At 42.2% G+C, this 123,209-nt stretch overlaps 1 protein-coding gene across 1 annotated transcript; it reads right to left on the reverse strand.

Annotated features, from left to right (window-relative positions):
- Positions 1 to 12,752: 12,752 nt before the first annotated feature.
- On the reverse strand, positions 12,753 to 111,805 carry cspg4 (chondroitin sulfate proteoglycan 4). The gene is made up of 10 exons (XM_020456613.2): positions 111,693 to 111,805; positions 50,114 to 50,277; positions 45,413 to 48,976; positions 34,970 to 35,440; positions 31,359 to 31,535; positions 28,713 to 28,911; positions 26,394 to 26,525; positions 24,712 to 24,872; positions 15,659 to 15,842; positions 12,753 to 15,208 (listed from the first exon to the last, which is right to left on the reverse strand). Exons 1-10 carry the CDS (start codon positions 111,763 to 111,765, stop codon positions 13,329 to 13,331), a joined length of 7,005 nt encoding a protein of 2,334 aa, XP_020312202.1. The 5' UTR covers positions 111,766 to 111,805; the 3' UTR covers positions 12,753 to 13,328.
- Between the last annotated feature and the right edge of the window lie 11,404 nt (positions 111,806 to 123,209).

The following is a 123,209-nucleotide window of genomic DNA, read 5'->3' on the forward strand; positions in this document are numbered from 1 at the left end:
CTTGTCCATTCGCCCTCTGAATGGCATACATACACAATCCTTGTCTCAATTGTTACAAGGCTTAAAACTACTTCTTTAACCTGTCTCCTTCCCTTCAGATACAGTACACTGATTGAATTGGATTGAACAAGTGACATTAATTAGGGATCATAGCTTTCACCTGAATTAATCTGGTCAGTCTATGTCATGGAAAGAGCATAGTATAGGCGCAGAATGCACAGAGACCACAAAGTCCACAAAGTGTCTTTCAAAATCGCCAAAGACTAAATATTTTAACCTAAAGCATTTAATAATGACATTTATTTTACAATATTATGTGGAATGGGAATGACAGGGCTTCTTACAGTGTTGGAAAGGGATCACAGCAGTGATTGAATGAGGGTATGTGGCATGAGTTGAGATATTCAGAGGCATCACCAGTGTAGGGTTTGACTGGCAAGACAAAAAACAATAACACAACACACTACACAGTTAGACAAAATATCTAAAAATGAGCTATTCCAAGCAAGGAGTAAAATCATTTCTGTGTAATAATGTGATTGTGTTTTTGTATGTGATTGACTCTACATACAGTAATGAGAGAAAATTGATAGGGGTACTCACGGTGCTTGGAGGGAAAACATTCAATGTGCCAGTGGATGAGCAGAAACATGAGACATGGCTTCAGTTCATCTCAAGAGAAAGTTGACAATGGGAGTGGAGTAGTCATCACCTCTTAATCAGGGAACAGGAGGGGACTTAGCTGTAAATTCAAATAGCAGATACATTCCATTACAGGTGCGCCATCGTAGGTTTAGACAACGAGTTTCTCCATGAAGTTAGACATCTCAAAATTCATCAAATCAAAACAGACTGCGCATCTCACATACTTGACACATCAAAGTAGCCAAAGAAACGTTTGTGAATAAAGACCTAATCATCCACATACCTGACGATAACTGAAAACTGCAAGCAGACTGGTGGCACCATAGGTCCCAAAGCATTGGGACAATTTTTACCCCCTGGGGTCTGGGTTTTTTCCTTATATGTTAACCTAACTAGGAAAACTCTGGACCCTATAAAGTACGACAGTGATTAATCAGTTGTAAAACTGTTTTACATGGGCTACGATGAGACAAGTCTTCCTAATTAAGTCACATGGTTTTAAAAAAAACTCCTGAAAAAAACCCTGTCAAACTGCAGCTACCTTATATTTATTCATATAAATTATATTTAGACTGGATTAGGTGGGGGATTTCCTCTACCTAGACATATAGAAAACAGAGCTTAGATTGCTTTAGGCATGTTGGCATCATGCAGGCCTTGTAAAAATATACTCATATCTGTCATCACTATTATGTTGATTGATTAATTCCAGTTAATCATTTTGGATTAAAAAGGTATAGGCAGCCTAGCCAGGCCAATTTTGAATATAAACTACATTTGATCACGTTCACACATACCGTACAGCATGTCAGGTTTCTAGTGTTTAGGTGTAGCCTAGGCTGCTGCAACATTTACGTCATGAGTTTTTTGCTTGTGTCTGTCCAGAGTGATTATGTGTTATCAACTTTGCCAAATAAATAACGTTACTGGAAGAAAGTGGAAAGCCCACTTGAGCGCACGTGAAAGAAATGCACGCCGTCAACCTCTCTCTTTAATCGTACTTTTAATGGATGATGCGATGGAAGCTATCAAATCATTCGGAATTGTTTTCGACATCCCAGAAAAGACAGTCGAAAGTTCGACATGCTCAGCAGTAATGAATCGCAAAGTGCAATTACCTCTGCAAGCTCCTTGTAGTTGCCCTTGTTGACGGAACTTTGCCTTTCGTTGTGTCCTCTAAAAGCACATTTGTGCATGCCCAAAAACGTAGTGGTGTTGATAAGCCGTTTGAGAACATCTCTGTTTCTTCTTACTTTCTTGAATAAGCAGACCTTCGTCATAATCGATGCAGCTTTTCCCCAGAAGCTTGAATCTGATGTGGGCATTTATATGCTCCCTGCTTTTGTTTTGCCGTTTAGCTGAACGATCGATGTTCTTCAGGTCACTGTATCCACCTTTCGACCAAGGCTCAGACTTCCCAAAAAGCAGGCAAGGCCAGCAATACAGGCGGCTTGATGAAAGGCTCCCTGTTAACCAGATATACTTTTGATACCAGTTGGTATTGAACGCCCTCACCTTTTCATCCTTCTTCATGAAACTGATCTCAGGCAGATGTCGGCCCTCGCTTTTAATTCGCACCTTTTCCGTGTACCCCAGAGAATGAAAGGGGTTATAACACATAGAACCCCCATAATGTTCTGTGGCACAATACCAATACAACACACTAGGTTCATTCTCTGATCCTAATTATGTGATTGGATGGACAACATGTCAGTTCCTACTGCAAAATCTTTGATTGGTTGGAGGACGTCCTCCAGAATTGGTCATAATAACCATGTACATCTATGGAAGGGGGTGAGGCCTACGAGCCTCCTAAGAGGAGGACGGAAGCTAGCTTTCCCCTAGCTACACCATGGTGCTACCCAGACAGTGCTGTTGAAGTTACTGTAGACCTTCATTACAAAACAGTGTATTTTTTATCAATTATTTGGTGACATATGAATATATTTAGTATAGTGTTATTTAAAAAGGATAACCTTTTACATTTTTCACAATTTTTATTTTTATGAAATTTCACTGAGGAGGATGGTCCTCCCCTTAGTCCTCTGAGGAGCCTCCACTGGTGTATAGTTAAACGCACTAAAGAGGAACAATGGGTACAAATTGATGATACGCATACTCATTCATGTGTCTATTCTCAAAGGATAAAGCTAAGGACATGCACAACTTCGTAGTTAAGAACCCTATAACAATATGGAAGAAAATTAATCGTATTCTACAAGAACCAAAATCAATCCCTAAAAACACAACCCTATGGAACAATAATTCGAAAGCTTTTCAGAATACACAGATAAATTGGTCCACATGGAAAACGTAAATTACTCGGTAATAGGAAATACATGTATTTCCATGACAGAATTGAAAAGCAATTTTAGACTGACCAACGTAGCTATTTTTAAATACTATGTACGTATTATATCAAGAAATTTCAGAGCAATCTTGAGGGAATCCTATTTGAGTCAGAAAAGGATATTCATAAAGATATACAAAACCTTCCAGATTCTCTTAGAAAAAAATATTAATTTGGAACCAAGACTTAAAAATAACTGATATTGGGACAAGATGGAGAGAATGTTGGAACATAACTAACAATATTTCAGTTAAGGAAAATGTACGCTTAATCCAGTATAAACTAGTCTAATTTATTACACAAGAGACAAAATTCACAAATTCTACAGGACAATGGCAGTGTCATTCATGTCTTAAATGTAAAACTAACAATGACTCAATAATCCATGCCTTCTGGAAATGCTATAAAGACAAAGTCATGGGCGGAGTTAGAAAGTTGACTGTCCGAAGTTTTACAATATACATGTACTTTTAATCTCTGTCTGCATATTTCAAGACATGGCATATGAGGGTGGAGTTATATACGCGATGGGTTGGACAATCATTTTCTTGTCAATCATCTTTAAAAAAAATTATACTTAAACTGGAAATCAACAAGTTCTCCATTGTCAACACAATGGAAAGATCTATTGCTTTATTATATAAATGTCGAAAGTACGTGGGCAACGGAGAGAAACAAAATGGTGCAGTTTGAGGCCACGTGGTGGAAAGTGATGCGGGCGCTGGAAATGGGGTTCTGGGCAGGGGTTCTGTTGTGGATGTTTGTGAGCGTCTGTATGTTGTCATTCGCATGTGTATGTTTTGTATTGTTAAAAAAATGTTACAAAAAAATGCAAAATTTGGTGTTTTTGGTGTAACAGTAACATTATAGACATACTATGCCATGGTATTATATTCGGTTCTGTTACGTAAAATGCTCATTCATCATTATGTGATCTTGCGAGAAATTGATTCAACTTTGTTCTAACTTTACTAAATGATGACCGTTGGGAGAAGTGATACGTGTAATAATAATAATATGACTACTGATGAGATGTCATTTTAAGCAATTGGTGCGCCCTTTGTGGTGCTGAAAGGACACCGGCAAGATTGTGCAACAATGTTAAAAAAGTTGAACCAACTTGTGGTGCTGAAGGATAGCTGTGCATTCAGCCAGTCTAGGAAGAAACAATAATAATTTGCATCAAGCCTATAGCCTAATAAATCTATGACTACGTGATATAGCTAAACTCAGTAAAAAAATAAAAGTCCCTTTTTCAGGACCCTATCTTTAAAAGATAATTTGTAAAAATCCAAATAACTTCACAGTATCTTCACTGTAAATGGTTTAAACACTGTTTCTCATGCTTGTTCACTGAACCATAAACAATTCATGAACATGCACCTGTGTAATGGTCATTAAGACACTAACAGCTTACAGACGTTAGGCAATTAAGGTCACAGTTATGAAAACTGAGGACACTAAAGAGGCCTTTCTACTGACTCTGACAAACACCAAAAGAAAGATGCCCAGGATCACTGCTCATCTGCATGAACGTGCCTTAGGCATGCTGCAAGGAGGCATGAGGACTGCAGATGTGGCCAGGGCAATAAATTGCCATGTCTGTACTGTGAGACGCGTAATACAGCGCTACGGGGAGACAGTACGGACAGCTGATCGTCCTCGCAGTGACAGACCACGTGTAACAACATCTGCACAGGATCGGTCCATCCGAACATCACACCTGTAGGACAGGTACAGGATGGCAACAACAACTGCCCGAGTTACACCAGGAACACACAATCCCTCCATCAGTGCTCAGACTGTCCGCAATAGGCTGAGAGAGGCTGGACTGAGGGCTTGTAGGCCTGTTGTAAGGCAGGTCCTCACCAGACATCACCGACAACAACGTTGCCTATGGGCACAAACCAACCGTCGCTGGGCCAGACAGGACTGGCAAAAAGTGCTCTTCACTGATGAGTTGCGGTTTTGTCTCACCAGGGGTGATGCTCGGATTCGCGTTTATTGTCAAAGGAATGAGTATTACACCGAGGCCTGTACTCTGGAGCAGGATCCATTTGGGGGCGGAGGCTCCGTCATGTTTGGGGCGGTGTGTCACAGCATCATCGGACTGAGCTTGTTGTCATTGCAGGCAATCTCAACGCTGTGCTTTACAGGGAAGAAATCCTCCTCCCTCATGTGGTACCCTTCCTGCAGGCTCATCCTGACATGACCCTCCAGCATGACAATGCCACCAGCCATACTGCTCGTTCTGTGCGTGATTTCCTGCAAGACAGGAATTTCAGTGTTCTGCCATGGCCAGCGGCGAGCCCAGATCTCAATCCCATTGAGCACGTCTGGGACCTGTTGGATCGGAGGGTGAGGGCTAGGGCCATTCCACCCCAGAAATGTCCGAGAACTTGCAGGTGCCTTGGTGGAATAGTGGGGTAACATCTCACAGCAAGAACTGGCAAATCTGGTGCAGTCCCCCTTTGTTCAGGGACACATTATTCAATTTCTGTTAGTCACATGTTTGTGGAACTTGTTCAGTTTGTCTCAGTTGTTGAATCTTGTTATGTTCATACAGTATTTACACATGTTAAGTTTGCTGAAAAAAAACGCAGTTGACAGTGAGAGGACATTTCTTTTTTTGCAGTGTTTATTTATACGCTATAGCCTGATATAAATACAAATACATATAGCTTAATATCATTGCACAGTTTGCGAGGAAAGCTGCATTACGATTAGGCATTTAATTGTATTTTGTAGCTTACACACTGTATCATAAATAAACATTTGAGTTACAATATACCCTATTACAGAATAATAGAAAACAGATTGATTAAACATGCTATCAAATGAATTGACCAATTAGTGAATATAAATCATTTTGAGTAGAATTGCTGGAAATTCGTTTTAAAACGGCCATAAAATTTATATTTTTTGTTGTTGGTGCGTTCATGCATCTCAATAAACAATAACCTAAATGCATTACTACCTCCAACTTTCAATTCAAATTCAAATGTCCAAATGTCCAATTACCCACCAATTACCCACCCTGACGTACCAAGCTAGAACGGGCAGTCAAAAATATCCCTAGCAGGACTACAGCAACTTCCAGAGAGGGTCAAGCTCCTTGGGCTTTGCGATGGCTACTTTGGTTTGGGTGTTACCCTTAGAATGGTGTCGCCGTATCCAAGTGGTCACATACTCTATCGTTCTGGGCTCCACTCTGCAAAAGTAGAAAGGGGGTCCGTTGAGTTTAATTAACTGCAGGCCTCTGACGGGCCTCCGCAGTGCACACATAGTTCTTCAGATTACTTGCCATCGCCAGAGAGAAGATAGGGAAGAAACCACCATTCACCCACCTCTAGACTGCTATATATTTTGGGGGTGGGGGGGGGGGGGGGGGGGGGGGGGGTAATTCAATAGAATTTATTTAGAATTTATCAGAGTACATTTTCCAGAAATAGTATTCTCAAATAGAAAAACATGAGGGAACGCCACTCCTCTGCACCGGCAGCTCTACACCCCTGTTGCTGCATGAAATTGTCACTTTTCAAATCAAATCATATTTTATTTGTCATGTGTGTGGAATACAACAGCTGTAGACCTTACCGTGAAATGATTACATTCTCTCTGTCTGTCTTTCCCATGGAGAAAGATAGAGGACTCCACTGCTCAAAAGCTTGTTTTATCCTGGGCAGTGCCATTGAGGACATTCACCATCTTGAAGTAGACAACTGGGTGGGACTTCCTATGGGTTAAGGAAATATCACATGATTTCCATCCAGGTAATGAGGGGCCAGCCAATAAATTAAACTTGTGAGCAAACATTCCGGAACTGCAGGTGGCAGTAAATCATCAACCTTAGCTTTATACCTGTTCAAACAACACACTCTAGGTGGCAGTATGCACCCTTTCAGTTTGTTTGCCAACTCATAGAAGCAGAAGAAGAAGAACATTGACTACTTCAAAATGGAGATGGCCTCAGACACCATAATGAAACAGATACAATGATGTGGTGTCTATCTAAGTCTATGCTCCCTCCCTCCCTCCCTCCCTCCCTCCCTCCCTCCCTCCCTCCCTCCCTCCCTCCCTCCCTCTCTCCCTTCCTCCCTCCCTCCCTCCCTCCTCCAACTGCTACAGAATAGAAGAAAAACAGACAACAAAGGAATGTAGGAGGAAGAAAAGCATTTCCTTCAGATACCAAGTCCCAGTTTGGAGAGTGAAGTCGGTGTAGGGTGTAACCAATTTACCATGACATAATCTCTCTGGAAACATACTGTACTGTTCCATCCAATTGTTTGTCCATGATGTAAGACATAAGCAAAGCAAACACATGCAGAAACAGCTATCTAAATGTATGTTGGCCTAGGAAGTTATGAAACTCATAGGGTGCAGTAGCATATCATTGAAAAGCACATCCAGAACACTAGCATGAAAGCATGAGGGCTGTTTTGACAAGACAGAAAAAGCAGAAATAAGCCCTGAAAGTAAAGGTTGTTCATAGGAAAAAATTGTCTGAAGAAGGGCTTGTTAAATGCTGACGAATGCCTGTACATACGTCATTACTTGAAAATTCCACTTTCACCCTTACGCCACCTGGTGTCAAATAGCACATATGACACCCTAAAAAATCTGAGTTGCACTCAGTTACAGTAATTGTAATTCTTTCAGATGAGTCAAAAAAAAATGTATACAAGTTTCTCTGTGTGAAATAAAATGAAATATCACTCAACCAGTGAGTCTTTGTAAGCAACTGATGTAACAGTAGAGCTAGAGCACACAAAGGCCTCTGTGTATAAATCATCTTCTATAAAACAGTCAAAAACAACATCAAAGACATATTCCATGGACATAACTCTTTATTTGTCTGAGGATAGGAATTTTATGACAATTTAAGGCACATGTTGTTGGGTTGCATTTACAAAGTACACCTCTGACAAACCAAATAACCGAGTCTATGTATGGCAGAAGTGACCAAAACAAATAAATAAAAGCAGAAACATATTAGGGGTGATATGCAAAGACACCCTCAACAGGAAGAGGGAAAGAGACAACTGCGGAAAAGTGCAAATATAGAAAATATGGCATATTAGCATTGCAAATCAAAAAAAAAAAAAATTGTCTTAAAGAGTTATTTTTATTCTATGAGGTATGCACAAGCAATGGTATTTAAAAATATAACATTTACAAAATAGCCATCAAGGCATGGACTTAATCAATTAAACAGAAACAAAACAACAAGGCTCCTTTCCTATAATAATACTGTAAAAGGAATCACAATTCAGACATTTCCTGAGCTATCTCCTGAATGGTGTATCTGATACCAATATTATACTGTAATATCATGCTCTACAGATAATAGTTTAAAAAAAACCAAAAAAACAGCAACAGCCTCTAAAAGTAACAAGGTAATGTGTAGCTATCTAAAGAAAATAGATATAATACTGGTACATACAGTGCATCCTGAAACTATTCAAACCCCTTCCCTTTTTCCACATTTTGTTACGTTACAGCCTTATCCTAAAATTGATTAAATACAGTTTTTTCCTCATCAATCTACATACAATACCCCATAATGACAAAGTGAAAAACAGGTTTTTAGAAATTTTGGCTAATGTATTAAACATATAAAACATAAATACCTTACTTACATCAGTATTCAGACCCTTTGCTATGAGACTTGATTGAGCTCAGGTGCATCCTGTTTCCATTGATCATCCTTGAGATGTTTCTACAACTTGACTGGAGTCCAGCTGTGGTAAATCCAATTAATTGGACATGATTTGGAAAGGCACACACCTGTCTATATAAGGTTGCACAGTTGACAGTCCATGTCAGAGCAAAAAACAAGCCATGAGGTCGAAGGAATTGTCCGTAGACAGGATTGTGTCTAGGCACAGATCTGGGGAAGGGTACCAAAAAATATCTGCAGCATTGAACCTTCCCCAAGAACACAGCGGCCTCCATCCTTCTTAAGTGGAAGAAGTTTGGAACCACCAAGACTCTTCCTAGAGCTGGCTGCCCAGCCAAACTGAGAAATCGGGGGAGAAGGGTCTTGTTCAGTGAGGTGACCAGGAGGAGGAGCCTAATGGTCACGGAGAGAGCTCCAGAGTTCCTCTGTAGAGATGGGAGAACCTTCCATAAGGACAACCATCTCTGCAGCACTCCACCAATCAGGCCTTCATGGTAGAGGGGCCAGATGGAAGCCACTCATCAGTAAAAGGCACATGACAGCCCACTTGGAGTTTGCCAGAAGACACCTGAATGAAACCAAGATCGAACTCTTTGGCCTGAATGCCAAGCGTCACGTCTGGAGAAAACCTGACACCATCCCTATGATGAAGCATGGTGGTGGCAGTATCATGCTGTGGGGATGTTTTTCAGAGGCAGGGACTTGGAGACTAGTCAGGATCGAGGGAAAGATGAACGGAGCAAAGTACAGAAAGATCCTTGAGGAAAACCTGCTCCAGAACGCTCAGGGCCTCAGACTGGGGCGAAGATTCACCTTCCAACAGGACAACAACCCTAAGCACATAGCCAAGACAACACAGGAGTGGTTTCTGGACAAGTCTCTGAATGTCCTTGAGTGGCCCAGCCAGAGCCCGGACTTGAACCCGATCGAACATCTCAGGAGAGTCCTGAATATAGATGTGCAGTGGCACTCACCATCCAACATGACACAGTTTGAGGATCTTCAACAAAGTACTGAGTAAAGGGTCTGGATACTTATGTAAATGTGATATTTAAGTTTTTTTTAATGTAGATTGATGAGGAAAAAATCTATCAAATCCATTTTAGAAGAAGACTGTAACGTAACAAAATGTGGACAAAGTCAAGAGGTCTGAATACTTTCTGAATGCACTGTATATAGTCATTTCAAAGGAAAATAAATGTACAACTGTTGCCAAAATGTGTTATACTGTTAGATTTTGTAACGATATTAACCTTCAGGCCCATTTATTTTCATCAAATGATAAAATACATCAAACAATATTCTCATATAATTGGTGATTATATGATAATTATCTTTACCCTTTATATTGTCTAATTCCGAACAAATGTTTTCCTAATTTGACAACTTCACAGCAGTCAGCAGCTAATTTAATTTAAAAGCAACAGAGTATATACAAGGTAATAGGCACCGTTAAATTAAATTAAAGAGGACATTTGGTTAGTAAATGTAGTAACAGTAAAATAATACAAGTTTCTGTAAATTGTGGTTGATATAATTTACGACCTATTATTTTCTATCAGATAACTATATCAAAAGAAAAACACCCTGCAGTGCACTGACAGTAAATAAGTGCTTTAATGTTATTTCTTACTCAAACTATGCGTGTCCATCAATGTCTATTTAGAATTTTTTTGGTGCTAATTTTCAGGTTAAGTCTATAGAGAAACATTTCAACACCACCAGGATGTGATGCCGATTTGAGTGTTATTACTTATGGCATAAGCTGTACACTGTATCTCCTGAAATGGCAAGATTGTACTGTACCTTCATCTGGTCAACTTAATTATGGAATGCAAACCGCTAATGGGACACAAAAGCTCATCAGCACAGAATACCTAGCCTGGCCGCAGATGTGTTTGTGTTGTCTTGCCAAATCACAACAACCATAGCAGTTGGAAAGACATCACAAACAGATCTGGGACCAAGCTAGAGAATAACCTCTCACAGAATGTGCTATACTACATGATCCAACCAGTGGAGCTTAGGTAAAACACCTATCCTATCACAGACGTTTCTCTCAACTTCACATATAGAAATCAGAGCCTTTATTAAACATTAATTGCAGGCTGGGAAAATAAAACTCTGGCAGTTCTAAAATGACCTCACCGCTGCTTGTCAGCCAATAGAGTTGCTTTTAAGACAGCCACTCGTGAGTCACGTCCTGTCTGTGGTGCCGAAATGTTATACTATGCAGTTTTTTGTCATCAGTGTCATGTCAGTCCTGTGAATCCAAGCAAGTGGTTCAGTTTTGAGCAACTCTTTAGCATTGAAAGGCTAAATGAAAGGATACGATTAAAAGCTGGTTGAAAGATCTAGGGTCAATTCAATCAAAACTGCCGTAGCAATGTTTAGGGAGCATCTTTTCACAATTACTGCCCTGAGACACTTGTGCCATCATATGAACAATTGAAGTATATTCCTGTGAGGGTAGTCTATTTGGTATTGGAAAAATAACCAAAACCAGAGCCATTTATTTGGATTATATTTATATATAAAGATATACAGTATCTCGTTATTAAAAGTAGTTAAACCTACACCCCGGTTTATCATTAATCAAGGAACAAACATAACAGGTTGTGTGTGTGTGTGTGCATGGGTGCATGCATGCATGTGAGTGTCTGAGGCCCTGCAGTGGGCTGGGTCAGACTACAAAGCCAGATACAGCCAAGGAAAACACAGCTCTCAGTCTAGCACAACCCCGTCTCCAGACCATGGAGGAGGCCAGAGGCTGGGGTTATGGTGGGAAATTGCCAGGGTGGACGCCCCGATGGGAAACAGGGCTTGATTTGGCTTTTGATCTGGGCCATGTCATCACTGTATGCCAGCCAATGGGATGGGGGTGGTGGTCTTCCAACAAGTGAAGAGTGGAGGGGTGGAGGGAAGGGGGGGCAAAATAACTGGTATGCAGCCCGGCTGTGCAGTCATTTTAAGAGAGAACCTCTGGAAATGCACTTAAGGCTGTCTACACAGCCACTTTAGAGGGACAGCCCAGCTGAGGACAAAGATAAGACAAACTTTGGGATGTTAGAAACAACAAACACCCCAGTAGTCATTTCTTGATCCATCAAATAACGTTACAACAGTGTTGGTTGAACAGACATTATTCGTAATGCATCTATATACTTTTGAACAGAGATTTACAATAATATTTCCAATAGCGCCAAATAGATCTTTTCACAACCTATAAACTCAATGGCAAAACTTAAGGATTCTTCTTAGTTCTAAGTTGAGATATTTCTAAATTTATAGTGTGAAAAAACTGCAGGTTGTAATCTAAATGCTCTTTAATATGTGCTTTCAGTTTAGTGTTCTTCTTATCTGGACTGCCAGATGGTGAAGCATGATTCATTATTCCAGAGAATGTGTTTCCACTGCTCCAGAGTCCAATGACGGCGAGCTTGGCATTGTGCATGGTGGTCGTAGGCTTGGTTGCGGCTGATCAGCCATGGATACCCATTTCATGAAACATCCGACGAACAGTTCTTGTGCGGACGTTGCTTCCAGAGGTGGTTTGGAACTTGTTAGTGAGTGTTGCAACCGATGACAGACGATTTTAAAGCGCTACGCGCTTCAGCTTTCGGCTGTCCCTTTCTGCGAGCTTGTGTGACTACGCGGCAGAGCTATTGTTGCTCCTAGATGTTTCCACTTCGCAATAACAGCACTTACAGTTGACCAGGGCAGCTCTAGCAGGGCAGAAATTTGAAAAACACTACTTGTTGGAAAGGTGGCAACCTATGTTGGTTCGTTGAAAGTCACTGAGCTCTTCAGCATGGGCCATTCTACTGCAAATGTTTGTTTATGGAGATTGCATGGCTGTGTGCTCGGTTTTATACACTTGTCATCAACGGGTGTGGTTGAAGTAGCAGAAACCACTAATTTGAACGGGTGTCCACATACTTTGGTGATGTAGTGTATATCCAAATAGAAGGCTCTGCCCAAAACCCCTCAGATTTGATTCTACAACAGGACAAATGTAAATACTGCAACAGAAGTTAGATTGAATTGGGGCCGAACAACAAAGCAACAAAAAAAATACATGGTCAATCATCCATTTATAGAATAGTAATCAAAAACAAAAGGCAGTTTTTCCTTTATACAGCATAGATCTACCTTATTGAGTTGAATTATGTACACACTTGTCCACCTTTACTCTTAAAGCGAAACTACAATAAAACTATTACCAAAACTTCAAATAAATCTGTTTATGTAGTCAAATTAGTAATATTGTCCTATAATAGCATACTGAATATATTGTGGCAGCACACACATTTTTAGCAAGCACAATATGTCCTCATTTGTGCCCTGTGAAAAAGTACATCATAGATGTCCAGCAGTTGTCCTAAAAATAAATATACGTGTTAGGCAAAACCCTCTTAAGTTTAATGGTGACATTTTTACCAATGGAAATATTCAGTGTTTCTTGACCTGAGGATTGGCACAACGTTAATATGTGATAGTGAAATGTCCAATGATATCAAAACATACACATTTCTTAATACTATCATGGCAAAAAGGACTTTAACACTGAAAAGGAATGATTCAAGAAGGCCGCAATCAAAATGGTAGAGGATCTTCCTCTCTGTTTCCTATGTCTAAGCAATCAGTCAACTCTCATACCCAGTACTGGTTCTTTTTTAACTCCGGGTTCGTTGTCCGACAGTGCTGCAGCAATTCCGGGTCGGCGTCTTTGGAGTCCATTTGGGACATGGGGATGTTATTGGCCGGGTCGGTTTTCCGGAAGGTCTCCTGGCTGATCTCTCCGTTTTTGGGCTTGGAGCCAGCCACCGTCTGCACATTGTGTTTGCCCGTCTTGTTGCGACGCACCAAGTAGAAAGCCAAGATGGCCACCAGCAGGAGGAGGAGCAGGAGGATCAGAATGGGGATGAGGATGGACCACAGGTTGTTCCTCCTGGACACCACTGGTTTCCTATGGGAGTCTTTGTCAGTGTAGGCAGTGGTAGGGGCATCTCCTCCATGAGGCCAGTCCATGTTGCCCCTCCAGCGAGGGCTGGCTGGGGTGATGCGTGGGGACCCCGCCCCTCCAGGGAGGTCGTTGCTATTTGGCCATGCAGACCCGCCAGGGACCTTAAGGAGAGTGGCCGGGTAGACCGCTGAGGCGTTGTAAGGGGTCGTCTTGAAGGAGAGAACGCACTCAGCTGGAGGGACCCCGTGGGCCTTGAGCAGGAAGCGAGCCACGTCCTGGGCTTGGCTGCCTCCTGTTCCATTCAGGATCTCCATGGCTACACGTCCCTCATCCAGTTCTTTCTGGGTGAACGTGTCCACAGGCTGGCCGTCTCCCTCTGGCCCTCTCCCGCCAGCCCTCACGAAGCGGGCGCCTTGCGGTTGCTGGATGATGCTGAAGGTGGGTGATGTCCGGGTCTTGTTGGCCAGCGGCGTGGCATCCAGCAGCTTCTTGTCCAGCAGCACGGTGGCACCCCGTGGCAGCAGGAGTCCCTGGGGGATGTTGGCCAGAGGCTTGACCGTGATGTTGAGGACAGAGGAGACATTGGCCGCCCGGCTCCGGGCCACAAAGGCCACGCTGTCCCGGGGTGAGGTGGACTTGATGAAGCGAACGCTCACCCGGCCCTCCCTTATCTGGGTCTGAGTGAAGGCCGACGTGGGCTGCCGGTCCACCATGACGGCAGCGTACTTGGGCACACTGGTGATCTTGTAGAGGACTTCCTCCTCATTGGGGCCACCTGTGGTGGCCCTCAACATCTCCTCTGTCAATAGGGTCTCGTCGTCCCCCTGCAGCACCTGGATCTCTGGGGCTTTGGCCAGCACCAGCGTCCGGGCCAGGACTCCTACATGGAGAGTGTGCGGCTCAGTGTGGTGCTTCCCGTCCGACACAGTGAACTCTATGAAGCCGTCCGACAGGCTTCCGTCACTGACAAACCCCACCTGGCCCTTGTTGACCGCTTCCTGGGTGAACATGGAGATGTGGTCGCCCTTGGTGGCATCCACCAGCCGCCCGTTGGTGGGCGCCTTTGAGACTGTGAAGCGCACCTCATCGGGCGTGCTGTCCTCGTCGCGGGTGTTGAGGTACTTTTGGGTGATCACCGTCATGGAGCCCTGGAGAACCTCCAGAAGAACGTCCAAGCTCACCAGCTCTGGAGGACTAGAGTCCCTTCTCCGGATTGAGATGTTGAAGACCTCCTCCAGGACCACTGCCTGGGCTGGGGAGGGGGGAAGTGTGCCGCGGCCCTGGGAGTTGAGCCGGGCTCGGAAGGAGAAGCTGTCCACGGAGGCTCCAGAGTCATCGTGGAGGTATTCCAGCTCGCCCTGCGCCACATCCTCCTGCATGAAGTAGGGGGCACCCTGGGGCAGATTCAGGCCCCCCAGGGTGACTCTCCCATGGGCCGGGAAGCGTCGCACCTCAAAGACCACATCCAAGGGACCTCGTTCCGCCTCGGGGAGGCTGGCCAGCAGGTTGGAGGCGTCCAGGATGGAACTGTCAATCACCTTCCTCTGACCTTGCACTATGTCCAGACCTGAAAAGAAAATAATATACAAGATTATCCATTGATGTATAGGGCCACATACCCTTTCTTTATATGACATTTGAAATAACTTTTATTTTCTTGTAATGCTTCTTTGTAATTATGCCATGAACAGACCTGATTCAATAAACCTGCAATAGCAATATTGTTTACAGAACATTTTGTTTACAAACTGCTGCCTGACACCCATGCATATCTTACACTGATAACAGACAGCCAGACCTGTGTCAAATACATACTGTATGTCAAGTCAGCTTGATTTATCTTACTCAGTAGAATAGAACCACCGGAATAGTCACTAGTGCTTGTACACAGTTATCTGCATTTTTAGATGTTGTGAAACGCCTTGAATCCCATACAATGACTGACCTGGACACCATTTTCTTTGGTATCCACCACTTTTGACATGGCACCTGCCCAGATCCATGTGGGTCTACCTACCTCTGTTCTTCCAGAGCTGTGAGGAGATGTTGTCGCTGGCTGCGGAGTAGGACACGGTGATGGGGAGGACGTGATGCACAGCGGGGGCTGGAGGGGAGGAGAGCAGGAGCTCCACAGAGTCCCGGACCACCCAGAAGGGCTCCTCAGGCATCTGGTGCTCGTAAAAGACGGCCCCGGACTCCAGCTGTGGGGAAGAGCAGAGGATTGGACATTGTTCATTAAGGCAACGTTTTAAATGTTTAGAAACAAAAATGAGCATTTCTCATTAGACAAGACCAGGTAGTCCCTCCCTGTTTCAGCATGTAATCTTCAGTTTAGCGCTTAATTAATGAACACGACCCAGGTAGCTGTGTGTTTGTATTTGTGTGTATACGCGTTTGTGAGTGAGTGAGAGAGCGAGCGTGTTTGTGTGGGCGTCAGAACTGGGTTCAAATATCTCAATTACTTTCACATACAGTGGGCTCCAAAAGTATTGGGACAGTGACAAATGTTTTTGGCTTTGTACTCCAGCACTTTGGATTTGAAATTATACAATAACTATGAGGTTAAAGTGCAGCCTTGGTGAACTGTGTAGAAAGTACAGCACTTTTGTACATAGTCACCCCATTTTAGAGGACAAAAGTATTGGGACAAAGGACATATTCAGATATATTTTATTTGAAAAGATAAGTAGTTGAATATTTTAATGTATTTGGAAATACACAGTATTTTCAAATACAATTTTTAAATACTTGGGTTAAATGCATGCGAGTGTATTTGAGTCACTGTATTTTAGTATTTGAAATACGATTTAGCAGAATATGATTTATACAAATAACCATTCAAACACTCAAATAAAAGTACTTGTTTTGGGTTGTGTATTTGAAAAATGCTCAAAGACTATTTTTTTTTACATTTAATTTATTTCACCTCTATTTAACTAGGTAGGCTAGTTGAGAACAAGTTCTCATTTACAACTGCGATCTGGCCAAGATAAAGCATAGCAGTGTGAACAGACAACAACACAGTTACACATGGAGTAAACAATAAACAAGTCAATAACACAGTAGAAAAAAAATAAGAAAAAAAAGAGTCTATATACATTGTGTGCAAAATGCATGAGGAGGTAGGCGAATAATTACAATTTAGCAGATTAACACTGGGGTGATAAATGATCAGATGGTCATGTGCAGGTAGAGATACTGGTGTGCAAAAGAGCAGAAAAGTAAATAAATAAAAACAGTATGGGGATGAGGTAGGTAAATTGGGTGGGCTATTTACCGATGGACAGCTGCAGCGATCGGTTAGCTGCTCAGATAGCAGATGTTTAAAGTTGGTGAGGGAGATAAAAGTCTCCAACTTCAGCAATTTTTGCAATTCGTTCCAGTCACAGGCAGCAGAGAACTGGAAGGAAAGGCGGCCAAATGAGGTGTTTGCTTTGGGGATGATCAGTGAGATAAACCTGCTGGAGCGCGTGCTACGGGTGGTTGTTGCCATCGTGACCAGTGAACTGAGATAAGGCGGAGCTTTACCTAGCATGGACTTGTAGATGACCTGGAGCCAGTGGGTCTGGCGAAGAATATGTAGCGAGGGCCAGCCGACTAGAGCATACAGGTCGCAGTGGTGGGTGATATAAGGTGCTTTAGTAACAAAACGGATGGCACTGTGATAAACTGCATCCAGAATGCTGAGTAGAGTACTGGAAGCTATTTTGTAGATGACATTGCCAAAGTCGAGGATCAGTAGGATAGTCAGTTTTACTAGGGTAAGTTTGGTGGCGTGAATGAAGGAGGCTTTGTTGCGAAATAGAAAGCCGACTCTAGATTTGATTTTAGATTGGAGATGTCTGGAAGGAGAGTCTGGAAGGAGAGTTTACAGTCTAGCCAGACACCTAGGTACTTGTCCGCATATTCTAGGTCGTAACCATCCAGGGTGGTGATGCTAGTCGGGCGTGCGGGTGCAGGCAGCGAACGGTTGAAAAGCATGCATTTGGTTTTACTAGCGTTTAAGAGAAGTTGGAGGCCACGGAAGGAGTGTTGTACGGCATTGAAGCTCGTTTGGAGGTTAGATAGCATAGTGTCCAAGGAAGGGCCAGAAGTCTACAGAATGGTATCGTCTGCGTAGAGGTGGATCAGGGAATCGCCTGCAGCAAGAGCAACATCATTGATATATACAGAGAAAAGGGTCGGCCCGGGAATTTAACCCTGTGGCACCCCCATAGAGACTGCCAGAGGACCGGACAACATGCCCTCCGATTTGACACACTGAACTCTGTCTGCAAAGTAGTTGGTGAACCAGGCAAGGCAGTCATTAGGAAAACTGAGGCTACTGAGTCTGCCGGTAAGAATATGGTGATTGACAGAGTCGAAAGCCTTGGCCAGGTCGATGAAGACGGCTGCACAGTACTGTCTTTTATCGATGGCGGTTATGATATCGTTTAGTACCTTGAGCGTGGCTGAGGTGCACCCGTGACCGGCTCAGAAACCAGATTGCACAGCGGAGAAGGTACGGTGGGATTCGAGATGGTCAGTGACCTGTTTGTTGACTTGGCTTTCGAAGACCTTAGATAGGCAGGGCAGGATGGATATAGGTCTGTAACAGTTTGGGTCCAGGGTGTCTCTCCCTTTGAAGAGGGGGATGACTGCGGCAGCTTTCCAATCCTTGGGGATCTCAGACGATATGAGAGAGGTTGAACAGTCTGTTTCAGAAATAGAGGGTCCAGATTGTCAAGCCCAGCTGATTTGTACGGGTCCAGGTTTTGCAGCGCTTTCAGAACATCTGCTATCTGGATTTGGGTAAAGGAGAAGCTGGGGATTAGCTGCGGGGGGGGGGGGGGGGGGGGGCTGTTGGCCGAGGTTGGAGTAGTCAGGAGGAAGGCATGGCCAGCCGTTGAGAAATGCTTGTTGAAGTTTTCGATTATCATGGATTTATCGGTGGTGACCGTGTTACCTAACCTCAGTGCAGTGGGCAGCTGGGAGGCGGTGCTCTTGTTCTCCATGGACTTTACAGTGTCCCAGAACTTTGGGGATTTTGTGTTGCAGGAAGCAAATTTCTGCTTGAAAAAGCTGGCCTTTGCTTTCCTGACTGACTGCGTGTATTGTTTCTGACTTCCCTGAACAGTTGCATATCGCAGGGACTATCCGATGCTATTGCAGTCCGCCACAGGATGTTTTTGTGCTAGTCGAGGGCAGTCAGGTCTTGAGTGAACCAAGGGCTACATTTGTTCTTAGTTCTGCATTTTTTGAACGGAGTATGCTTATCTAAGATCGTGAGGAAGTTACTTTTAAAGAATGACCAGGCATCCTCAATTGACGGGATGAGGTCAATATCCTTCCAAGATACCCGGTCCAGGTCGATTAGAAAGGCCTGCTCGCAGAAGTTTTTTAGGGAGCGTTTGACAGTGATGAGGTGTTGTCGTTTGACTGCGGACCCGTAGCGGATACAGGCAATGAGGCAGTGATCCCTGAGATCCTGATTGAAGACAACGGGGGTGTATTTGGAGGGCCAGTTGGTCAGGATAACGTCTGAGGGTGCCCTTGTTTACAGATTTAGGGTGGTACCTGGTGGGTTCCTTGATGATTTGTGTGAGATTGAGGGCATCTAGCTTAGATTGTAGGACTGCCGGGGTGTTAAGCATATCCCAGTTTAGGTCCCCTAACAGAACAAACTCTGAAGCTAGATGGGGGAGGGCGATCAATTCACAAATGGTGTCCAGGGCACAGCTTGGAGCTGAGGGGGGTCGGTAGCAGGCGGCAACAGTGAGTGACTTATTTCTGGAGAGATTCATTTTTTAAATTAGAAATTCAAACTGTTTGGGTATGGACCTGGAAAGTATGACATTACTTAGCCTGCAATCTCTGCAGTAGACTGCAACTCCTCCCCCTTTGGCAGTTCTATTTTGACGGAAACTGTTATAGTTGGGTATGGAAATCTCAGAATTTTTGGTGGCCTTCCTAAACCAGGATTCAGACACGGCAAGGACATCAGGGTTGGCAGAGTGTGCTAAAGCAGTGAGTAAAACAAACTTAGGGAGGAGGCTTCTGATGTTGACATGCATGAAACCAAGGCTTTTTCGATCACAGAAGTCAACAAATGAGGGTGCCCGGGGACATGCAGGGCCTGGGTTTACCTCCACATCACCCGCGGAACAGAGGAGTAGGATGAGGACTTTCAACTCCCTCCAAAGATTTTCTATGGGGTTGAGATCTGGAGACTGGCTAGGCCACTCTTATGAAGCCACTCCTTCGTTGCCCAGGCGGTTTGTTTGGGATCATTGTCATGCTGAAAGACCCAGCCACATTTCATCTTTAATGCCCTTGCTGATGGTAGGCTCTGTTACTTTGGTCCCAGCTCTCTGCAGGTCATTCACTAGGTCCCACCGTGTGGTTCTGGGATTTTTGCTCACCGTTCTTGTGATCATTTTGACCCCACGGGGTGAGGTCTTGCGTGGAGCCCCAGATCGAGGGAGATTATCAGTGGTCTTGTATGTCTTCCATTTCCTAATAATTGCTCCCACAGTTGATTTCTTCAAACCAAGCTGCTTACCTATTGCAGATTCTTCAGTCTTCCCAGCCTGGTGCAGGTCTACAATTTTGTTTCTGGTGTCCTTTGACAGCTCTTTGGTCTTGGCCATAGTGGAGTTTGAAGTGTGACTGTTTGAGGTTGTGGACAGGTGTCTTTTATACTGATAACAAGTTCAAACAGGTGCCATTAATACAGGTAACGAGTGGAGGACAGAAGAGCCTCTTAAAGAAGAAGTTACAGGTCTGTGAGAGCCAGAAATCTTGCTTGTTTGTAGGTGACCAAATACTTATTTTCCACCATAATTTGGTGGAAAATTAAAAAATCCTACAATGTGATTTTCTGGATTTTTTTTCTCATTTTGTCTGTCATAGTTGAAGTGTACCTATGATAAATTACAGGCCTCTCATCTTTTTAAGTGGGAGAACTTGCACAATTGGTGGCTGACTAAATACTTTTTTGCCCCACTGTAAGCCCAGGCACTGGGTGATGATAAGAGAGGTTGTATCTCTGGACATGCTGGTTGTAATGGGTGAGGTCACCGCATGTGTGGGAGGTGGGACAAAGGAGGTATTAGAGGTATGAAGAGTGGAACTAGGGGCTCCATTGTAAACTAAAACAATGATAACTAACCTGAACAACAGTATACAAGGCATATTGACATTTGAGAGAGACATTATTTAAGTTATTTAAAAAATAAATAAATAAATATCAGATACACATGTATTTGAACCCAGGTCTGGTGTGCATGTGTATTACTTTCAACCCAGTCAACATAAGCACCGTGTCAGTGTTTACTTTTAAACCCCTGTAGCTGGTTTCTGAGTGATGAGGATGATAAACATAACCCTATGTGAGCCTGGAGATTAGGAGTAATTAAGATCAAAAACTTCAAAATAAACTTTTGATCAAGTGCTTTTCTGATCTTGCCTGTTTTGTAATCTATTTGATTAATTTGTGTCATAGATTTTTATTTGTGGCTGGACATGTTCATGATCTTCATTTAGCATCCTGTATTGTAAAATTAGATTACCACTGAACAATGGAGGTTGGTGGCACCTTAATTGGGGAGGACAGGCTTGTGGTAATGGCTGGAGCAGATATGTGTATTTGATCCAATTCCACCTGTTTCATGCCTTTCCATTAGCTCCTTTCCAGCAATTATTATGAGCAGTCTTCCCCTCAGCAGCCTCCACTGCCACTGAGCTAGTGTAGAGTGTTGAAGATAGATCTGGGCCAGTACCTAGACTGGGAATGTGATGGAAGGTAGACTGGAATGTGCCTATGTGTGCTTCTTTGAGGTTATTGTGTCCTGAGCTGAACTTTTCAACACCACAAAAATTTGTCTGCAACACACCAATCAACCACACATGGGAGCATACAGTGCATTAAGAAAGTATTCAGACTCATTGACTTTTTACACATTTTGTTACAGCCTTATTCTAAAAATGGATTTAAAAAAAAATCTATCTACACACAATACCCCATAATGACAAAGCGAAAACAGGTTTAGACAGGTTTGCAAATTTTTTTTTACATAAAACTAAATACCTTATATACACCCTTTGTAATGAGACTCGAAATTGAGCTCAGGTGCATTCTGTTTCAATTGATCATCCTTGAAATATTTCTACAACCAGATTGGAGTCCACCTGTGGTAAATTCAAATGATTGGAGATAATTTGGAAAGACACACACCTGTCTATATAAAGGTCCCACAGTTGACAGTGCATGTCAGAGTAAAAAAACAAGCCATGAGGTCGAAGGAATTGTCCGTAGAGCTCCAAGATAGGATTGTGTCGCGGCACAGATCTGGGGAAGGGTACCAAAACATTTCTGCAGCATTGAAGGTCCCCAAGAACAACACCTCCATCATTCTTAAATGGAAGAAGTTTGGAACCACCAAGACTCATTCTAGAGCTGGCCACCCAGCCAAACTGAGCAATCGGGGAGAAGGGTCTTGGTCAGGGAGGTGACCAAGAACCCAATGGTCACTGATAGAGCTCCAGAGTTCCTCTGTGGAGATGGGAGAACCTTCCAGAAGGACAACCATCTCCGCGGCACTCCACCCACCAGGCCTTCATTGTAGAGTGGCCATACAGAATCACTTGGAGTTTTCCAAAAGGCACCTAAAGACTCAGACCACGAGAAGCAATATTATTTGATTTGAAGAAAACAAGATTGAACAATTTGGCCTGCATGCCAAGCGCCACATCTTGAGTAAACCTGGCACCATCCCAAAGGTGAAGCATGGTGCTGGCAGCATCATGCTGTGGGGGATGTTTTTCAGCTGCAGGGACTGGGAGACTAGTCAGGATCGAGGGAAAGATGAACGGAGCAAAGTATAGAGAACCTTGATGAAAACCTGCTCCAGAGTGCTCAGGACCTCAGACTAGGGCGACGGTTCAACTTCCAACAGGAAAACAACCCTAAGCACACAGACAAGGTAGGAGTGGCTTTGGGACATGTCTCTGAATGTCCTTGAGTGGTCCAGCCAGGGCCCGGACTCGAACCCAATCGAACATCTCTGACGAGATCTGAAAATAGCTGTGGAGCAACGCTCCCCATCCAACCTTGAGAGGATCTGCAGAGAAGAATGGCAACCTATATTTGGAGTTTCACCCAATCTTGTAGCGTCATACCCAAGAAGACCTGAGGCTGCAATTGCTGCCAAAAGGTGCTTCAACAAAGTACTGAATACTTAGGTAAATGTGATATTTCCATTTTTTTTTTATAAATTTGCTACATTTTGAAAAACACTTTTTGCTTTGTCATTATGGGGTGTTGTGTGTAGATTGAGGGGGAAAAGCTATTTATTCAATTTTAAGAACAAGGCTGTAACAATGTGGAAAAAGTAAAGGTGTCTGAATACTTTCTGAATGCATTGTGTAATGCAGTATGCAGAGTCTATTTTGTATCATTATTTTGCGGTTAAGAATGTTGGGCCAGTAACCAAAAAGTCACTAGTTCGAATGCCAAGCCGACTAGGTGAAAAATCTATCCATGTGCCTTGAGCAAGGCACTTAACCCTAATTACTCCTGAAAGTCGCTTTGGATAAGAGTGTCTGCTAAATTATTAAAATGTGAATCATGTTTTAATATCCAATAGTTTTTTTTTTTTTTGATGCAGATGAATTTTGTGATTTACATACACTACCGGTCAAAGGTTTTACAACACCTACTCATTCAAGGGTTTTCTTAATTTTTAAAAACTATTTTCTACATTGTACAACAATAGTGAAGACATCACAACTATGAAATAACACATTTGGAATCATGTAGTAAAATAAAAGTTAAACAAATCAAAACTCATATTTGAGATTCTTCAAAACGTCACCCTTTGCCTTGACAGCTTTGCACTCTTGGCATTCTCTCAACCAGCTTCATGAGGTAGTCACCTGGAATGCATTTCAATTAACAGGTATGCCTGTTCTTTCCTCAATACATTTGAGCCAATCTTTTTGACAAGGTATGGGGGTATACAGGAATAGAAGACCCATAGTTACCTCTGCTGCAGAGGATAAGTCCATTAGACTTACCAGCCTCAGAAATTGCAGCCCAAATAAATGCTTCAGAGTTCAAGTAACATACACATCAACTGTTCAGAGGAGACTGTGAATCACGCCTTCATGGTCAAATTGTTTCAAAGAAACCACTACTGAAGGGCACCAATAATAGAGACTTGCTTGGGCCAAGAAACATGAGCGATGGACATTAGGCCGGTGGAAACTTGTCCTTTGGTCAAGAGTCCAAATTTGAGATTTGGACCGCAGAGTGAAGTAAAAGCAGCCAACAAGTGCTAAGCATGTGCGGAAACTCCTACAAGACTGTTCGAAAAGCATTCCACGTGAATCTGGTTGAGAGAATGCCAAGAGTGTGCAAAGCCGTCATGGCAAAGGGTGACTATTTGAAGAATCTCAAATATAAAATATATTATTTGTTAAACACTTTTTGTTTACTACATGATTCCAAATGTGTTTTGTCATAGTTTTGATGTCTTCACTATTATTGTAGAAAATAGCAAAAAATAAAGAAAATCCCTTGAATGAGTAGGTGTTAAACTTATGACCGGTAGTGTAAATTCACTGAAAACCCACACTAACACACATATTAAAAGTACTGCACTTTTCATGGAGCCTAATTTTGGCCAGCTAATACCCTAACCACCGATCAAGCAACATTATGGAGTAAACATTTAAATCCTGTTGCTGCAAGTTTATTTTGCTGTGTCAGTACTGGTCAAATTAAGATCCTACATTGGATGCATGTACTGTATGTAATATTTTCCTTAGCTTTCCTTTATTTTTCCTATCATTTTTCCTATCAGCATATACATAAATATGGAACATTGGCTTGTCTCTTACAGCATTAGCTAAGTATTGGTTTCCAAACTCATCCTAAATTGAAAACCAGATGCACTAACTGGACACTTTTCCCACAGGCCAGGGAAGTAAATGTCTTATCCATTCATTGGAATGTTCTTAAAATAGAAGATGGAACAATGGAAATGAAATTATAATAATTCTCAGTCTTCTGGAGATCCTGTGCCTTACATCTGATTGTGAGAAGCGTGTGATCTCTTCAAACTGGTTCCTGTCGTTGGCTAAGATCAGTCTTCCCAGGCGAGGAGGCCTGACCAATGAGAAGCTTATCTCATCTCCATCCTCATTGGTCACTGCCTTCAAAATGGCACTGGTGATGGCATGTCTTGTTCCTGTAAAATTGTAAAAATGGTACAGGTTCACTATAAGTGAATATAATGCAGGATATAAAACACATGCCCTGTCATTGTAGCTCTTAGCTTCTTCTCACTGACACCTTTTAAGCCTTTAACGCCAGACATTCCAATAGCTCAGACACCAGTAGTATTGTCAAACGTTTGCCTGCCGATAGTACTTACTTAGCACCTCTGAACAGTGTTGGCAGTCAATCTCTTTTGTGTTCACACAGCAAAGACTTTGAAGTCGTCAGCCACTCAGCCTTGTTAAAATACACCAAACCAGAAGGTGGCAGTAGGGTTGTTTGGCAATACATGTCCATGTGGGTTGCTTAGTTTGTGTAGATTCCCATGTTCGCTAGCTAACTGTGCTAATGTTGCTATTTTGTAGAAAGCCCTTGTTGATACTAGCCAGATGGCCACAGCTAGATAACTACTTAGCAAGATGACCAATAAACAATTTAATTCACTCTCCATAATCCCATAATGCCAGCACCAGCCCATAGCCAACTGTTTACCTATCTAGCTAATGTTAGCATATTCGCTAGCTAGCACATCTTAGCTAGTTAGCTAAGGACACTGCACTAAAATGGCAGCTAACACCGGCAGCTCTTTCATGGAAACTAATCCATTGTAATTTAATTATAATTTCAATACTAGCTACAGTGGTTAGTTAGCTTGGAGGAAGTATTCAGTGTTGTGCGCATTACCATCCCATAGCCTACATTGCATATGAAGTGTGACTGGCTCATGACATTTAACTGGATGTATGAAGAAAATGCCATTTTTTTCCCATTTTGTTGTCACTCTTGCTTGCTACCCATCTGGGGGTTCATGCGCTCTGATTGGCTCAAAGTGAAGTTGTTGGCCACTGACGAGCATTTCCAGGTTCGTCACTACCGGGTTGGTACTAATGATGGGAAAATAAACCTTCATGAAGAGTTTAGCATTTCCCGCGAATTGTGTCAAAAATAGGTTCATTACTTGAAGCTTTAATCAACACTGTGTATATTAGTGGCACCTGCTGGTCAAAAGAACAGCAAATTATTATAGATGGCGTTGCGTGCAGTGTAGCCTTTTTATCTTCTACCGAAACCAATATCAAACCAATCAGGTGGTTGATCATTGATCACGTGCTTCTGATAGTGATACAAGCATCGGCATACCGCTTAGAGATTTCAACGCATGAGAAAAAAATAGGCAGTCTCGGCAGTGAGATTCTCGGTGTGTTTCATGCCTAAGTGTGGAATGTCAACATGTTGTGATTTAAAGAGGGGAAAAGGGGATTAGAAGGGAAAACAAAGCTAAACATTACACATCCTCAATTGTATTCATTGTAGGCTACAAAATACCCATGGAACTATTTTTCTGATATTGAGGCCTATTTGTTATCCAATCAACAAAACAAAAAACAAAGCCATGCTGAGACAATTTGAAATGGCCATTATTTGTTCATCATAAATGTCTGGTTAAATTGGGTTCACTACTTCATGACCCAGCATGCTTTTGTTAGCTCACCTGGAAAGATCTTTAGCTCCTCCCCGGTTTCCATGGTGATGGTGAGCTGTCTAGCCGTAACGACAAAGCGGTAGAGAGGCGAGGTGTGCTCTCCATCTGTCACGGTAAAACTGAAGCCTCCAGACTCCAGACCTGAAGGAACAGTTCAGAATAGTAGGTGGCATAGGTTGACCATCAGAGTCAAAGATAAAGCTTACAAAGCCTAGGGAGCTAAAAAAATAAAAAATAAAAGACATGAGCTGGTCGCACACCCAGAATAATAGCTTGTTTGGAGGTGGTGACTAACGGCAAATAAACAATAAACTATCAAAATAAAGAAAGTAGCACACTCCATGTATAATCTCCCAGCAATTGAATGGGTATTTACCAACTTTTCGGCATCACTGTGCCTTCCTCAGGGTAATGTCATGAATACTTGAACCAGGTTATGTAGACACACAGTGCAATTAGTGTAACCAATGACAGTAGTGAGGGGTGTGTCATAATGATTTAAGTTCATTCAAATAAATTAGTGAAACTGTTAAAAAATAGTATATGGCATATTAAATATATTACACTATTGTTATCATATAGAAACAATGGAATATTGTACAATATATTAGCATCAACATACATTATTGTTTAATTCAATTTCACATAATTTTGTATTTCATTTTTGTTACATGTAACCTTTTGGTTCAACCTTAATATATAATGAGTATCCTCAACAGGGGGAACATATTAGGTGTACGCTAATAAGCTGTAAATAACTTTTCAATTTATAAGACTTGTTCATAAAGGAACATTTGTTCATAAGAAGGCCCTGAGATCAAAGTCAATATTCAGACCACTAGGGGTCAATGTTTTTAGATAGGATATCCAGTAAGCCTCCTTGTAGGAGTAGGATCTCGATGTGACCTCCTTTCCTTGGTAGAGCAACATGCTCAAGCCTGTGTATTTAAGGGAGGAGATGGGATGGTTAGCTTCAACAAAGTGAGCTGCTACTTGATAGCCAATGTTCTTGGCTTTCCAGAAAAACAACGCAACCGTCTTTTGCACTAAGTACACCTAGGGTTCGGAGAAAATGAAAGCAATCCTGAAAAAGCACTGGCAAATTCTGCAATCAGACAAAAAAAATCACACAGCTTTTCAAGGAACCACCACTGGTGGTCTATAAGCGTGGTCGCAATATTGGAGATAGTTTGGTGAAATCTGACCTGCCCTCTGAGCCCACTTAGACACTCTTGACACCTATCCCAAATGGGAACTACAAATGTGGCTCATGCTGCGCACACTGCAATAGCACTTTAAAAACATCTTTCTTCAGACACCCATATACAGGTTGAAAGATCCCTGTTAGAGGTATCATCTCATGCAAGACCGAGGGAGTAATCTATCTCATCACCTGTTCATGTGGAAAAGCCTACGTAGGACAAACGAAAAGATAATTATAACACATAGCTGAACTCTGCAGCTCAATCAGGTGTAAGAACATTGGCTATCAAGTAGCAGCTCACTTTGTTGAAGCTAACCATCCCATCTCCTCCCTTAAATACACAGGCATTGAGCATGTTGCTCTACCAAGGAAAGGAGGTCACATCGAGATCCTACTCCTACAAGGAGGCTTACTGGATATCCTATCTAAAAACATAAATTGAAAAGTTATTTACAGCTTATTAGCGTACACCTAATATGTTCCCCCTGTTGAGGATACTCATTATATATTAAGGTTGAACCAAAAGGTTACATGTAACAAAAATGAAATACAAAATTATGTGAAATTGAATTAAACAATAATGTATGTTGATGCTAATATATTGTACAATATTCCATTGTTTCTATATGATAACAATAGTGTAATATATTTAATATGCCATATACTATTTTTTAACAGTTTCACTAATTCATTTGAATGAACTTAAATCATTATGACACACCCCTCACTACTGTCATTGGTTACACTAATTGCACTGTGTGTCTACATAACCTGGTTCAAGTATTCATGACATTACCCTGAGGAAGGCACAGTGATGCCGAAACGTTGGTAATTACCCATTACATTGTTGGAAGATTGTACATGGAGTGTGAGACTTTCTTAATTTTTCTATTTTAAAGCCTTGGGAGCTAACACAGTTTTTCAGGTCTTAGACAAGGTATACCAATTGCATCCTTAAAAAGAAAAGAAAGAGCTGCACACTCTAGTAGCTCCGATGAAATAATTTATTTACCAACATTTCGACAAAGATTGATTCATCAGCCTGAAAGTGAATTTGTGGCCAGTGAGTCAATTGGGGTCAGTGAGATAGCTGAGGCTGTAGGTAGAAGCTCAAACAGCCTTACCTTCATGGATAAAGATGACTTCCCCATTGTTAATTTGTGCCTGTGTGAAGTTCTGAATTTCTTCGTCAGGTTCCACCTTTAGAGCCACCAACCCATTGATGGTTGACTCGATGGAATAAACCAACTCATTGATGGGGGTGTCTGCATCTTCTGTATTCAACATGCTGGTGGTGATGTCCGATTCCTCTCCAGCTAAAACCTGAGAGAGAAGCCCAGAGAATAGAGCTTGGTCTTGGTTAAGGAAAGGGATACATCTCCATGAACTTTTGGTGAGTCTATTTTCAAAAAAGCATATGTAAAACAAGATGTGCATTATATTCCAAAGTTTTCAGTTTAGAATGTTTATCATACCCATTGTGACATATTCAACCAGCAACTATGAGAATGTCTCAACTACTTTTAATAGATATGTATGAGCATACCAGTTGAGTTTTATATACCCCAAAAATGATATTGTATGTAGGCCTCCATATACTTGTATGTACTCTATGGACAATGTAAATTGACGATTGCTGCAAATGCTGCCTGTGCTCTGCCAAACCTATTCTTTCTTACTGCTGTCTGGTGGTAGTACTGTATAGGGTGGCACTGTATAGGGTGGCAGGTAGCCTAGCGGTTATAGCATTTGGCCAGTAACTAAAAGGTTGCTGGTTAAAATACCTGAGCTGACTAGGTGAAAAATGTGTCCCTTGAGCAGAGTACTTAACTCTAATTTGCTCCAGGGTTGCTGTACTACTATGGTTGACCCAGTAAAACAGCACATTTCATTGCACCTATCCAGTGTACGTGACAATAAAGTTAATATGTTTTGGGGGGTGTGTACACCATGAAATTATTAGTTATTCCATTAACTTTCCATTCCACTAGATGGCAACATTACATCACTATCACCCAAGAAATTTCCCTGAGTCATTTTGGCAAGTTATATCTAAATTGGGCTGGAAATGGATTGTTTATATAACAATCAATGGATTTTTCTCCTCAGGAAGAAGGGTTGCAAATTTAACTTGATCTGACAAAATGGATGTCTCATTTCTTTTGAAGCCAACAATATGATTCAATGTGTCAATGTTTTAATTGTATCCGTCTCCAAATCCCAGTAAAGAGAGAGGGAGAGAGAGAGAAAGTGAGATTAAATAAGAGAGAGGGAGAGAGAGAGAAAGTGAGATTAAATGAGAGAGAGAGAAAGCGAGATTAAATGAGAGAGAGAGATTAGAGCAAAAGAGAGGGAGAGGAGAGAGAAAGATAGACGTAGTGAGAGAAAATATCCTAATAGAAGACAGCTGTAGCAAGGGCCTGGCCAACAGGATCTATGGCAATCAGTCATGACCGGACCATCTTGTTCGTCATGCCTGATCATTTGCTGTAGGTCACTATGCTCACATTTCCTGCCTTAAAATCAGAAGCAGTTCTAGGGAAGCTAAGGAGAGAATTCATAGGAGGAGCTAGAGCTGGTATGAATGAACACTAGGCCTGCATGCGGACAGAGAGACATATCATTATATTACATTTTGTGGCCGTGCGAGAGACTGGCTGGTTCCTTGGCATCACCAAAAGCCTGAGGTCTTGTCTTCTCAGTTTTCCCAAAATACGGGTTACCGTGGATACGCCGAACCACAGGTCAGAGTGAACAAAGCTGAATGACACACTCGGTTTCCAGTTGTATGTGAGAGGATTATAGCTTTTTCCAGCCATTTTGTGTCTCTACAGTAAAAATCAGCATTCTGAATTTTTGAAACACTTAGGCCGTGTTCGAATACCCATATTTCCATTCTAAATAGTAGGCACTTTGGATATGTGAAACAATGACTTTTTATTTACATTTTGAAAATGTAGTATGCTTTAAATGCCAGAATGTCATACTCATTTAGTAGACTTCACTACACAATATTGAGGAAATAATTGTCTTTCGAGACCCACGTGTGTCTGACAACAGCTGATAATCAGTTGAGGGGAGTCAAAATAAACGAATGGTGGGAATCAACGGAAATGCACATTAGATGACTCATTCTCCGTAGGATTTGCCTAGTATGTTGATATTTGTTGCATACTGCATTCATTTTACTAAACAGTATGTTCTAAATAGTATGTAGCACGATTAGTACACAGTATGCAGTTTAAGTAAGTAGTAGGCAAGTCAGATTTAAGACACGGCCTTACTGTTTGCTTTCAAGAATTGACGGGTAATACAATATATCCATGACTGAAATTGGTAATGAACCTTAGGCGTAAAAGGGTTATCAATATAAAGTGTTGCCAGATGTGTATTACTTAATTAAGGTATTAATTAGTAAGATGTTTACAAACCAATTCTGTCCTTAATAACTAGTGGCAATGTGTAAATCACATATGAATATAGTTCATTAGCTATTAAGTTGTTTTCAGGCAACCCACTGAGAAGGCTTATCAAAACATAAATGATAGCATAGATGAACAAACAATAAACAAACAAACAAACACTGTTAACGTCTGACGAGTATAATGGATTTTGAGTGTCCTAAATTTGTGCACTAAACTGGAGCATAAAACAAATGCGTTTGTATTGGTTCTGGTGAAATACAGTACACTGCAATTAAAAGCAGTTTGCACTCATCAAATATATAGTTATGAGCAGTCGACTGTTGTGGTAAACCGACAGCTCAGTACCTCCAGTCCTGTGTTGCATGTCAGTTTAGGTGCCTCATCGTTGACCGGGAAGACGGTGACAGTGAAGGTAACGGGAAGGCTGCGGCGCTCTATCTCATAGGCTGAGGCAGAGAGTGTGAAATTGTCCTCGCCACTTTCCGTGCTGTCATGTAAGTAGTAGATGTGTCCAAGTTTCACCTGTAGAGAACAAAAGGGGCCGTGGGGGTCACACAGACTAGTCAGTTCTCCTGTCACACAATAGTGGTAGGCAAACAGAATTGGCAGAATGGACACAGTGGTGTTGTTTAATGCCAGTCTCAAGCAAAGCTATAATAGCTCCTGTGTCTAGGAATGTTTAGTCAAAATTTGGCAACCTTTGGGCAAAATATTTTGGACTAAGGTGATAATTCAAGATGTTGATCACTATCATATCATGTTGGAAGTTTGTTACACTCAAACAAAAAGCAATTATTAATGTGTGTAAAATATATCATGCACATGTTTCGGAGATGGATGGATCAAGAATATTCTATCAAGGTCTTCATATCCCAGTATTTTGGAGTCCAGAGGACAGACAGACAATGGATCACTGTGTCTTTCTCGCCCTCTAATGATCAATAACATAGGTGACCCGTTTCAGGAAACTAGGCGTACATTATGTCGCAAGTCACAACTTTGTTTTTAATCAAAATGCCTTCTGGAACATGTGAACTTTCATGCACCTTAATAACAAACTTGTATGCCATCTGTAAATACAAATACAATTGTTAAATTACGAGCCTTGTTGGTTAAGCCACAGAAAAAGTCAGCAACCTTCCCACTTGCCATGATTGGCTGAGATAATGAGTGAGCTGGACATGCCGAGAGAGGAGTTCGGATTGGTCTGCCATATAGAGGCTTCTGTCTATTTGAGCTGGTGAGTCTGTGTTGGTAATCCTGTCGAACGCGGCTTTAAAAAAAATGTATTGTGTAGTGGAGCTGTGTAAGGGTTGCTCTCCACTTTCTGGAGGATTGCGTTTTCAAATCAGTGGCGCGAGAGTATGATAGCTAAAGAGATGGAGAAAACACCTGTCTCTGGATTACATCATCAAACTAAGGGCAACCGTGGCATGGCATCCGTGACAGGGATACTCATCCATCATACATGATGATGTATAAGGGTAAGATAGTCTAGCAAGCTACATTTTCAGATATTACACAATTCTCATTTAGACATAAAGGGGTTTCATTTCAAGCTCAAGTGTACTGTTAGCTAGTACAGGTGCATCAAAGCAGGGACCGAGAGACTGAAAAACAGCTTCTATCCCAAGGCCATCAGACTGTTAAACAACCACCATTTACATTGAGTGGCTGCTGCCAACATACTGACTCAACTCCAGCCACTTTAATAATGGAAAAATTGATGTAAAAAAAGTATCACTAGCCACTTTAAACAATGCCACTTAATATAATGTTTACATACCCTACATTACTCATCTCATATGTATATACTGTACTCGATACCATCTACTGCATCTTGCCTATGCCGTTCTGTATCATCACTCATTCATATATTTTTATGTACATATTCTTCATCCCTTTACACTTGTGTGAGTATAAGGTAGTTGTTGTGAAATTGTACGGTTAGATTACTCGTTGGTTATTACTGCATTGTCGGAATTAGAAGCACAAGCATTTCGCTACACTCGCATTAACATCTGCTAACCATGTGTATGTGACCAATATAATTTGATTTGATTTGTTTATCGTACCTTTGGTAGTCTAGAATGTTCCACTTCCAAGCCAGTTTGTTTACAAAGCTCTAAACATCACAACAAAAGTCAATATAGGGGTTCTTCTATTAAAGTTTTTAAATGATCTGACGTTTCTGACACACCCTTCATCATGTAATGTACTATGTTCCTATGTTACAATACTACTTACTGTATGTTCTGTTCCTATTATATGTGCAGTACATGCAAGTACCTTTTGCCATTCTTGTGGCCTCTTTAATTCATACTTATGACTATAGACTACCAGTCTATAATGAGAAGTGCCAACCACTTCAGCTACAGGAGTAAAGCTCCCTCACTCTAATTTTCTCCACTGCATCTCCTACATGCAGTAAGCTACAATACTCTGACATAACCTCACAAACTTCCCCTGCGTGACGAAGAGTTTATCACGGAAATGTCTTTACGCAGCAATTAAGCCAATATGAGTTTCGCTGAGTAGTGGGCCCTGAGCATGAAAATAACCACTGCTCCCACATGAGGGAGTCAAGAAATTCCAAATCATGTCCAATAATCAGTCAAAGCATAACCATCTTTAATTTACAAACAATTATGCTCTGGTTCTAATCCTGCCTCAACCGAGTCAGTCTGCAGATTTACTTCTAAATGTGGTACTCATTTGGAGAAGTGTTGTGTTTTCTCCTCTAAACTTTTTTTGGTCGTCCTTGCATAAGAGGAAAAAAACTCACTGACTATGTACAGAGAGAGTACACACAAAAATACACCGATCCAGAGAGAAAACGTGTCCAGGATGGCAGACGATTATGTCAAAGTCCCCCCCCCCCACATTTTCTTCTCTAAAAATCCAAATCAGATTAACCTGAATCATGGCTATGCGCTTGTCCCAGTTGAATTGAAACACATAGTGGGGTCTTTCAGAAAGTCTGTCTGGGAGCAAAGCGAGGGAGGGCTGTGTGCACATGCCTTATTATAGGAATATATGGGCAAGTTTATTTTGGCTTCGGGCTGCCGAACATCACCGTCAGTTTTTCCACAACCTTTTCAGAAGAGTAGTGTATGAGTGAGGAGAAGCGCTGAGCTATACACGTAGCAGGCTAGCCTTAAGTGGAGTGACTCACAAGCTCCACTAGGCTCCCTGGTATGAGGCTTTTCCACCACAAGTGACCACTCATGTCTCCTTTTCATTCTTTCCAAGTGCTAGGCCTCAGGACCACATGGTTGGAGACTAGACAACTCACAGTCTCACATACTGTAGTTTCTCTCTATCTAAAACTATGGACAGAATCATAAAACAGCAGAGAAGCAACGCACAGAATAGTGAGCAGCTACTGTGAAAAGAGTTACTGAGCAAACAGCAAAGTGAACATAGTGTGGCCTTGGTTGTCTTCGCGAACAACCAGCAAGATCAAAGTCAGGGAAGGTGGATATTATTCTGTGAGCATCTTGTAATTAAGACAGAAAATGCTATGGTGCATATAAATTATATGGCTTGTGGTCTGGTGGGACTCGGTTTGTTTCCAAACAAGTCAAAACGGATAAGTCAAACTCCATTTTCAATTAAACTAATGAATCCCTTTTTGTGTTGTATTTTCTCATGGTTCCTTCTTTTCAGAAAGATTAACAAACAAATAACACTTCAAATGTGGGGAGAGAGAGTAGCTCAATTCCTGGCGTCTAAATAGAAATGTTATGTTTTTTAAATCCTTGATCATTTGAATTTGAATAAATATACTGTCTTTATCACAGGGGGTGACACATACCAGAGTTCACCTCTTAACAGTTGATATGGATATCTGTGCACGTTTAAATTAGCTAATGAACTCAATCAATCAATCAATCCATCAACAAACCAACCACCCCCCTACCCCCTCCAAAACGAAACCTATGAAAAGCACTCACCTCCTCCCAGGTAAAGAAGGTGAGCTCTTGTTCGTCACCATCCAAGTAGCGGATACCCCCATGCTGCGGTGGCTCCTCTACGACGAAGTCCACGTTGACCGCACTGTAGAATGGGTGAGAAATATTCAGGAGCTCAGTGGTAAGGGCCATCCCACCGCCCTCCCTCACACTGAAGTTGAGGGCCTGGATGGGGATGAGGCGAGGCACAATGTCCACCATCATCCGGAGGTCATCCACAGTGGTGAACCCGTTACTGACGTCAGCCGCAAAGGCGTCACTGCCCTGGATGGAGGCAGAGACATAGAGGATGCGCCCCCTGTTGACATCCTCCTGGGTGAAGGAGTGGATGTAGTCGAGGCTGGGCGCAGCCGTACTGTCCGAGTCGTTGGTCAGCATGACCACGTGGCCCAGACGAGGAGGCTCCTTGATGGTGAACACCATCTCAGAGGGCAGGATGTCTGCTTGTTCTACCTGGGGGGAGAATGTTGGGAGACCAGGTTCAGATTCACTTTCAAGTATTGACTAACTAAATGGTTGTACTTACATGGTTGTAGAACACCTATGTAATAGCTATGCATTTACATGATAATTACATGGACAGGTGCAGTGTGTGACTATGTTGTAAGTAGCCTACACATTGTTACATAGTACTTACAACTTACAATTTACCATGTAAATACATACTTTAGGGACACTTATGTAAAGTTGGACCAGTTAGTTCAGTCAGTACATTCCATATACATTCAGTCAATTTGTTCCAGCACCACTGTAAAAACCTTCTGCTACTAAGATGAACACATCAATGTACCGTAGCATTTACTATGTCTTCCCTTAGGTTTTTACAACCTATACATTTAGGCAATGGAATAAACAGACAGTCTCCACTGACTTTGATTCATTGCATATGAATTAAGAAGATTCGGGGTCTGGCACTTTTGTGGCCTGATTGAAGCGCTTCTGAAAACAAGCACCTTTCAAAATAGGCAAAAGCTGCATCTCAAAGCTAGTTGATTATTGATTATAGTTGATTATTTGAATCAGCTGTGCAGTGCTAGGGTAGTGCTATGGGTCCCGAGGACTGAGTTTGGGAGATGCTTTGCCTCAGGGATAAATCATTTCTGGAATATTTGACTGTTCTACCATCTATAATCACAACATTAGTCATAAATACACATTATTCCTATGTGAATTAGGCATGGGGCACTTGCTATGACTCATAGCTATACGGTCTTAAAAAACGCCCTATTTTTGGTCACTTGGGAAAGCTTGGTATTGATATCTAAAAAACGATATTATTTTACGCTAATTTCGGTTTTAGTGTGTCAAGAACTGCAACCCTGCTGATTTTTTTTCACGTCAACAGTTTGCTGTGTATCAAGGTTGGTCCACCACACAAAGGACATCCAGCCAACTTGACACAACCGTGGGAAGCATTGGTTCTCCAACTAAATGTGAGAATGCACTTCAAGTAAAGCTCCACAAAACCCATGGTCAATAGGGCCACATTTAAAGGACAACCTGAGCTTTGTTTGACATTTCTCAATAATTGTTTCAATGTCTGTACATCTTGGTCCTTCTTAAGGCAATACTGAGAAAAGAACAGAACAAGGTCCTCTGAGAAATTAAACTTTAAATATCAAGCACAATTTTCAATAGGTTTCTTATTACTTCACAATTCAAGGTGAAAACAGGAATGCAATATGCATTGAAAAAAATGTAACTTCATCAATAGGCTCTCAAGATGAAGTGCACTCGTGTTCATCTTCGAAACAACACGATTCCAGATATATCCTTAGGGTGTACTTAGTGAGTGTTTTCCACACTAAATAGACTATAATTAAGTACATAAACAAGATTAAAAGCGCATTCGGAAAGTAATCAGACCCCTTGACTTTTTCCACATTTTGTTATGTTACAGCCTTATTCTAAAATGTATTAAATGAAAACAATTCCTCAGCAATCTACACACAATACCCCATATGACAAAGCGAAAACAGGTTTTTAGACATTTTTGCAAATATATTATAAATCTGCCTCCAGAAGTAACAGCTTCTCCCAAGTGGGTGTGAGACCTACTCCCGTTGCCTGCTGCACTGCTACTTAGATTCCACCTGGCGATCTGTTCACCGTCTGCCCTGGTTGTCTTCCCCTGTCTGGTACAGGTACCCCCACCACACACCCCTAAACCTCTCTCCCGAGCTTTTGCTCGCCTCCAGCACACAGGCACTGTTGGGGCGAGTGACTCTGAACTTACAATGGTTAATCCCCAAGTCGTTATATATTTTATATGTTTCTTCTGCATTTGACTATTTCACTATTTGCCTCATGACTCCTGCATGCTTTGTTGACTACGAATTTTCTTTCCCCAACCGTGGAACAGACTTTGTTTGTTCCCAAACTCAGGACTCTGACTCTCTATTGGTTACACAGACTTTTGGCCTCCCATCCTATTCTAATCACCTCTCGCCAGCTTTGTATTCATATTGCCTCCTGAAATTGCTGTACAATATGATCTTGTTACCATCTGATGCACATTCAGATGTCATAAATCAGCACTGCAGAGCTCTCTCCCTGTCCTATGCGGTGCCTTGATTGTATTACTGTTGATGATATCTGGAAATGTGCATGTACACCCTGGCCTATCTACTGTTGCTAGCCCCAATTCTGACTTGTGCTCTGATATCTGCTTCACTGATTTCTGCTCTCGCAAAAGCCTGGTTTTTCTGCACATTAACACCACTAGAAGCTTATTACCTAAAATAGATCAATTGAAAGTGTGGGTTCACAGTTCCAATCCAGATGTGTTGGTCATTACTGAGACGTGGTTAAGGAAGAGTGTTTTGAATACTGATGTTAACCTTTCTGGTTATAACCTTTTTCGGCAAGACAGATCTTCCAAAGGTGGGGGGGAGTGGCAATCTTTACCAAGGATCACCTTCAGTGCTCGGTTGTCTCCACCAAGTCCATCCCTAAACAATTTGATGGCAATCTTTACCAAGGATCACCTTCAGTGCTCGGTTGTCTCCACCAAGTCCATCCCTAAACAATTTGATTTGCTGGTGTTAGATTCTGGGATAAACTTGGAACATTGTATACCTAGAAGTGTAATATCTAAGAGTGATAGAGACTGGTTTTTACATCAGAAGTTAATGGTTATCTGTAGGAGCCAGATGGCTTTGGAATGTGTTGGGTGGACGGGAGGAAGTCACTGGATTGCTATAGGGGATACGGGTGGAGATCTTTGGATTAGGCATCAAGGGGGTTGAGGTCAGGTCAGATCCCCTTAGGGTAATAAACCATTGTTTCTCCCTTATCACTTTGTCCTCCTGTCAAACCATAAAAGATGTAAGGATTGGAGTGAAGGAGGAGTGCCTAAATTGGAGTGTATATATACACTTGTGGTGGTTGAAAAATGTTTTGTCTGAATGCAGCTGTATTGACCCTCTGGGAAGAATTAAACTTGGTTAAACTTTCACATCATGTCCGTTGAGTGCTTTACTTAGAGAATTAGAACCTAACACTGGTTTTAAGTATTACACTTTCAAATAGCTCTTTGTTGACTGTTGCTGGGTGCTATCGTTCTCCATAAGCACCGGCCTGTCCTAAGCTCTCTCCTGACCCTTTACACTAAATCTGAATTAGTCCTGCTAGCTGAACTAAACTGGGACATGCTTAAACCAACTGACAAAGTCCTAAATCTTTCTCAGGTTATTACCAATCCCACAACGTATGACTCCAAATACCCAGAAACAGGTACTGTTCTTGATGTTATCCACACAAATAATCCTGATAGGTGTTTTCTGTAATGACCTTAGTGATCACTGTTTTACAGCCTGTGTTCATAGTGGCTGTTCAGTGAAAGGACCTGTCCTGATTTATCATAGACGCCTGCTAAAATACGTCAATGAGCAAGCCTTCCTTCATGAACTGGCCTCTGTAAAATGGTATAGAATCAACTTGATCCCTTCTGTCGAAGACACTTGGACCTTCTTTTTTGACATTTTCAGTGGTATTGTTAACAAACACGCCCCCATTAAGACAATTATAATTAAAAACAGGTTCAGCCCCTGGGTCGACCGTGATATTGTCGTTACTCCACCTCAAGAATTGCATTTTGCGAAAGGCTCGGCACAGGCATACTCAGGCTGACTGGCTCTCGTTCAGGCAAATGAGAAATAAGTGCACTCAAGCTATCCGGAAGGACAAAGTTAGTTACTTTAAAGACTTGGAGATTAAACACTCCTCACAGCTACCCATGTCCCTTAAAATTGATGATGTGGTTGTTACTGACAAGAAGCCCATGGTTGAGCTCTTTAATCACCACTTCATTAAGTCAGGATTCCTATTTGACTCAGCCATGCCTCCTTGCCCCATCCAACATTTCCTCATCTCCCACCCCTTCAAATCCGACTATCCCTGATGCTTCTCCCCCTTTTTCCCCTGCCCCGCTACAAAGTTTCTCCCTGCAGGCAGTCACTGAGTCCGAGGTGCTAAAGGAGCTCCTGAAACTTGACCCCAAAAACCATCTGGGTCAGATGGTTTAGACCCTTTCTTCTTTAGGCTTGGCAATGATAGGTGCATCAACCTTATCTTCGACCTTTTTAATCTGTCTCTCCTTTTTGGGGAAGTTCCCATATCTTGGAAGGCAGCCATGGTTCGTCCTTTATTTAAAGGGAGAGATCAAGCTGATCCAAACTGTTACAGGCCTATTTCTATTTTTCCCTGATTATCAAAAGTGTTGGAAAAACGCGTCAATAATTAACTGACTGGCTTTCTTGACGTCTATAGTATTCTCTTTGGTATGCAATCTGGTTTCCGCTCAGGTTATGGATGTGTCACTGCAACCTTAAAGGTCCTCAATGATGTCACCATTGCCCTTGACTCTAAGCAATGCTGTGCTGCTATTTTTATTGACTTGGCCAAAGATTTTGATAGGGTAGACCATTCCATTCTTGTGGGCCATTCTTGGTGTCTTTGAGGGGTCTTTGGCCTGGTTTGCTAACTACCTCTCTCAAAGAGTACAGTGTAAAAAGTCAGAAAAGCTGCTGTCTCAGCCACTGCCTGTCACCAAGGGAGTACCCCAAGGCTCAAACCTAGGCCACACACTCTTCTCAATTTACATCAACAACATTGCTCAGGCAGTAGGAAGCTCTTTCATCCACTTATATGCAGATGCTACAGTCTTCTACTCAGCTGGCCCGTCCCCGAATTTTGTCTTAAATGCTCCACAACAAAGCTTTCTTAGTGTCCAACAAGCTTTCTCTACCCGTAACCTTGTTCTGAACACCTCCAAAACAAAGGTCATGTGGTTTGGTAAGAAGAATGCCCCTCTCCCCACAGGTGTGATTACTACCTCTGTGGGTTTAGAGCTTGAGGTAGTCACCTCATACAAGTACTTGGGAGTATGGCTAGACTGTACACTGTCCTTCTCTCAGCACATGTCAAAGCTGCAGGCTAAAGTTAAATCTAGACTTGGTTTCCTCTATTGCTCCTCTTTCTCTGCAGCTGCCAAACTAACCCTGATTCAGATGACTTTCCTACCCATGCTAGATTACATAGACATCATTTATAGATCGGCAGGTAAGGGTGCTCTCGAGCAGCAAGATGTTCTTTACCATTTGGCCATCAGATATGCCACCAATGCTCCTTATAGGTCACATCACTGTACTCTATACTCCTCTGTAAACTGGTCATCTCTGTAAACCCATCGCAAGACCCACTGGTTGATGCTTATTTATAAAACCCTCTTAGGCCTCACTCCCCCTATCTGAGATATCTACTGCAGCCCTCATCCTCCACATACAACACCCGTTCTGCCAGTCACATTCTGTTAAAGGTCCCTAACGCAAACACATCCCTGGGTCGTCTTTTCAGTTCGCTGTAGCTAGCGACCGGAACGAGCTGCAACAAACACTCAGACTGGACAGTTTTCTCAATCTCTTCATTCAAAGACTCAATTATGGACACTCTTACTGACAATTGTGGCTGCTTTGCGTGATGTATTTTTGTCTCTGCCCTTTGTGCTGTTGTCTGTGCCCAATAATGTTTGTACCATGTTTTGTGCTGCTTCTATAGTGTGTCCCTACCATGCTGTTGTCATGTTGTGTTGCTACCATGCTGTGTTGTCATGTGTTGCTGCCTAGCTATGTTGATGTCTTAGGTCTCTCTTGTCGTGATGCGTGTTTTGTCCTACAGTTGAAGTTGGATGTTTACATACACCTTAGCCAAATAAATGTTTTCACAATTCCTTACATTTAATCCAAGTAAAAATGCCCTGTATTAGGTCAGTTAGGATCACCACTTTATGTTAAGAATATGAAATGTCAGAATAATAGTAGAGTGATTTATTTCAGCTTTTATTTCTTTAATCTCATCCCCAGTGGGTCAGAAGTTTACATAAACTCAATTAGTATTTGGTAGCAATTCCTTTAAATTGTTTAACTTGAGTCAAACATTTCAGATAGCCTTCCACAAGCTTCCCTCAATAAGTTGGGAGAATTTTGGCCCATTCCTCCTGACAGAGCTGGTGTAACTGAGTCAGGTTTGTAGGCCTCCTTGCCCGCACACGCTTTTTCAGTTCTGCCCACACATTTGCTATAGGATTGAGGTCAGGGCTTTGTGATGGCCACTCCAATACCTTGACTTTGTTGTCCTTAAAGCCATTTTGCCACAACTTTGGAAGTATGCTTGGGATCATTGACCATTTGGAAGACCCATTTGTGACCAAGCTTTAGCTTCCTAACTGATGTCTTGAGATGTTGCTTCAATACATCCACATAATTCTCCTGCCTCATGATGCCATCTATTTTTTGAAGTGCACTAGTCGCTCCTGCAGCAAAGCCCCCCCACAACATGATGCTGCCACCCCCATGCTTCACGGTTGGGATGGTGTCCTTCGGCATGCAAGCCTCCCCCTTTTTCCTCCAAACCTAATGATGTCCAAACAGTTCTATAATTGTTTCATCAGACCAGAGGACAATTCTCCAAAAAGTACGATCTTTGTCCCCAAGTGCAGTTGAAAAACCGTAGTCTGGCATTTTTATGGCAGTTTTGGAGCAGTGGCGTCTTCCTTGCTGAGCGGGCTATGAGGTTATGTCGATATAGGACTCATTTTACTGTGGATATAGATACTTTTGTATCTGTTTCCTCCAGCATCTTCACAAGGTCCTTTGCTGTTGTTCTGGGAATGATTTGCACTTTTCGCACCAAATACGTTCATCTCTAGGAGACAGAGCACGTCTCTTTCCTGATCGGTATGATGGCTGCGTGATCCCATGGTGTTTACACTTGCGTACTATTTTTTGTACAGATGAACGTGGTACCTTCAGGCATTTGGTAATTGCTCCCAAGGATGAACCAGACTTTTGAGGTCTTGGCTGATATCTTTTGATTTTCCCATGATGTTAAGCAAAGAGGCACTGAGTTTGAAGGTAGGCCTTGAAATACATTGACAGGTACACCTCCAAATGACTCAAATTATGTCAATTAGCCTAGCAGAAGCTTCTAAAGCCATGACATTATTATCTGGAATTTTCCAAGCTGTTTAAAGGCACAGTCAACTTAATGTATGTAAACTTCTGACCCACTGGAATTGTGATACAGTGAATAATAAGTGAAGTGAATCTGTCTGTTAACAATTGTTGGAAAAGTGATTTGTGTCATTCTTGTTAACAAGAAATTTGTGGAGTGGTTGAAAAATTAGTTTTAATGACTCCAACCTAAGTGAATGTAAACTCCCAACTTCAACTGTATATTTATATTGTATTTAAGAATATGTATTTTTATCCCAGCCCCCTTCTCCGCAAGAGTCCTTTTGCCTTTTTGTAGGCCGTCATAGTAAATAAGAATTTATTCTTCACTGACTGGTTAAATAAAGGTTTTAACTGGTCAGTGAAGAATAAACAGAAACATAAAACAGAAATACTTTATTTACATAAATATTCAGACCTTGAGCTCAGGTGCATCACGATTACATTGATCATCGTTGAGATATTTCTGAAACTTTACTGGAGTCCACCTGTGGTAAATGCAATTGATTGGACATGATTTGGAAAGGCACATACCTGTCTATATAAGGTCCCACAGTTGACATTGCATAAACCAAGCGATGAGGTCAAAGTAATTTTCCGTAGAGCTCTGAGACAGGATTGTGTCGAGCCACAGCTCCGGGGAAGGGTACCAACACATTTCTGCAGATTTATTTTTTAACATTAAAACAAAAAATGTAACTATTTAACTAGGCAAGTTAAGAAATCCAAATCTGGACGATGCTGGGCCAATTGTGCGCCGCTCTATGGGACTCCCAATCATGGTTGGATGTGATACATCCTGGATACGAACTAGGGACAGTAGTGACACCTCTTGCACTGAGATAAAGTACCTTAGACTCAGGAGCCTTGAAGGTCCCCAAGAACACAGTGGCCTCCATAATTCTTAAATTAAGTTTAAAACCACCAAGACTCTTCCTAGAGCTTGCCACCCGGCCAAACTGAGCAATCAGGGGTGAAGGGTCTTGGTCAAGGAGGTGACCAAGAACCTGGTGGTCAGCAGAACGAGCTCTAGAGCTCCTCTGTGGAGATGGGAGAACCTTACAGAAGGACAACAATCTCTGCAGCCCTCCACAAATCAGGCCTTTACGGTAGAATGGCCAGACGGATGCCGCTCCTCAGTAGAAAGCACATGACAGCCCACTTGGAGTTTACCAAAAGGCACCTAAAGGACTCTCAGACCATGAGAAACAAGATTCTCTGGTCTGATGAAACCAAGATGGCCTGAATGCCAAGCGTCACGTCTGGCACCATCCTGGCACCATCCCTACGGTGAAGCATGGTGGTGGCAGCATCATGCTGGGAGGATGTTTTCAGTGGCAGGGACTGGGAGACTAGTCAGAATCGAGGCAAACATGAACGGAGCAAAGTACAGAGAGATCCTCGATGACCACCTGCTCCAGAGCACACAGGACCTCAGACTGGGGCGAAGGTTCACCTTTCAACAGGACAACGACCCTAAGCCCACAGCCAAGACAATGCAGGAGTGGCTTTGGGACAAGTCTCTGAATGTCCTTGAGTGGCCCAGCCAGAGCCCAGACTTGAACCCGATCGAACATCTCTGGAGAGACCTGAAAATAGCTGTACAGCAACGCTCCCCATCCAACCTGACAGATCTTGAGAGTATCTGCTGTGAGGAATGGGAGAAACTCCACAAATACAAGTGTGCCAAGCTTGTTGCGTGATACCCAAGAAGACTCGATGTTGTAATTGCTGCCAAAAGTGCTTCAACAAAGTACTGAGTAAAGTGTCTGAATACTTATGTAAATGTGATATTTCAGTTTTGAATGCTTAATAGATTAGGAAAAAATTGTTAAAATCAATTTTAGAATAAGGCTGTAACGTAACAAAATGTGGAAAAAGTCAAGGGGTCTGAATATTTCCGATGCGAAGGCACAGTATTCCTAATTTACAACAATTGTATTGTACAAAAAAAGTGCCCAAAAGCAGCAAAGCAACTAAGCCACAACCATCCACCTACTTTCAACAGGCATTGATTAGTTTTCAAGTGTAACGCCCAAAAAAACACCCTGCGCAGACATAGAAATCACATAGCCAAAGACATGGTTCCTACTTACAGTCAGCAAAGACCGCTTCAAGAAGATGATAAACAAGCTGGAAAGGAGATACAAGATTCTCTCGCACATATTTCTCCCAAGTTGTCATTCCAACACTGTATAACAAAATTAAGAGACAAGTTGAAACACGTCTCGTTGAATAACTGGACCAGACTCCAATGTTTTGGACACAGGCTGCACCTTGCAATTGGTAGGCTACACGTTACATGTTTTTAAGGCTTACAATTTCAATTATAATAATTATTGAGGCTACTTATACATAATTGCACAATCATAAGTTTCCTATTCCATCTGCAGGTTATGGCTGCCTGAATAAATAATTAACTCAGGTTATTTAGGAACTTATAATGGTAAAATAGGAACTCAATGTTTTTCACTAATTTATTAATAAATGCACACTATATTTTGATGATCATGGTAAAAATGTTTGTTAATATGTTGGTGTAAGTATACTATCTAGTATCATATGTAGCCTATAACAATGTTAGAAAAGATTTGTTTCATTTGATTTTGTATTCAGTTAGCATAGTATGTAGTCATTCATATGATCTCATTTTAGAAGTGATGTTCTCTACCCTGACTCTTGTGTTAACTAAGTCTGACGTTTTCACCCAAGTGCTTCGAAAATCGCAATTCATAATTGCAATATCCCGCCCCCCCCCAAAAAAATTTTTTTTGCTAATGATTGCTTCATAAGCACAATTACAGTCTACTAAGTCACTCAGTTGGCGGTAGCGTAATAGATTCAAGAACAAACAGTAGGCAAAGGTGGAAGCCAATGATTGGTAAACGTAGAGGGGAATATAATGTAAACATACCTTAAGATGATCTTGGTTGATCACAGTGTGCTCTCCCTCATAGGAGATGATGACCTCATTGGTGATGACCACAGGCTCCGACAGATAGCCTTGCTTGAAGATCTTTATTCTGAATGTACCCTCCTCAGAATATCCTTTCGCTTCCACAGTGAAGCCAAACGAGTCCTTGGAGCTCAGACTCTGGTCATTATGCTCGTAGGACACCACACCCTTTTTCAGATCCTCTTGTGTGAACCAAGAGGCCTCAATCCCACTCACGATGATCTTCCCATCACTAGGGGGTGATGTCACTTGGTACCTAATGTCACTGGCGTCTCTAATGTCCATGTTGGACTCTGCACTCAAGAGACTGGTGTTGAGCGTCTTTGTGCTTCCATGGTCCATAACAACCATAGTGTTGTTCACCACACGGAGGTAGGCCTCACCAGCCTGGATCTGCAGCAGGGCTGTGGTCTTATGCAGGCCATCAGAAACCTGGAGCTGGAAGCGCTCACGGTCTGCTCCATGGTGCACAAACAGAACATTCTGGTCTTTCACGTCTGCTTGAGTGAAACGAAAGAGGGGCTGCGAGGGGTCTGATGGGGAGACAATATTTCCTGAGAGAATGCCTGTGCGAACAAAGACCAACTGGGTATCATTGAACCCTGAGTCATTGTCCCTGAAGAGGATATCTTCTGTGGTCAGCAAACGTTGTCCGTTTCGCACCACATTGAAGGTTTTATCAACCACTCTAAGAGGCACGTGGTCGTTCTTGGACTGAATAGATATTCTAAACATGCTGCTCATAGACTCTTGACCATCGATTCTGATGTTTTCACTTCCTGCTGCTTGCTCGAATACCAGGAAAGAGAACTCATCATCGCTAGACTCGGAGCCATCATGTTGGTAAATCAGCCTATCTAGATTCAGATCCTCATTGCTGAACATTCTAATGGCCCCGTCGAACCTGGGCTGTCCAGAGGGGGACTCCCTGATGAGACGGCCATACTTGGGGTCTTGCGTCACCCTGTAAACAAAGTTTGTCGAGATGGATGTCTGAACCCATAGATAGTCTTTGTTCAGAATATTCTCCCCGCCCTCCAAGACAATGAGTCTCTCATTAGTCAAAACAGGGGCGTCTGAATCAGCCTGGATCTTGATTGGGTAGGTATACATAGGGGAGTACTGATTCTCTGCAAAGACTCTGAACTGGAACTGGTCCTCATTAGCCACCGCCCTTTGCACCTGGACTCTATAGCTGACCTGGGCATTCCAGAGGTCCTGTTGGGTGAAACTGTCTCCCTCAACTAGCTTCCTGCCAATCATTTGAAGAGTACCCAGTGTGGGGGCCTTCAGAAGGATGTATCTTATAGTTTCTGGGGCTACACTTTTTCCCTTCACTTCTGCTTCAAGATCAGTGTGCTGTATTGCCTTTTGCTCTACCTTGCCTTCAATCTCAAGGGGAACTACTTGGGCCATTTTAACCTGGGAGGGTGTGATCTTGATCAAAAAAGTATTGTTCCATAGGGAAAACTGTCCAAGATGGACATCAAATTGAAAATGATCTGACACAACGTCCTCCAGGTCACTTGAAACTGTGCTAACATATCTCAAGCGATCTTGTTCCAAATCTGACTGGTGAAAAGATGTCACCTGTTTGAGCAAACCATTGCGAGTGAGAACATGCAATTCACCATATCTCAGAGCCTGTGTGACATTAAACACAATATCTCCATTACGAGGGGTGGCAATGACGGCCAGGTTCTGGATCCCAATGGAAGAGTTGCTTCCCTGAGACAACAGAAGGCCAGTATTGGTCACAAGGCTCATTTGGGGCGGTGTAATGGACAGTTTAAAAGTGGTCGAATGACTTATGGATTGTCCGTCAGATACCTGTAGAGTTATCCCACCGCTCCCAGTTCTGTGGACAAAATATATATTGCCGTCTTTCAACTGCCTGCATGTGAACTCTTTGATACTTCTTCCTGGTTGCTGGGCATTTTCTAAGTAGCCAACCCCTTTGGGAGGTTCTGAGGTCACGGTAACAATCAATTCCTCACAGCGAGTGTCCGAATCCACAATCTTGATAAGGTTGGGATTTAAGCGAGTGCGACCGTTTTCTGTGATGGAAATGTTTCCTCCGCTTAGTTGTGGTGTGTCATTGACAGGTATGATCTCCACTGGGAGAATGTACTGGTGGGGACTTTTAAGACATCCTGGAAGGTAACTGTTACTATGGGCAAACACCTCCAACTGGATCTGATCGCCATACTTTTCATTGCCGTCGTGGAGATACTTGATTTTCTTGTTGACCACGTCCAGGAGTGTAAACTTTTTGGTACGTCTGGTATTGATGTTCATATCTACGAGTCCGTACCAAGGGTCATTTTGTAGAGTGAAAATGATCTGGGATTGGCGGATTCCCACAGTGTTTAGGTTAAATGTAGGGCTAAGGTTGTTAATATCGAGAAAAGCTTCCCCACCCTCGGGCACAAGCAAAGGGTTGACTTCAATAAGTTTTGTAATGTTCCGGAAGGCCTCTGGTGTGTCGTCAGTTGGGTAGCAATGTATTTTATTAGGGTCAGCGTTGACATATCGGATCCGAACAGGAGCCGTAGTTGTGGTTGCCTCAGAATCATAGTAACTTGAGTAGTCATAGTCCTCTCCCTCGCATTTCACATGGACGTCTTTGGTGACCAACGCGTCCTGCAGGCTTCTCTCCTTCTGGTTCACTTTGATTTCTCCCATGCATCCGATAAAAGACTCAGATGTTATTACCTCCTCCATACGAGACAAGCTACTATCACGAAACACATCCTTCATCTTGCCCTGGATCCCCCCCATATACAGATTGCCAACTAGATCCAATTGCTCTGAGCCCCTTAGAGAGAGAGAGGCAGGCTGGCTGTCCACGTTAATCTCAAACACACTCGCATCTACAGTGACTCTGATCCTATGCCACTGATCATCATCTAGCTGTACTCTGGGGTTGTCCAGTACCACAATCCCACTCCCAAAGTCCACCACACCTTTTAGGTAACCGCCCACAACGCCAACAGCTATAAAGTCTGATTCTCGTCCAGGGTGGAAGGTGAGTAGGGCATCCTCGATGGTGGTCTTCATGAGAAACTCCAAGGTCCTTTCACTACCACTAGCCCCGCTCCAAGTAGGGAAGGACACAAATGAGTCTGGGCTGATAAAGCTGGTCGCCTCTCCATCACCAACCTCAAACTCACTGCTACAGGACTCCTTTGTATCATGGCAGTCAATGGGCTCGGAGTGGAGAATATCAAACTGATGGGACTCCAACTTGACATTGGTCATGCAGCCGCGGAATGGAGGTATGGCATTGCTGAGATATGGGGCGTCTAAGTCTCCGGTTCCCCCCATGTAAACCCCCATGTCAATGTTGAGGTCCTCCTGGGTTTCAGGCACAGAGATGAAAGTGGAAAAGAGATCATCTATCAGCATGGTCAGTTTGGCCTCCTGCATCGTGATAGACACCTTGTGCTCCAGGAGGTTGTTCAGTTGCAGCCCCAGAGATGATGATAGCACCATCTCACCGGCCCCAAGGTTCATTCGCACCTATGTGAAAAAAGGGAGAAGAGAAGTGTCATTGCTATTTTATGAAGCTCAATAATTGTATGTTTTTTGGACTGTCATTATATTCTTGAAAGGATTCCTTCCTCATAGCCTTTCTTTCCATGAACGATTATCTAAAAGGATTTAAAAGATGATATCAAAGAGTAATCAATCTAGCATATACTTGTGATTGTCTTTTTGGGGGCATCTCTCTTTCACCTATCTTGTCCTTACAAACTGCTTCTTGTGGATCAGAGGAGAACGGGGTAAGCATTTTAAGAATTGTGTGAGCAGCATCATAGCTTTCTTGTGATTCTATCATATTCAAACGTTATTAATAGCAAATGCACAAGAACTCTAAAAACAATAAACCTTGTTTATTGTACACAATTTAGGGATTGTTTATGTGATGCGAATTCAGCTCCTCACAGACTCTGCCAAGAAATTCATTATGGAATTAAAATGTCAGGAATCCCAGTGACAACCAGTAAAGCAATGTGGAATGATTTCAGAGTACCATCTAATTGAAACTGTCACATGCATGCTTCTTTAATGAGCACATACCACCAGCCTGCTTTCACTTCTGTTATAATCTTTAAATGTATTAGGTTGAAGTAAATTTTTGGTTTGGAAAGAGGAAAGTGACATCACAGATGCTGTTGTCAGTCTTTCAATTACAATATAGGACATTTATAGGACGTTTTAAGACAGGTGTCCTTTTTCTAATACTTTTAGTGCCTCATCTCCACAGGATAGAACCAGAGGTGGAATTGGGGGGCGGGGGAATGCGTAGGAACCAAGTCCCCAAAGTGAAAACATTTTTGTAAATCTGTGTTTAATTTGAATTTCTAGGATCTGACATGGTCAGTCCCCAGAGTGACTTTTTCCAATTCCAATCCTGGATAGAACTATAAACTGAAATATTGTGAGCCAGCTGACAAAACATGTTTGCCATCTAGGATTCACAATCAGTCATCCATCTAAATAACCATGCCGTGTACATTTCTGTGTGGTTTAATAACATCATAAACTTGTGTAAAATACACTTTGCAACAGCTTGCTAGGTTGCCTTGGGTTAAGGCGGTCTGATAGTACATTGTAAATAGAATCCTCTCCGACAAGACAGGTGTTGATATTAACCTGTAATTTCCCATTTTGGAGTTCCAGAAATAGGTAGTCCTGCATCCCTGCAGCCAGGAGGAGGAGTCCACTTCGTCGGCTGGTCTTGAACTGCAGCGACAGGTGAAAGGAGGAGACATCTTGGATTGAAGTTATCTTGCAGAAACTGTCCCCGAAGTAGGATGCTGGAGAGACAAAAATGAGGAGCTTGAAAGAAAAGAAAGAATTCTGACATACAGTTTTCTTTGAACAGTCAATAAATATGGTTAGATGTATTTCTGTTAAGTATACAGTCACTCATTAATTCATATAGTGGCCAATTTTATCGACAAAGGTGTGGTGGGGATTCTTGATACAAAATGGCATAAGGATATCAACTGAAAATTAGCTTGATACCCTTTCATAGAGCTGGGCGATATGGACAATAAGTCATATGGTGGTAAATTTAACTAGTTTGCTGGATAACAACAAATATATTTTTTACTTTTTTTTTATGGACAGTTACTTTACATTAGCGGCAGGGCTCTAAACATTTCGTTCCAGTGCAAAGTAAGACAACTGAGATGGTAGCCTCCTACTGGGCAAAAACTGATTGAATCAATGTTGCTTCCACATCATATCAACAAAAACATTCTATGTGATTATATTGAATCGACGTGGAAAACTGATTTGATTTTAAATAAGTAATCAACGTAAGGGAATTTCACCCAACTTTTAACCTAAATCCAATGACTTGGTGACATTTTTGGGTGATTTCACATTGAATTCAGGTTAGTTGAGACGTCTGTTATATGCCATGCTGTCATTGTTCTCTCTCTTCTTCTTGTCCCGACAGTGAGTTGAGTAGCTGTGATTGTCGGATTTATATGGCGTAGGCTACAGCCAGACAGTAACCTGTGAGTTTGAAGTCAGTAAACCGTCAATTCAAGAACTGTAGTGGACATTCTCTCATTTATGATCTATCGTGGTTGTTAAAATATGATATTGTTGCTATATAGCCATGTAGACTAATTGATTCATCTATCAGTAAATGTATTCTAATGTCCTAGAAAAACTTTCCAAGGCTACTTGATGTAGGCCCATTCACTGCAAATGGCGCATTCTGTTTGCTCCGGGGGCGAATCAAAACCATACTACAACTTACTCCAGTTGTAAAATTAACTCAATATTGGTAGGTAAGCAATACAGTATATACTCATAGAAAGCGGTGATTCTCCTCTCTGTAACTGGAACAACAGTAGTTGCTTTGAAAACTGTATTTGTCCCGCAATTGCATTTTGAGCAATGGTCATATGCTTGAGCTTCTCAGAATGCATCTCTCCCTCCTCTGTGCGCATAGTGGGGAGGGGGAGTGAGAGTGGTCTGCTCACACAGTGGCCGACAGCAAAAAAGGGACAGGCAGATACCATCATTGCAGGCATCAACGTAATGTATAGGCTATTACTGTTGAGCAGATAATGGTTTTTAGAACAATCTACAGACAACATGTGAAGCAAAATCACCAACGTAGGCCTATGCAAAATGCTTTGGTAAGAGGAATGCAATGTCGGTATTGGTAATTTTCAGTTTATCGTCCCAGCTCTAACCTTTCATAATTTTTTACATTGTATCATGGTTCATCTGCAACTCTGTATCATGGTCCATTGCATCTCTGCTGTACTGACCAACATGAAAAAGCTATTTTTGGAGGAACTAAAACATTATCAGGCCTAGTACAGCTGTTGCTCTCTGAATAGGTGTTCTCATCACTTCAAAAGGATTCTCTCACTGAGACATCAGTCATTATCATTAGAGAGGGTTTTTGTGAGCCAACTATGGGCTGTAGGGTTTCCCAGGCATTTTGGCTGTCTCCTTTCCAGCTATATGCAAATTCAGCCATCTGCCTTGGACCACGTTCTCCGGAGCCCCTCTCCAACAGTAAACCACTCAGGAAGCCAATTATTTCCCAATAGCTTGTGCTCCTAAATAGCAATAGCTTGACCTCCAAGGCCCTGTTTCCAAGGCAGGGTTTTCCATAGCCAGAGCCAAGAGACATAGAAGGGGGCTTTCCACAAGCCGCACACTCGCCTTCTGGGGATTATAGGTCAAGCCAGAGCGCCTTTCTAGAATTCATCGAAGTGGAACTCTGACACTGTTCTGAACGACAGACAATGCAGATGTTTTGGGGACCAGGAGGAAAAGACAGACATCGCTACATCTCACCCAGAACATTCCAAAGAGATCACAGTGTCCCTCAAAAACTAACAGAGCACCCAGCAAGCCAGCAGCAGAGCACTCTTGCCAAGAGTAGATGGCGCAATGCCACCACAAGAGACAGATCTAATTGCAAGACTTTGTGCTGTATAAAGTGCATGTGGGCAGTTATTCTGACTCATTATTGTAACTATAAAAGGTAAAAATATGTCTTCAAGACTTATTCAATGTGTGTGTGTGTGTGTGTGTGTGTGTTTAGATGGTTGAGTGGTAGTCAGTATCTGTGTTTTATCAACATTAACGGCCATAGGCCTACTGCCAAACGCAACCAGGGTATGTTTGTCCCACGCTTTCTCATCCTGGAAAATTATCCCTTTCCAACCAGATCTGAAACAAACACTGGAAAACAAAATACTGCATTAGAGAGTCCCCAAACACATGTATACAGAACTAAAATAAGACAGTCGGCACAACTTTTAGCGTCTCGCCCAGGGCCTTTGTGATCACACTGTGCACATTTGAAGGTGCAAAGCTTGCTCTTTCATGAACAAAGACAGTTATAATTAACTGTCCCCGTACAGAGCCAAATGCACACAGTGACCTTTAGTGGCACATAGCACACTTCTGCTCTCTTGCCAAGGATATACAATGTAGGCAACTCCCAATGTTGAATGATACAATTATTCTAACTGTTATCACATGTACAAACATACACAGCAGATGATTACTATATTATACATACTATATTTACAAACCATGGCAAAGTGAAAATAAACAAGTTGCAAAAAAATGATAAAAATGTTCACAAATGAGAGTTTACTTCCCTCTAAAATGAGCATAATAACATTATAATTAAGGCAGAAATCTGTTATTGGTGGCAGCGGTGGGATTTGAACCCGTGCCTCCGAAGAGACTGGAGCCTAAATCCAGACAAATATTATGGCTATATGCAAATACTGAAGATTGTCAGGAAGCCATGTCTATACGTTTCTGATTGTGTCCAAGCTGCATATGCTACACTTCAGAGAACTCTGGGGACATGGTCCAAATAAGGTCTTCCAAATATGAGACTTCTGCTAATAGAACAGGAGCCTGCGGCTTGGAACGAAAAATAAAAATAAACTGTTCTCTAAAAGTCAATTAAATTAACAAAGCAAATCACAATGAGCTTCATGGTCCTTAAGCCGGAGCTTTAGCTGGATTGTTCACAGAGAAAAGGGGATAAAATACTGAAGTAGAGGGTGATGCCAAACAATTCTGCTTAGGGATTTTCTGGTCTGTGCTGAGCTCACTGCTCCAGCCTGCGGGGAAGAAGCACCATTTTGTAATGAGATACAATGGTCCTAGTCTCAGCAGAGCACCTGGAATTCACTACCTCCCCTAGAGTGCTGTGAATAGAATACATGTGTAAAGAAATTGGCAATTTTTAAAGGGTTTGCACGGGGTTTTAATATACCATGCTTTGTTTCGAGGCATTTCTCAACCTTTATTGGCTGACAGCCTTCACTACCATCAGCCCACTCAAAGAGTGAGCAGAGGTGTTCTACCCCTGTATGATTAACAAACCTAGACCACAACCTAGAGATAGTCACTCTGTGGCCAAAGAAGACAATATCCCAAAAATAAGACTGATGCTCATTTCACAAAAATGTGAGAACTTCCTTTGTCAAATTGCGGGTGAAGTTCAGGACCAGTTAGATAGCATTCGTAAAATATGTGGTGCTAACTCTGAAAAGAAATGGCCTTCAGGGAGCCTAGGTGAAAACTAGCCTTGTTGATCTATGGTAAAGCATCATTAAGTTTGAGTTATGGTTAACATTCTACCAGAGTAGACAGAAGACCCGGGTTGTAAAACAGCTGAGAGGTTTGGTCTCACATGTCTGTCTGAGTATGTGAGAGTCATCACAGCTCCTCTGGGAATGCACTAGAACTGATCTGAAGACAGCTCTTATCCCCCCTTAGCTGCCACACCCAAGCTAACACTGCTGTATTGTGAATGGGCAGTGTCCTGGGCAGCAGCCAATGCAGATGGCTATAATTTGATGACTGACTGAGGTTGTATTTATAGTGCTCGGAGGAAACTGAAAGTGTCTTCTATTTCTCAGACCAGTGAATTCATTTCCCTCTTGTCTTTCATCCCCTTCTTTCAACCCCTGCTCTCTTCCCAGCTAACAACAAATGTTCCCACAACTTTAGAGAACATTCCCTTAAGAGTCTCAATACGTCGTTACCTAATGTTTTCATAGGAATGTTCCAGTGCAAGGACTGTTTCCAGGAGACCAATCCCTTAATGTAAAACAGAACTTGGTTACCCTGTTCTCAGAATATTCAATATTAATGTTTCAAACATGTTTCATTGGAACATTTCAAGACTGTTCCAGTGTCCAGTTTTCTGAGGGTTAGAAGAATATTCTATCAATGTCACACCAAACATACTCAGAACATGGTTGCCATGTTGTCTGAATATAAGATATTCATGTTCTGGACACGTTTCATGGGACATTGCAAGAACATTCATGTGTCCAGTTTTCTTTGGGTTAGCAGAATATTCCATCAAGGTCACTCCAAACATACACAGAACACGGTTGCCATGTTCTCAGAATATTACATGTAATGTTCGAGACACATTTCATGGAAACGTTTCAAAAACATTCCTGTTTCTTGATACACCCCCCCCCTTGTTACTGTTGTACAGCGTATGATTGGTGAACCACTGATTCATTCACAGCTCTTTGTATGTTGGCAAGGGACACCCTCACACAGAAACAGTGCTTTTCACGTAAACATTTTCAACTTACATATTTGATTTCATTGTGCATGTTCATTTATACAGTGGTTATTATACAACATGTCCTCACCTGGGATTTGAATGCATAATCTCTTGGTTCACAGCATTCCGAGCTTCCTGCTACGCCACCATCTCACTATTCTCTCTTCATTGATTTGATTGACTTATTTCAACAATTTTGGGGTTTTCTGTAAAGTCTGCTGGGGGCACATTACTCTGTTTTAATGTTACTCTGTAAACACTCTGAGAAATAACAGGGCTGAGATTTAATTCAAAGTGAAATCAATCATCGACACAGACGTGCTGGCATAGCAGGAAGATTGGAAATGCTGTGAACCAAGAGGTTGTGAGTTCAAATCCCCAGTGAGCCATGTTAAATAAATATTACTGTATGAATAAACATGCACAATGTCATCCTGTGTCAAATATGTAGGTTGAAAGCACTATGTGTGGATGTCCCTAACTTTGCCAAGAGGCAAAGATTTGTAAATGGATTAGTGGTTCAATGATGGACTTAGCAATAGTAACAAGGGGTGATGTGTAATGAAATTAATACTGTTTTTTTGGGACCATATTGCAACGTCCTTTAGGGACGTCCCCGAAACAAGCCGGGAACTAGACAAATTCCTCCAGGGGACCATGACAGAATGTCCTATGTCCTTGGACAGAGGAATGTCTCGAACAATAACCCGACACATGAATGTTCAGAATGTTCTAGCAACATTCCCATGAAATGTGTCTAGAACATTAATATCTTATATTCTGAGAGCATGGCAAACACGTTCTGTGTATGTTTGGTGTAATGTCGATGAAATATTCTCCTAACCCTCAGAAAACTGGACACATTAATGTTCTTGCAACGTCCCATGAAAAGTGCATAGAACATTAATATTGGATATTATGAGAACATGGTAACTACATTCTGGGTAAGTTCTGTTTGACATTAATGTTCTCCTGACGCTAATGCCAAAACATGCTAAAGAGGTTATAGGAGGTTTTTGCAAACATACATAGATTGTTCCCCGCTAACTAACAGGTATCTAGACAGTCAAACATCAGGGTAACATTACAGGTAACATTACAAAACCTTTTACTCTCCCTACAATTGTTAGCTGAGTTTTTGCTTTCGAGCTCCCAACACATGCCCGGAAAACACATGAGGAAGAGGGCACAGGCGAAGGAAGCTATGCATTGTTTGGTCTGCTTCTTTTTAGCCTTGTGACTTGGCAGGGTGATGAGTCAGATTCCTCTGGCTATAGATGCAGTAAAGAGGTCAATGAAATGCAGACCATGGCGGATAGAAGAAGGACGCCGGATTGGCACACATTCAACAAATCTGATCTAACAAAGTGGATATTCGTTAAATCCGTCATGATTTATGTATTGTAACAGGCCCACAATGTGGTTACTAATATCCAGTTTGGATATATTTGGATGTTTTCGCTGCATAACATTTAGAAGTTGTCCCTTTTCAGGTTTAGAAGAAATTACTGCTAAATGCTAACTCCTGTTCATATAAGCTGGTAGCGTAGATCAGTGGTGGTAGTCAAAATAGTTTGTAACTGTAATGTGGTTGATTGGTGACGATGACATGAATATGAGCATTATACTCAGATTTTTACCTCAAGATAGTGTGAAACACACATAAAAAATAGCCTAAATATAGGCACATTTTGCTGGGGGGGAAAGGAGATTTGGTATCTCTCCCCCAAACATTTCCATGGCATTTCCATTGTTCTGATCAAGTTTGCATGCATTCTCTAGAGATGAAGACACCATCCAGATCAGATAAAGGTGTGCAGGATTAGTGTACATAACCATACCCCTGTATATCCAACATGAGCTTTATTCCAAAATGATTTTTGATTAATACTGATGTGGTCCTATTGTCCAATTTGTAGATTCCTTGTGTCACAGTCCCTATCATAATGCAGGTCACATCAGCATGTTTATCTGTACGATCACCATGGAAACCATTTTTCCCATGTGTGCCCTCCGCCATAGCAACAGCCACTGGCAGCCACTGATTCACCAAACAAACCATCTACTTGTGTAGCAGTGGTAAAACTCTGGTCAACTTGCCTATGAATAGCGGTCATGTTGGTAATTTGTTTTCCTTACTGGGTTGTGCCTGCCCACTATACCAGCCAGTGCAGGGTGATGCTCTGGATATAATTACATGAGGGATGGGCTGCTGCTGCTATTCAGCGATAGAGTAGATTTACTAATGGATATGATGACATTTACTGTATGAGACCATTATAAGTAACATGACAGTGATATGAATGAATCTATTCAGTTTAATGACAATAATGTACACGGGTTAAATTGGGCCAGCTCTCGCTATGATCCAAATGAGACCTGGTAGGTAGGCCGCCAAACTTTGGTTATTTGAATAATTTAATGAAAAATTGTTGTCCACGGAATGTTTTCCACAGCCAACAACACGAGTAAGCAACAGCAAAATCAGACAACCCCATAGTACAATAGTTGACCTATTGTTGTTCAGCCGGTTGCATTCTATGTGAGAAAATAATGTTCCGTGAGATCAAATTCCGAGCGCCACACAGGGAGTGAAATATAAATGGCCAGTCATTGTACAACATTTTGTGTACAGTCGTGGGAAAACACTCCTTTTAAAGCAATTTTGATGGCCACTGCTAAAAGGAGGATCCCAGAGTTTTCTTTTGTTACTAGGCTGCACTTATTTCTCAAATCTCAGATTTGAGCCCTTTTCACCAATATGTTTTTTTAAACCACTTCATTGCAACACCTACAGTGTTATTCACATGCAAAACTCTGCACGCTAGCTGCTCTTTAAAGGAACCAAACACACACAGTAAAATTGAAGTGCTCTGTAAGACAAATTAGTGCCAACTGAGCTGCCACCACCACCTTAAAGGAGACGATACCTTAACTTTGCTGGAGTATTAAAACACATGGTTGTGAGGGTATTGGGACCGATTTAAGGTGTATTGAAAACGTTCACCCTGAGGTGTTCTGACATGGTGTGTTGTAACACCACATAATCAAGTGTTGTGCTGCACATTGCCAGAGACTGGGAGCCCTAACCAGGAAAAGTTTGAAAACACTTATGGCGTTTCGAGTCCTGTGTAGTGCAAAATTAGATCCCTTCTCTGTTGGGGTTGTTTCGTCTCTCTAAAGCTCCTAACCACTATGATGGTGTTTCAAATCCTGTCTAGTGCACAATTGGATTCCTTCATCTGGAGTTTTCAAATATTGTCAATGTGAGTCTCACCTCTTATTATATATTCTCTGCTCTTATATGGTGTGTTTATAAACTCCTCATCGGTAATTACAAATGGTCAAATGTACAGTATTATGCTCAAACGAAGGACACAAGACAAAAATGATTTGTGAAAATACTAATTAATACATTTGTCCAGTATAATAATGAATGAGTACAAAATGATCTTTTCAAGACATGACTGAAGCAAATTATTTGCAAATTATCAAATGACAGCAAAAATGTAAAGGTCTTAAACATTTTTATATTGATATAGACAGTTCAAAGATCTAAGATGTTTATCATATTCTTCTAAAGCAACAGAAATGTGGTAAATTTCACATTCATGAAAAACAATACGGAAAATGACTGCTAATGTTAGCAGTAGCACTCATACAAAACTTGTAAAAAACTTTAGCCCAGGGCTCAATTCGATTCACGAGTCAGTCATCCATTACTCTAATGTCCTGTCCTGAGTCTATATTACATTTTTTTAAATTTAATTTTACCTTTATTTAACCAGGCAAGTCAGTTAAGAACACATTCTTATTTTCAATGATGGCCTGGGAACAGTGGGTTAACTGCCTGTTCAGGGGCAGAACAACAGATTTGTACCTTGTCAGCTCAGGGGTTTGAACTCGCAACCTTCTGGTTACTAATCAATGCTCTAACCACTAGGCTACGCTGCCGCCCCGTCTATATATTCAGATGATGGTACAACACATGACATGGAAGGTTGTTCCGATTAATTGAATCACAGTACAGTAAAGTTAGGACTTTTACTTAGACTATTAGCATAAGCAGCCGAAAGGATACACAAAATAAATGTTCTTATTGAGTGAATTCCTTTTCTGTTTCCTTCTTCGACGTGTTAACATTGTGTATTCACATTTCATCGACACATACTTTCTTGGATTGTTTTGGAGAGTTTCATCTGAGTGTTTGGTGTGCCCTCAACTGTCTGAGTTCATGAAGGGGCGGATATCAGGGATGGCACCGCAAACTTACCAGTTTTATAGTTTACCGTAGAGTTTACTAGAGGGCACACTTGCCCACAAATGCCCTCCCTTCACCTCTATGCATCAGACTCTGGGAATTCTGAACAGTACAAAAGCACAATGTTTGTAGTTCCCATTTTGCCTTCAATCTTCTGTTATGAAGGTATGAAAAAATAAAGGTGGAATTTCACCCCCCAAAATTATCCCTAGGCCGTATTCAGACTTGGTATAAGATGATTTAAAGTGGACTAAAATCTGAATCGGGCCCCATGTCATCAGTGTAACAAGGTTGATTCATCACAACAGTTTTATCCTGATGACTGGCTGAGTGGACTGAGGCAGTATTTTGACAAGCAGGAGACCTGAGTTCACATCTGCCTTCTCACATAAATACCAGTGATGAAGGTTCATGTTGTACATGTTTCCTCTGATATAACTTACATAGCCCTAAAAATCTGGAGTGTAACATTATTTACAATCTCACAAAGTCTACCGTGTGAAAAGTATTCAAATTCCCAGTGTCTTCTTCAAAATCTTAATTCAAATATTGACTTAAAATTCAATCAATATTTATAATAAATCAACATTTATGCTTTAAACCATTTGCTATTTTAAAATATGTACAGCTGAAGTCAGAAGATTACATACACTTAGGTTGAAGACATGAAAGCTCATTTTTGAACCACTCCACACATTTCTTGTTAACAAACTGTAGTTTTGGCAACTCGGTTAGGACATCTACTTTGTGCATGAAAGTCATTTTTCCAACAATTGTTTACAGACAGATTATTTCACTTATAATTCCAGTGGGTCAGAAGTTTACATACACTAAGTTGACTGTGCCTTTAAACAGCTTGGAAAATTCCAGAAAATTATGTCATGTCTTTAGAAGTGTCTGATAGGCTAATTTACATCCTTTGAGTCAATTGGAGGTGTACCTGTGGATGTATTTCAAGGCCTACCTTCAAACTCAGTGCCTCTTTGCTTGACATCATGGGAAAATCAAAAGAAATCAGTCAAGACCTCAGAAAAGACATTGTAGACCTCCACAAGTCTGGTTCATCCTTGGGAGCAATTTCCAAACGCCTAAAGGTACCATGTTCATCTGTACAAACAATATTACACCATGGGACCATGCAGCCATCATACCACTCAGGAAGGAGGCACGCTCTGTCTCCCAGAGATGAAGGTACTTTTGTGCAAAAAGTGCAAATCAATCCCAGAACAACAGCAAAGGACCTTGTGAAGATGCTGGAGGAAACAGGTACTAAAGTATCTATATCCACAGTAAAACAAGTCCTATATCGACATAACCTGAGAGGCCACTCAGCAAGGAAGAAGCCACTGCTCCAAAACTGCCATAAAAAGTCTTATTATGGTTTGCAACTGCACACGGGGACAAAGATTGTACTTTTTGGAGAAATGTCCTCTGGTCTGATGAAAAAAAACAAAAACTGTTTGGCCATAATGACCATCTTTATGTTTGGAGGAAAAAGGGGGAGGCTTGCAAGCTGAAGACACCATCCCAACCGTGAAGCATGGGGTTGGCAGCATCATCTTGTGGGGGTGCTTTGCTGCAGGAGCGACTGGTGCACTTCACAAAATAGATGGCATCATGAGGCGGGAAAATTATGTGGATGTATTTAAGCAACATCGCAAGACAACAGTCAGGAAGTTAAAGCTTGGTCGCAAATGGGTCTTCCAGTTGGACAATGACCCCAAGCATACTTCCAAAGTTGTGGCAAAATGGCTTGATAAGGACAACAAAGTCAAGGTATTGGAGTGGCCATCACAAAGCACTGACCTCAATCCTATAGGAAACTTGTGGACAGAACTGAAAAAGCATGTGCGAGCAAGGAGGCCTACAAACCTGACTCCAGTTTCAGCAGCTCTGTCAGGAGGAATGGGCCAAAATTCACCCAACTTATTGTGGGAAGCTTGTGGAAGGCTACCCGAAACGTTTGACCCAAGTTAAACAATTTACTAAGTGAAAATACTAATTGAGTGTATGTAAACTTCTGACCTACTGGGAATGTAATGAATGAAATAAAAGCTGAAATAAATCATTCTCTCTACTATTATCTTAACAAAGTGGTGATCCTAACTGACCTAAGACAGGGAATTTGTACTAGGATTAAATGTCAGGAATTGTGAAAAACTGAGTTTCAATGTATTTGGCTAAGGTGTACGTAAACATACCAGGGACATACATTTACAGTCATTGAGGAGCTATTTCTCACACGGGACCCATGCATTGTGAAGGCAAGGACAACATCATTTTAGCCTCCTTTCAGATTCCCATCTACCTCCGCGTTCCCTCAAGATTCACCAAAGCCGCCGGGGGGAAGATGAATAAAAGATTTAATATGGTGGCCATTGGACATGACTCAGGGGGTGGCCTTCTCCCTGCGAATAGTTACAACAGTTCTGCTCCTTCGTAAAAACTCACCGCGCTTACACATGGAGTGGGAAAACATAGGACCTTTCCATCTTAGAGAGAAGCATAACATAGTGGTGTAAGTTCAGCTGTGAAATCGACAAGAGAAATGAGGGAAAAACATGGGAAAGTTGAGGTGGAGAATAACTTTGATTTAAAGGATACTTTGGGATTTTAGCAATGAAGACCTTTATCTACTTTGCAGAGTCAGATGAACTAGTGGATACCATTTGCATGTCTCTGCGTGCAGAGTCTCTGTTGTCTGGGCTTGGTTCATCAACAAAGAGGGGAAATTTGGAAAAAAGTGTCTCATCAAAACAAAATGATGATTGGTGTCACACTTTTGCCCCGACATCTACCAAGTGATGTCATACAATCCTTCATTCTTTCCTATTTAGACACCTCGAAAAGACACCTCAGGCAGAAATCACCAACATTGTTTACCTTGTATGTAAATAATTGTATATGTCTTCCATTATAGCAGGTTCACTATTTGGTTTAGAGTTTATCACACCCAAATGAAAAGACTAATAGCAGTCGTCACAAATGGCCTGGACGGATAACCTCACTCACCTAACAGCATTTGAACAAAAACCGAAACCTCAACAGGAGCATTGTACCAGGCCTGAGCCCTGCCTGGTTTATAGCCAGGCAATACAAAGGACGCCTCTGTAAGGCCCAGGCGAGCTACGGAAGCCATCAACCTCCAAGGTCCCTGCGGGTGGGTTCTGTTTAAATAATCCCCCCGTGACATCATATGATTGACCAGCCCCTCCACCGGGACTAACAACAAGTGATTGTTTATGCTCGTATGACCTGCAGGAGGGACTTCAAAACCCCAGGGTGCTGTCTCCTGAAGACTCCTTCATCGAACTTGTGGACCGCGTCAGCAATGCCTGGGGACACTTGAGTCAATAGACAAGTGCAGTGTAATAAAGTATTACTTTAAATTACATTGTACTGTAGTTACCCTGTAACGAAGCCTAAGACATAAGCATGGAGGAAATGACCATGTAGCTAGGTCAGTACAGGCATTTACCACTGCTAAATACAAAAATGGAGAGAACATGTAAGTACTAATTACTCCATAATGTAATGCACTTACTAGGTTGTTACAGTGTAATTACATAGGTTATTACACTGTAGTTACTCTGACATGAGACCAGTAGCATAAAGTTCAACCATAGCCTCAAGTCACTATATTGGAAAGAGATGATTGATGTGTATAATACTTCCTTTTTTCCTTTCCATATACCCACTACCAGTGTACCTTTACAGATATGCATATGTAAAATATTCCATACAGAGTTTCTATCACCTTTACCTCCATGTCTGTAGTCCTGCCACTTTAACCTAATCCACTGTTCCTGACATTTCAAAAACATAATTCATTCAGTATTCACCAGTATTAACATTTGCCCCGTTATGACTCTGGTTATGAGCACTAGAGAGCAGCCTTCATTCACGCAACAGCTAATTATCCCTATGACATTGGCTTTTCAATGGAGTGGAGAACAATTCGGTAGCAGATCTCTGTCATAAATCACCCTCTAAATGTCAACAAAGGACAATAGTTGAGACCTGATTCATAAAGACATTTCTCTTTACTGGCTCCTTTGCACGCTGTGTTCTGTGCAGTGAATCAGGTACATGGATAAGCTGAATGGGGTATAGAAAGGGGGAAAGTAAAGAGTCCCTTAGTCTGAGGCAGAGCCCAGATCAGAGCTCTCTCTATGGGCTGTGGTGTGTGAGCCCCTAGCCAAGCATGCCTGGTTGTGTGTACAGTCTGTGGAGAGGAAACTGTGATACAGAAGCAGAAAGCTGCGTTGCTCCCTATCTGGCTTACAACCCTGGTGTGTAAGTCAGTGTGTGTGTGAGATCAGAGCACAACATTAGCCCCTTAATGCAGACCAGATGAAGACCCCGCAGGGCTCAGGTTGCCCCCCCCCCACCACTCCCCCTTCCTTTCCCATAAGCCAACTCACCGTCCACCCCTCCCTATCCTAGTCCACTGTATTAAAGCTCCCCATAAATGCTTTTCCTGAAGCTGTCTAGCTACCCCTCCCCCAGCCCTCCTTGCCCACTCCACCTCCACCTCCGCCTTGCTTTGCTCACTTTTTCCCCCAACAGCTAGGTTTTCCAAAACCTCAATCATTGTATTCAGTTTCTGGTTGGTCTGGTCACTCCACCCTTAGCTGGAGCTCTCCCGCCACTCCCGGCACCATTTCCACAACGCTACAACTCAGGGGCCCCACCCTGTTTTTACTGACTGACTGCCTCTCATTTGGGAGAAATTAGGAGCAAGCCACCCCACCTCTCACCCCCCTCTGCCTCCCTCCCTCGCCCTACCACCACTCTCCACAGCCCAAAATAAACACGGGCGCTAGGAAAACCAGGGAACACTGCAAAACAACTTAAAAGCCTGTCTAATCTTCCATCTCTGAATTTTCATCCATTTTCCTTTCCTATACCATGACAATTTGTTTCGGGAAGTTTTTAGATGTCTAACTTAAAGATTGATAGTATCGTTGGCCACGGAAAATGTAGGTCGGGAGTCATTAAGAGACAGAGAGAAAACCCACTCAGATTAATACGAAACAGGTTCTCAGCTCAGCCACATTCTCACTCTCTGGCATGGCTGTCCATGGTACGCTCTCTAACCAACTGTGCAGAGATAGATAAGTCCAAGATATTATTTCATATTGGGAAATGGGGAACCCTGAGGGCATATTCCATCTATCCAAGTAGGTTTTCAGGATAAACATGAAATAAGTCTGAAATGTGTTTGTGAAATACTGTATTGTACATCTACTATTGATTTATACCCGACGAGCCCCCAAATATGTTACGATATAGGATGCACAAACTCTACAAAACAAAGTTTACAGTGAAACCCAGTAATCACTGCTGATTGACTGTGGGTTACTTAATAGCCTCTGCAATTACTTTATGGACCAGTCTCAATCAAGATGCAATCTAAACTTGGCTCAAAGGATGATATTGTTCAAAAGGTCTAGCACATTATGAGGTCTAGACATACAGTATAAACTGTATATATATCAACAGGAATTGATTGGTGGTGGACTCCAGGTTCAATGGGAGACAGCACAGTGAATAGAATTGTCTTCAAATCGCAAAAACATACAAGACATTTGGAAACTGTTCCACCACTTTCAAACCCCACTTTTCAGCCCACTTAAAAGCCAATGCGGTAAGAATGTTGCGTTACGCTTTGTTATTCAAGTCCCATTTTTTTTGTCTGTTGCGGTTGTGGACCACAAAACACCCGTATTCCCATCCCAATGGCCACATCCATGTTAATGGTTTAAACATGTGCTGTTTCAGTGAGAAGTCCCCCTGAGGGGAAAACTCCGACTCTCAGCCTCCTGGTAATCATAAATTAGTCCCCACTCCATCCACCACAGTGGGCAGGAGTTACAGTGCATTCGGAAAGTATTCAGACCCCTTCCCTTTTTCCACATGATTGCTACGTTACAGCCTTATTCTAAAATGGATTAAATTACACATTTTCGTCATCAATCTACACACAATCCATCATAATGACAAAGTGAAATTTTTGGAAATGTTAGAAAATGTATAAAAAATGTAAAACAGAAATACCTTATTTACATAAGTATTCAGACCCTTTGCTATGAGACTCGAAATTGAGCTCAGGTGCATCCTGTTTCCATTGATCATCCAACTTGATTGGCGTCCACCTGTGGTAAATTCAATTGATTGTACATGATTTGGAAAGACACACACACCTGTCTATACAGTTGCATATTAGAGCAAACACTGAGCCAGAGGTCGAAAGAATTGTCCGTAGAATTCCGAGACAGGATTGTGTCGAGGCACAGCTCTGGGGAAGGGTACTAAAACATTTCTTGAGTGTTGAAGGTACCCAAGAACACAGTATCCTTCATTATTCTTAAACAGAAGAAGTCTGGAACCACCAAGACTCTTCCAACAGCTGACCGCCCGGCCAAACTGAGCAATTAGGGGAGAAGGGCCTTGGCCAGGGAGGTGACCAAGATCCCGATGGAGGAAACCTGGCACCATCCCAACGGTGAAGCATGGTGGTGGCAGCATCATGCTGGGGGATGTTTTTCAGTGACAGGGACTGGGAGACTAGTCAGGATTGAGGGAAATAAGAACGGAGTATAGAGAAAGTATAGACAAAGTATAGAGAAATCCTTGATGAAAACCTGCTCCAGAGGGCTCAGGACCTCAGACTGAGGCAACGGTTAACCTTCCAACAGGACAATGACCCTAAGCCCGCAGTCAAGACAACGCAGTAGTGGCTTCAGGACAAGTCTCTGAATGTCCTTGAGTGGCCCAGCCAGAGCCTGGACTTGAACCTGATCAAACATCTCTGGAGAGACCTGAAAATAGCTGTACAGCGACGCTCCCCATCCAACCTGACAGAGCTTGAGATGATCTGCAGAGAAGAATGGGAGAAACTCCCCAAATACAGGCGTGCCGAGCTTGTAGCATCCTACCCAAGAAGACTTCAGGCTGTAATCGCTGCCAAAAGTGCTTCAACAAAGTACTGAAGAAAGGGTTACAGCACTTTACGTACATAGTCCCCCCATTTTAGGGGACCAAAAGTGTTAGGACAAATTCACTTAATCAGTATATGTATTAAAGTAGTCAAACGTTTAGCATTTGGTCCCATATTCCTAGCACACAATGATTACATAAAACGTGTTACGCATGGATGCATTTGCTGTTTGCTTTGGTTGTGTTTTAGATTATTTTATGCCCAATAGAAAGGAATGGTAAATAATGTATTGTGTAACTTTGGAGTCACTTTTATCGTAAATAATAATAGAATATACGGTATCTCTAAGCAGTTCTACAAATATACCCCCAAGACATACTAACCTCTCAGAATAACAGGGGAGGTTAGCATTTTTGGGGGGTATGATATTTGTGCGTGTGTAACTTTCTCACTCATCATTATTCATGATACATTCAGGACAATCTGTAATCATGGTAGCATCCACATTAATGTAGAACATATTCCTTTCAGGTGCAAAACATTCTGTAATTTCTAAACAGTTCTTCCAATATGGATGAAAATACCTTTCAAATTAAAGCTGACAGTCTGCACATGACTAACCTCATAGTCATTGTATAATTTCAAATCCAAAGTATTGGAGTACAGAGCCAAAACAATGCAACAATTGTCACTGTCCCAATTGTCACTGTCCCTTTTGGAGCTCACTGCATATAGACGCAGAGAGAAAATGAGAGACACTAAGAGAGTGGAATGAGAAACAGAGACAGATAGAGAGCGGAAAGAGATTTGTTAAAACACAGATTGGACCAGACAGAGAGAGAAAGAGAGAGAACAGAAAGGGAGAGAGAAAGGAACTTCGTACATCATTATTGTACGCGAACAATGTGTCAAAGAGCTGGCAAGACGATGGAAAAACAGTAGAGTATTTATTCCCCTATTTGCATTTAGATTATAACAATCATGGAGCAATTTTAGACGCTGTTGTTCAAACAGCTTTCCCAGTGGTTAAACCAATGTAATTACAAGCAATTGCACCTCATTGACTGCAATTGATTTACTGTTATCTCTTCATTCCATTTGAATGAATTGGCTTCTGCTCCTAATCCCAAATGACCCTCTTTGTAATACACAGTGCGTAACATGCTCAATATCCCGGGTAGTATGCTAGTTGCTAGTCATTGTGCATGAAATTAGCATTAGCATTCCAAGACAACCACAGAGCATAATGCATTAGGCCTATTCCAATGCTTATTATCTTTTAGCTTCACCATCATCAGCCCAGACCCAGCTTAACTAAGCAGATAATGAGTCTACATGCAGATGTAGGATCTGAATTTGAGCCTGTTTGCACAGCAGGAAAATAATCCTGTTGCTGCAGGATTTTTTAAGTCTGAAATTCCTAAGTAGAATTTACAAACTTCAGAATCCTTCTTAAAAGTTCTGCTGCAACAGGGTGATACAATTAAAGATCATACATCTGTAGGGCGAAGCAACAGTGTTGCTGCTTTATCCCAATTATTTATGTCCACTCCACGTCTTCCTGTATTCAATCTGGTGCATAGGCTAACACATACATCTCGGTTTCGGCCTACACATGCCAAAACAATCGTCCATCATAAGATCTTTGATCTTATCACAGTGTAATTATGTTGATGAAAGCACTATATAGGCTCCTGTGTGAATCATTCTACGGAATAAAATATGCTCTACCCTGCAGATGGCAAGCACAGATTTCTTGCATAAAACACACATCTACCAACATAGTTTTACATACAATGGAGACAGCTCAACGGCTTTATCTAGATTTACGACCACATTCTTTCGCCTCTATATGTGTTTTTTTTGCACACTTCAGGCAAACAATATTGATATTGGTGTCAAGTTGTGATGAATACGGGTTTGGCTGACACACAGTAAATGGGAGGGAGAAGAAGAGAAGATTATTAACATGGTTGAGAGACTGGGTCGCTGAGGAAAAAAGAGAAAGTGAAGGATGTCTCTTCTATTCACAGCTGGAGGCAGCTCTATAGAGACTGTACCACAGAGGACTTTTTGACAAAGCACTTGACTAAAATCAATGCTGCATTTCTGTGCGTGAATGCGTTATTGACTCTATCAAGTTGGTCCATGCAAATGACGGAAGGGTGACTATCTTCGATGTGGGTTAGCGATAACAACATTATGTATTACTGTAGCTAGCATCCTTAGCTAATTCCATAATGGCCTCTATTCCTGACATATTTAGTTCCTTGTGCATTCATAATGCATACCTAGAAAAGGATGCACTATGCTCGATGCCTTTCGCTCTCAGGAGCTAGCAAATAGGCACTACCTTCCCAGGAGCAAGCAAAGCTGAGTGAGTGTGTGAGATGAATATCTAATGTAAATTAACAACATGTAGTAACATATTCCATATTGAATGAAGAGATATTATAATCATAATCTAAGTCTTTAGACTTGTTTCATACTCAACAAATGTAAAGTTCTGATGATCTGACATTATCCACCATGGATACATTGTTCGATAGCCAGCTTTCTGAGGTAATGATTTGTAAACTCTTGACTGTTCTTGATTCAAACCAAGTAGATCCACTCCCCCATATTCCATGTCTACAGTAGCCAGGCATAAAGGCATTTGGGGATGTCTTCTATCTCTGTAGTTGCAAGCTGATAGTACGTCATTATGATGATGCTGTGACAGTCCCCTGGGGGGCATATGTTCATTCGTCCACCCCCTTCCCATTTCACTCCTAATTTATTAACCAGTACACACACTCACCATATGTGTACCAGATGTCTAGGCCCTTCAGTTTTCCTACTGAGAGACCTCACTTACCTACAAGGGTATATCACAGAACTGTGGTATAACATATTAATGACAAAGACAGAATGAAACCTATACATAACACTTTGCTTGAGAAATCTGTATCCATGTATGTGGCAATGACAATGCCTGCACACAGGGTTTTGTTGAACCATTTTCGGGTTAAAAAGACATGGTTAACCAGTGCCTAATGGAACTAGCAGAGAGATGTTTAGCTTACATGTTCAGAAGCAATCATAGTCCATCATGTCGCTGAAATATGTCTTAAAGGACACAATATGTCTTCCTCGGAACATTATGTAACGTTCGGTTAACCAACGCATTCACAGAATGTTTGGCCTTAAAAGCATTCTGACCTTATTTGAAAGAGGATGTTCCTCTATTTTTCAGACTACCTGTTAGTTATTAGGGAGGAGAACCTATAAACTGCAAAGATTAACCTTCCTGTTCTTCCTTTTGCCCCATTAAACTGAAAAGAATACACTTATCTGCACAACAAATGCAGAGAACACCAAAATGGGGACTTTCTTACAGTGCGAACAAAACCAAAATGATCTGCAGATGTTCTCACTGTTGCTTACCCTCTAAGTAAGCAAACCATCCTTGCAGAATGCTGAAAAGTTGATATGTGTGAGAATATAGGGTTCCTTCACACTACTTGACATTTTTCACATTTTGATGTGTTACAGCCTGATTTTAAAATGGATACAATTTAGATGTTGTGTTACTGGCCTACACACAATACCCCTTAATGTCAAAGTGGAATGTTATGTTTTTATACATTTTTATAAAATAAAATAAAAAATGAAAAGCTGAAATAAATACCAAGATCAAGTGCTGCACTTTTTCAACAGGATAACAACAAATTGCTGGTGAGTGGTCTAAAACTGTGATCTTGGTTGTCTCAACACTTTACCCATGTCAATGTCAGATTTGATCCTTTTTGTTCATTGTAACTTATTATAAATTGGGTGGTTCGAGTCCTGAATGCTGATTGACTGACTTTTCAACCACTTTTTTATGACATGGCTAAATATTTTCATGAGTAAAAATGTGCTTAACAAGTCATATAATAAGTTGCGTGGACTCACTCAGTGAACAATAATAGTGTTTAACATGACTTTTTAATGATTAACTCATCTCTAAATCCCACACATACAATTATATGTAAGGTCCCTTGGTCGAGCAGTGAATTTCAAACACAAATTCAACCACAAAGACCAGGGAGGTTGCCCAATGCCTTGCAAAGAAGGGCACTTATTAGTAGATGGGTAAAAAAAATCAGGCATTGAATATTGCTTTGAGCATGGTGAAGTTATTAATTACACTTTAGATGGTATAACAACACACCCAGTCACCACAAAGATAAAGGTGTCTTTCCTTACTCGGTTGCAGGAGAGGAAGGAAACTGCTCAGGGATTTCACCATGACGCCAATGGTGACTTTAAAACAGTTACAGTGTTTAAAGACTGTGATAAGAGAGAACTGAGGACGGATCAACAACATTGTAGTTACTTCAAAATATTAACCTAATTGACAGAGTAAAAAGAAGGAAGCCTGTACAGAATAAAAATAAAAGTAAAGTAAAACTGCAAAAAAATGTGTACAATCCAGGTGAGTTTCCAGAGAATTACCCAGAAAGACTCACAGCTGTAATCGATACCAAAGGTGATTCTAAAATGTATTGACTCAGGGGTGTGAATACTTATGTAAATTAAATATTTATGTATTTAATTTTCAATACATTTGCTTAAATTTCAAAAAACATGTTTTCACTTTGTCATTATGGAATATTGTGTGTTGATGGGTGAATAGTTTTTAATCGTTTTTTTATTCAGGCTCTAACACAACCAAATGTGGAGTAAATCAAGGTGTATGAATACTTTCTGAACGTATGTGGCACATGGTCCAGACATGCACAATCTAATACCTCACAAGGGAATCGACTTCTAATAGACTGGAATATGCTAATCATGGGGTTTAGGTTTTACAGTTCAAAATATTTCACGGCTCTGAGAATCTTTCAGACTGGTATTTAAATTTAAAGTCAGCTTTCTGTTTTCAACTTGTTTATTTTTCATTTTTTTTCAACAAAAGTCCCCCATATCTTGGGCGTGTTGTTGTCAACATACCTTGAGGTTTGGCTTGGAAGCGCTGCAACATTCTTAAAATGTTTTTCCTCACAAGAAGTGAAAAAAACATCTGACTTAAGCATCACCATTTTACCAACAAACAACACAAGGAACCAATTTGCAAGCTATCCTAATATTGTTAAAATTCCAATAGATGTGAATGCTTTCATTGAGTTTCATGGGGGTTGATAGAAAGACTTTAGCTATGCTTATGGCCAACATTGGATTTCATGGTACTACAACGCAATGATCCATTTTTAGATATGAAGAGTGAGTGAAAAAGAGAGTGAAAAACCAAATTGCACATGACAGACACTCATGAAGACTCATTGAGTCTTTCACACCAAGCCAGTCCTTTTTTTTCTTCCTTTCGTAAACTTACTTAACTTTGAAAACATTCTTTGCACTCTCTGCGGAACAACATCTGAATGTTTCTAACAAGCCTAAACTGTTCACAGATTGTCAACAATAAAAGCCCATGTTAGGACTTTAACTTAATTTCTATGAAGCTAAATCTACACATTCTTAGTACTGATGTGCAGGCATTCAGAATTTATTCCAAATGTCTCAGAATTTCTAACACTATTGTTTGAGTGTATTATATAAAATGTCAGAACAGTGTATTGTGGGAGCAAATCTACAGCTGCAGATAGATGTGTTGGTCCTTATTTGGAACTTGGGTGCTATTTGGGGATTCTTGGAGAGAGGGAGACATTGGACACAGTACAGGATAAGGTCAAAGAGACCCCAGACTACACAATGTTTGAAGAATGGGAGCTTTTGAGCGCCACGTCCCCGCCCTTTTAGTCTGGGAAAATAGGGCATTTATTCAACTATTACCATTATTTATGATGACATCAGCTAAACCCCCCCTCACCCAGAATGAATTACAGGGGTTTCAAGACACTGTTCACAGCAAACTGTTGCTCTGTGCATATGGGATGTGCTTATATGGAGCAAACTTGTTAAGTGGGGTGAGTGTGAGTGGATTGTGTAGATAGGTGCATGGGGATGGATAGATGGATGTTCGGGTCAGGAGATGCTATGGACTACTGCTGTGCTGGGAATGCAGATCCCAGCTGCAAAGGATTATGGGAGATAGTTTTATCTCTTGTGAACGGTACCAGGTCTGTATATCGATGTCAATAACTTGTGAATGGAAAAACGAGTCTTTTGGGACTAATTATTTATGGATTGGGTTGGACGTATTGCACCCTCTGTGAGAATGAGTAACAAGGGCAAAGAGGCATGTATTATTGGCTAGCATGGACTGATTTGTAATGGACCATTCCCCCTCATGGATCAGAAAGGGCTAGGTGAAAGCAATAAGGAAATATCTCCTCAATAGCTTGCCCTCTAATGTACCATGTACATTTTGGGACACCCTCTGGCTCAAGAAGGGGTGATGCTTGAGAATGAGGGTGTCTTAAAATGCACATCGTACAGTTACATGCTGATCAGAACGCACACGTCGCGTGCGCGAGCATTGCAAAATAAATGTAGAAATCGATGTTATTCAATTATTGCACCCACACTGCTCGCACGCGCCAACGAGCATCTGCGTTGTCAAGGGCTAAAATAAAAGTCATTCCTATTTCTGACGCAGATTGCGGTACAAGTCCGGCCTCTCCCATCTCCTCATTGGTTTATAGAAGCAGGTACCCACGTGCCATCTCCTCATTGGTTATACCCACGTGGTTGATTGAAAGACTAACTTTTTTGCCGGTCGTCGTGGTAATACTATGCAAGTTTAGATGCCAATCACCATATAAGTTCAAAGATGAAAAAGCCTGGCAGGAGGAGAGATGACTAGAAACGATTCGGTTGACCGTTTTATGTGTGGATTAATTGTCGGAGTAGAGGACCTAACAACTCAATGTTTATATCCCAGGACACATTAGCTAGCATGTGCAAGCTAGCTAGCTAAATTGCCATACATGTTTGATGCTTTTCGACCTGTCCCCAAATTCATGTAATTGGTTCAGAGTTTGTTTTGATATTTTAACCTGCATGTCGCGATCGCGTTTGGTGTGGGGGAACAAAATAAATGTATGCACGATGGCGCACAATGGTGCATGCGCGCAGTCTGTTTGGGTTCCGTGTTAGACTGTGTGTACAGTTTCTGCCATATTTCTTGTACCTATCCTGTCCTACCAGATGGATGTAGAAAACAAGGTCAACAAGGATGGAGGTACTGGATAAAGGAACCAGCTTGGAATCCACTCGGATGGAAACTTATGCTAGACTGTGTGACATGGCTAATGTCTTCATCACTCCATAATTCTGCTGTTCAGCTTGACGACCCGAGAACTGCTATCACAAACAACAGTACACAAAAGCTCTGGGTAATAATATAGTTTGAATAAGGCCAGCTATCTTCTTTGAACATCAGCAACACTGTATCCAATATGGGATTAGAGAAATCAATGTCAGATGAGACATTTCCAATTTAATCAAATTAACAATAGAGTTTATTTCATCTTTAAAAAGAGCAATCCAACTGGACACAAACTGGTTGAATCAGTGTTGTTTCAATGCAATTTGTCTACTTATTGTGATGTGTAATATATGTGGAAAATACATAGGATTTGAAGAAAAAAAAGAAGCTGTTTTGAGAGTGAAATTTCAGCTACAGGATTATGTAATCGTTGTAACAAATGTTCAACATAGACAAACGTATAAAATACAATGAATTTGATACAATGACCTTGACTTATTCCAAACAATAGGCTGGGCAGCACCTTCCACTGGAGATTTGATCTACCTATAGCTACAGTATTAATTTGGTCTCCTTCGGGATCGGTGTCCCTTCCACGGGATGGTTTAGCTAACATAGGCTAATGCGATTAGAATGAGGTTGTAAGTAACATGGACATTTTCCAGGACATAGACATATCTGATATCGGCAGAAAGCTTAAATTCTTGTTCATCTAACTGCACTTTACTGTAGCTATTACAGTGAAATAATACCATGCTATTGTTTGAGGAGAGTGCACAATTTTGAACATGAAAAGTTAGTAATAAACCAATTAGGCACATTTTGGCAGTCTTGATACATCATTTTGAACCGAAATGCAATGGTTCATTGGATCAGTCTAAAACTTTGCACATACATTGAAGATGAAGCAGATGCTAAACTGCAGGACTGTTTTCGCACAACATTCACACTGAGCTAAAGGGTAGAGTTTCCGCATTCAAGGAGCGGGACTCTAACCTGGAAGCTTACAAGAAATCCCGCTATGCCCTCCGACGAACCATCAAACAGGTAAAGTGTCAATACAGGACTAAGATTGAATCGTACTACACCAGCTCCGATGGTCATCCGATGTGGCAGGGCTTGCAAACTATTACAGACTACAAAGGGAAGCACAGTCGAGAGCTGCAAAGTGACACAAGCCTATCAGACGAGCTAAATAACTTCTATGCCGTTTCGAAGTAAGTAACAATGAAACATGCATGAGAACATCACCTGTTCCGGACAACTGTGTGTTCATGCTCTCTGTAGCCGATTTGAGTAAGACCTTTAAAACAGGTCAATATTCAAAAGGCTGCAGGGCCAGACGGATTACCAGGACGTGTACTCCGATTGTGTGCTGACCAACAGCCAAGAGTCTTCACTGAAAATTTCAACCAGTCCTTGACTGAGTCTGTAATACAAACATGTTTCAAGCAGACCAACATAGTCCCTGTGCCCAAGAACACTAAGGTAACCTCCCTAAATGACTACCGACCAGTAGCACTCACATCTATAGCCATGGAATGCTTTGAAAGGCTGGTCATGGCTTACATCAACACCATTATCCCAGAAACCCTAGGACCCATTCCAATTTGCATACCGCATCAACAGATCCACAGATGATGAAATCTCTATTGCACTCCACACTGCCCTTTCACACCTTGACAAAAGGAACACCTATGGAAGAACGCTATTCATTGACTACAGCTTAGCGTTCAACACCATAGCGCCCTCAAAGCTCATCACTAAGCTAAGGACCCTGGGACTAAACACTCCCCTCTGCAACTGGATCCTGGACTACCTGCCGCACCCAGGTGGTAAGGGTAGGTAACAACACGTCCGCCACCCTGATCCTCAACACATGGGCCTCTCGATCCCCTCAGTCCCCTCCTGTACTCCATGTTCACTCATGACCGCATGGCCAGGCACGACTCCAACACACTCATTAAGTTTGCTGATGACACAAGGCTGATGAGGTCAGGGCTTTGTGATGGCCACTCCAATACCTTGACTTTGTTGTCCTTAAGCCTTTTTATTACAACTTTGGACGTATGCTTGGGGTCATTGTCCATTTGGAAGACCCATTCGCGACCAAGCTTTAACTTCCTGACTGATGTCTTGAGATGTTGCTTCAATATATCCACATCATTTTCCTGATGCCATCTATTTTGTGAAGTGCACCAGTCGCTCCTGCAGCAAAGCACCCCCACAACATGATGCTGCCACCCCCGTGCTTCAAAAAGTACGATCTTTGTCCCCGTGTGCAGTTGCAAACCGTAGTCTGGCTTTTTTATGGCGGTTTTTGGAGCAGTGGCTTCTTCCTTGCTGAGAGGCCTTTCAGGTTATGCCGATTATAGGACTCGTTTTACTGTGGATATAGATACTGTTGTACCCGTTTCCTCCAGAATCTTCACAGGGTCCTTTGCTCTTGTTCTGGGATTGATTTGCACTTTCGCACCAAAGAACGTTCATCTCTAGGAGACAGAACGCGTCTCCTTCCTGAGCGGTATGACAGCTGCGTGGTCCCATGGTGTTTATACTTGCGTACTATTGTTTGTACAGATTAACGTGGCACCTTCAGGCGTTTGGAAATTGCTCCCAAGGATGAACCAAACTTGTGGAGGTCTACAATTATTTCTCTGAGGATTTCTCTGAGGATTTATTTAGATTTTCCCATGGTGTCAAGCAAAGAGGCACTGAGTTTGAAGGTATGCCTTGAAATACATCCACAGGTACACCTCCAATTGGATTAAATTATGTCAATTAGTCTATAAGAAGCTTCTAAAGCCATGACGTCATTTTCTGGAATTTTCCAAGCTGTTTAATGGCACAGTTAACTTAGTGTATATAAACTTCTGACCCACTTGAATTGTGATACAGTGAAATATAAGTTATAAATATAAGTTACTTGTGCCATGCTAAAACTATGGTTTGTTAACAAGAAATTTGTGGAGTGGTTGAAAAACGAGTTTTAATGACTTTTAACTTCCGACTTCAACTGTAATTGGTGAAAGGACAAGTTGTTTTGCGCTATTTGGCAACTGAATGACAGCCCACCTTTCACTTTGGGCACATTAAATAAATTGTTATGACATTCATGAATTTATCATGGTGATAAACTTCATGTAAAATGTCACTACACTCACACTATAACGGGTACACTATGCTCTTAATGTGTTTCAAAACCTATCCATTTGTGATCACGACAAGCAACGTGTGATCTGGTGTCTCTGGCTGCTAACCCTGACGCATCACCCGTTCTCCCCCCACGCCGAGCCCTTTGCTGAACAGAATCCGCCCAGTAAGCCACAGCCACACTCCAGGGGAACCACAGACACACAGTCTCACACATACTGCCTCCCGCCCACTGGAAGACAGCCAGAGAAACAAACAAACAACAACAACTGCTGTAATACTGTGGGACTCTTCTTGATGCACTTCAGTTGCCAACGACCAGCCAGGTGTGCACGTGTGTGTGTGTGTGTGTGTGTGTGTGTGTGTGTGTGTGTGTGTGTGTGTGTGTGTGTGTGTGTGTGTGCACGTGTGTGTACTCAGTACTGTATATTCTTTTGCACCAAGGGGTATTCCCAAGCATACACAGCTCCTATCAGATTGTGCAGTGAGTCTGTCATAACTACAGAATGTCACAGAGAGAACACGCTGGGAGAAGCCATTTGGTGCAGTAGGCTCTCCTCAACGTAGAAAGCACTCAGTAATATTGTCGACAGAGGGGTACAAATAACACTCAGCCGGTCTTCTCTTTTGGCTTCCCGAGGGGAGGTCTGCTTTCCCCCCCTTCCCAGAGAGATTCAACTCAGCAGGCCTAAACACCCAATCATTGCACGCTCATTTGAAGAGATTAAGTGGATGGTGGAGTCAATTAATTCATTAGGGCATACTGGCTAAACTAAGCAAACACAGACTCTCTCTCAACTCTGTCAGCAAAAGAGGGGGTTGAGGGAGGTAGAGAAACCCTGTGCCTCGGCAGCCGTGCATGCCTGATGACATGAAGTGCTGTTTTTTTTCTGCGCAGCTTCCCTCCAGACTCCACCATACCAAGCTTTGAGGTGGTTTTGGAGCCATGGGAAGAGGGCTCTTTTTTTAACTGTTTTATGAGGTACAGGGCGAATCCATTCGCAGACGGGAGAGGCCCTACTAGAGGGTGTAATAGGGGAAACTGTCCCGAAAAAGGAAAAGCAAACAAACAGCATAAAACATTTTTTTCATGTTGATTACTGTAAAAGGAGCCTTTGTGTCTCAAATGTTTGATGCCCACCGGACACTCACTGCTATGTCAGAGCAGAGGAAAGAACAGCAGGAAATAAATACTCAACAGAAGGGTACAAAATGTACAGAAGGGGAGGGATTTTTGGTGAACTGTAAAATATGTATTTCGGGAAGAAAGAGATCCTTCTTTCAGTTCGAAATCCACGTTTCGCCAGCAGATCTTGGCTTCAGGTTCTGGGGCGTTTATTCTAGTTTCCAGAGGCGTCACTTACTTTCATGGCAACAGCACCACTGCTTCATAATACATTTATAACATGTTTTATTTTTACCCTTTCATCTGACGTGGCAGAACAAACAGCATCTGTCAAGTTCAGTGAGCAGACCTGGTTTAAATAAGGCTGCACACATGAAATATAATCATGCATTCAGTTTGGCAGACGACCACTCAAGGGAGATATGAATAGCTATTGTCAGAACATAATGTTTACTCAACAGAGAGGAATTATATAAGTCTACATCATATTCACAGACCTGTTGAATGGTATAAGCACATAATCCCTTTTCATATATCTGTTGCTGGGTAACTTGTTACCCTTTCAAACTCAAACTCCACTCTCTGTTGGATGTTAAAGGGGGGCTGAACTTCCTGATTTAGCCTCGGTTTCAATTCTCCTCATTAGGATATGTGACAGAACGAGATTTGGGTTTTGGAGGGGTGCTCTGATGAAAGTGTCTCTTGTGTGTGTGTTTGAATATGGGAAGCATTTGTACTTTCCCTCTGCCAAAACAGTACACAGTTACAGTCACTCACCCTTCTTGATAACTTGAAACAGTCTAACCAGGTCTTGTGTTTGTAAGTAGCCTAGACTAGCTAACAAGCTAGCCAACTTCTTTCGCCAATTAGCTTCAGCCTGCCGGTGTGTGACCATGGTGAAGTTGGTTTGACTTTGGATAGCCTGTGGGCCTAGTTAAGGACCGTCAATAAATTACACAATGTGAATGGGCCAATACTTGTATGTTGCACATCTTTTAGTTCTCATTAAATGCTTTTAATATTTGTATATGAATTGACCATGGTATTAGGATCAGCTCTCGTGCATCTGCGCTTCGAATTGATGATAACTTGCTGCCTGCTGTGGGCAGGATTGAAATACACCAAACCAAAGATGTCCAATTATATTGACAAGATAGTCGAGTGACCGCTCTAACATTGAAAATACATGTCCTCAAAGATAGAAGGCAGGTAAAATCAGGTGGGACCATTCTAGCCAATGAGGGGGCAGATAGCCTTGTGAACAACTCTGATATAGTTGACGAAATGCCGCGTGCATCCACTTATATTAGTGCATTCGTAATAACCTAACCATTATGTAACTTCTATTCAATCAAATAAGCCTCAAGTAGCAAATTTGTCTCATTTTTGTGGACAGATTTTGGGCGGAGTAAGCCTTCTCACTTCGCCTCTTCCCCTCTTACCCAACCCAAGGCAAACTGTTACGGTACCCTTCATTCGGTGACATCATTTTTTCCCCCTAATTATCTTGCAAATCTCTGTTTTGGATGAGACTGAATTTATGACCAAAATGATCCTATTTACACTTTGTAGTAAATTTTGACATTACAACACATGCATCTGACTCATATCGATGCCACATAGGGCGTTTTCAAAAGGAAAATTCGCTTTTTTGGGTCAGTCGCACTTTATTAACTGAGTCCAATCTTTCAAGTTTCTGGTATACCAACAACCTGAAGATTGCAACGGCGAGAATGGGATTCCAGGTCACCGGCCTTGCCAATCAGCTTTTGGTATTCGGAGCTCAAACGGGTGACTGTTTTCTCAAGGGCTACTATGCGGTCACTCTAGTCACATAGGTCATGTTCAAAGCCGTCAAGTTGGCGGCCTTGTTCATCCGCAGCGGCTCGGACACCATCCAGGACAGCAGAGAATGGGGCCAGAGCAGCATCAATGGCATTTTTAAGCTGAGTGGCAATGGTAGCTGTAATATCCGAGATCAGAACGTCCAGATGTTCTGAAAATCTGTGGGGGGAGTGTGACTCCGTAACGGTTGGACTGGAGTCAGCGCCATTACCTTTTGCCATCACGGTTGAAACGTTAGTTACAGGTCTTCTGCTCCAGATCGTGTGACATTCAAATCAAAAAGGAAACTTACGAACTCATCAATCGAATCTGATGTGTAAGAAAATGGAATACCAGACCAATGCTCTCATTTATAAGTGGAAACGTTGAGGTATTTCGCTCAGTCTTCCACTCCAAGCCTTGAGCTATTTTCTTCAACCGTTGAATATTGTATAATTTTTACCCATATGAAGTCTAAGGGAAGGGCATATCTCTATAACAATGAGCAGGTTTTATCAGAACGTACAGGTATAACATACTATGGGGGAGTCAATGTCTGAAATCATGCCCAACGGGCCAAAGGATGCCGAGTCCGCGGTCAGAAGCCCCACCTTCCTGGATGTAATACCGGGGCACACTTTAATTTCCTGAATTTATTACTTCTCTTCAGCGATCCCAAACCCACTGATGGCGCTGGTCAAAATATGTTATACCTCGTTCCCTCGTTCAAGGAGCAGTAGTTATATTCATAACTTTGCGTTTCCTTTCAGTCGATCACCCGGTATAACACACTATGGGGAGATACAATCACGCCCCAAGCTGGCTCAATGGGTACCAAACTAGGAGGCAGCCCAAGAACACACAGGTTCCACCGGCTCCAAAAAGGGGTTACAGAAGCCTCCTTTTCCCCTAATACTTACCAGAGAAGCCTGAACTGTCAGAGCCTCATGAGCCCCATATAGGGAACCAGAACCTGCTGCACCTTGGTAAAGCACACGCATGCTGCATAGTGTCGACCAGAGTCGATGAACCACGTCAAACCCACATGAAGCCTGCAGTAAGCTGGAAACTGTGCACTCACACACTGCCAAGGCAGCCCAAAGCTCAAACATGCAGGAATCTGTGGTAATCCTTATAATGCACACTTCACGCGCTGCCACACCCCAAGGCAGCCTGAAGCTCAAACCAACAGCGAACTGTGGTAACCTGAATAAATTCCCAACCTTCGCATCATGCCCCTGAACAATGCCCAAGAAACCACCACACTCCTAGTGGAGTGAGAAAGCACACTGCTAGGAAAGCCTTGTCATTTACTGTCAAATGTCAGGGAGATAGCCTCCACAATCCAATGAGAAAGCGCCATACCTTGAGCTGGATTAGCGAAAAATACCAAAAAATTGTCACAAACGTGGAAATCCTTGGTCCTATCCATATACCTGAGTAAAGCGTGCACTGGACACGGGCCATCCAGGACCAGGTTGGTGCCATAGGCTTAGACTGGTCTGAGCCAAGACACGCCTTTCAGGAACCTCACCACCAGAAGATGAGACCCAGGGGTGGAGCCGTAAATCCCTATATGACACGCCGAGATGGCTGATATATAAACCTTCCATGTGAAAAAGGTCCAGCTCAAAAAGCTCTTGCAAGAATGTCAAAATGTCTACCAAAGAGCTCTGAAAAGGAGAAACTCCTTTAACTTGACACCAACCCTCAAATCCACACCAATTGCATATGTATACAACTATCTCACAGAATCAGTTCCACCGGAGAAGCACATAGAGCAGAGTCACTGATACGCCAAAGCATCCGTTCCCAATGGAGTGTCCAGATCCCTCATTGAAAGAACAGACGGCAATGCAGAGAGGCAACACATGCTGGACCTCCAACATCGGAAGGAAACACCTCAGCACTAGCGAAACAGTCAGTCGCTTTGATATGAAGTGCCCATTGCGCTGTTGACCAAATCCGTCTTTTCAAGTCGCTCACATACTGTAATGATGCGTCTGTCGTGATAACCCTGCGGGACACTACCCGGCCCATGAGAACCCCCTCCAACAGCAGTCACGGGTCCCTCCAAGAGTCAATGCCCTTAGGCACGATGGGGATAACTTGAGCAACCGATGGCAGTGGTGAGATGTGTCCAGACACAGACCCAGCGCTGAAACAAACGTATCAAAAGGAGTCCCAGGGGCACCACAATTATCATAGACCCAATAACCACAGGCACAAGCGAAAAGGTACAGAGTGCCCCAGCTGAAACCGTGCCAGACAGAGCCGGAATGTGACCACTTCCTTCATGCTCCAGGAACTGCTGAGCCACCCCCGTGAAAGATTTCTGTCGGAAAGGGACTTGTTTTGATGAGCCAGTTTCTCCTCAAAATGAGCCTGTAAGTACTCCATAGCCGAGCCAAACAACCCCAAAATACCTGTCAGTCTCAGAAATCCGCAACCATCACCCCCATACTTTTCCACACAGCCAGGATAGTACAGAGGGACAGACGCAGCACAAGATAAGATGTAGCACGGATTTTGTTGAGAAGCTCTAAAACTGGCTTCCCTGCCTTGACGGTCTTATACAGCTCCTTCAGCAAACCGATACATCTGCAGCATTGTAACCACATTCAATGACCGGGCCGCCACACCATCAGCCTGGTGCACTTTGTCCAGCTGATCCGCCGAGAAGCGGCACTGTTTATTCGGAAGCACCATGTCAGGATTAGCCCCTTTGTTAGTCTCTGAAGCTAAGTAACTCCAGCTTTCCATCCATCGGCGGTGTACAAACGAGCTACATTTTTCTTTAGCTAATTGGCAAAAACTTTAAACAGGGCAATACCTTCCCCCAAACCTGGAAGAACTCCACTGGGGAGAAGACGGGCAATCCACCCCCAGGTGATCTGTCGTCCAACGACACTGCTCCATCAAAGTATCATTAACAACCAATGTTTCAACCGAATTCAAAGCCATCCAGAGCCAACCAGGGGTAGCATATCATCCCCGGAATCCGGACTCAGAACATTGCCAGAGAAACCGTAATGAGCGTCATTCTGCTGGGATGACACCCCTATCAACTCCGACCACTGCTGCTGCTCTCTCCCGGCCTCAGACAACCCCATTCCTGAGGTTTCTTCACCGGATGACCCTTCACCAACAGCTCGAATCTTTCTCACAAAGTCAGCCCGACGCCCAATGGAAGTTGAACACAGCCGGAGACAATGTCACACTAACTGGTCTGAGCCAAAGCCCGCTGAGCAGGCAAACAGGACAGCACTCATGAGTATCACACATTTTTATTGTGAAACCACATGCCCTACGGCACGGTCGGAGGATCAAACTCAGCTGGTAAGCCTTTTTGAACTCTCACCACTGGCCATCTTACCCAAGCAAGGAAGCAGAACAGCAGAAAGTATTGGGTTTTTAGTAAACACAAATCCTACCCAAGAAAGGAAGCATTAGCTACACAAGCAGAGCAGAGAGTAGTTAGCTTTTAGCACAATAGCAATATCTAGGGGCAAAAGAACTCTCTCTCCACTAACAGACATCTAAGTCAGAGCCAAATCTTGTAGTTTTTGTGTGCTTGAAAAGTGTGTAAATTGCGTGACATGTTCTTCCTTCAGGTGACCTGAAGAGTGAATAATTTAGGAAATTAATGCGAGCCTGATATTATAGCGGCGGGGCTTCTAAGGGTGGGCTCGGCATCCATTGGCCAGCTGGACCTGAATACTGTATGACTGGTTGTGGACTCACCATAGTATGTTATACTGAGTGAACGACTGAAATGGAACAGCCTGTTATATATTATCCTATCCCCTCTCTCCATGAGTAAAATTGTTTCTTGACAACTTTTCCATTGTTTCCAAGTAGACGCATTCTTGAATGAAGTCATGAATAGGTCAGATACAGACCATCGTCAGAATTTTACACCATGTTGTAAAATTGACTAATTACATTTTTCTGGTAAAGTGATCATCCTGATCTGTTAGTGAATGATATATATAATCACACACTATATGACCAAAAGTATGTGGACAATGGCTCATTGAACATCTCATTCCAAAATCATAGCATTAACATGGAGTTGGTCTCCTCTTTGCTGCTATTAAAGCCTCCAGTCTTCTTTGAAGGCTTTCCACTAGATGCTGGAACATTGCTGCGGGGACTTGCTTCCATTCAGCCACAAGAGCATTAGTGAGGTCAAGCACTGATGTTGGCGTTCCAATTCATCCCAAAGGTGTTCGATGGGGTTGAGGTCAGGGCCCTCTGCAGGCCAGTTCAGTTCTTCAACATTCCATTTCTGTATGGACTTCGCTTTGTGCATGGGGGCATTGTCATGCTGAAACAGGGAAAGGGCCTTTCACAAACTGTTGCCACAAAGTTGGAAGCACAGAATCGTCTAGAATGTCATTGTATGCTGTAGCGTTAAGATCTCTCTTCACTGGAACTAAGGGCCTAGCCCGAACCATGAAAAACAGCTCCAGACCATTATTGCTCTTCCACCAAACTTTACCGTTGGCACTATGCATTGAGGCAGGTTGCGTTCTCCTGGCATCTGCCAAACACAGATTTGTCCGTCGGACTGGCAGATGGTGAAGACGATTTTTATGCACTACGTGGTTCAGCATTCAGTGGTCCAGTACTGTGAGCTTATGTGGCCTACCACTTCACGGCTGAGATGTTGTTTCTCCTAGACGTTTCCAAATCACAATAACAGCACTTACTGTTGACAGGGGCAGCTCTAGTAGGACAAAAAAACTGACTTGTTGGACAGGTGGCATCCTATGATGGTGCACATTGAAAGTCACTGAGCTCTTCAGTTATGGCCATTCAACTGCCAATGTTTGTCATTGGAGATTGCATGGCTGTGTGCTCTATTTTATACACCTCTCAGCAACGGGTGTGGGTGAAATACCCGATTTCCACTCATTTCAAGGGGTGTCCACATACTTTTGTTCATGTAGTGTACATCCCACATTTAGAGATCTGATGTTATATGGTTTGCAACCATATGGTTTGAAAAATGGTCACCATTTGGACAGAATGTAAACAGACTGATGCTCTAGACAAGTGAAAGATGTACAGAAACATTTTCCTTGCTTCGGTTGGTGGTAAACCTATTTGAATATTCTGTAGATATGCAGCTTAACCCTAGATAATTAATGGGTTTGCTTGAATCTTGCAAATTCTTGCCGTAAAAAAGAAAGGCAAAAAACCTACGCAAAAAAATTATAATTCAGCCAGTGATTCTCCCTAGGGATCCTAAATGCTGAGCAGACACTGTGAGTAAAACTTCAGTGCTCCATAGTTGGATTGCTTCCTTGACTTGACAGTTGAACAAAGCTCTCCCAGTATCAGCTCCCAAACTGTATCTATTTGTCGACCGCAGAATGTCTCTGGAATGCCAACTATAGTTTAAGTTTAGACAAAGACAGATGGCAGGTAAAACCTGAACGTTTCACTCCAATAATGTGCTCTTGACTTTCTGTGAGACTATGGGAATATAAAAACATGTTCCATTCAACTGTGGACCAAATCTCACTTATTTTTGACTTTCTGAAGTGTATGTTTGCACTTGAAAAACATCTGTGGCATTGCATTGTGTTCTGAGAATTTGTTAAATAAAAAATAAAAAATACATTTTGGATGACAAAGAATGCAAAGCGGTTTCAGGGCGGTATTTGCTAAAGAATGCTTCGATATAATTAGGACTACAAGCCTTCCTGCCTTGCTCCTGTCTCCATCTTTGAGTAGCAACCAAATTACATGCTACAGGATTCATGAATACAATTCTCCTTCCATGGAGGTCCAAGTGAAGTGTTATGAGCTGAGATCTATGTAATTGACATGGCCAGTGAACTATGGCCAGTGAACCAAGATGTCCATTTGAAAGGCAAGGAACATACTTCCCACTAGGCACACACTGGTTGAGTCAACATTGTTTTAATGTAATTTGTTATTGGATTTGAACAAAGTAATCAATCAGTACTGTTTTCATTTCATTTCAACCAGCGTTGTTAGCATTGAAATTCGGTACAACTTCAACTTAAATACATTGACATAACCTGACTAACAGGTTGTTATATCAATATAATTTCAATATAATCATCACAACTATGTATATGTTGAAATTGTGTTAAATTCCACATAAAAACATTAATATTTTTAATCTTATATTCAATATATATGGTTGAAATTATGTTCAATTTTATATTTGATTAAACATGTTTTATTTGACCTTGTTTCAATGTTGATAGTGTTTGAATCAACGTCAACGTTTCAACATCATGCCATCAAGCTAAATAAAGAGGTAAATTGAAATAAAATGTGAAGCCACAGTCCAATGATTCCTGCCTGAATAGTGACTCCTACTGGTATATGAAGGGTAGTGCACTTCAGTGAGAACAAGTCAACCATCCAGTTTCCTACCTCCATGTACCTTGCTTAGGTTTGGAAACAAGCTACATTTCAGTTGAGCTTGTAGCTAGGTATCCTGTCATTAATCTATGGTTGATTGGCTCTTTGGAAGTTTTGAAGTAGTTACCATTAGCTCTACAAATAGGATGCATGATATTAATAATACATTTTCACCTTTGGTTGCTAAAATTCTAATAGCTAGCCTAATTTCAGTTTATGTGGCAAAACAAGCATATACTGTAGAGAATTATTGTACCATGTAAATTGCATTTAAATACATTTTCAATAACCAAAAATCTTGTATTTTCAGCTGTTTGAAGCTGTGGACAAAACCAAAATGTTAAAAAAATAAAATAAAATTGGAAGCATAGAAATAGCCCACATAGAATAGATCTGCCGCTTCTTAGATTTGCTTTCAATGAGAATGCCATATTTATAACTCATATTTCTATGTGAATTTGGTTTGGTTGCCCAAAAAGTTACATATTGCAGCTTTAACTGTAAGGTCTCTAATATTAAATAAAATCACATTTGTCACATGCTTAATAAACAGTAAGAGTCCAGTCTGGAGCATGAAGTCACAAGCTCTGCTGGTCGGTTACTGCATAGCAACCAAGTGGTGCCAAAAGCCCTGGTCTGCCCTAGAATGCCTAAAAGAAATAATGATAGCCAGAAAAGCCATACAGAAAAAAAACGTACGCCCGTTTTGGGCTCTAAAATATGTTTATTAAGTTCGATCCCCGCAGTGAATTATTTTCAAGTTTGCTACAAATCAAGATATTTCATTAAATAGTGATCCATTCTGACTTCTATGTTTGTCATCAAACAGGACCACGTACTGACACAGACACCTCATGTTATTAATATTTGTCATAATTTGATAATTATTCTACATGAATGCTGAAAATCCGATGGTCTTATGTCAAAGGGTTTGTTATATAAAGTGTAATATAGGGATGCAAACTCAAAATTCAATACATTACAACTCTATATCTGACATGGTACAGGTGTCTTCTTTTTTTAATTAAGCTCATAATCATGTGTGAGGTGCATACTTTTGTTTCAAAGTAGATTTGTTTAAGACTACCAAGAAACACTCTGTGTGACCCTGATTTAGCCCACTGTAGTAAAAGGTTTTAAAACCTCTCTGGGATATGTGGGACGGTAGTGTCCCAACTGGCCAACATGCAGTGAAAATGCAGAGCGCCAAATTAAAATAAATTACTATAAAAATTAAACTTTCATGAAATCACATATTCAATATACCAAATTAAAGCTACACATCAGTGCTATTATCTGCAAACAAACAGACCATCATATTTCAACCCTCCGTGACACAAAACTCAGAAATAAAGATATAATTCATGCCTTACCTTTGACGAGCTTCTTCTGTTGGCACTCCAATATGTCCCATAAACATCACAAATGGTCCTTTTGTTCGATTAATTCCGTCGATAGATATCCAAAATGTCCATTTATTTGGCGCCTTTGATCCAGAAAAACACAGGTTCCAACTCGCCCAACATGACTACAAAAATGACCTGTAAGCATTGTTCAAACATTTCAAACTACTTTTGGAACAAAACTTTAGGTATTTTTTACGTAAATAATCGATAAAATTTAAGATGGGACAACACCGGAGGAAAACAAAGTAGAGCGTGCTTTTCAGGTCACGCGCCTCTAACAAAGAGTACACTTCTCTAACCTCGTTCTGAACATGGCTACATTTCTCAAAGGAAAAACCTCAACCAATTTCTAAAGACTGCTGACATCCAGTGGAAGCGATAGGAACTGCAAGAAGGTCCCTTAGAAATCTGGATTCGCAATGAAACCCCATTGAAAAGAGTGACCTAAAAAAATAAACATGGAATGGTTTGTCCTCTGGGTTTTGCCTGTCAAATAAGTTCTGTTATAGTCACAGACATGATTCAAACAGTTTTAGAAACTTCAGAGTATTTTCTATCTAAATCTAATAATATGCATATCTTAGCTTCTGGGCATGAGTAGCAGGCAGTTTAATTTGGGCACGCTTTTCATCCAAAATTCCGAATGCTGCCCCCTATCCTAGAGAAGTTTTAACATAGCTATGTAATGCTGACAAATGACGAATAAGGAAAATACATGATTCACTTTTGCTTAGGAAGTGGAATAAATTGAATAGAAACATAAAAACACAGCAAATGTAAAATGACTTTTTCTTCAGTCAACTGTGACTGCATGCCAAGGACATGACTTGACTGTAAATAAGGTATTTCATTTATTTTTTAGCCAACATTTCTAATAACATCTTTTGGCTTTGTCGTTATTGGGTATTGTGTTTAGATTGATGAGATTTTTTGCCTTAACGTAACAAAATGTGGAAAAAGGGAAAGTCTGAATACTTTACAAATGCACGGTATCTGATGCTGTCTTGCCAAAAAGAGTATATCATGTCATAGTCTTTTTGGCCAGAGCTTCAGATACATGGGCTACACATTACAGGTATTCAAAAAGTTGGACCCATTCCAAAATGGACCTGGAGCTTTCCCACCCAGACCCGATATGCATAAATATTTTTTTTACACATAGAAACACGTTTTAAACGGACACTATATAACAACTGGACTCGCTCCGATCCAAGGTGAGGGAAGCAGCAGAAAGGTATATTTCTAAGCAAATTTATTAACCAGAGCTGATAAAGCATGACGGAGAGTAGGAATACACAACAAAGCTTGTAGTCTGCCAAAAAAACAATCCCCCGCTCTAGCAGGCGGGGGAATGGCCATGCTACTGCTGTGAGTGACATTGGGTGCAGGGAGGTAGAGACTAGAGACAGCAACAAGCCAAGCCGACTTGCGCTATAGCAGACTAATAACTTCCATAGTTAAGTTATGTATCATCCATTATGATTATGTAGTACCGTCTTGACTGCATAAAACTGGAAGAAGCTAGCCAGCTAGCGAGCTAGGCTAATTGAGGCTCCATGAGCTTTCTTTCCTTACAGTTAAAAATAACTACAACTCCATTCATAATATCAAGTAGCAGCCTACCTGTTGACTCTTGGTTGTTGTAGCCTACCTAGCCTAGGCAGCCGGCAGTGGTGGGCGCTAGATCTTCACAATCGTCTAGGCTTGATGTACATTCCTGGTAGTACACTCATGTCCCCGTGGACCGGCTCGTTCATAAAGCATCCTCCATTTAGGCTGCAAAGGCATACTTTTCCTCCTTAACTATCTTTGAAGGCAAAAAGGCGGGGAGAAAATGATCTAGAGCACACCACTATCGGCTGCCTAGGCTACAGCCTGTCCTCCTCCTTTAACTTCTATTGATTAGACATCTCCTAACTTTTGCCATACACAGAGGCTCTATGACTGTAGCCTATTGCCACTTGATGACATGATTGGCCAATAACAATCTCCATGCGCCATGTGCCACTTGTGAAAAGAGCAGGGAAACTCTGTCAGGGTGGAATAGTATATTATTATGAACCAATCTGTGGTTGACTAATGACAAGTGAAGCATGGGGGGTCCTCAAGCATAGGTCTTACATGTATTTTTAAAATAATTACTAGTATCTAATTACTGATGATTTGAAGCCTTGATGATTTAAGTCCGCTAGTGTATAGGATATTCGTAGGCCTATTACTTGGTAAGTGGTGTCACCAAGTCCTATTATTTAAGAGATAATACCCGAGAAGCCCGTGTTTGGAGAATATATTGGCATGGGTGATGTTAGGCCCGAGAGTTGAGGGTCGGCAAATCGTGCCAATATATCCTCCAAACACCGGCTTCAAGGACATTATCACTTTTATACAATGGGTTACCAACATACTAAAATAATGATTGACATATTTTCATTAAAAACTTTATTTTGATTAATTTATTTACACTATTTCATTCCACAAGACATAGTCCCAACACAAGAGACACAACCCAGTCGTTCAGTCTTTTTGTTTTGGGTTTATGGAAGTGACCCAGTAGTTCATTCTGAATGTTCCATTGCCATACTGGCTAATCCCTTGCTTGCTAGCTAGCCAACTACGGCTAACTTACTTTCTGCAGCCAGAATAACATCAAAGTACCTGCATTTAAGCTGTTTTCTAGTGAAATTTATTTGGATGCATTCATAACAATGAGCTAATGATTCACGATTTCCCCGGGCATAGAAAATGTGCTCACTCATCAGGACACTGTTGTTCAGAGGAGCTAGCCAACAACAAAACATAATCACTTCAAACGGAAGCTTTTAAGACAGCAAACTAGCTGCACTTTGTTTAGTTTGACCTGTTTTCTATTGATAGTTCTTTGTATGTATCCATAAAAATTATGCTAGTTCATGATTTTGACTGGCTGAGAAAAGCTGCCTGCCTGTCTGTCTCATCCCGACTCCCGACACATTCATTACTATAGGACAGCTGGAGATCGAATTTGAATATTGAAACAATGTTGCAAATGTTGGAGAGACAGACAGCAAGGTTTATACAAATCTCCACTGTTTAAAAAATGTTAGTCTAAAAGAAATGTGAGATAATGTCTGGTCTCCAAGGTGGCATAGCAGTTCAGACGTCTTTTGTCCTCGTCTTGTCGTGTCCTGTATATATATATATTTACAACTTTTTCACATACATTTTATTTTTATTTTCCATCAACTCATCTTCAAAACACTCTCCTGCAACCCGCCTCACCAATGTATATTTATAAAAAAGTATTATTTACCTCAGATCTGTAATCCTCCAAGAAGCTAGCCAGAAACTCCAAGAAGCTAGCCTGAAACTAGCCAGAAGCTAATCCAGAAGCTAGTTCAGAAGCTAGTTAGCTCCTTTACTGGCAAATCGTTAATATTCAGCTAACCACGGTTTGTGGTCATCAGCTATCCTTTAGCTCGAAAATCTATCGCCAGTTCTGTACGGCGCAGCGCGGCTCGGAACGGAACATACCGGACCAATTTTTCTCTCCATGTCCCTGGACATTCATACCCGGATCTCACAGCTAGCTAGCTGCTATCCGTGTGACCATCGGAGCTAGCAAGCTCCGTCAATCACTCCTGAGTTCCATCAATCACACCTGGGCTGCAGTCACCTATCCGGACCCGTTTTACTGCCTTCGCGGAGCCCCACCGGGCCTTCACAACTGGACTGCCGACGTTATCTACCCGAAGGAGTTATTCGGCCGGCTCCTCCGTCGCGACGTTACCTGAACGCCCATCTGCGGCCTGCTAACCGTTAGCTGTCTTACCGGCTGCTATCTGAATAGACAATCGGACAATTTTTTTATTATAATTTTTTTAAAATTATTTTTTAAATTATTATTATTATATTTTCTTCTTGGGCCTCTATAACTATATCTATTGTTTTTATTTTTGTTGTTGTTGTGTGATTTGGATTAATCCCCTCTACCACACGGAACCCCACTAATCTACTGACGGAACGTAAGGGGTGGCTAACAGACCTCCATCCTATACTAGCTTGCTACCGATGCCCTGGCTAGCTGTCTAAATCACCAACCAACCTCTCCACTCACCGGACCCTTTTGATCACTCGACTAAGCATGCCTATCCTTAATGTCAATATGTCTTGTCCATTTCTGTTCTGGTTAGTGTTTATTGGCTTATTTCACTGTAGAGCCTCTAGTCCTGCTCACTATACCTTATCCAACCTATTAGTTCCACCACCCACACATGCAATGACATCTCCTGGTTTCAACGATGTTTCTAGAGACAATATCTCTCTCTTCATCACTCAATACCTAGGTTTACCTCCACTGTATTCACATCCTGCCATACATTTGTCTGTACATTATACCTTGATGCTATTTTATCGCCCCCAGAAACCTCCTTTTACTCTATGTTCCAGACGTTCTAGACGACCAATTCTCATAGCTTTTAGCCGTACCCTTATTCTACTCCTCCTATGTTCCTCTGGCGATGTAGAGGTGAATCCAGGCCCTGCAGTGCCTAGCTCCACTCCTATTCCCCAGGCGCTCTCTTTTGACGACTTCTGTAACCGTAATAGCCTTGGTTTCATGCATGTTAACATTAGAAGCCTCCTCCCTAAGTTTGTTCTATTCACTGCTTTAGCACACTCTGCCAACCCGGATGTTCTAGCTGTGTCTGAATCCTGGCTTAGGAAGACCACCAAAAATTCTGAAGTTTTAATTCCAAACTACAACATTTTCAGACAAGATAGAACTGCCAAAGGGGGCGGTGTTGCAATCTACTGCAAAGATAGCCTGCAGAGTTCTGTCCTACTATCCAGGTCTGTACCCAAACAATTTGAACTTCTACTTTTAAAAATCCACCTCTCTAAAAACAAGTCTCTCACCGTTGCCGCCTGCTATAGACCACCCTCTGCCCCCAGCTGTGCTCTGGACACCATATGTGAACTGATTGCCCCCCATCTATCTTCAGAGTTCGTGCTGCTAGGCGACCTAAACTGGAACATGCTTAACACCCCAGCCATCCTACAATCTAAACTTGATGCCCTCAATCTCACACAAATAATCAATGAACCTACCAGGTACCTCCCCAAAACCTTAAACACGGGCACCCTCATAGATATCATCCTAACCAACTTCCCCTCTAAATACACCTCTGCTGTCTTCAACCAAGATCTCAGCGATCACTGCCTCATTGCCTGCATCCGTAATGGGTCAGCGGTCAAACGACCTCCACTCATCACTGTAAAACGCTCCCTGAAACACTTCTGCGAGCAGGCCTTTCTAATCGACCTGGCCGGGGTATCCTGGAAGGATATTGATCTCATCCCGTCAGTAGAGGATGCCTGGATATTTTTTAAAAATGCCTTCCTAACCATCTTAAATAAACATGCCCCATTCAAGAAATTTAGAACCAGGAACAGATATAGCCCTTGGTTCTCCCCAGACCTGACTGCCCTTAACCAACACAAAAACATCCTATGGCGTTCTGCATTAGCATCGAACAGCCCCCGTGATATGCAGCTGTTCAGGGAAGCTAGAAATCATTATACACAGGCAGTTAGAAAAGCCAAGGCTAGCTTTTTCAAGCAGAAATTTGCTTCCTGCAACACTAACTCAAAAAAGTTCTGGGACACTGTAAAGTCCATGGAGAATAAGAACACCTCCTCCCAGCTGCCCACTGCACTGAAGATAGGAAACACTGTCACCACTGATAAATCCACCATAATTGAGAATTTCAATAAGCATTTTTCTACGGCTGGCCATGCTTTCCACCTGGCTACTCCTACCCCGGACAACAGCACTGCACCCCCAACAGCAACTCGCCCAAGCCTTCCCCATTTCTCCTTCTCCCAAATCCATTCAGCTGATGTTCTGAAAGAGCTGCAAAATCTGGACCCCTACAAATCAGCCGGGCTAGACAATCTGGACCCTTTCTTTCTAAAATTATCTGCCGAAATTGTTGCCACCCCTATTACTAGCCTGTTCAACCTCTCTTTCGTGTCGTCTGAGATTCCCAAAGATTGGAAAGCAGCTGCGGTCATCCCCCTCTTCAAAGGGGGGGACACTCTTGACCCAAACTGCTACAGACCTATATCTATCCTACCGTGCCTTTCTAAGGTCTTCGAAAGCCAAGTCAACAAACAGATTACCGACCATTTCGAATCTCACCATACCTTCTCTGCTATGCAATCTGGTTTCAGAGCTGGTCATGGGTGCACCTCAGCCACGCTCAAGGTCCTAAACGATATCTTAACCGCCATCGATAAGAAACATTACTGTGCAGCCGTATTCATTGATCTGGCCAAGGCTTTCGACTCTGTCAATCACCATATCCTCATCGGCAGACTCGACAGCCTTGGTTTCTCAAATGATTGCCTCGCCTGGTTCACCAACTACTTCTCTGATAGAGTTCAGTGTGTCAAGTCGGAGGGTCTGCTGTCCGGACCTCTGGCAGTCTCTATGGGGGTGCCACAGGGTTCAATTCTTGGACCGACTCTCTTCTCTGTATACATCAATGAGGTCGCTCTTGCTGCTGGTGAGTCCCTGATCCACCTCTACGCAGACGACACCATTCTGTATACTTCCGGCCCTTCTTTGGACACTGTGTTAACAACCCTCCAGGCAAGCTTCAATGCCATACAACTCTCCTTCCGTGGCCTCCAATTGCTCTTAAATACAAGTAAAACTAAATGCATGCTCTTCAACCGATCGCTACCTGCACCTACCCGCCTGTCCAACATCACTACTCTGGACGGCTCTGACTTAGAATACGTGGACAACTACAAATACTTAGGTGTCTGGTTAGACTGTAAACTCTCCTTCCAGACCCATATCAAACATCTCCAATCCAAAGTTAAATCTAGAATTGGCTTCCTATTTCGCAACAAAGCATCCTTCACTCATGCTGCCAAACATACCCTTGTAAAACTGACCATCCTACCAATCCTCGACTTTGGCGATGTCATTTACAAAATAGCCTCCAATACCCTACTCAACAAATTGGATGCAGTCTATCACAGTGCAATCCGTTTTATCACCAAAGCCCCATATACTACCCACCATTGCGACCTGTACGCTCTCGTTGGCTGGCCCTCGCTTCATACTCGTCGCCAAACCCACTGGCTCCATGTCATCTACAAGACCCTGCTAGGTAAAGTCCCCCCTTATCTCAGCTCGCTGGTCACCATAGCATCTCCCACCTGTAGCACACGCTCCAGCAGGTATATCTCTCTAGTCACCCCCAAGACCAATTCTTTCTTTGGCCGCCTCTCCTTCCAGTTCTCTGCTGCCAATGACTGGAACGAACTACAAAAATCTCTGAAACTGGAAACACTTATCTCCCTCACTAGCTTTAAGCACCAACTGTCAGAGCAGCTCACAGATTACTGCACCTGTACATAGCCCACCTAAAATTTAGCCCAAACAACTACCTCTTTCCCAACTGTATTTAATTTTTATTTATTTATTTATTTTGCTCCTTTGCACCCCATTATTTTTTATTTCTACTTTGCACATTCTTCCATTGCAAAACTACCATTCCAGTATTTTACTTGCTATATTGTATTTACTTTGCCATCATGGCCTTTTTTTGCCTTTACCTCCCTTCTCACCTCATTTGCTCACATTGTATATAGACTTGTTTATACTGCATTATTGACTGTATGTTTGTTTTTACTCCATGTGTAACTCTGTGTCGTTTTATCTGTCGAACTGCTTTGCTTTATCTTGGCCAGGTCGCAATTGTAAATGAGAACTTGTTCTCAACTTGCCTACCTGGTTAAATAAAGGTAAAATAAATAAATAAAAAAAGTGGAGATCAGGTTTATAAATTTCCTGGCTGGGCTGATGAGACAGTGGATTGAGCAGTCAGATGCATAGACATTTTAAAGTCATATATTTATGACTAAATAGGCATTTTAAAGTCATATATTTTGCAGGTGGTAACTTCTGGAATAGAAACAGGCTGGAACGCTTTTTAAAATGTATAACATTTTTTTGTTGTTGTGTATTTTACCCCCTTTTCCCCCCCAATTTCAATCTTGTCTCATCGCTGCAACTCCCCAACAGGCTCGGGAGGTGAAGGTTGAGTCATGCGTCCTCCAAAACATGACCTGCCAAACCACGCTTCTTAACACCTGCCCGCTTAACCCAGATGCCAGCTGCACCAATGTGTCGTAGGAAACACCGTTCACCTGATGACCGTAGTCAGCCTGCAGGCGCCCAACCTGCCACAAGGAGTCGCTAGAGCACAATGTGCCAAGTATGCTTTACTTGGTACATTGTGCTCTAGCGACTCCCTCCAGCCAAACCCTCCCCTAACCCGGACGATGCTGGGCTAATTATGCGCCGCCCTATAGGACTCCCGTTGTGATCCAGCCATGGATCTAACCCGGGTCTATAGTGACGCCTCAAGCTCTGCGATGCAGGGATTTTGACCGCTGCGCCACTCAAGAGGGCCCTGGAATGTGATTTTAACCAATCAGCATTCCGGATTAGACCCACCCATTTATGTTGTGTTATAGCCTAGTTATTTTCAATAAAAAAAATTAAAAAAATAACATTTATTTTTTATTAATACACCGGTGTAGGATATTAGCCCATACAGGCAGTCAGTCTACAAGATGTCCCTTTATTGTTTTACATTTTGTTTAGTTTCAGTACAATTATAGGCTACTGTTCAATACGCCTAAGCATTTTCAATAGCTCAAGAAAAACGTAACCTAATTGTTCAATAAATGTTTCAAGAGAAAAATGACAGCTGTATAATCGGCCTACAAGAATTTAGTTTATTTAGTTTCCTTTCAGTAAAAATAAGTACCGTTCATTTCTGTATGTACCTCGCTTTGTGCACAGTGGCATTGTCATCCTGAAACAGGAAAGGGCCTTCCACACATTGTTGCCACAAAGTTGGAAGCACAGAATCGTCATTGTAGACGATTCTGTGCGCCGACAGAGATGGCCGCCTCGATTCGCGTTCCTAGGAAACTGCAGTATTTTGTTTTTTTTACGTGTTATTTCTTACGTTGGTACCCCAGGTAATCTTAGGTTTCATTACATACAGTCGGGAATATGTAATAAAGCTATTGTTGCTAATAAAGCTATTGTTGACTAACCCCAATCCGTACAAATTTGCGCAACCGCGGCATTCAAACAATGCTGCAATGAAAACTAATGGGATTGTAGTGACTGTGTTGACATCAAAATCTGGGGTGTGAACTATGTTTCTATTCAAGCGTTGATTGACATGGTAATGGAGTTGAAAAGTTGAAATAACTGACCCCTCTGACACTGTACCTTAAATTGTGACGTGTCGTGATGTAACTAACTTACAGCACGCATAATGCAACTCATTCTGTGTTGTACTCCCTCTCTCAACCAGATGTAGCACTTCACTGGCAGATTTAAAACAAGAAAGGGACAGGGTAAGGGGGATACCTAGTCAATTGTACAATTGAATGCATTAATTTCTTGCGTCATCACTGCAAGCCATTATGACTCTCAAAAGCTGCGACGGCCGCTGTTTATTTCTGAAGATAACTTTAGCACCGCCCTAAAAACAGGATTCAAATAGGTATGTAATGACACATTATATAAACTCTTTATAGTGTTTTATTGACATTTTAGAGGGGATAAGTTGGATGGATCGGATGAAAAAGCAGTTTGCCCACACAGCTTATCACCATATTTCCCTATCACGCAGTAGGTTTCACTTTCACGCCATCTTTAAAAAGACCCGATGGAGCTCACTGCCTTCTTCAATCAGGCAGCTTGAAGGTCTCGTCATTGATTTTGCTGGAATGGGGAGAAATGTTCCTTTGCAATGGTATTCATATTACACTTTTTGGGCGCTAAAATAATGTAAATTGTACATTACAGCGCGATATACAAAGGTGCGTTAGCTAACTAGAAATGTGTTAGTAAACCTGCTACAATCATGCAGTAACGTTACAGTGTTTAGTCAGTAAGAAGTTACACCGGTGGGCCCCGTTGGCAATAAATTAATAAAACAAAAAGCTTACCTTGACTTGGAAGTGTTCCAGTGTTGTGTTGGATAGTCATAGCCAGCTAGCTAACATAGCATCCCTCTGTTTGAGCCGGGTGTTTGAGTAGGCTAAACTAGCTAGCCGCATTTGCTAGCTAAGTGAAACTGAAAGTGAAGAAAATGATAATCTCTCTCTCGCTTCTCCTGCATTTTTAAATAAATAAATTTGTTAAAAACTGTTCAACTATTGTCTTTCTCTTTCTTTGAGTCAATTACTCACCATAGTTTATCCACTGCTGTGCTAGCTAGCTGTAGCTTATGCTTTCAGTACTAGATTAATACTCTGATCCTTTGATTGGGTGGACAACATGTCAGTTCATGCTGCAAGAGCTCTGATAGGTTGGGGGACGTTCTCCAGAAGTTGTCATAATTACTGTGTAAGTCTATGGAAGGGGGTGAGAACCAAGAGCGTCCTTGGTTTTGTATTGATTTCAATGTACCAAGAGGAGGACGGAAGCTAGCTGTCCTCCGGCTACACCATGGTACTACCCTACAGAGTGATGTTGAGGCTACTGTACACCTTCATTGCAACACAGTATGTTTCAATCAATTATTTGGTGAAATGTCAATATATTTAGTATAATTTAATCTAAAAAGGATAACTTTAAATGTTACATTTTTGTTATTTTTATGAAGTTCACTGAGTAGGATGGTCCTTCCGTTTCTCATCTGAGGAGCCTCCACTGATGGAACCTCACTTCATGAAGCTCCCGACAAACAGATCCTGTGCTGACGTTGCTTCCAGAGGCAGTTTGGAACTCGGTACTGAGTGGCGCAAATCGAGGACAGACAAGTTTTCTGCGCTTCAGCTCTCAGCAGTCCCATTCCGTGAGCTTGTGTGTCCTACCACTTCTCGTCTGAGCTGTTGTCGCTCCTAGACGCGTCCTATGACAGTGCCACGTTGAAAGTCACTGAGCTCTCCAGTTAAAACATTCTACTGCCTCTTTTTGTCTATGGAGATTGCATGGTGGTGTGCTCGATTTTAGACACCTGTCAGCAACGGATGTGGTTGAAATAGCCGAATGCACTAATTTGAAGGGGACTCCACATACTTTTGTATATATAGTGTATGTGACCTGATGCACTGGTTATGTGGCTGTGGGAGCATATTCCAATACTTTCACCTCAAAATACTGGGTAGCTCTTGTCATTGTACATTGATTCTGCTTCCATTTGATAGCGTTTTTCTATTTGACCTATGATTTGTCTACTTTGCGAGTTGTACTGTTTTGCCAAAACCGATAATTTAGCTAGCATTATTGTTCACCATTTGATTGTTATTGAGCAACATAGAACAATTTGTTATACAATAACATTTTATTGAGACTTGTCTTATTACATTCCATATGTATCCCTATATACCAAATAAAACATTCAAGAGCTTCAGAATGTTGTGTAAGACAGTACACATTTGTTTGCTTTACAATGAGCATTAAACAGCAGTGATCTCAAGTGCTGTAAATAAACACACAATAAAGACGTAACTGTGTTAGCCTTGGCTATTATATCAGCTCAGACAAGGGCTTGGTCTCCTGGCAAGTCCCCTCAGCACCCGAGGCAGCTACTGAAGAAGACGTTGCAGTCAGTCAGGCAGAGCTCCATGGAACAAACCATTTCCTCTGTCTATTTCAATCTGCCGTGACTGGGAGATGACGACATGCTCTAGCCCCTGAACACTGGAATCTGTGTGAACCACCACTCTGCACCCCTTTCCTCCTCTCCTCTCCCCAGAGCTTCCAAGCAGCCCCTCTCCTCTCTGCAACATGTGAAGCAATACGCTACTGGGTCGCGCTACACCCAGCTATATTTATCCAGCACAATTTAGTCACGTCTTGTCAGCTGCAAGAGCAGAACCAAGCTACCCCAGCAGGCCCCTTGATTTTCTCCCATAGGACCCAGCCTCTGACAAGAACAGGCAGGCTACAAATTACCCAGAAACACTTCAGGGTTTTATCAGGCCTGAAGAAGATTTCAACAGGACAGAAGTTGGCATTGATATGCCTCTGTGTCGCCCTCCTTGCATATTGCCGTCTGCCTGCCAAAGCCATGTTGCGATACTCAAATGGCAGGAGATATTCAAACTGCATATTCAGGTCAACTGAAGAAAGAGTAATTTCATACATCAACAGACAATCATGTTATATTTTCTGTGTAAGGTTGCTGGAAAGAAATGCTCTCTAGGTAGAACATACAAGGATGTTAGAGGAAAATTCATGTCGGGTTTCCATTGGTTTTGAGATAGTTAAAAGGGAGAGTTTTCCCAAAAACGCTACCACAACATTTCTAACAAGCACCATTGAGAGGACTCAAAATGTGTTGGTTGTGTTAGTGTAAGATACAGTATCCCATGATTTAACCACAGTGGCCTCATGAGTGTATGACTCACACTCAGACACTGTGTGGACCCGAGAGAACTCCCACAGACCCGCAGCAATAGACCTACATTTGACTCAAGTGTGCCATTTTGGAAGTAGCCGATGACTCACTAAAACATGTGAGCGACCACCAAGGCTGTCTATGTTTATATTATTAACAGAAGGAAAGTTTCATGGAGGGTTTAAATTACAAAGCCTCACAAGTATGTCTTCAAAGATATACTGTATGTTGACATATTTTCATAACAGATATTCAGTCATTTTAAGGAATGCATTTTCCCTTGTATGATCATTAATGTAGATTTGGCCATAGCTGATGTAAAGCTTGGCTCCAAGCCGATATATTGTTACAAAGGTTCTAATGTAAAATTAGAACCTTTCCTGAAGTAAAATAACGAAAACGATTTCTTGGTATAACAGTTAATTGCTCTCTTACAAGTCATTTTTTTAATCTCCATTACTATCTCAACCTAATTGAAAGAAAAAATAATACAATCAAATGGTAGGCATACTTGAAATCAGGAACTATTGAGATGGCAATCGGAACATTTTCTAAGCCTCTCACAGAAGCAGTTTTGTCTATATTAGGATGGGGAAGAAACAGGGATATTTTGATCAAGGTATTGCCATGTTGTTAAGCATCAGACCAGGCTCTTTTATCACACTTCCCCCATTGAATCATCCCAACACTGGATACGATTTTTATCCATGCATAGCCAATTTACCTCTACCTACATGTACATATTACCTCAATTACCTCGAGTAACCGGTGCCCCCGCACATTGATTCTGTACCGGTGCCCCCGCACATTGATTCTGTACCGGAACCCCCTGTATATAGCCTCGCTACTTTTATTGTTGTCACACGGCGTTTGCCCACTCCAGACCTCTCCCCGAGAGGCATGAGATGAGGGCGGACACTCTCTCCCTTCCCGAGGGAGCTGGGTGAAAGGTGGCCAGGTAGAGGTCAAGTTGTAAAAGGAACCCCTGGCACTGTGCTGCCGTCCCATCATACTCCCTGGGAAGGGAGAGATGCATCCCACTGGGACTGGCTCCGGATGGGACGGGTAGAGGTAACCCCGGTTGTGCTGGTCGAGGCACTGGAGAGACTTCCTGTCTGTATTACCCATTTTATGCAGGAATTGAACAACTTATTTACACTGTTACATTAGCTTAGAGAAGCAGATTTGTACTGCCTATTGGGCAAATCAGATACTGTTTTTATCAGAAAATGAATGTTTTACAATGATAACTTCGCCTGAGAACTGAAGACATTGGTTAGCTCTCTCATGCCTACTCTTCAGCTCGATGGGCTAACACAGACTTCTTCAAAACCAGATATGATAAGATCTTCTCCAGTACTTCTTTGGTCGCCAAAGGGGAAATGTAATGCCTTGACCTTAGCTGATCGGGTTAACACAGTCTATTCAGAACCAGTTGGTCACGCTGGTCTGATCATGAAATCCACGCCATTAAATTCCCCAACAGTTCTTAACGACAATAAATATGCTGGGCGGTGCTGTTTAACTTTGTGTTACACTTGTTTTTCCTACTACCTTGAGGGAGAAAATGTAACGATTGCACTTTTCGGGGACAGAAACACTGGCTTTGACTTGGGTATCTTCACAAGTGCACTTTCTAGTTTGAGAAACAGACGCCTCACAAGTCCTCAGCTGGCAGCTTCATTAAATAGTACTTGCAAAACACCCGTCTCAACGTCAACAGTGAAGAGGTGACTTCGGGATGCTGGCCTTCTAGGCAGAGTTGCAAAGAAAAAGCCATATCTCAGGCGGGAATAAGTACAAGTAGAGATGGAAAGCCCCATCATATGGTAAGTTTTACTAGGGTTATAAAGTTACACTTATTCTGCCTGGTGGGGGAAGAGCGGGAGAAGGCATAGGGAATGTCCAAATTAAGAAATGTGGATTCTCACAACGGATTTTGCCCCCGGCCACAGGCAGAAAGGTCATTAATAACACAGAACTCACTCGAATAGTGAAACCTGCTGTCTTAAGCTGCCAGGATAAAAAGCAGACAGGAAGAGGAGGGAGCTTTACCTTCATTAGAACACTGTCAACATTGATTTTCTTTCCCATGCTCTGCAATGTTATGGCATCCTCTTATTTCCATATGATTTCAAACGGTGGCGTTTGCAGAAATCCGTTGATGGCAGAGCCAGCAAAAATGTATGTGGTCCAAAATTTGGGAACTTAAATCAACATTAAATTATCATAAAAAGTATAGCTTACCCTATGCTTTACTGTATACTATACCCCACACATGTGATGGCCTACGTAAATCCATGACTCATGCATTTAACATGCGACTCACACAGACCTACATATAATAAACCAGACCTATAGTTAGACTAAAACAACTTTTTAAAGTTATGTCCCCCCATCTTTGACTTTTCTTAAATAAGTCTATATAACACACTATTGTGTTAGACTCTTAATATCACAAACAGAATTTGTGTTATAAGCAGCTTTAAGAGGACATGTCATTTTTTTTCCCTGCCAGGCCTGTGCAACTGATGATGACCCATCAAAACGACACCTAAACCAGTGGTCACCAACCGGTCGTAAAAAAAACAACGATAAAGCCCTGCGATCCTATTGTTTTTATTTGTTTTGTGATGCTGGCGGTAAGTGCACTTGATTCAGTAGCCCCAGCGCCTGGTAGGCAGGGCTCCCATATTGAACCATTACATGTGTCTGAAGGTAGAACTCCCCCTACCCGACAGGCCCAGAGAGCAAATCAAGTGCACCTACAGGCCTGTCGCTGGTCAATCAGATAACTGCAGACACGTGATCTGAGCTTCCTCGAGCCATAGGTTGCGGTCCAAACACTTAAAAGACACACCCTATCCCCTCATCCCTCAAATTAAGTGGACACCTCTGAAGACGTATCATGATGCCAGACGAGTATACACTTGCAGGGCAAGGGGCGAGGGAGGAAGGAATTATTTTTAAATGAACCACCCTTGGCCGGAAATTCGTCACTCGTTCATCCCGCGATGATTGTGTTTTCAGCCACCATTAGCTTGTGGGCCCCATATGCGCTACAGTAAATTTTGAGTGCATGTCTACTTATATTAAATTAATAAGATCTCGGCTTGCATTTTGACTCAGAAAGTGAACTTTAGCTAATTCTCCTACAGAGTGACAAGCATGTAAGACGTTTTGATGTCTATATAGTATCAGAAAGAGACGATTCTGCAGTTTCCAAATCACCTATCCTTAAAAATCACCCCGAGCTCCCACGTGCACTTGCAACACTCAAAGCACAGTAATATATTTAAACAGACAATATGCCATTCTGTTCTTATGAAATACTTTTTTTTTTTTCATAAATTCATTCCTTAAGAACTGCCCTTATCTAATGAATAATTTCTGTTCTTTGTGATGGTGTTTATTTAATGGATTTTAACACTAGAATTGTTTTTTGTTGTTGTGTTTTTTAACATTTTTGTACATGTAGCCTACAGTTACATAAACAAATGAATTCTATTGTGTTCTTTGAAATACATTATATTTTGTATAGCGTTACCGAACACCCTCATAAACACAACCAAATGATTATTCTTCCGACAGTATATATGAAATGTGTTTATTAGACTGTTGACTTTCGAAAGACATGTCATTGGCCCGAAGGGATCCAACGAGGCCTGGCTTTTCTAGTGTTAATCACTAGCATGTTGGCCAATCGAATTAGATCAGGTTTGCGTGAGACACCATCACAGCAAACATTTTTGCTAAACAGTATGCTAATTTTTTTATTTTATTTATTTTTTATTTAACCTTTATTTAACCAGGTAGGCTAGTTGAGAACAAGTTCTCATTTGCAACTGCGACCTGGCCAAGATAAAGCATAGCAGTGTGAGCAGACAACTAAGAGTTACACATGGAGTAAACAATTAACAAGTCAATAACACAGTAGAAAACAAAGGGGGAGTCTATATACAATGTGTGCAGAAGGCATGAGGAGGTAGGCAAATAATTACAATTTTGCAGATTAACACTGGAGTGATGAATGATCAGATGGTACAGGTAGAGATATTGGTGTGCAAAAGAGCAGAAAAGTAAATAAATAAAAACAGTATGGGGATGAGGTAGGTGAAAAAGGGTGGGCTATTTACCAATAGACTATGTACAGCTGCAGCGATCGGTTAGCTGCTCAGATAGCTGATGTTTGAAGTTGGTGAGGGAGATAAAAGTCTCCAACTTCAGCGATTTTTGCAATTCGTTCCAGTCACAGGCAGCAGAGTACTGGAACGAAAGGCGGCCAAATGAGGTGGCTTTAGGGATGATCAGTGAGATACACCTGCTGGAGCGCCTCCTACGGATGGGTGTTGCCATCGTGACCAGTGAGCTGAGATAAGGCGGAGCTTTACCTAGCATGGACTTGTAGATGACCTGGAGCCAGTGGGTCTGGCTACGAATATGTAGCGAGGGCCAGCCGACTAGAGCATACAAGTCGCAGTGGTGGGTGGTATAAGGTGCTTTAGTGACAAAACGGATGGCACTGTGATAAACTGCATCCAGTTTGCTGAGTAGAGTGTTGGAAGCCATTTTGTAGATGACATCGCCAAAGTCGAGGATCGGTAGGATAGTCAGTTTTACTAGGGTAAGCTTGGCGGCGTGAGTGAAGGAGGCTTTGTTGCGGAATAGAAAGCCAACTCTTGATTTGATTTTCGATTGGAGATGTTTGATATGAGTCTGGAAGGAGAGTTTGCAGTCTAGCCAGACACCTAGGTACTTATAGACGTCCACATATTCTAGGTCAGAACCATCCAGGGTGGTGATGCTAGTCGGGCATGCGGGTGCAGGCAGCGACCGGTTGAAAAGCATGCATTTGGTTTTACTAGCGTGTAAGAGCAGTTGGAGGCCACGGAAGGAGTGTTGTATGGCATTGAAGCTTGTTTGGAGGTTAGATAGCACCTCATAATAGGCTGTAGCCTATATAGACCAGAACAGTGGTCCACAACCTTTTCTTAGTCAAGATCACTTTATGAGTCACAATGCAAGTAGAATACTATTCTCTGTGGGCGCGGGAGATCATGTGTGCCTACAATGCATTGTATGATATCAGTTAAATGATCAAATAGCCTATAGGGCCTAACTAAAGTGTATTGGGGGAGAAGCACAGGACAAAGTTCTATTTCCAATTCAATTCCCCATGCATTTGCCTACTTTCATAATAAATGTAGAGTCCCTTATTTTTCTAAACTCGAGTCTCAAGCTAGGCTATATGATTACACTGGTAAAGGGGCCGGTTGTTGTATCCTATTACTTGCAAGGCACAACAGAGCATACATTTAAATAACTCCATTTTTTATTTCATGTCATGTCTCAGCGGAGGGATCGAACGTGTGTCGAAGTGGAGAAGCGTGGTTCATGATTTCTAAGAATGTTTAATAAAAATGTTTGTAGCGCTGATCATTGTCTCTGAATGGACTGAATGTAAAATCACTGATATCAAATAACTTGGCAAAAGCTCCAACATCACATCTACTTGCTTTTGCTAGCCAAGTTGGCTAGAGAGTCAACACAGTGATAGCTGTTGTTTTCTGGACATGGTATCAGCGCAAAGTGACACGTGCCAGAGGCCACATATTATTTGGAAATGAATCAGTTTAACCTGTATTTAACTAGGCAAGTCAGTTAAAAACAAATTCGTATTTACAATGACGGCCTACCCCGGCTAAACCCGGACGACGCTGGGCCAATTGTGTGCCGCCCTATGGGACTCCCAATCACGGCCGTATGTGATACAGCCTAGATTCAAACCAGGGACTGTAGTGACACCTCTTGTACTGATATGCAGTGCCTTAGACCGCTGTGCCACTCAGGAGCTGATTTCTTTTTACAATTTGTTTTTATAGTTTTCCCCCTTGTAAATAAAGAATAATTCATATTCATTACATAGGCCTAACTGAAATTGATTTTATGTAAAGCACCAGATTTTATGTAACATGTCCTTTAGTGTTCTGAAAGGCATCTGCCAAATACCATATATTATTATTGTATTATTATTATTATTGTTATTGTCAATATCCCTTTTGTATATTCCTTTCATTTTCCCACCCCCTCCCTACTGCTTGCTATGAATTCTATCTGATGGTGTATGCATGTTTAGACCAGTGCTTGACTTGGACTGAAATAGGTGCCAGTACTCATTTTGAGTGCCGGTACCGTTTATATTTAGTTGCAGGAACTTCTCAATTACTTTTGAACTAGTATTCTATAGGAGGTGCAGGAACTCAAGCAGAAGAAATGGTGCCGGTACTCAGTTTCATTGAGGTCCTGCCCAAGTCAAGTACAATGCAAGTCAAGTAAAGACAAATAACGTCCCATTTGTAACACTGACGAGTAAAGCATTTTTTTCCTCAAGCCTATTTGGTGGGCCTAGATCCCCTACACCTGTGCCTGCACCCACCCAGACCCAGTCGTGCCTACGCCCCTAGTATCAAGCAAAAGGTTGTAATAAAATTATGTGTCCTTTGGGGCTGATTCCGATTGTAGTAGTAGCAGTACTAGTCTTAGCCAGTGGAGGGCACTTATCCAATGCAAATAACAATGCTCAGTGCACATACCATTCATTAAACAATGTCAGGACGTTTGGGTATACCGCCTACAGCAGATGTACAATATCAGGAAGTTTGGGTATACAGCCTATAGCAGACATAGCGAAGATCAAGAACTAATGTAAGAGGTTGATCTTATCACGACTGTCACCCCATGGGCCCTTGTCAAAACAAGTGAATTACACTGAACAAAATGATAAGCACAACCTGTAAAGTGTTGGTCCCATGTTTCATGAGCTGAAATAAAAAATCTCAGAAATGTTCCATACACAAAAAGCATGTTTCTCAAAATGTTGTGCCCAAAATTGTTTACATCCCTGTTAGTGAGCATTTTTCCTTTGCCAAGGTAATCCATCCACCTGACAGGTGGCATATCAAGAAGCTGACTAAACAGCATGATCATTACACAGGTGCACCTTGTGCGGGGGACAGTAAATGGCCATTCTAAAATGAGGAGTTTTTCACATGACACAACGCCACAGATGTCTCAGGTTTTGAGGAAGCGTGCAACTGGCATGCTGATGCAGGAATGTCCAACAGAGCTGTTGCCAGAAAATGTTATGTTAATTGCACTAACATAAGTCACCTCTAATGCCGTTTTAGAAAACTAGGCAGCACGTTCATCCGGCCCCACAACTACAGACCATGTGTAACCACTCCAGCCCAGGACCTCCACGTCCGACTTTTTCACCTTCGGGTTTGTCGGAGACCAGCCACCAGGACAGCTGATGAAACTGTGGGTTTGCACAACCAAAGTATTTCTGCACAAACTGTCAGAAACCGTCTCAGGGAAGCTCATCTGTGTGCTAACCAGGGTCTTGACCTGACTGCAGTTTAGCGCCGTAACTGACTTCAGTGGGAAAAACCTTCGGTGGTCACTGGCACGCTGAAAAAGTGTGCTCTTCACAGAAGAATCTTGTGTTTAACTGTACTGGGCAGATGGCATTGTGTGGGTGAACGGTATGCTGATGTCAACGTTGTGAACAGAATGCCTCGTGGTGGCGGTGGGGTTATGATATGGGCAGGCATAAGCTACGGAGAACGTACACAATTGCATTTTATCTATGGCAATTTGAATGCACAAAGATACCGTGACGAGATCCTGAGGCCCATTGTTTGTACCATTCCCCCGCCACCATCACCTCATGTTTCAGCATAATAATGCAAGGCCCCATGTCGTAAGGATCTGTACACAATTCCTGAAAGCTGAAAATGTCCCAGTTCATCCATGGCCTGCATACTCACCAGACATGTCACCCATTGAGCACGTTTGGGTTGCTGTGTACGGCAGCATGTTCCTGTTCCCGCCAATATCCAGCAAATTCGCAAAGCTTTGAAGAGGAGTGGGACAACATTCCACGGGCCACAATCACCAGCCTGATCAACTCTATGCGAAGGAGATGTGTCGCGCTGCATGAGGCAAGTGGTGGTCACATCAAATACTGACCGGTTTTCTGATGCACTGCCCTACATTTTTTTAAAGGTATCTGTCACCAACAGATGCATATCTGTACTCCCAGTCATGTGAAATCCATAGATTATGGCCTAATTTATTTATTTCCATTGACTGATTTCCTTATGTGAACTGTAACTAAAATATTTTAAATTGTTGTATGATGCGCCTATACTTTTGTTCATAGGGAATAGGTTGCCATTTGGGTTTCAACCTTTGTGATTAAGTGGAATGCGAAACCATGTCTCTAACATCGATGTCTATACTACATAATTACATGTACAATGGCTTGCGAAAGTATTCACCCCCCTTTTCATATTTTCTTGCCTTAGAACCTGGAATTAAAATGGATTTGTTGGAGGTTTGTATCCTTTGATTTACACAACATGCCTACCACTTTGAAGATGCAAAATAGGACAAAAAAAATCCTGAAAACTTGAGCGTACATAACTATTCTCCCCACAAAGTCAATACCTTGTTAAAGCCACCTTTTGCAGGAATTACAGCTGCAAGTCTCTTGGGGTATGTCTCTATAAGCTTGGCACATCTAGCCACTGGGATTTTTGCACCTTCTTCAAGGCAAAACTGCTCCAGCTACTTCAAGTTGGATGGATTCTGCTGGTGTACAGCAACCTTTAAGTCACACCACAGATTCTCAATTGTATTGAGGTCTGGGCTTTGACTAAGCCATTCCAAAATGTTTAAATGTTTCCCCTTAAACCACTCGAGTGTTGCTTTAGCAGTATGCTTAGGGTCATTGTCCTGCTGGAAGGTGAATCTCTGTCCCAGTCTCAAATCTCTGGAAGACAAACAGGTTTCTCTCAAGAATTTCCCTGTATTTTGCACCATCCATCATTCCTTCAATTCTGACCAGTTTCCCAGTCCCTGCCGATGAAAAACATCCCCATGAGGGGTGATGAGGGGTGTTGGGTTTGCGCTAGACATAGAATTTACCTTGATGGACAAAAAGCTACATTTTAGTCTGATATGACCAGAGTACATTCTTACACATATTTTGTGAGTCTCCCACATGCCTTTTGGCAAACACCAAATGTGTTTGCTTATTTTTTTCTTTAAGCAATGGCTTTTTTTCTAGCCACTCTTCCGTGAAGCCCAGCTCTGTGGAGTCCTATGGACAGATACTCCATTCTCCGATGTGGAGCTTTGCAGCTCCTTCAGGGTTATCTTTGGACTCTTTGTTGCCTCTCTGATTAATGCTCTCCTTGCCTGGTCCGTGAGTTTTGGTGGGTGGCCCTCTTTTGGCAAGTTTGTTGTGGTGCCAAATTCTTTACATTTTTTAATAATAGATTTAATGGTGCTATTTCGGATTTTCAAAGTTACTGATATTTTTTTATAACCCAACCCTGATCTGTACTTCTCCACAACGTTGTCTCTGATCTGTTTGGAGAGCTCCTTGGTCTTCATGGTGCTGCTTGCTTGGTGGTGCCCCTAGCTAGTGGTGTTGCAGACTCTGGTGCCTTTCAGAACAGGTGTATATATACTGAGATCATGTGACAGATCATGTGACACTTGGATTGCACATAGGAGGACTTCATTTAACTAATTATGTGACTTCTGAAGGTAATTGGTTGCACCAGATCTTATTTAGGGGCTTCATAGCAAAGGGGCTGAATACATACGCACGCACCACTTTTCCATTTTTTATTTATTTGAATTATTTATATTTTTTGTTATTTCTTAAATTTAATTTCACTAATTTGGACTATTTTGTGTATTTCCATTACATGAAATCAATATCAAAATCATTTAAATTACAGGTTGTAATGCAACAAAATAGGAAAAAACGCCAAGGGGGATGATTACTTTTGCAAGGCACTGTACATTGTTGCCATCCTATTCTACGATGATGTCCAAAGGGCCAAAAAATAAGTCCTGTGTGATTTGCGCCGTATTTATACACTGTCGGATTTGCATGCCCAGTATGTTGCATCTACATAATGTGCATTTACAGTGTATCATAACATTTTAGTTAGTAAACTGTTTAAAGTGGGGGTGAATTCAGGATTGCTGGCTGCATTAGTCAGAGAGCTCCAGTCACCAACGACTAATCTCGTCAATTCCCTTAAACAAGTATTGGATTCATTAATCTAATGTGCAGACACTTGTAGTCTGTGCAGTTTACCCTTCTGGCAACTCACACAGAACACATGGGCTCCTTGTATAGAAGCTCCAGCGTCAAAATCCATATTTGTTTAGCTCTGTTACCATAGCCACAAAATACACAGAGGTAGAGAACGAGATGTAGTAGTTTTGACTGGAAAGGATAGAGCTTTTGTCAGATTAGACTTTTTGTTGCAGGTTAGGATAATTAACGTAGCAGTTAAGGAGAATTAGGTTTATGAACCCGAGTCATTTAGCAACAGCTCCACAGACCAGAGAAATCATTAGAGTGACTTTTCTATAGCATTCTGCTGTCGTACAATGACGTACAATTCGTCCAGTTCCAGCTGCGAGCAATGTGGCACCCCGTGACACAGGAACAAGATGCAAACACAGAGGAGGTGAGGTCAGAGATGCACATTCCAGGTAGTTTGTGAGGTGTTCCTGACAGCTTGTGGTTGGAAGGGTGAGGGTGACAGGGGGGGGGGGGGGAAAGAAAGGCGCAGACTGTGGAACATCTGTTTAGCATTAGCGCTATCGGGTCAGCAGTTTAACACTACAGGCTGTGGTGCCAACTGATATCAATGCTATAATGCTATCACCTGATAACATCCCATTACAGTGCTACAGATGACATTCACTACACAGGCTTTGAAGGTTGAAGGGTGATTCCCTAAACTAGACTTAACAAGCAGTTTTCCACTCAGACCAAGTGGCATTCCCAACCCCAGACTGGGGCTCATCACTGTTTTCCCATTGGAGTTTAACTGGAGTAAAATGTCCAATGTGATTTGAAAGATCTAAGAGCCTGGCACAAACAATAAACTAAACATCTGTGCAATGGGGCCGGGGATACTCCTGCCAAATTGCCATGTGTACAGATTTCTGTAGGATTCAGTGAGCTTTTGAAAGGCATCGTTTCATTCCCTCGAACACCAGATTTGCCTTCCCCCAACCACAAACACTTCCAAAACTCCTCGTGGCCGGGAACTGCACTGTGAGGTGCTGCTGCTCCTGATTCAATCTATCTCAGAACTGTGAGGCCAAGGGAGGAGAAGGGAGAGAGAGAGGAGAAGGGAGGGAGAGAGAGAGGAAGCCAGCTCTTTGACACTCCACCCCCTAAAGCTAATTTCCCTGGATGGGTGAAATCAAACCTTGCCTACCCTGGCCCTGGGCTGCTTCTGAAAGAGCTTTTCAGAGCTCGAGGAGGGGACCTCAAACTCACTTCCCTTTAAAGTTAGCTATCTAACCACTGACTGTACCCTCTACCAACACACTGCTCCCACAAAACTGTTCCTGAGCAAACATTACACAAACTTCAACATCTGCTGTCTGAGACCTATAGCACTGCACAACACCTACAGCAGATCTCTCCAGGTGTATGTAATTTCATGTAAAACAGCAGTAAAATGTGTTTGAAAGAAACCTGACTGATCGATATCTAATGGTGTGGGATGAAGGTACCCCTATGCCCGGGTCCGATGTCAGTTTTTATTTTTTACCTCCCAAAAGTGAGGAGGGTGAAGGATCGATTAGCTGAACCTAAGTCAGCGATTAGAGGCAACTTCAACCCGGAAACCCAAGTGATTATGATTGATATGTATAGGAGAGAAGCCGCTGAAAGTGAGAGTTGACTTGAATGACCCCCATAGCTACAGCTGTGACTTTCTGACATAACAGGGGATCAGCTGGGAGACTAATAGCTTGAAGAACTAATTTGGCTTGTTGCACTTACCTCCATGGCTGGGGCTGGGCAGACAGAGCAGGGGCAAGAAGGCACTCAGCAGGACCAAACGCAGGGCTCTCATATTGCCGGTGTAGTCCTCTGCAACTCACTCTCCATTCAAAGGGAACTGTCTTCCAGTTAATTTTGGGAGCCGAGTTGCTTCTGCATCTCTACTCTATGGAAGGGGTTGGGCCCCCGAAGTAAACGCCCTCCTTCTTGCAACCCCCCAAAAAGCCACAAGAGCCCTGCCTACGCCTCCCTTCAGCCCTTTGCCTAGCACACTCCCAGAGAGAGCCACGCCGCCCCTGGTGGAAAAAAGTACACAACACTCCCTCGCCCCTTTCTCCCCCCCGCTCTCTCAAATTACTGAGTCTGGCCACTCAACGTTGAAGGGCTCTTTATGTCTTCTGCCAGTAATTGGAATGGCCTTTAGAGACTGCAGGCTGGTGCTGTAGGGATAAACCTTTTGCTTTTAATTAAAGATGAAAATCAAGGTTGTTTCACTCTCTGTTGCTTTTGTCTCTTAAGTCTGGAGGCAGTGTCTCTGTTACTACTTGGTAGTAATAATGGTATTCACATACAAATCCTACACTTGAATTCAATGGAATAACTTCTGAAAAGAGTACACAGTAAATCAAGGAGAGTTCAAATCAGTGTTAACATTTTAGGTTTAAATGGACTTTACTGGCGTTATCTTAACTCAACTGGAGTTATCTTAACAGAGTGATACACTCTCTGGATTTCGTGCTGATCACTGAGTACTTTTAGCTCTACCAGAGACATGGAGTTAAATCTATGGAATATCTACATATTTGGGAGGGGCCTCATTGTCATCTTTCCCAGCATTCTCAGTTGTAGGTAGATTTTTTAAAGAGTTTGTTTCAATATCTATGATTTCACATTGATGGTTTTTATGCTTCACAAATATAAGTAAAACATTTTTTTAAACGAATCCAATCTGTAAGTGGTTGGATTTATTGCATCCATTACGGAGATGGTTGTTCCAGTTTACATGAGGAACTACTGTACGAAGAGGTCTCCAACTGCACTCTATCCCCCCTATTTTGGCAGGCATTCTGATTGTAATGGTTGATATACAAATCGGTGATGTTCCTACTGCTAGTTGGTTTCCAACAGATATTGGATTACACATTGCAAGCTACTGTAATGTGACACTTTAGAAATATGAAAATGAGACTTTACACCTTCATAACTCAAAGGAGGTAAATCGCCAGAGAAATTGTTTACTGACAGTTGATTGTCAATGAAAAACAACACAGAAAAGTGCAAAATAGCAAAGGGAGTTTAATCAACTCACTCCATTTAGTGGTGTTTTAACTCCAAAAATATAAACACCATGACCAGAGTAGTTTTACCTCAAAATGGGGGGGGGGAACCTCAAAATAGTATTGAATTTGACAGGAGATGTTTTTACTGTGTATAGAAATTAAAGGAATGGGTCAATGGGTCTTATTCATGAACAGTATTTTATGTGACTTTAGTGACACCACTTACGAGACTAATCTTTTTGACTCGGCTCCCTTGATAATTTCACAGAAGCTTGTGCTGCATCAATAATGTCTTTATGAATCATAGCACGCCACATGGTCCCAAGACACAGAGGCTCGTTCCCCTGGGCTTGGTAATTTGCCTGGAGGGATGCCACTCACAGATATGAGTGGGTTCTCTCAGCATGGGAGGGCACAGAGCCACAGACATTCATTCAAATGAGGTTCACCTCACAGTCAGGACGGCTTCAAACCACTTCACATGATGTGTGGTGAGTCAATTGTGTGGCGGTTTATAAAACAGATTCACAACAAACAGTTTGTTGTTGTGTGTCTATGTCTCATCCCCAGACATTTTTCTGTAAACTCAATAACAGAGGTTATTGAATTCAATTATTCAATTTGCCATTTGGTTTCTTATATAACTTAACCTCTGTAGGCTGGATGTTCATCACTCACCACATGTTCATCACTCACCACATTATGTCATCAGATGCTAAAAAAATATATGTCTCTGAAAAAACAAATCAACACTAGCTTACTAACTAGCTACGTTTTTCCCTTGTTGGACCTGCGTTACAATGCATCCAATTTCAGTTTGTGTGGTTGTTGGCTTAACTTTCTGTAACTTTTTTGCAAGTACTGTAAGCGGTAAGTAACTGGTGGCAGAGAAGTCAGACGCAGCAGAGCAAAACTGGATAACAACCGTGTAATATTTGTGTTGTGGAGAAATGACCAGGCAGGAGACGGGAGTACAGTTAGTTTTCGTTTAATAAAAAAAAAACTCCTGCTCTACAGTTCGCGGCACCCCAGTGCGCATGTGCATTTCCTATTAGGTGTAGTAACGTAACACTGCCGTAATGCATTACTGCTTAGTAACAGCACAGTAACTAATATAAACAGATGTAGATCCCAGATACTACACTCCTCCCCCATAGTGTTTAACTCCCAGAGAACAATGTAAATATGTTAGGTAACTACTAATGCAATATCTGAACAATGCATTCTTAAACATTTTTCAACTACTGGGTTGAAGCAGACTTTTCAGAGCCCAGCACAAATCCAGGGGAATATTCTGCCCCGAAGATGGAGTTTGTGTCCTAATAACTAACCCAGGTAATGTCCTTTTTCTTTCCTTTTATCTAGGACATATTAAAGTGTTTGTTTTACTGTCCGTTACCTCCTTAACCAGCTCAACTCACAGGTCAAGCTTTTGAGGTGCCCTTCGCTGTCGAAAAGGATATCTCCGCTCCTCCTGGGCTTCCTGTTGTGGGCCAGGTTCGGGTGGAAGGTCAGGCTCGGTCTCTCCTGTACGTCCACAGTCAGGAGAATAGTCCTGGGGGTCGTTATTGTTCTTGTTCTCTCGGCGTGTCTCTGCTGGGGCGTTGGACCGTAGCAGATGATCCACATGAACGTTGACCTGGCGATGACCAATTTGGACTTGGTAAGTCAAAGGTCCTCTGCGTTGCAAGATCACACCTGAGTTCCACAGGCGCTTGGGGTGTCTGAAATCACATACCATCACCCTCTCTTCCTCTTTGAATTCTCTGACAGTCTTTGAGTGTCTGTCATGAGCTTTCTTCTGCTGTAGCTGGTGCTTTGCCACAGTGCTTGACAAGTCTGGTTTCAACAATGTCAGGCGGGTACGTGGTTGGCGTTTCAGAAACAGTTCAGCTGGTGTACATTCCGTTACTGTGTGTGGTGTGTTACGGTAAGTAAACAGGAACCACGGAATCCTTTGGTGGGTGGGCACAGACTGAACCTCGAGTCTAGTCCAGGCCTTCTTAAAGGTTTGCACGGCTCTCTCCGTTGCTCCGTTTGATGCCAGATGGTAAGGTGGTGACAGGATGTGCCTTACTCCGTTGTTCTTGAGAAACATTTCAAAATCGTTTGACGTGAACGGAGGGCCATTGTCCGATACGAGCTCCTTGACTAGTCCAAAGGATGCAAAGAGGTGTCTGAGAAGATTGATGGTCTTCTCAGCTGTGGTCAGTTGAGTAGGGAACACTGCCATCCACTTGGAATGGACATCGACGACAACAAGGAAATGTTGCTTCTTAATTTCGGTGTAATCCACATGGATGCGTTCCCAAGGTGTAGCAGCCCAGGACCATGGATGAAGAGGTGCAGCAGCAGGCTTGTTGTGAACAGCTTCACAAGGTGAGTAGTGGCCTACATGCTGTTGAATGTCCTGATCCAGTCCAGGCCACCACAGATAACTGCGAGCGAGTGCTTTCATTCGAGTGATCCCTGGATGTCCCTCATGCAGGTCAGATAGCAGTCTCCTCTGAAATTTGTGAGGTACCACCACCCTTGATCCCCACAGAACACACCCTTGATCAGTGGACAACTGGTCTTTCTTGTCGATGAATGGACGAAGGTTATCGTCATTTACGAAGGTTGGCCAACCGCCTAATGTTAAGTCCAAGACTTTGGAAAGCACTGGGTCTTTCCTTGTTTCCTCTGCTATGTCAGAAGCAGATATGGGCAGTTCATCAATGAGAGAGATCTGGAAGACTGCTCTATCATCTTCACTGTCGGAGTCACTATTGCATGGTAGTCTTGATAGTGCATCGGCATTTGCGTGATCACTGGATCGTCTGTACTCAATCTCGTAGTCGTAGGCTAACAATATCAGAGCCCAACGTTGCATTCGAAGTGCAGCAAGGGTTGGTATAGCTGATTTTGGTCCAAGGATGGCCAGCAGAGGCTTGTGATCTGTCAGCAGTTGGAACTTCCTTCCGTAGAGGTATTTGTGAAACTTCTTCACTCCGAATATTATGCTCAGGGCTTCCTTCTCAATTTGAGCATAATTTTTCTCACTTGGTGACAGAGTCCGTGATGCAAATGCAATAGGGTGTTCTTCACCTGACGGTAGAACATGTGAGATGACGGCTCCTACTCCGTATGGAGATGCATCACACGCAAGTCTCAGCTTCATCTCTGTGTTATAGTGGGCAAGCCACTTGCTCTCTAGCAGACGCTGTTTGCAAGTCTTGAATGCTTCTTCGCATTGTGGGGACCAATTCCACTTTGTATCGGCCTGCAGCAGTTGGTGAAGCGGATGCAACAATGTGGACAAGTTTGCCACAAACTTTCCGTAATAGTTCAGGAGCCCCAAAAATGACCTCAGCTCTGAGATATTTGTGGGTGCTGGTGCGTTTACGATTGCTTCCACCTTGCTGTTGGTTGGGTGCAGGCCTTGTGCATCAATCTTGTATCCGAGATACTCCACTGAGTCCTGGAGGATCTCACACTTGCTGCGTTTCATTCTCGCTCCGTATTTCTCCAGTCTTGACATCACTTTGTCCAGCACTACAAGGTGCTCTCCAATGGTTGGTGCTGACACGAGGATGTCGTCCATGAAGCACACAACATTGTCTATACCGTCCAAGATCTGATCCATTGTGTGTTGGAATATCGCTGGAGCTGTCGAGATTACATAGGCAAAGCGATTGAATCTGAATAGCCCCTTGTGTGTATTGATGGTCAGATACTGTTCGGACTCCGGATCCAGCTTCAGTTGCTGATAAGCGGATGCCAGGTCCAGATTACTGAAAACCTTCCCACCAGCTAGAGTGGCAAACAGATCTTCAGCGTTTGGTAGTGGATATTCCTCTGGTAGTATGCAGCGATTTACTGTGACCTTGTAGTCACCGCACATTCTGACGGTCTTGTCTTTCTTTGGGACTACAACAATCGGAGCGGCCCAGTCGCTCCTCGCTACTTTCGTGATTATGTTATTCTTCTGTAGGCGGTCCAGTTTCTTCTCTACTGCTTCCTTAAGAGCATAGGGAACTGGACGTGGTTTGTGAAATATAGGCTTGGTTCCTTCTTGCACTCTGACTTTTGCTCTGAAGTCTTGTATTTCACCGTAGCCATCTTTGAAAAGTTCTTTGTGCTTTTCCAGCATGTTAGTGAGTGTAGCCTGACTCACTGGTTTGTCATTTCTCAGACTGAAGATTTCTCCCCAGTTCAACTTGATCTTTTGTAGCCAGTTTCTGCCTAGCAAAGCTGATTTTTCTCCTTTAACAATGACAAGCGGCAGCGTCCACTCCTTCCCCTCACACCGGACTGGTACCTGGATCTGCCCTAACACAGGAATAGTGTCACCAGTGTATGAAGAAAGGCGGATGGACGCGGGCTGAAGAGGACACTCTTTCAGTTTTTCTTTGTAGAGTCTCTCTGGAACCAGGGATACAGACGCTCCGGTGTCCAGCTGCATTTTTACTGGTTTTCCCGCTAACTCCATGTTGAGATAGATTCCATCTTTTAGTTGTTGAGCTGTGTACACTGAACAGTTCCAATACTGTTTCAGTTGTACCTTCCTCGTCTTGTGTTTCGAGGCTTTACACACTCTCTGTAAATGTCCAACCTTTCCACAATTGTGGCACTTTTCCTTTTGGAATCGACAGTCACTGTGCTGATGATTATCTCCCCCACATCTGTAGCGACTTGGCTTAGACCTTTGAGATGTGGGCTGCTTTGTTCTTGTGTAACCTTGAGGACGGGACTGAAAAAAGTGTGACTTTTGTGAGCTTTTTTCACCACGTGCATCACTGACCTTGTGAACACCTTTCTGACGTTCTGCATGTCCCGATAGCTCAATAGTATCCCTGTGGGCAAGCTCAAGTCCAAGTGCTATATCACAGGCTTTCTTAAAGGTCAGGTCCTTCCCTGACAGGAGCCTTCTGTGATATGCTTCACCTGTGAGACCACATACAAACTTGTCACGGAGAGCATCATCAAGAAATCGTGCAAACTCACATGTACTTGCCAGCCTTTTCAAAGCAAGGATGTAGTCAGCCACGGTTTCCCCTTGACTCTGGTGACGTTGGTAAAATCTGAAACGTTCTGCAATGAGAATTGTCTTAGGCTTGAAATACCTTGAAAGAGTTTCCGTCAGTTCTGCATAGTTCAACTCCACTGCTTTCATTGGTTCAATGAGACCTTTCAGCAATCCATACTCAGTTGGACCCAAAACACTGAGAAATACATCTGCTTTCTTTCCATCTTTGATTTCATTTGCAGCCAGCCAATGCTCAAAACGCTCCAAATAGGAATCAAAATCCTCTTTTGTAGCCTCAAACTCTGGTACTCGACCAATGGTTGCCAATTTCACAGTTAATTGTTCAGTTTCCTTATTCCTTGTATTCCTTGTATTCCTTAATTTTCATCTAATTCTTCACTTCAGAAGTTTCTGCAATTACTTCATTCACTGCACTCATTTGTAATAATGTACACACCGTGTTACGTTCCTTCTTCCTTTTTTTTTCTTCCCTTGACAATATTTCTCCACTGCGATCGCCTAATTTCAATGGGTTCAATGAGACAGTTTCTTTTATTTAACCACCAGAGGGCAGTGTCGCTATTCTGGACTCCAATAGTCTTGCTACTTGGCAGCTCCTGAATACTGTACTAGCAGTGCTAGCAGTGGTTAGCCTTTTATACTGGCGAAAGAAAATAAAAAATAACTGACGAATTACATAATTATTTTGAGTTTCATTACTCATGCAACATTCTTGCCTTCAAGCAATGTCCGTTTATGTAGTTTAATCACCTCGTCGCCACTGTAATATTTGTGTTGTGGAGAAATGACCAGGCAGAAGACGGGAGTACAGTTAGTTTTCGTTTAGTCCCCAAAAAAACTTGTGCTCTACAGTTCCCGGCACCCCAGTGCGCATGTGCATTTCCTATTAGGTGTAGTAACGTAACACTGCCGTAATGCATTACTGCTTAGTAACAGCACAGTAACTAATATAAACAGATGTAGATCCCAGATACTACAAACCGGAGCAGTTTAATATCCAAAACCACCGGCATCCAGAATAACAACGTATGGGTACAAAACCCGTCACGCACCAGACAACAATGTGCACAAGCACTTACAACAAACAATTCCGCACAAAGACATGGGGGGAAAAGAGGGTTAAATACACAACACGTAATGAGGGAATGAAAACCAGGTGTGTGGGAAAACAAGACTTAACAAATGGAAAATGAAAAATGGATCTGCGATGGCTAGAAGATCGGTGACGTCGACCATCGAACACCGCCCGAACAAGGAGAGGAACCGGCTTCGGCAGAAGTCGTAACAAGTACAATCTGCATATGTAGGCGGATATTGCGTCATGATTGCAAGGTGTCCCGATATATATTCCAACTGTCCCGTTATCTGTTTTAATGTCCATTCTAGAATGCCCTTCTAGCCAATCAAAACCGAGTATTCAACAATGCTGTGGTATATGGCCAATACACCATGGCTAAGGGCTGTTCTTAGGCTGTATATTGGTCGTATATCAAAACCCCCCGATGTGCCTTATTGCTATTATAAACTGGTTATCAACGTAATTAGGCAGTAAAAATACGTATTTTATCATACACGTGAGATACAATCTGATATACCACGGCTGTAAGCCAATTAGTATTCAGGGTTCGAACCACCCAGTTTATAATATTTACCATTTTATCCAAAGCGACTTACAGTCATGCGTGTATACATTTTTCATATGGGTGGCCCCAGCAGGAATCAAACCTATGATTCTGGCATTGCAAGTGCTATGACATACTGACTGAGCCACAACATGTCTAATGGACTTATTAACAAAATTATCTGAGAAGGGTTAAAAAAAACTAGCTGAACGGTATCAGCAGACATGCTCACATTGAATAAGTGGAAATGGTGATATCACTTCTTGCATTTTCAAAAAATGTGAGTTCTGCCATTGAAATTCTTGTTGCTACTGGACCCCTTTTTGGGCCCAAGCACCTAGCCAAAGCGCACAATGCTGAAAACCTCACACCTACCACTCCCTTTTGCACTGGACTCGTTCCTCTGTTTGGCTTCTTTTGAACATCAATAATAAGGAGCCGGGTCAAGCAGACTAAACACTTCTCATTTTCCTTACAGTTGATGTGTGTAACCCCTAAACACACACCCTCTAATATGCAGAAGCCTGGGATAGTTCTCCCAAGGAATTCCTCACACGTCTCTTCGGGAAAAAGCAGTACGGCTCAGTTTTCACCACAAACGAGCTACAATATCATCTCTCTGTGTTGCTACTGCTGTCACGCCAGGCCCAGACCACTTTTTCACTCTTAAAGCTAAAGCCTGGTGTGTCTATGTTATTCTAGACCTTTTTCCACTGTCGGGTAATAACCCAGCACCAATTGCCAGATAATCACAAAAGGTAAATAATCACTGTATTTTTTTCTGGGTTTAAATATGCATTCAAGTGCCCCCTTGAACAAGGTCTAATACAGTATACTGTACACATTTGCTGCAGTTCTGCACCCAAATGGAAGCAAACAAGCAAAAAAATGAAGATACCATACCCATAAAATGTGTTTAAGTTTGATTTTGCAGTGGATCAGATTCCAGACACCATGCGACTTGTGACCATCAACATAAATAAGACATAAAATCGGATGGTTTAGAATTTCCATACTGCATTTGAGATAATATTTTGCAAATGGACTAAGCATTGCATTTGCTTCCACCTGGATGGCTTAACTCTGTTTTCATCCTTGCTCTACATTGTTCTGGCTTTGGGCATGATTCAAAAGTCCCACATCATAACAACCCACATGTTGGGTGATAATGATTCAAAATTCATACCCAAACATTTACCCTCTAGAGAAGTATCACTTTATGACCTCACGCCAGCTTTTCTCCATAAGCAGGCATTAAGAACCTCCAAGCCACCTGTGTAACTTCACTCCTCGCCACACAGTGGTCTGCCTCCAGTGTGGGTGCAGAGGCCAGATTTTTATAGAGGGAAAATTATTTGGACGGGGTCACACCCTTGTCAGTGTAACGGCTACAGCTCACACTTGTCTCAGTGAGACAAAGCAGTAGTGTTGAGAAGCAGAGTTCATGTGTGCCTGGAGTCATCCAGATGGTTTGGCAATTCTCAGCACAACTCAAAGAGTACATGGTGCCTTAGAAGAGTTCCTATCATCTAGAGACAAGTGGCTACTCAGACAGGCCACTGGAATATGATTCCCAACCCAACCGGAATACACTACCCATAATGGGTGGGACTATGTTCACATAGAACACATGTTATAAGATGTCAAGATTAACTGTCGACAGCCTTTACACTTCTGACAACAAACATGTTATTTTTGTGACACCTGAAATGCATGACCAATATTTGGTAACACTTTATATAAACGTTGTATACATAAGGCATTCATAACACCTTTATGAAACAGTAATTACATATTTATGAAACAGTCATGAATTGTAGAATGGTGCCGGAGAGGATGGCTGATGTTTTACTTGTTCCGAACCAGCTGTGTTATTATTTTTATTTTTTTCGTTGTTTGTAACTTATTTTTTACTTATTTTGTACATAATGTTGCTGATACTGTCTTTTATGATCGAAAATAACTTCTGGACATCAGAACATCGATTACTCACGTTGAACTGGAAGAAGCTTTTTCCTTTAACGAGTCCAATGAGTCCGACGCAAAGGATATACTGCATTTTTGGGACCAGGCCCAAATCCCCATTATTCGTGTGAAGAAAAGACAGAGAAAAAGGGGGCGGAGGTCGGGCTGCCTTCTGAGAATTCGTAGGCGAGCGAGTAAACTCCCATTGCCTTCCATTTTATTGGACAACGTGCAATAAAAACAATGATGACCTACGATCAAGATTATCCTACCAACGGGACATTAAAAACTGTAATTTCACAGAGCCGTGGCTGAACGATGACACAGATCATATTGAGCTGGCAGGATTTTCCACACACCGGCAGAACAAAGAAGCTACGTCTTGTAAGACAAGGGGTGGGGGTGTGTGTATATTTGTCAATAACAGCTGGTGCGCAATGTCGAATATTAAAGAAGTCTTGAGGTATTTCTCACCTGAGGTAGAGTACCTTATGATAACCTGTAGACCACACTATCTACCAAGAGAGTTCTCATCTATATTATTTGTAGCTGTCTATTTACCACCACAAACCGATGCTGGCACTAAGACGTCTCTCAACCAACTCTATAAGGCCATAAGAATACAAGAAAATGCTCATCCAGAGGTGGACTTTAATGCAGGCAAACTTATGTCAGTTTCACATAATTTCTACCAGTATGTCACATGTGCAACCAGAGGGAAAAAACTCCAGACAGAGAGATCCATTCAAAGATCTCCCCCACTCTGCATTTGGCAAATCTGACAATAATTATATCCTCTTGATTCCTGCTTACAAGCAAAAACTAAAGTGGGATGCACCAGTGACTCGCTCAATGCGGATGCTACGCCTACAGGACTTTGCTAGCATAGACTGGAATATGTTCATCCAATGGCATTGAGAAGTATACCACCTCAGTCATCGTCTTCATCAATAAGTGCATCGACGACGTTGTCCCCACAGTGACCGTACGTACATATCCAAACCAGAAATAATTTCTTATAAGCGTCCAGATTAGTGTCCTGCTCCTTCAAAGCGGCAGCTCTCCATAGCTGCCGCTTTCTAGGAGCGGGACACTAATCTGGACGCTTTTGAGACACCCCGCTATTCACCTCAGACAAACCATCAAACAAGTAAGGGGTCAATGTAGGAGTAAGATTGAATCGTACTACACCGGCTCTGACGCTCCTCGGATGTGGCAGGGTTTGAAACTATTATGGACTACAAAGGGAAACCCAGACGCGAGCCGCCCAGCGACACAAGCCTAACAGACGCGCTAAATGCCTTTTATGCTTGCTTCCAGGCAAGCAACACTGAAGCATGCACGAGAGGACCAGCTGTTCTGGACGACCGTGTGATAATGCTCTCGGAAGCTGATGTGAGCAAGACCTTTAAACAGGTCAACATTCACAAAGCTGCGGGGCCAGATGGATTACTAGAACGTGTTCTTAAACATAGGCGGACCAACTGGCGAGTCTGTAACACCTAAATGTTTCAAGCAGACCACCATAGTCCCTGTGCCCAAGGAAGCGAAGGTAACCTGCCCAATTGATTACCGCCCCATAGCACTTGATAGCCATGAAGTGCTTTGAAAGGATGGTCTT

This window comes from Oncorhynchus kisutch, linkage group LG22 (genome assembly GCF_002021735.2).
Source record: "Oncorhynchus kisutch isolate 150728-3 linkage group LG22, Okis_V2, whole genome shotgun sequence".
Lineage (NCBI taxonomy): Eukaryota > Metazoa > Chordata > Actinopteri > Salmoniformes > Salmonidae > Oncorhynchus > Oncorhynchus kisutch.

Coding starts and splice junctions, on each gene's coding strand:
- cspg4 (XM_020456613.2), bottom strand. CDS start 111,765: ATGAGAGCCCTGCGTTTGGTCCTGCTGAGTGCCTTCTTGCCCCTGCTC. Junction 28,912..31,358: donor CATGCAACACAGGACTGGAG/GTACTGAGCTGT, acceptor CTTCTCTCTCAG/GTTTTAGCTGGAGAGGAATC. Junction 15,209..15,658: donor ACAGCTCTGGAAGAACAGAG/GTAGGTAGACCC, acceptor TTTTCTTTTCAG/GTCTGGACATAGTGCAAGGT.